Raw genomic sequence first — 144,179 nt, forward strand, 5'->3', positions numbered from 1 at the left:
ACCTGATTAAATTATGATTGAAATGTATTACTTTTTAACATGTTTTATGCTTGAAGATATCAATTTCTTATGGCAATTTTGAATATTTTATATCTTGCCACAGGGACTTTTATTGATTTTTGTGAAAAGTCGTGTTTTCATTTGGGCTTTGATTTATCCACAATTAGACCTTTTTTCTGGTACAGTATGAGCTCAGCAATAAAGTGCTGGATGCTGACAATGCCTTGCATTCCACAAATCTATTGCTGCAAATCAATACAACATAGCATGATTCTCCCATTGCATTCATTCTTTTAAACTTTGCGACAAGGAAATAACACCAAAGTGTAATATCAAGACAATCAACATTAATGTCATCATTCGATGCAGAAAAATGACTGTCCGAACAAACAGGGGTTCTGTTTCCGATGGCACATTTCAATTATTGTGAATTTGTTACACTCACAAGATCTCCTTCAAACTTGAGCAAAGGTTTGTTTTTCAATGAAGAAGTCAAGTGACAAAAATAAAGTCCTCCTCCATGCTTTCCACAAAGGCTCTGTCATTTTGCTCTCTGCATTTGTAACCTTCCCCCATCCCAAAACATGATTACACACTGCTCTTTTGGGGAGGGGGGTATGGGCAGTGGACTCTCTTCACAGGGGCCTTGGCCTGAGGACGGCTGCGGTGCCATGTGTGGAGCCTGAGCGAGGGGTGGGGGAGAACAGGGCTGGGTGGGAGGAGTCCGGGAACTGCTATTTGTAGATCCTTGTGATGAATTACTGCCGTGTGGGTGTGTGTGTGTGTGTAAGATTTTTTGTTCCTGTGCTGTTCTGTATCCCCCTTTCTTCAAGCAGACGGCAGAGCGCTGCTGAGCAGAGCAGTGAGGCGGGAGAAGAAGCGGCAAAGCAACTCCTCCAAGAAGAGGAAAAGGAGAGTTTGAGCACAAAGTGAGAGCACAGGAGCTGCTTTTTTCTCTCTCCTAGCTAGCCTGGGCGCTCGCTTCTCAAGATGATGTGTATGAGAGGAGGACACAGACTGGTGGAGGTGTGTATCCAGATCCTGCTGCTGTGTAAGGCTGCCACGGCGTGCCCTGCGCTCTGCACTTGCAGCGGCACCACAGTGGACTGCCACGGGCTGGGGCTCAAAACCATGCCCGGGAACATACCCCGAAACACAGAGCGGCTGTGAGTAGACACTTAACATCCTTCTGCATGTGTGTGCACGTGTGTGGGGGGTGTCTGCATCATTACCAAGAGGAACTGAATGAGAACAAAAGCTGAATGAGGCACAGGTACGATCAGACGTGATGGGCTCAGATGTTGACACACGCTGCGGGAAACTTCCTGTCACTCTTTCAGCTGCTGAGAACTCGTGTGTGACCCTGCAGCACAAAACCAGTGCGAAGGGTCCGTTCTTTACAATTGAGATTTAAACATCATCTGAAAGCTAAATAAATAATCTTGTTCGGAGGACAATACTTGTCTGAGATACAACTATTTGAAAATCTGGAATCCGAGGGAACAAAAAAATCTAAATATTGAGAAAATCATCTTTAAAGTTGTCCAAATTAAACTCTTAGCAATGCATATTACTAATTTAAAAACTAAGTTTTTATATATTTACGGTAGGAAATGTACAAAATATCTTTTTGGAACATGATCTTTACTTAATATCCTAATAATTTTTGGCATAAAAGAAAAATGTATCATTTTGACCTACAATTTATTTTTGGCTATTGTTACTTTGTGGTCCATAGTCACATATTTGGGATGAAATATTGGTTTAGTAAATGTTACTCTTGAAATAGTTATGAGGAAATAACTTATGCTTATGCAAAAAATGTGCAATATCCATATATTTATTTGTTACCCCTCCATCCTAGTACATCCCTGCATCTTACTCAATCCTATGCCATTATCATTTAAAATTGTACGAGGAAACAATATTATATAGTATACAGTGAACTACACCATGAGCGTTTGGTCAGACTTCAGTGGCTCATTGTGTGGAAGTGAAGATCTTTTTTTGCTTTATGCTTATCCAGTCCTATAGATTGCAGACAGGCATGATTGAATGTAACTGGACTGATGGACTGATACAGATACAGAGTGTCTGAAGTGCTTTCACAGGGCAGGAACAGCCGTCCGTGTCCACATCAGTCTGGAGAAGCTGATAGCTGGCGGGAGGATCAACGAAACAATTCAATTTGCACCTGTCATGGGGTGTTTTTATCAGACACCACCCCTTTGGATGTTCTTGATGGATTCTGTAATGTGTTCAGAAAGTGTGAAAATCACACCTCAACCCCCCGCTTCTCCTCACCCCACAAGGTTTCCCCATTAACCTGCAGTTCAGACCACTTCAGACATGCTCAGATCACCAGACAAACATTTTCTGGCTCTCTGGCTAATGTAAATGTATGCCTGTACCAGACAATGAGTAGTATAGGTATGCTCACACAGGTCAGGCCATTAACGCTGTGCGTGCAAAAGTAAACACCCCCCTTGTGCTCTCTCTGGGTTTTCTGAGCTTTCAGCCAGCTTATGAGTTTAATGTAGATAGATTTTTTCATGCTCTGCGAGACGCATAAGTCTCTCTGCTCTTTAAATGAATAATCTCAGTCCTTTTATATAAACCCTGCATGCATTTCCAGACGTCCAGAGACTCGACCCTTCTTATTTTATCTCTGCTAGCGCATCTATTTCTACACACTTGGGAAGCTGGTGTGCCTGAGATCAGACGGCGCTGATGTGTGGAGACTGAGAGATCGGATCGAGTATTCTGTTTAAACTGCAGCGATGGCTCAGAGCTCTGATGTGCTCAGGAACGCAGGACAGATGTCCCTGTGAGATTCCTACCAATTGCTTATTGATAGTCTTGAAAGTGGACTGCTGCCGGATCCCAGTGATGAATCTCATAACCAGTTTAAGATCAGCTCGTGAATGTAGAGCTCTCTTCTTGCGAGAGGTCTTTGTGATGGCAGTCATGTATGATCATCAGCTCTGTCTAGTGGGGAACAACTGGCATTTTAGTTTAAAATACATGTATTTCATAATAAGTATGGTTCAAAACATACTAATAAACATATCACTTGACTTTACTTGGAGTACTGCTTTTCTTAATATTAAGCCTAAAATGTGTTTTAATGTCACTACTGATGAGGTTTGTGTAATCGTTTAATAACATCGTGTAAACGTCTTTTAATGCAAGATATTTAAAGTGCACCTCAATTAACCTGCTATAGTTCCTCTTTAACTCAATCAAATATACTTCAGTATATCTTTAGTTGGACTACTTCGGCACAATTAAAGTGCATTAACATATGGTTGAAGTTACACATTCGTATGGTGCATAACTTCAGAGTTTATTTATTGCTAAAAACCTATTGGTGCATTTGAACTTTCCCTGCTTTCATAACAGTTGATGTGACCTGATATTAAGATATATTTAGGATGATCCAATTACAATTGAATTAAAGTTCAATGGAAGGGTCAATGAGACATTTTGTTTCTGAAAAGAGATTTTACATTGCAACATCAAGTGAGCTGAATCTTGCTCGTTAGACCTTACAAGTGAACTCAACTCAACTTAACTCAACTTTGTGAATGAGGTATGAAATATGAACCATTGTTCTTGCGCAAAAGACGTATACTTTAGCACACCTTTAAAAAGACACATTTTAAGACAATATACTTGAGTGGAACTAATGAAAAAATACTTTTTTGGACAATTTTTGAACACTTAACTAATTAAATGAAGTGCGGATTAAGTACATCTTTATACGAAATTTCAGGTTAATAAATACAATAGTTAAAGCTTTTGTATTATAAAGCATACAATTGAATGCAATTTCAATCGAAACCTGCATGACCTGGATGTTTTAATTACAGATTTGAAATGAGTTTGCGGTGTAATACATTAAATATACACTTAATTCATTATATGTAATGTCAAATAGCACACTACAGTTAAATTATAGCTAGTGTACATGTGATTTAGCATGTTAGTCAACACAGACTTCTGATTATTGAATTTGTTTTTAAATTATTTCAATGTAAAATGTTGTTTCACATTATTACAAGTTGTACAAGTTAACCAGCAAATGTTCAAGGTATTACATTATTATTATATCCAGTACATACATTACATTACAACAGTCGTCTTATCATCCTGGGTTTCTTATTAAATACATATTGTAACGTATGGATTGTTAGGATGTGATCCGGTCAGTGAGAGATCTCGTCTACTGTCAAGGTCAAGATTAAGATCAAGTCTGCTTTATTGTCAATTCTTCCACATGTACAGTACAAACATACAGAGACCCCAGGTGCACACAGATAACACTAACAGCAGAACATTAAATACAGATAATAAAATATAAAGTACTATACAAATATACAAATAGGTAATGAATTGAAGGATCGAGATAGAAAACCCTTGACTGTCACAAAGTTTGGGTTGTTTGGAGTCTGATATCTGAGACAGTTCTTGTGTAAAGTCTTCTCTTCAGTGTATTTGCCACCAGCTCTTAAAAGAAAGAGAAGTCAGAAAGGCTGAACTCTGAAACGATGACACGTTTCTGATGAATAGCAGTCCATTATTTCTGTGTCTGTGCACCTGTGCATACATCTGTCTGCGATCTCTCCGTCTCTGTTTCGCTGCACTCCCACGAGCGCTCATTAGAGCCCAGAGAAAGTGCATGACTTTGTGTCCAGTATTCATTTGTGCGAGTGTGTGTTTCTCTCAGTGATTGAGGAAGAGGTTACAACAAAAAAAAGAAACACATGTTCTCAATAATGAGCAGACATTTGCAAAGAACCCACGCAGTATTTTTCAGCTGCAAACTGTATATATAATAACATTCTGAACTGTTCTGTGTTATTAAGGCAATTCCAACCCATTGCACATTATTTGATCAATTGTCTTAAGAGATGAAATCATATTTATTCACCCTCTGGCTGTCTCTGCTTTATAATGGCCAGTGATTCTTGTACTGTTAGAGTCTATGTATGTGTTGTTGAGCATAAATGTAATATGCATACCTGTATTGACAATATGTTTCATTTTTTAGGGAACTAAATGGAAACAATCTCACACGCATCAACAGAAATGACTTTTCTGGACTCAAGTATCTGCGAGTTTTGTAAGTTGCTCTATATGTCACATTTCACTTTCTTTATTTCTCGTTGCAAAAGCATGTGTGGTGTTTTGATGGACTGACACCTTTTGTGAAGGTATAAGCTCTGTTAGGGCAGACAGATATCCTGACACTTGTCCTAAATGTCTTTCCACTCAATCTCTGTCCTCTCTCTGAACAGGCAGCTGATGGAGAACCAGATCGGGACAGTGGAGCGCGGCGCGTTTGATGACATGAGACAGCTGGAGAGACTGTGAGCGTTCACTGAAAAACACACTTACTCAACTGCGATCTGCAGCATATAGATCTCATTATTAAATATTTTAGGCAAATATGTCTTATATGTAAATTCTATGTTATATATTTTAAATTCATAAAGGCAAAACTAAATAGTATGCATTCCTGTAAAATAAATCAGCTATAGCCTTCATCTTACCTCACACTTTTTCATCATTAGGCATCGCATTGAGAATTCAGTAAGGCCTGTCTTCTTTGATTTGATAGATTTGACACTGATAATTGCTGATAGACAGAAGAAGTGGACTTTATTCGAGAGCAAACACTTCTTCCATTACAAAAACGGGTCCCGTTTTATATTAGGTGACCTTACTTTACATTTAAAGTGGATTTCTGGGTGCAGGTAACACACACACACACACACACACACACACACTCTATAATAATACTGTAAGAATATAAAATCTGCAAACTTTTAATTTAATAGTGACGGCCCTTCCTATTTTAAAGAAGATATTCCAGAACTTGGACAACATGAAGAAACATGAAAATGATCTCATTGATCTGAATAGTTTCCAGTATTCTTTAGGAGGTTTGCTTCAATTATCTAAAGCATCTTCTTATTACAGGTTTAGTTTAAGCCTCCAGAGGCGCCTCCTTACGAGGCCTGAATCAGCTGTTTCGTGTGCTAATCATGGGTCTGCCGATCACACGGAGATCTAGCACTGTTGTCTCGTGTTTGCTCAGTCTCTCACTGTGTTTGTTTCTTCTTTTCTCAAAGACGTCTGAACAGAAACCAGCTTCACCAGCTTCCAGAGCTCCTGTTTCAGAAGAACGCCGCTCTGTCCAGACTGTGAGTCCCTGCTCTCTGCGCTTTTCTGGATAGATTTTAAAGTCATTCTTATGATGAACGGATAATTCATAACGCTCAAAGATAGACTTTATGAATTTCTAACAGCTGTCAGAAAAGTCTGTTCAGTTCATGCTTGCTATTAAAAAAAAACTGAGACAGAACGCATGCTTTGTGAACAGCTCTTAATGATGTTTAACATTATATTGCTGATGTTTCAGATAATGAAACATTTTTGCAGCTTGCTTTTTGAGTCCTGAAGCTTTATAGTGCATCACATTTCGATTCCTCATGACCATTTAAAGTGAATAGTTCATGTGTCATTTTTTCTGTTGTTTTCGTCTTGTGATGGGTGTTCACATGACATTGTCATTAATTAAGGCAATGAGTATTTTGTTCTTGATGTGCATTGGATGGCTTTGGTTTTAGTTCAGCAGTCCATTTCTGAAATACCAGGCAATTGTAACTGCAGTGTAAATGCATTCATGTCATCTCTGAGCTGCATTAAACAGTCTGTGTAGATGCATCTAAATGCCTTTTACTGTGATATGAGTTGTGTCTTCATTGCTGTTCACAGATCCATTTAGATCTGAGATATAGTTTGTCTAGTTATCAGAAACAGCTTCTCCAGTGAAATGTTGTTGCTGTATTTGAATGATTTACGCAGCTAGGGAGAGACTCCACAGACCCATTTGAGGGAAGCCAGAGAGATATCTTTAAAAAAACACGCTGAAATATTCAGAGCGAGTGGGACGTGGAAACGAACAACAGGGAGAGAGAGATGAAAAGAGGACAAACACAGACAGAATTCTCCATGTATGTACAAGAGAGTCTATACTTCGCTGTCATCCATTATTGATGGCAGGAGAGGCTCTGTGAAAGATTGAGACAGGAGTGAGGTGTGTGTGTGTGTGTGTGTGTGTGTGTGTGAGAGCCTCCCTCGGGCGCCCTGTTCAACACACACTGACACAAATGATGGAGTGATATGACATGTATAAGTCATTACAACGGTTTCTCTTTAAAAACTGTACGCGATCTGGAAATGTTGTCAGGGCAGACATCTTTATTGAGCGAAACGACACGGGGGAAAAGAAAACGGCTCCCTTCCCTGCTGTTCTTCTACATAAGACCAAAAACTGGATTGTTTTGAATCAATATTATATTATGTTTTGATGTCTGAATTGAAATCACATTTTTATTTTTAAATAATATAAATATGTACATATTAATTAAAGCTTTGGAGCATGTAAAGCTTTTGAAATTGCAACGTGATCTCATGAGAAGACGTGTGTATTTTTACGTTAAATGTGGTTCTACCACACGTAAATTTACTTACGTTTTCATGCACATAAAAATGTACAACTTAGACGTATTTATAGCAGTAAAACGTACAAATACGTACGTGTTAGCAGCTAAAAAAAAACGTTAATAATCTAACGTAAAGTGTGAATTTATATGAATTCCCATGTATTAATATTAAAATCGTGGCTTTAATGATTTAAATCTGTTGTATTTAATTGTCATATCAATAAATGTTTTTATTGAATTTATTGAAAGCAGTTTACTCATCTACTTAATAGGAAATAAAAGTTCTGTGCATGCTGCAAACCATAGATACACAAAAGCACAGCATAAAATTACAAATCACATCCATTTTATTTGTTTGCTGTACTCCATATCTTTAGAATCCAGATGTTTGCAAGGAACATATCCATATCAATCGATCTTCATCTTCATTCTCAGCAACAGCGTCCGTCACAGTCAAAGCCCGCGCTCGTTATGATTCGAATTTCGAATGAATGATTCGAATGATTCGCCAGTGCGCCACAGGAACGTTACGACATGGTTTACGGCACTAATATCGAACTCTCATTGGTTCTCACATAATTCGTCACAGATTGCGACATGTCGTGTTTCAGTTGATAGACATTTGAAATCAGTACTGCTACTGCGCCAGTGCGCCTTCACGGAGAGAAGACAGATTCATAATTTCACGGATTAATACATTAAATTCTGCTCTGTACCCTATAAAAACTATTACATCCAGAGAGGACTGCGACTGGAACTCATTATCATTTGAACTACTTTTGGTACCACTTTTGATATTTTTTCGCAAAAAATAAATGATTAACATTATGTTTGTTTGTCTGTTATTTGTTTATTTATAACAGTAACGTTATGTAGTTTTAAGAAATGGTTAGGGGTAGGTGTAAGATTAACGTTAGTGGCTCAAAATAACGTTTTAATGTTATATTTTTACTAAAATTGTGTTTTCTTATGTTTTATTCTTTTAACATTCTGTATAAAATGGGTAGGTTTAGTTTCGGGTGAGGTATAGGGATCTTACATTTATCAAAAAAAATTATAAAAAGGGAAAATATACATAAATATTTAAAAAAGTAATCTGATACGCATTGAAAAGCAGCTTCATGAGCAAATTTCTATGGATAACTGACTGGTCAGAGAACACCTTCTATCTGTACGTATTTGAGGTTGTTTTTACGTAAATTTCAATACGTATCGAACCTGTAATTACGTCCAGATAATACGTAAATGACACTGTACGTAAAGGCACATACGTATTGGACAGTTTTAATTTACGTCTAAATATGTACGTTTTGATTGTGAGATCAGGCTGGAAATTGATACCTTTAAATGTTTTTTTTTATATGTACTTTGTGAACTAAATTATTAAATAAATTCAGTTGATTTACTTTCTTCAGATACTTTCTCAAACTTACAGACCCCTTACAATTCAGCTGGGGAATTTTTTAAAATTATATATATACTGTATAAATAAGGGAATTAATTAATAGAAAAAGGTAACAGATTCTTAATTTATGGGAAATAATTGTTAAATTGTGCCATGTACATATATTTTGTCTGCATGTGTTTGACGACGGCCGCAGCAGCAGTGTTTTTGATGCCTTGTAAATGCATAAATTCGTCATATTTTCTCAATGATCTCTTAGGCTCTACTGTTAGTGTTATCTGTGTGCACCGAGGGTCTGAGAGTAACGCAATTTCGATTCTCTGTATGTTTGTACTGTACATGTGGAAGAACTGACAATAAAGCAGACTTGACCTAATCTTCAGCAGAGAAGAGAATTGCTCCGTCTCTTCTTGTGAGAAGTGAATCAAACCGTCGCTGTTCATGTTTCATGTGATTGGCTCTTGACGGCAGAAGCCACAATATGTCCATATTGTTTAACAAATGTTTCAGAAATGTTTTTTCTTAGTTTTGCGAATGATAAGGGAACATTCTGTTTTATTATTTGGCATACAGTATGCAGAGTTACTTTTGAAAATGTTAAATGTAATGAACAGACAAATGTTCAGCTAGAGGGTTTCAGGAGAAAAAAAAGTATTCCATGAGTGTTTTTGCGTAACATTTCGGGAGCATTATTAAAGAGCAGAAAACTTTGAGTAAATGTTCTATCAATGTTACTAGAAGAGCGTTGGGTTTGCCAGAACGTTAGCCTTAACATTAGCGGGTCGCCTACTCAGACTTTGTTCAGCTTGCTTCATGCAACACTGGACAGGAAGTCACCTTGTCCGGGCTTGAGCTCAGACCACACAGAACCACGTAAAATGGCACCGTCACATGCAACAACACCAAAAAAGAGTCCTTTTTTGGCATGTGTGTGGACGTGGTTTTGAAGTCAAAGACATGGTTGTTAAGGTCTTTCATGATTGCTCACTATGTCTGGTGTGATTCTGTTGATTGCTGTGTTTGTGAAGAGGCTGGCAGTGAGTGCAGGTGAACTTTCCCCGGCTGCTGGGATGACTGTGCCCTTGTTCTTGGCCCAGTTAGACGGGAAAGCAGCGGCTTTGACTTTGCCTTTAAGCGGAGCACACATGGCAGTAATTGAAGAACGGATGCTATTGTTCCAAGTCCATTTCATCCAAATATTGTGTTATTATGTGATGCAAGATCCTGTCTCTGTACTGTGTGAGACAGAGGTTGAAGATACAAGCCCGTTCATATAGCGCTGGAATGAATCCAGGGGAAAGTTTCCACGGCCACTCGCTTTCAGAAACCTCTAAAGGTAGAAAGAGCGATTCTTGGCCGAGACTCGATGGGAGAAATCTGTGTAGTGCCTTGGATGAAACTGTGGCAGGCGTCCAGTTATTAAAATCAATGCTTCCGCGTAGCACAGTACACGTCTCTGTTTTACACATTAGCGTGTGGACTTGTGCGGCGTTTGTGGTTTATCTGTGGTGTGGGAGTGGGCATAGAAGGCTTTGATTACAACTCTCTTAACAAATCTGAAATCAGAGCTTTATTGTTCTAAAAATGGATTTTGGGAGGACACTTTTTTAAAAAGCTGTGTTTAAAGTGTTGATGATCTAGCACATATTGGACATCAGCTGAAGGATTTATGGAGAAATAAACTGAGACCATGCCAGGAGAGGACAAATGAAGTAATGCTGTGGTTTACACAAAGTGCTCCTGTTTCACTTTATTACATGAATGTCATTTAAGTATTAAAGGGGAAACTAAAATTAATCTTCCTTCTGGAGGGTTTAACCAGACTGTCATGCCATGCCACATGAGTATGTAATGAAATCTGTGATCAATCACTATATATCATTAATCAATCACAATTGAATAAGCGGAAATTTGCTTTATTTAGCCTCGTATCAAAATGTAATGGGTTGAGTTTTGGTGAATTTGTTTTTATAAAACGATTTATAATCAAGATTAAGTAATAAAGTATTGTGTACTAAATATTTAACTGATACCAAACATGTCATTTATCCCAAATTAAAGTGTTTATTTATTGTGTTGAGGGCTTTTCTTCACAGATTATTCTAACATATTTAATGTGGTGATAATGCCCAAAATAAAATGTAAATTGAATGAAAAAAAAATGGCTCAAACTCCTGTGCTTCTGTCCCTGCCGGGATCCATCGGGATCATAAAAGCTGTCGTGTAAAGCTGGCTCTTACGTGTGTTGGTAAAGGATGCTCACAAAAGGAGTTACTTTAACCTCACTGCTTTCACTTGACAGTTACATTAGTTGGCTAACAATTAAACAATACTTTTACAGCATTTATTAATGATTTCCAGAGCAGTTCTAGCATCCGGTAACCAGTTTCTTATTCCCAGCTGTAGTTCCCAAACGCACTCATCTGTGCCTTTATTAATTTCTCACCTGTTTAGTAGATTCAGGTTGTTGTGTGCACAGCCAGTTTTAGACTGATTCCATGGAACAAAGGATCAGAAGTGGAAAAACATTTGAGGGGAATGTCATGTTTTCGGTTTCAGTATAAAATATATTTCTAGTTCAATTCTGTTTAAAACTACATTGGCCATATAGTTTTAAGATAAACATAAAAACATAACAGTATAAAATATAAAATGCACATTCTAGACTTTTCATGCTTTGCTTTTGTTACTTAGTTTATTGGAAGGCAGTTCATACATCGATTATTATTTAAAAGTGAAGTTTAACTTTGGATATTTTCCCTGTCATAAGTACAATTTTCATTAAGATCATTTTTCAATCTTCATCTGCATGCATCTTCCCTGTTTTAGTCGTAGCATGCTTTGAATTAGATTCTTACAAACTATTAACAAACAATAATAAAACAATAACAATATGACTTTTCTGAATGAAATCAGGTGTTCATGAAAGATGCAGGGAACAAACCCTGGTAGTGACCTCTATAATTATTATTTATTTATTTATTTATTTTTGGCTTAAAATTATGTACGTTTAAGGTCTTCTAACTTTTTTACGTTTCTTTTAAGCTTTTTGCTTTCATTAAGTCAGCTGTCCAAACATCAACTACTCTTGTATAGAGTTTCATATGCTTTCACATTTCTAGAAAAGTGTGAAATGAGAAAATGAATTGCTAAGCAAGTGTTCTGTTAGAAGAGTGAAAAGAAATGACAAATTTCACGAGAAGGTTATGAAATAGCCTAGATGTTAGCAGTAGACTGTGTGTACAGAAGCAGCTGGAAGGTGAGATACGGAAGAGCCTGTGTTTCTAAGTCAGGGCTATTTCACCTCTTGTCTAAGCCAAAGAGACTGGTCTTTACTCGCGCCATGGGCTTTCCCAGACTGCCATTGTTCTTGGTCTCCAAGCGATAGGCCTTGCAATGTCACCAAGGAGATCGGGGACCTGCATGTTTGATTTTGGGTCAGGCGTGATAAAGAATGGCACAATGGGGCCTGGCATGTCCTGAAACTCCTCTGCCATTTACTAGACCATTCTTCCCCCTCTCGCATCCTTCACCGCCCTTATTATGAACACTTGCAAAGAGAAACTCACAGCGCTGGCACAAGATTGGTTAGACCACCACAATCAATAAGCACAGCTCAGATCTTTCATAGCCTGTTTCCTCCAAAATTAGACTGGAGCTGTTATAAGTACAAAACGCTTAGACCTCAGCACAAACAATTTATAAAAGAAAACAAACTAAAGTTTCTCTAGTGTCAATAAATCAATATCACATCACTACAGTAGATTAGATTCTCTCTTCTGTATGTGTGCAACCAAAGGAGCACAACTATAGAAGCCTTTATAAACATGATTTGGCCTTAGTTCATTCACTCAGTGAGCAGATTTAAGAATCTCCATTGTAAAAAAAGAAAGAAAAAAAACGTGCAATGTTAGGTGACTAAACCGTAGTTAACTTCATTGTTACTTTCATATAAATTCAAAGCTGTCACAGGGCAAAGCAGAGCAAGTATTGTTTTAATTAACAGTTTTTTCATACACATTTTCTTTTCTGAAATAATACACAAATGCATTTCAATGATCAACATGCATCGACAATGTTTAAGAAGTGTCCATTTGTCTCTCGTAAACAGTGTGAGAGATGCGTTTAGGTTGCATATAATGGCATTGCACTCCATTGTGGTCCAAGGCTCTTGGTAATTTACGAACACTTCTCATGCTACTTAGATTACAGGGCTTTTGGGAACTGTTCCACAGGAGTTATGTGCTACTTACATTTGTGTAACATTCATCTTAGTGTTTTGGGAAATCCAACTGTTGTTACTGTCAATTCACAAATATGATGTTTGGATAATGCTGTATTTTATTTAGCGATAAGTTTTACGGTTCATGCATCAGCTTTTAATATCAGACGCATCAGAGTTTAATAATAAAATAACTTAACTTGAACAAAATGACAAAAGAGAGAAAACACAAAGGAATCAGGAAGAGTTGAGTCTTGTGTTTCATTCAGTCTTGAGGTTCATGTGAGATCTGTAAGTGGCTTAGAACATTTTTTATGTTTTGTTCATGCCAAAACATGATCATAGTCTTTTAACTGTAATTTTTATTTTTAAATCCAATGTGTGAACAGTGTGACATCTGTGTGGAATATGTTGGTCTGTGAATGGCTGCTCCATTCGTTTTGGATTTATTACAAAAATATGTCATCCAGAAAAACATCCTGCCATCAAAGTATTACAGTGGAGAGGTTTCAAATTCTCTACTCCATTATGTGCAGAAAATATGCTCTTTGAGTTACTCCCTCCGTTAAATCAAGCTCTTCTACAGATGTTACTTATGTGCACAAACCAGGTCAGAATAAATGACTTTTATCGACATACTGTACAGATGGTTACAGTCAGTATCATTTTCTTAGACTTGCTAACTAGCCTTAAGCCAGATACAGTATGTTGATATGTGTTTTTGTGTAATATGTGTAGTAGTGCAGTATCATACCATAATGTTTCTCAGAGGGAAAAAATTGGAGCCCTAGAACAAAACCTTGGGGGATACCATGCAGTATGTGACCCTTGTTTGCCTTGTTAAATTTAAATAATGATTTTTTTTGCTTAAATGCGTGTTAATAAATATCAGTGTAGATCTTGTTTATTATGATTTTTGTACTGTATCACAAAGTGAACTTGATGTGCATTCACAATTTTTCCACTAGCGTTCACATCCTGATTCAGTCCACAGAATCTAGTCATTTTAGATTTCAGATCAATGCCCAGAAGTGCCCCCTATGTGCCCTCAGTGCACACCAAATGCTCTCAGAAGCCAGTTAATTAGATTAGAATTTACTAGATTGAGAAAATGCTTTCCAGTTAATGCATGATATGCATCAGATGATTAGTAAAAACCAGCGGGAAGCTCAGCCGTTCTTGTTTGACACATGAAAACAAACCTTGTTGTTAAATATGTTTGCACTTCTATTTCGACGTGGGTTGATCAATGTTTAAATGTGAATAAAACCTGTAATTAAATTAAAATTAAATTTGTTCCTCATATAAAAAGATTGTCTCTTCTGAAGACTTTGAAATCTCTTTTTGAAGCTTGAAAATGTTGATTGCCTAGAATTCAAATTATAAAAACGATTAGAGAATACTAAATATCTTCATTTGTGATCTGAAGATGAATGAAAGTCTCATGGGTTTGGAATAATGTGAAGGTGAATAAATGATGAAACAATTTCATTTTTGGCTGAACCGTTCCTGTAAGTATATTCTGGCCAACTACTGACTGCAAAGGAAGAAAAAACACATCATTGATATGCAAACGTAAGTGACTTTCAGAGAAGTGGAGTCACAGTGGCAATGTGATTTTTGGAGTTTCTGTCGCTCATCTACACTGAGAGGCGGATGAAGCGTCTGTTAATAAATAAATTGCATTTGGAAATGAGAGCAGCTCTCTGTAGATTTGCTTTGAGAATGGCTCATCTAGGGCTGCATCCGTGGATGCTGGAGAAATCATAGACTTTGAGGTGATTTTACACCAGAATTATTGATCTCTTTTTTCCCCGTCCCACTGTTGAAGTTCTTTATGTTTTCCTCTGTGCACAGCACTCGCCTCATAAATCCAAATAAGTAGTAAACCAAGTAGAGAAATAACTGGCATCACAATTATTAAAAAAGTCTCTGTATGAGTCATTGCATATTTAGGAGTGTGTTCAGTAATGACCATTTCACTGCAGCCTCCCCTGTGTAAACATCAGCGATTCTGCCCTACTTCTGAAGTGTTAAAGAGAAGACAAGGACATGAGGGTAAGTTACTCCTACTGCCTAATGTTCCACTTCCACTTCTCTGAAAGTCTTTACAGTCTTAACCTTGATCAAACCCCCAGCATCCTTCAGTGTTATTAATTACACAGAAAAGAGAGTCTTTAAATATTTAGACTCTGTTTGGAGTAATAGGTGGAGAAATTCCAGTGTGACACAACTACCAAATGACAAAATAGAATTGTGAATGTTGCTGTCATGCTTGGGCTGATACATGTCTGGCTTACACAAACTAAATTGGCTACATTAGAGTTCAAACTGAGACTGTTAAAGCCGTTAGTGAAAGGCCTTGATGGTGTATATCATGTGACTATCTGTCAAATGCTATCCAGACACTCAGCTTTGCTCTGTAGAAAGCAGAGCTTGCATGAGGGGATTGCATTATCATTGACGTTTTATGTAATTGTATGGTGGTTTTCAGTTTAGTAGTGCTCGAATGCTCTTATTTCTGCTTTTTCACTAATGGCACCTTCTATTGCCTGAGCTGTACTTCACACCCCATCCATCTCACACTGGATTTGAACATTTTCACCATAGAACAGCCTAATTCATATTCAGAAAGCAGTACAGCGTGGGCACCATTAACAGTTCAAAAGCGTAGAGAAACAGAGTCTGTGAAGTGTGTGTTTTGTGCATTAACCTGTAAGCCTTCATATGCTTGTGTGTGTATATTCGTGTGTGTGTGTTAATGAGAGTCGGTCATCAAGGATGACAAACACATTCTCAAAATGTCACCACGTCTACCCTCCAATTATTCCATTTTACTGATCCCATGCCGCTCGGTAACCCATTGCCTTGTTGCCCTTTTATTTGCCTTTGCAAACATTGAAAGCTAAAGAGGAAAAAGCCAAATCCATGAGCAAATATTAGCCAAGCGACACAAAGGCATTCCAGAGCAGCTTGTTATCCTCTCACTCCCTGACTCATCTTTAACCCCTCTCAACAATTCCTTTCTTCTGCAGTCATTCTCCTAGAGATGGTTTTACTCTCTTGCATGTGTAGCATGGTAACCTTATTTAAACCTGCACATCTGTAAAACACTGTATAGTTAGGGTTAGCACCTGTATACAGGTGTTTCTCAATAAATTAGAATGTTGAGGAAAAGTTCATTTATTTCACTAATTCAACTTAAATTGTGAAACTCGTGTATTAAATAAATTTAATGCACACAGACTGAAGTAGTCTAAGTCTTTGGTTCTTTTAATTGTGATGATTTTGGCTCACATTTAACAAAAACTCACCAATTCACTATCTCAACCAATTAGAATATGGTGACATGCCAATCAGCTTATCATCTCAAAACACCTGCAAAGGTTTCCTGAGCCTTCAAAATGGTCTCTGACAATCGACACCCTTCACAAGGAGTGTAAGTCACAAAAATTAATTGCCAATAAGCTGGCTGTTCACAGAGTGCTGTATCCAAGCATGTTAACAGAAAGTTGAGTGGAACTAAAAAGTTTGGAAGAAACAGATGCACATCCAACCGACAGAACCCCAGCCTTATGAGGAATTGTCAAGCAAACTGGATTCAAGAATTTTAGAGAACTTCACAAGGAATGGACTAAGGCTGGGGTCAATGCATCAAGAGCCACCACACACAGACGTGTCAAGGAATTTGGTTACAGTTGCCGTATTCCTCTTGTTAAGCCACTCCTGTACCACAGACATCGTCAGATTCATCTGACCTGGGATAAGGAGAAGAAGAAATTTACTGTTGCCACCGGTCCAAAGTCTTTTCCTTTTCCTTGCTGAATAAGGAAAGCACTTCTTTTATCTAAAATAAAAACCTCTCAATTTGGACCCCAAAAGACAATTTATCATCCAACCAAATACCTAGGTATTTGTAGAAAGTCACTCTCTCTATTGGAGTACCACTTTGTGTTAAAATAGTGAAATAGTTAAGAGAATGTGAACGTGTAAAAACCATTCATTTTGTTTTTGTTTGCAGCATTTAATACCAACATTAATCCTACCAGAGATATTTGTATCTGACTAAAGGCAGACTGTAAATAAGGGGAATTATGAATTGCTTCTTACAATGACATAGCAGAAGTGTACAAAATAGTATCATCTGCATACAGATGAGCCTTAGCTTGATTCAGATTCAAACCTAAATTATTTATATAAATGGAAAATAAAATAGGGCCCAAAACTGAACCTTGAGGGACACCCATTTTTATTTCTAGCAGGGATGAAGTACAGTTATCTAATGCCACACACTGAGTTCTACCCACTCAAGTAATTAGAAAACCAATTTAGCACATTGCTACTAAAACCTATGTTTTGCAATCTTTGCAGACTCTAAATGGTTTTTATTTTATTTTATTGGTTTTATGAAGTATTCTAATTTGTTGAGATAGTGAATTGGTGGGTTTTTGTTAAATGTGAGCCAAAATCATAACAATTAAAAGAACCAAAGACTTAAACTACTTCAGTCTGTGTGCATTGAATTTATTTAATACATGAGTTTCACAATTTGATTTGAATTACTGACATAAATGAAGTTTTCCTCAACATTCTAATTTATTGAGAAGCACCTGCACTATTCTAAATGCTAGGACATCTGAAAAGCAAAATCACAACCCAGGCTCATTGGAAAAAAACATGCGGTCATTTCTTGCACTTTTTGTGACTCTTTCAAAGTGAAATGTATAGTGAGTGATGCTTAAAGCATGTTCAGTTTTATTGGAAACAGATAAGCATGTTTTTTTGGTTGTTGTACATATCCCACCAGTTCAGAAATGTTTAGTGCGAGGCTCTAAAAGGTTAATGCTCTGTCACATTTAAAAATAACTTAGCACCTACACTTTCTCTGACTTACAGTTTTAGTAAAAGCAAACGTGAGATAAAAGTGTTTGCTGAATCAACTGTGTCATTTTAGTTTAATCGAGTGTCACGACTCAGGTTTCACAAGACTCAAACCAAAGTGCTACACAGTACAATTGCAATTCTGTACCAGGTGTGAAACAGAGCAAGTTTACTATGTCAGAAAAACCCTACCTGGTCTTATGGCAAAAACGTACCTAGGGGCACTTTTTCCAAAAAACATGAAAACGGATGCTTTTGAATGTTAGCATTACACATATCCAGCTTTATATCTATGGGTTTTCATAGAGGATAGGCTTGTTCGCTAGCTCATGGAGTACGGAGACATACTTGAGAAGTGAGGAACTCTGGATCAAATAGTGTGTATCTACGGTTCGACAAAACAGTTCAAATCTGCATATTACATAGTGGCACGGTTGCATCAACAAATGCGATTTTATATCAGTTTTGCATTTGTTAACACTATTGGGTGGGCTTAGGGTTGGGTTTGGTGTAGGGCATATTTCCAACAAGATAGAGCATTAACTTTTAGCAACTGTCCACTGATATTTGAATTCTGAACCGCTGCAATACGTACAAGAATCAACGTAATAAAAACACAGCAATACGTACCTATATCAACAGTATAAAACTTGCCAGGGATCATGTATTGAACCCATGTTTTAGCACCACTCAGTGGACATTTCTCTTTGAAACTGCAGCAAAACATGCAGTAAGGTCCATAAAATCAGTGTTGCAGAAGAGTACCCAGAGGTACGGATTTTTAAGAGACCAAGTTAGAAAAACCAAATGGAGCTGATTATATGATGCAAACATTAAAATGTACTAGTTCAAAACCTATTAGTTCTCACAGAAACAACGTTGTTTAAAAGTCAAACGTGCAGTTTATTTATATAAAAATACATTTTTATTTATTAAAAATGTGTTTCGCCAATTTCGAAGACGATCAGCTCCACGCGATCTGCAGGAGCTCAGTGCTCATGGTCAGTACCGCCACTCCCTATACTCAGAGTATGCAGTCTGCATAGGGCACCAACTCCCAGAGGGGGCACCATCCCAGTTGATAAAAAAACAAACAAACAAAAAAAAACCTTCCGTCATTTTCGCGACCGCTCGCACCCATAGACACCTCATGTTTGCGGCTGAATGTAAAGTAAATCAGCAATCTGGCGCAGAGAAAAGAAAACTAAAGAATGTAAAAAAAAAAAAACGGCATAAAGTTGGCTTAACGTTGGACGTTCGAGAGTCTCAAGTTTAGGGACCGTCTCTAAAGTTACATGCGATATTTACGTTTCTGACGTCAGTAGCATTTGAGGAGAATGACTTACAGTCATAAAACAACTGTAATTGTTCATCTAGGTGACAGCTATAATGCACAATTGAATTAAATGTTTGATATTTATTAAAATAAACTGTAAATCATATGTAAATTATGCTACTTTTTCACATGGCTCAAAGCAAATTTGAAGCTCAAAAGCATTTGAGAAGACAGATTTGCAGTCATAAAACAATTGTAATGTGGTAATTGTAGCTGACACCTAAATGCACACCTTATACATTTTTAATATATATTAAAATTAATTATAAATCATTTAGGTAAAAACAAGGACCGTGTATCACTTTCAGGCACGTTCCTGTGAAAGTTTTATTTTTTTAATTCAGGTTCCCTTACGAAAATTACCCATGGTTTTAACAATAACACCACAAATCATCGTTCTTGTAGGCATGGTAACTGCAATTTAACCATGGTTTTGTTACTTCAAATAATAATTTACAAAGAAGTATTAATATAGGCCTACTTTAATTTTTTTTTTTTTGTTGTTGTTGTTGCTATAAAAACAGACCTAAGCCATCAATAACTTTTAAAATGACTTAAAATGCATTATATATTAAAAAAAAAAACAATGAGGCAATAATGATTGGTTAATAATAACACTGTTAAAATACATAATGTAGGCAAATACAAAATAAACAATTTATGTACATGTTATAACAAATGCCTGCAAAGGGAGCCAAATGCCATGTAATTGCTGCTGTTACACTTACAGGACAATGAAATCCTTGTGTAGGCTACTGACCAAACATTTAATTCAAATATTCATTTAATCTTTCATTTTTTGCCACCTTTTTGCTATAGATGACACAGCCTTTATAAATTCTTCAACAAAAAACGTGCATATCACAACCCTTACAAAAATAAACCATTTATTCAATTTATCTATATGTTAAAATTAAAATAAAAAGAGGCAATTGATATAATATTTCGTATCATTGCTATGTGGGCTGTATGTATATACACATTTCCCTGAACTACATTTCTGCAGCTTTTAATATGTTTTAAATAAATAATGAAAGGAGGCACTGGTATCTGATATTATATTTAGTTTTACTGTAAATATACAGTGAAGAAAATTGCAGTAGCCAAGGTGACCTGAGTGATGTTATCAAGTATGCTGCTGTTTGCAGATTACCGGACTTGCGTCATCCCGTCTGCGGGAGATCACACTCCTGAGTCGAACTTGAAAAGTCCAAACTACAGAGGATTTAAGGCCGAAAATTTGCATACTTTTTATTGAGAAACGTGCAAAGACCTATGTCACTAGACTATTTGCCTAATCTTCAGGGTACTTCAGACCACGGTGGAAACGCAGACAGCAACAGGTCTTGGGGGAAAATAGTTCCTGGGGAAAAAGGTTCCTAGTACAATTGGTCCGGGTCATTTCGGTGGAGACGCGGCAGAAGTTGTTTATTTCAGGTGAAAATCTGCAGTGAATTGGTATGTGAATGGAGCACATTGTACCAATGAGTCTAGCTTGTCTAAATATCATTGTAAGTTCTGACAGGGAAACAATGAGATGAGCAAACACTCTCGCAAAAGTACACAGATGCATCCAGTGGTCATAGTCTCTGGAAGGAGGACTCTACCAACAACACAGCTACACAGAGACTTTCAAATAATTGCTCTGAAGAAATGAAACCTATAGGTCTAAGAACGCAGGAGTCATTGTGCAACCGATGCATAACCCTAGGTGTCTCACCTTTGGCCTCGGGTCTAAATGGCGTTCCCATCGCTGTCACGGACTGAAGATGGATTGGTCAGCCTGGGCCCCCTGGAGATGTGTTTGCCTGAGGAAGCCTTGAGGTGGAGAGGTCAGTGTGGTGGGCTGACCGGGGGCACAGATGATGTCCACGCTATATTGAGAGCTCTTGCTGCCTATTCACACACCGGTGCTGACTTTCCTTAGAGGGAAGGTTGTAAATGAAGAAAACAAAGATAACCCGACACGCATCCCTGATGGCAGGGCGCTCAGTGGGACTGGATTGGATTGGGTTGTGAGCCGAACCCCTGCAGACACGAGCTGTGATTGTCCTTCTCTCTGACGAGGCTGGTGCTTGGCTTGAAATCGCAATCAGTTTTTACAGAGTAACACAAAATAAATAAAACATTTATTGGTTTGAAAGTAGCAGGATTTGTGAATGCAGTCAACATTGTGCAGAACTGAGAAATTTCGCCTGGTCCACGATGAGGTAAATTACATTTAGTTTCACGTTTAGAGCGAGAAACATGAGTATGGTGATCTTGTTTTCACAGTCATCATCCCTGATTGCATTTTTACAGACACAAGTGTGAATTAGGATTGAAGTCGTTTCTTTTTTCTTTTTTTTCAGAAATGGCCAACAGGAAAGTCTTTTCTCTTATCTGGCATTTTTAAGAGGGCACTCTCTCTCTATATATAGGCTCTATTTATTTCCTCGCTGTTTTAAAGTTTCCTATGTTGAAGCCTCTGGGCTGTTTTAAACATATTGTGAATCTGGCAGAAACATGGCAGAGAATGACCTTTCCCAAAGAAGGCAGAGCTCTGGCTTTCTGGAGGGGACTGTGGGAGTTTGGAAGTATGAAAACATTAGCATTGGTAAAAAAAAAAAAAACGCAAGATGTGTGTAAGAGTCCAGAGTGATCATGAGAGCCTCTCACACACTGACTCCTGTCTGTTCCTGAACACACACACACACACACACACACACACACTCAGTTCCAGCTGGGTACCTTGGTCTCCTAGCAACCTTCACCTCAGTAATTTGACTGGCGGCACCTACAGCGAGGAATCATTGATTCACAAAGCCTCAGGACATTTATATTACACCCGCAGAAACAGACCTTTAGATTTCTGTGGGCCATGAATATATCGCTGCTGTATTTCACTCTGGACATCACTTTGTTTGCTTGGCTGTATGTCAACACCAGTGAAATATACTGAATGAAAGATAATAATGACATTTTCTGCTCTGAATTTGTGTAAATAGTCAGAACATATGGTAGCTCAGTTTTTAATATGGGAAAACAGCACACATATCATGTTTATGATATCTGAATCAAGTTAAAATCACAATTTATTTATAAAGTACCTTAAAACAACAGTGTACCAAAGTGCTGAACAAATCCATAAAAATAAACAGTGTCTATGTACACTAACTCCTCCCACCACCGTGTGATTGGGCTAGTCACTCGAGGACCCGGGTTTGACTCCGCCTCTAGATTAAACTTTTTTTTTTCTCCCTTTTCAAATCTCATATCACATCAGAAAGGCTTTTATATTCAATAAACATGTGCATATGACAGACATTTTCAGAAAACTTTATACAGACGTAGTCAGCCAGACGATGAACATTATAAACAGCAATTGTTCTATGATGCAGTCACACATGTAGCAATATTTGTTAGTTCTGTTGTTGATTCAAGGTTAGGATCATCTGGGGTCCTCTGAGGATCAGCATCATCTCTTCTCAGGTGTTCTGGATCCAGACTGGAGCTTGTGTAAATCCTAGTTACCACAGGATGAAGATCCCAGCAGAAACAGAGAAACAAATAGAGACATCATTAGCATAGCTGCTGTTCCAACCAAGTAAAACTAATTAGTTTTTAACTAATTAATTTGATCAAATGCAACTACACTCACAATTTAAGAGATACATTATTCGAATGCTTGGCGAAAGAGATGCGTTTTTAATCTAGATTTAAACAGAGAGAGTGTGTCTGAACCCCGAACATTATCAGGGAGGCTATTCCAGAGTTTGGGAGCCAAATGTGAAAAAGCTCTACCTCCTTTAGTGGACTTTGCTATCCTAGGAACTACCAAAAGTCCAGCGTTTGGTGACCTTAGGGAGCGTGATGGATTGTAACGTGGTAGAAGACTAGTTAGGTACGCAGGAGCTAAACCATTTAGGGCCTTATAGGTAAGTAATGATAATTTGTAACTGATACGGAACTTAATAGGTAGCCAGTGCAGAGACTGTAAAATTGGGGTAATATGATCATATTTTCTTGACCTGGTAAGGACTCTAGCTGCTGCATTTTGGACTACCTGTAGCTTGATTATTGAAGAAGCAGGACAACCACCTAGAAGTGCATTACAATAGTCCAGTCTAGAGGTCATGAATGCATGAACTAGCTTTTCTGCATCAGAAACAGATAACAGTTTCGTAGCTTGGCAATGTTTCTAAGATGGAAGAATGCAGTTTTTGTAACATGGGAAATATGATTTTCAAAAGACAAATTGCTGTCTAATATAACACCCAGATTTCTGACTGTAGAGGAAGTAACAGTACATCCGTCTAGTTGCAGATTGTAATCTACAAGATTATGTGTAGATTAACACTTTCTGTGTTAGACTTTATTGTCCCAACAAGTTGGCATCCATTTAATAATCTGATTATAATTTACACTCAATACGTTTTTATTGCATACTGTTTTATAATGTATTTCAATACTGAGGTGCAGATAATTGCCACTATTTGCACTAAGTAGTGTTAATAGAAGAAAATCCTGCTATTTTAACAGTGTTAATAAAATATATTTGCATTTAGTGTACCTAGCATCCTTCACCTTTCACTTATTGCAAATAGCTGCTGCCAAAAACAAAATATAATAAAATAACATACACATAAAAAAAACCAGAGAAAAACATGTTAGAGAAGATAAAATCAGCCACCACAAATGAATCTGATCCAATCTAATGATCCTTGCAAAATAGCAAAAGGTCATCAAACAAATAAAACACAAAGATTACACTGTAAAAAATATTTTAACAACATTACTGGAGTATGTTTTACAAAAACGCTTTTTCAGTCTTTCTACTTCAATATCTCATGCTTAATTCATTGTGTTACTCGCTGTTTCTTTGGAACTATTTGCGACTAATAATAGCATATAATAAATGTGGTGTTTCAATTTAATAGCAATTTATGATTGAGAACACAATAGAATAGAATTTGCTGTTGATCTGTGAATCACCTGTGTATTTATTTGTTTGTTTGCTGCCACTCCTTTTATTATTATTTTTTTTATTATTATTGGTTTATTACATGTTTATTACATGGCAATCCACCAGTTACTAATTATCATAAGGCAGTATTGCTGTTTCAGGGTCATTTTGGCTGTTGGATCTGAGTGTTTAGGAGGAAACTAAACATTCCTGGTAATGTGTATGTGCTGTTACTCAGTCACATTTGTCTTTAACTGATGCACAGCACTGAAAAATGATCATGTCCTCTGTCACCCAGAGCACCGAGGCAAAATAACCGGCCAATGAAGCTTTATGAACCGAAGAAGAGCCCAATCACTGGCCTCTGACCGCAATACACCCGACTCATTACCCATGGAGCACTGCAAGCCTGGAAATAGATGAGCCGCTGTGTGTGTGTGTGTGTGTGTGTGTGTGTGTGTGTGTGTATGTTTGAGCAGAAGCTTTCTATCTTTATTTATTTAGTCCTCATGCTCTCCTCTGCTCCCTAAAGTGTGTCAGAGAGTGACACACATAATTCATCGTCACACACTCGCTCTCCCGCTGGAGAGACACACAGGTACAAAGATCAACACAGGAGTCTGTCATACTGTGCTCTCAACGCCTCCACTCTCATTTCTTCGGCTAGGAACCAATATTTCCTTCTGAACATTTCATAGCGTCAGGAGATTGGACTGTGCATTCATCTGAGGATTTGCCAAACACAATTCTTACTTGAGTGCAAAAAGCTACCTGGCAAACAAGGAGAAAAAAGAAGCCATGCTTTGAATTCTCATATTTTGCACACGGAAGCGAGCAGGAGAAGAATGCGTGAGAAAATGTGTGAGAGAGCAGATATGAATGAATCCGGTCTAATCCTGCTAAAGTGCCCTCACACGATTGACACTCAATAGAGCGGCAGACAAAAGACTAGTGCAGCGTGTGTTTGGGACTGAGACACTTCTCTCTGTCCTGCACTTTCTCATATTGTTCAGTCCGAAGACGTTTTGGCCGGAATCATAATTTGCAGACCAGAATTCATTTTAATCAACTGCCTGCTGTCATAAAGTGCTTGAGTTGCATTGTAAGCTTTCAGAGTGCATCATGTATGACTTTAAAGACATGTGTGAATATGTGTTTACAGGTGGTTTAGCATTTTTAATTAGATGGACATTTCTAATGCATTGCATTGTGGGAAACAGCGTCTAGATGTATGGATTTATTTTTTACTGTTGAATATACTCTTGGTGTTGTTGATTGGCTGTATTGATGTTTGTGGGCTTATTTTATATATATATATATATATATATATTGGCACTGGCTTCTGGTTTCTGGCTTGTTTACATATTCATACTTCCAGATACTTTCAAATGTTCAAGCCAAATTTAGTTTATTTGGTATGGCCCATTTAAATGGGTTGAAGCATTGTGACTGTGAGAAATGTGCTTTAAGGAAATCTATGTCTGAACATTGTCTTGACCCTCATATTTACTGAAAAGTGGAGAACTTGTGGTATTAAGATCAGTTAGAAGAGAATTCCTCACCGAGTCTAGTACTGCAGACTCGTGTGTTACTCTAGCTCTCTTGAATGGCTTTGCTCTTTCCCTCCACTGTAAGATCCCAGAACAAACGTTCATGGCAGAAGAACCAGAACTGACAGAAGCTGCAGGATACTGGAGGACAAGCTCTGTGTCTTTATAATATAACTGCAGCGGTTGGATTCATTATACAGTAGCTTTGTCACAAAAAACCTTTCCACTTTTTCTGCAAGTCCCAAAGCGACTGACTCCCAGCTGGGTTTGGATCGATACCAAACTCCATAAAACCATGCATGTGATGTTTGCTGCCTGTTTTTCATGCATTTCGACATAAACAACACGTCTGCTTGGAGATGTTTAGCTTGGCTTGTGTATCGCTGCTGCAGAACAGCATTCAGATGAAGCAGGAAACTCAGATGAGCGAGAGAATAGTACATTTAGTATTGTATTATTATATTATAAAGTGTTTAACTTGAAGCAATGTGGTTCCTTGTCACTTTTTGCGTCCATATATCTTTCCTTTGATAAAAGATGTTTTGTTTTGACGTGTTTCTCAGAAGGAAAAGCTGAATAGAAATGACATGACAGTGTTTTCTCCAGTACTTTATCGTTTATCGTTGTTTGTTTCTATCACTCATCTAGCCACTTACCGCCAAACATCCCATATCACAATTTGCACAATGCCTGCCTTCTTTTCTGGATATTCTTGGGTTTGTTTGGTTAAGAAGTTGACAATTTTAGATACATGTGCATGTTTACATTTCAGAATAGTAAGCAGTAAGGCTCTCGCAGAGCTAAACCTCACGTTTGAGCATACAGGGAGTAAATGGTGATGAAGAAAGCTCAGCAAGGCTTTGACTGTTGGTCTGAATCTTGAAAGCTATTTGCGTTGTCTCTGTGGTTACTGGACTTCCTTGGGAGGCTTTCGGATGATTCCCAGCTCCCTCGGGAAGCCTTCATAACTCAGGGATAATGGCATGCGGAGCAGGGAGAGGAAGACAATCCTAGTTCTGTATCGTGTTAAGCCTGCAGCTTTTACAAACAGCATGTGTTATTGAACTGAGGCTGGTTATGCTCCTGTATTTTTGACCTGAAGAGGATTGTCTTTTCTCCGAAAGTGCTTGGTAATGTCAGTTCATTAGACTAAAACTTACTGGGTATATAATAAAGCGCTATATAAATGCCTAATTCATTCATATGAACCCACCAAAAATAAAAAATAAATACATATATAATTTCAGTTTTCCCCAGCTTGTTACATTTGTGGTGTTATTGGTCAAAAATGATCAGCCTGTTAAAAGTTGCTGAGAAATGTCCAAGCATGTATCACAGGTGTTGTACTTCCTTTAGGAACTGATTGATAGATTCATTGATCTGGGTTTTTGAGAAAGCATTGCCACATTTACAAATCGGTCTAATGTAATCTGTTTTTGTATCTCCACTCAAAACTTGAGGTGCTTGAGCTCAGATCAATGAGGTCTATGACCATTCAGGTCCAAAAACAAATATAAAACCTGGGCAAACTGAAGCTAAAACATGCTGACGAAAAGATTGAATCCAAGATTTGGTGGTAATATAAAATAATGAAAAATGTGTAAGCCATTTTTAAAAGATTGTACATTTTTAACTGGGAAAATCAAAACAAAGCACAAGGGTTAGGCTAAGTCCTTTTATTTTAGTCTTGGATTAATGCTTAGATCCTACACATATAGTCTTCCCTTATAAGAATAAAACAAATAAGAGACTGTGGACTGGTTGTTGATTGATTATAAAAGACTGACAAGAATGAAGTGTAAGTGACTGCTTTGAAGGAGCTGAAGGGAAATGGCATGTTACTTTCTTTTTTTTTATTTTTAGCCCTCTAACAAACACGCCACCAGACCTCATTAGTTCTGTCTGCTTTATCACCAACCCTTAACCTACAGCCAGCAGACTTCAAGAAAAACACACCATCATCACCATCGCTTGAATCAGGAAGTGATCTGGGACATAACTGTGCATCAACATCAGTAAGACCCCAATAAAAAACCTAACTCATGTGTTGTAAGAGGAAGGAATCTGCTGTGTGTTCGCCTCTCATTAGTGTTGAGAGATGTGCAATTAGCCTCTCAAACACGAGCGTGAAATCCACTCAGATTACCCAGAGAGCTTTGTGTTCAGCAGACGATCACTTTAAAGCATGACAACAGGATTCTGGCTTTCAGCTGGCGCTTCGCATGGCCTGTGATGACACGTCTGTCTTTTGACTTTCACAAGCGTCCTCAGTCTGTTATTACGGCCGAGTCTTTGTTTCGTGTTCAGAGTCATGTTCAGAACAAAGAACTGGTTTTCAGAGGTTCAGTGCATAACAGAGAAGCTTTGTATCATATAAAACCATTTAATTTACCTCTTTAGAGGGTTTTTTCTTTCTGTAAAAAAAATCAGTATTTAGCAGGGTTATTATAGTTACATGAAACAAAAATACATCGAAATCATTTATTGAAACATTACTGAAATGAAATATTAAAAATATTTTTATATATAAAAAAAAGCTATCCATCATACTTATTTAGTTAACTTGTAGTTGAAATAATAATAATAATAATTAATTGAAATAAAAAGGAATCAAAACATAAAAAAACTGACACATTTTTTGTAGCATATATATATATATATATATATATATATATATATATATATATTATATGTAAGCAAGTTCAAAATATGAATAAAAACTATAATATCTCAAAAATACTAAAAATATGATGATCGATATAATATATAACCAGTCATTTTATGTAATTTTACAATAAAATTTTGCTAATTGTACAATTCTTAGACGTAAAATATAACAAATCAATATATAATTTACAGTAAAAAACTGTAAACTGATATTCCCCCTCCACATTATTTTGTATAACAGTTTTGCCATGTTTGTTATCAGTTATGTAAATTAGGGATGTATTTTACATCTTCTGTTGTTTAATGAATGTTTATTGGATAGTTTTGAGTTACCATGATGTTGTTTAGTGCTTGCGTGAATGAATCTATATATTAGTATATACTTCAGCGTCTGGAAAAGCTGCTTGTGATGAACTGATTCTTCATGTCGCTGTCTCTTTTACCATCTGCATTATTATGGCGGTTGTCTATTCATGTTAACGATACAAAACTGATTTTGGTAGCAGCATGCATTGTTGAATTTACCAGTTCACACTCAAATGGTCTTGTTAGAAAATTACAGTTTTATACTGTAAAATGTACAGTTTGTTCTGTAAATGTTTTTACAGTTTTCTGTATTTTGTACATAATTATTTTGGCAACCACAGCTGCCAAAATTATTTTGTGAAAAACTACAGATTTCAATTTTATTTTATTTTACAGTTTTTAAACATTGAGTGTGACACTGGGACATGAAGAGTTAATTATAAGCTTAATTTTGAGACCGAGATCTCAATTGCAGCTAATTCTTGGGAAATGCACCTGTAATGTAAATGAACTGGCATTGTGCGTGATGTATTTAATCCCAGATTTTCTCTTTTTCCAGAGACTTGAGTGAGAACTTCATCCAGGCGATTCCTCGAAAGGCCTTCAGAGGAGCGACGGACATCAAGAACCTGTGAGCTCATGACACGACAGCACAGAGATGACGAAACTAACTAGACTAAACCAACCCATGTTTAACCCTCCCTTCACTGTGTTTTACAGTCAGCTAGACAAGAATCACATCAGCTGCATCGAGGACGGAGCTTTCCGTGCACTACGTGGACTTGAAGTTTTGTGAGTATATAAAAACACGTTTTACAGTCTTTAGCATCCATCATTAATCTGTGTGACAGAGCCTGAGCATTCACTGAGATCTTGTTCATAATCACAGGACGTCTGTGTAATGAACTAGAACTCGACATGGAATCCATAATGCAGGCTTTATTATAAAGGCTTGTAGTCGTACAGGCAATGGTCGGTACCGGCAATATCAACAGCGTGGGCAGAACAGAGAATCAAAATCCAATAACAAGCAAGGGGTCGGTAGGCAGGCAGCAAAGGTACGTAAGAGATAACAGACAAGATCGGTGACAGGAAATCAAACACGGGTAGTAACGCTCAGAAATAACAGACACAGCAAATCAAGACTTCGCGTTTGACCTATGGTGGAAGTCCAGCTTATACGGGGTCGAGGGGCCGGTTTTCCAGGATGTAAACGATGAAATTCATTGACAAGATTGGGGTCTAGGATGTCCTCCGAGTTTACCCACTAGCGTTCCTCTGGACCGTACCCCTCCCAGTCGACCAGATACTGTAGGATTCTACCCCGACGTCTGGAATCGAGCAATTCCTGGACTTGGTAAGCCTCCTCGCACTCTATGATGATGGGTTGAGGGGCCTGTGCACGGGACCTCCCCTCTCCCTCGTCTCTGGGACCAGCAGCGGGCTTGAGCAGGGATACATGAAAGGTAGGAGAAATACGATATGTGTTAGGCAGTGCCAACCGGAATGAAACTGGAGTTATCTGTTTAGTGATTTGGAATGGACCCACGTACCTTGGACTCAACTTGCGGCACGGGAGCCGGAGACGGAGATCCCGTGTTGATAGCCACACCCACTGGCCGGGCTGGTAATTGTGACCTGGGCGCCTTCTGCGATCCGCTTGCTCCTTTTGCCTCCTCACAGCGTGTTGCAGATGAACATGAGCCCGATTCCACACCTCCTCACTGCGTGCCATCCAGTCGTTTACCGCCGGTACATCGGAACATTGGTGGTTGGAATCCCAGCACACATTTAAAGGGGGTCAGACCCGTAGATGGCTTAATAAGGGAGTTCTGTGCATATTCGGCCCTTAGTAGATATCGCGCCCAGTCGTCCTGATTCTGGATACAATAGGCTCTGAGGAAGCGGTTTAGCTCTTGGTTGAGCCTTTCAACCTGTCCGTTTGCTTGAGGGTGATACCCAGAGGTGAGGCTGACATTAATGTTCAGGGCTTTGAAGAAGGCTGACCATAATTGAGAGGTGAATTGTGGTCCTTGGTCTGACACAATGTCCTCGGGTAGGCCGTATAATCTGAAGACCCAGATGCACAGGTGTTCTGCCGTCTGGAGAGCGGTAGGTAGTTTGGGTAATGGGATGAATCTGCAAGCCTTGGAGAACCGGTCTACGATGGTGAGTATGGTGGTGTAACCCTGTGAACTGGGAAGATCCGTAACAAAGTCAATGGCAATGTGTGACCAGGGTCGTTGAGGAATAGGTAATGGTTGTAGGAGACCGGCGGGAGATTGTTTGGATGCCTTATTAACATTATAGTTATTGCATTGCTGAATGTAATTTGTTGTGTCCTTGTAAAGAGATTCCCACCAGAAGCGGTTCTCCAACTGATTGATGGTGGCAGTGATTCCTGGGTGACCGGATGATGGATGGCAGTGGACTTGACTGATGACCTGGTCACGAAGATTCTCAGGAATGAAGATTCTATCGGCTGGACAGGCTACTGGGTTCTCGTTCTGCTCCCTGTGTTGTTGGAGTAGAGTCATGATATCCCATTGAATGGGAGCAACCACCACATGGAACGGTAGTATGGGTTCTGTAACAGATGGAATGTTCTCCTCCTCGAATTGACGTGACAGGGCATCTGCTTTAGTGTTCTTGGAGCCGGGTCGGTAGGTTACCGAGAAGTGGAATCGTCGGAAGAACAAGGACCATCTAGCTTGACGGGGATTAAGGCGTTTGGCGGTGCGTAAGTACTCCAGGTTCTTGTGATCTGTTAGTACAGTGAATGGATGTGTGGCTCCCTCTAGCCAGTGCCTCCACTCCTCAAAAGCTGCCTTCATGGCAAGGAGTTCCCGATCTCCGACACTGTAGTTGCGTTCTGCCAAGTTGAGTTTCCTGGAATAGAAGGCACAGGGATGGAGTTTAGCGGCAGGATCTGGTCGTTGTGACAGGATAGCACCAATGCCTGTGTTGAATGCGTCTACCTCGACTATGAAAGGTAATGTGGGGTCAGGGTGACAGAGGATGGGCGCGTTGCTAAACCGTTGTTTCAGGGTTTGGAATGCCTTGTGAGTGGATTCTGACCGTTGTAGTCGATGAGTCCCCTTCTTGACTAGTGAGGTAAGCAGAGCGACAACAGTACTGAAGTTCCTAATGAATCTCCTGTAGAAGTTTGCGAATCCCAGAAATCGTTGCAATTCCTTAAGGGTTGTGGGTTCAGGCCAGTTGAGCACGGCGTTAACCTTCTTTTCGTCCATGGCTACCCCTCCGGGACTGATTATGTATCCTAGGAAAGTGGTGGAAGTTGTGTGGAACTCGCACTTCTCAGCCTTGGCGTATAACTGGTATTGGATGAGACGTTGGAGAACTGCTCGAATGTGTTGTATGTGTTCAGGAAGGGTGTTAGAGTAGATCAGGATATCATCGATGTACAAGATCACAGATATATTCAGCATGTCTCTGAAAACCTCGTTAATAAATGATTGAAACACAGATGGACTATTGGCTAGTCCGAACGGCATCACAAGATACTCATAGTGTCCAGTGGTGGTGGAGAAGGCGGTCTTCCATTCGTCTCCCTCCCTAATGCGGATGAGGTTGTAGGCGCACCTCAGGTCCAGTTTGGTGTAGTATTGGGCGGTGCGAAGTTGTTCGAGGGCTGAAGGAACCAATGGGAGTGGGTATCTGAATTTGACTGTCATTAAGTTTAGTCCACGATAATCAATGCAGGGACGGAGACCACCATCCTTCTTTATTACGAAGAAGAATCCGGATGAAGCAGGGGATGTGGATGGTCTGATGAACCCTTTTTGGAGCTCCTCCTTGATATAATCCTTCATAGCGTCGGACTCGGGTTGAGACAATGGGAAGATGCGACCCTTTGGAGGAGAATGCCCTGGCAGAAGATCGATTGCACAGTCATACTTGCGGTGAGGAGGTAAGGTGTTGGCCTGTTTCTTACTGAAGGCCTCCAGAAGGTCTGCGTATTCCTCTGGCAGATCGGGAATGGACTCTTGAACTGAGCTAAGTGACACGGAACAGATAGGAATAGGTTTGACCAGGGAAAGACAGTTCTGTTGACAGTAGTTGCTCCATCTGACCACTTGACCTTCTCTCCATGAGATTTGGGGGTTATGCAGACGTAGCCAGGGTAATCCAAGAATCACGGGTGTGTGAGATGTGGGGAGGATGTAGATTTGGATCCTCTCCTTATGCAAAAAACCAGCCGCCATTACGACCTTGCGGGTGAGATGAATGATGGATCCAGAGCCCAGTGGTCGACCATGTATTGTCTCCACTGAGAGAGAGGTAGAGCATTGGATAAGTTGAACGTTATACCTCTTTGCAAATTCTACAGAGATAAAATTTCCAACAGCCCAGGAATCGAGTAAGTCAGAGGTGATAATTTGTCTGTCGTTAATCCAAAACTCAACAGGAATGCTTACACTCTGGGTATCACACATGGAAGTGAGGGGAGTACTCACCAAGCGCTGAGAGAAGGTAGATGTATGAGTGGAACAGTTATGCCGTTGATGGCCGGGTAGTCCACAATACATGCATAACCTTTTGGAAATGCGTCGATCTCTCTCCTCCGTAGATAGGTGGTAAGTGTTGACCTGCATGGGTTCAGTAGATTCCTGAGAAGGCAAGAATGCTGGGTGCGCAGTGTGACGGGATTTGGATCGCCGGGCATGTTGCAGATTATCAATGGATATGGTCAGCTCGATGAAGCTGTTGAGATCTCTGCCCTCGTCTCTACATGCTAGTTCAGTTTGTAGCTCATAATTCAGTCCTTTGCGGAAGAGTACCTTTAATGTGTCGCTCACCCAGTTAGTTTGTGCAGCCAGAGTGCGAAATCGTAGAGCGTAATCTGCCGCCGTCATCCTGCCTTGTGACAACTCCAATAAGCGATCTCCAGCTCCCTTTCCCTCCTTAGGATGATCGAATACTGCCCGGAATTGCTGCAGGAAATCCTGAAAGGAAGTAAATGTGGATCCATCGGGTCCCCACATGGCCGTAATCCATTCTAGTGCTTTATCAGTCAATAGAGAACAAACAAAGGCGATCTTATCCCCAGTATCCGTAGTGTACAGTGAGGGTTGTTGTTCCACAGAGAGCATTGCAATAGAAATCCCTTACACTTGCTGGCGTCACCGTTGTATTTATCCGGGAAAGCAAGACGGGGATTGGCCTGAGATGGCGTTCCGGACGCGTGGGCAATGGCGGATGCCTCCGGCGTTGGTGGGACCGTGGGAGCTGTATGGAGATTCTGAACGGCCTTGACGAGCTCCTCCGTGATCGTGGTTAGACGATTCAGCTGGAACTGATTGGCCGCTATCTGACTGGCTTGGGCCGCCATGGCGGTATGAAGACCTTCAAAAGCCGCTGGATCTCGTTGTGGCGAAGTCTTCTGTAATGAACCAGAACTCGACATGGAATCCATAATGCAGGCTTTATTATAAAGGCTTGTAGTCGTACAGGCAATGGTCGGAACCGGCAATATCAACAGCGTGGGCAGAACAGAGAATCAAAATCCAATAACAAGCAAGGGGTCGGTAGGCAGGCAGCAAAGGTACATAAGAGATAACAGACAAGATCGGTGACAGGAAATCAAACACGGGTAATAATGCTCAGAAATGACAGACACAGCAAATCAAGACTTCGCGTTTGAACTATGGTGGAAGTCCAGCTTATATACACAGTCTTTGATGACGATCACCTGTGCAGGTGATCAGAGTCCAAGTACGGGGCTTATGGGAAGTGTAGTGTCGTCAGTGTAAGTGAATGAATGGATGCGTGTGTGTCAGTATTCAGGTGAGGGTGCCCTTCGCTGGCCAACAGAGGGAATCACGGGGTTCGTCTCCATTCTTTGCATCGACATTACAGTATTACAGTTTTCTTCAGCTGCTTACATTTATAAAACTTTACACACAAATCCAAGAATTGCACAAACAAAATGCAAAGTGCCTCATATCTCTTGCAAAATAATGCATTCAAAATATCACAATCACATCTCAAAAGCAAACATATTACACTTTTTTTCAACTGCTCACACACAGAATCTCTCCTTGTCACACAGTTTCTGAAAGCTGTCAGTCAAACAGCAGAAGTACACACCAAATCTACAAAACCACTGTGCCAGACAGTGATGAAGCTCGTATGTGTTTGCAGTACGGCGAGCGTGATTTCACCAAGTACAACATGTTCCTGAAGCAACGTTGCAATCAACCAATCAGAATAGAGGGATAACTTTTCAGAATATACTGTATCTGTTTTAGGCTTAACTGGTTCATAATCAGAAGAGATGATCAGAGGGAACAATCATTCATTGTGTCTCTGATGTTTCACAGAACCCTGAACAACAACAACATCAGCAGCATCCCAGTGTCCAGCTTCAACCACATGCCCAAGCTCAGGACCTTGTGAGTGACGCACACACACACACACACACACATACAACACATGAAACACACACACACACACACACACACACACACACACACACACACACACACACACACTCTCTCTCACACACACACACACACACACACACACACACACACACACACACACACACACACACACACACACACACAACACACACACACACACACACACATACTCACTCACTCACTCACAGTCACAGACACACACACACACACACACACACACACATACTCACTCACTCACTCACTCACTCACTCACAGTCACAGACACACAGTCACACACACACACACATACTCACTCACATTCACAGACACACACACACACACACACACACACACATACTCACTAACTCACTCACAGTCACAGACACACACACACACACACACACATACTCACTCACTCACTCACTCACTCACTCACTCACAGTCACAGACACAGACACAGACACACACACACACACACACACACACACACACACAGTAAAGAGTATGTGTCCTCCTTTATCTAACAGAAAGAAGACCCTTCTAATCAGATCTAATCTAATCAGTTACTGGGTAAAGATGATTGGCTGTTGGTGTTAGTAGCACAGCTCAGTGACAGGCTTAATTTATCACAGCATGAATTTCCATGTCGGTCCAGACGGGTTTTTACTGGCAAGAGCTGGTTTGGTGTTGGACCAGCATGGCCTTTCTGCTGAAGCCGACTGAGTTTAATCAAGTCAAGAATCCTGGTGGGAGACCGGTAGCCCAAACACCACTTGATCTGCTGCTGCTTTTATTAGCTGAGCTCTGAGCAAACACCATCGACGGCCTGGTTAAAGAAATAACTGACCTGAAAACAAACATTAGCTGAAAATGTCCTCACCCTCAGGCTATCCAGGGTGAAGATTTGTTGAAATGCATAATTGCATCAGTGTCTCATCAATGGATGCTCTGCAGTGAATGGGTGCCGTCAGAATGAGAGTCCAAACAGATAAAAACATCACATTAATCCACAGCACTCCGGTCCATCAGTTAACATCTGGAGAAGACAAAAGATGAAACAAATCCAGCATTAAGATGTTTTTAAATCTCAAATCTGACACTATAATCCATAATAATCTGCTATTTTCTCTCACATCACAATCCAGGCACATATTTTTTCAGAGCTGTCTTGGCTTGTAAACAGTGCTTGATCTGTGCAGATTTCTCTCCTGATTCGGACACCAGAGGAAGCGTTATTGAGGATTTTTCATAGTTTAGCTGTGGATTACTTGTGGTTATTGTGATGTTTTTATCAGCTGTTTAGACTCTCATTATGACGGCACCCATTCACTGCAGAGCATCCATTGATGAGACACTGATGCAATGCTACATTTCTCCATATCTGAATTGGCATATTTTTTCAGTAAATTATTATTATTATTATTATTATTATTATTGCATGAACCAATATTCCTTTATCCTGCTGTTTAAAATAATTTGAGAAAAGCTTCATCCTAACATTTATTTTAATTTTTTTTCCACCTTCAGCCGTTTACATTCCAACAACCTGAACTGCGACTGTAATCTGGCCTGGTTGTCGCAGTGGTTGCGCGAGCGGCCCACCATCGGTCTGTTCACCCAGTGCAGCGCTCCGGCTCCGATACGAGGACTTAATGTAGCCGAGGTCCAGAAACACGAATTCAGCTGTTCAGGTAAACAGGCCTTCCAGTGTCTCCACCCGAAATCTGCTGCATTGCATCATCTGAAGTGAAGAACAATGGCTACTTCTAGTGTTTTGATGTCTGCTTACTGCGCACTTTATTGCTCACAGCCTCTTCTTATTCGATGCTAATGTGCCTCTGCAGGTCAGTCTGAAGACGCTGCTGTGCAGTCGTGTAGTTTTGCCACGGGCTCGTGTCCGGCCGTCTGCACCTGCAGTAATAATATAGTGGACTGCAGAGGGAAAGGACTGACTGTGATCCCGGACAACCTGCCCGACAGCATGGCAGAGATGTAAGATCCTGTAACTCAAACAGTACAGCAAGGTTCAAGCAACGCCAAGGTTGTGGGTTCAATTCCCAGGAAATGCATGAACTAATGAAATGTATACCGTGAATGCAATATAAGTTGCTTTCAATTAACCAAAATCACACAAAATATACTAAAAATTCACAAAATCCAATAAAATGCTAAATAAAATTGTATTACGCAAGCAACACCAAGGTTGTGGGTTCAATTCCCAGAAAAGGCATGAACTGAACAGATGTATATCTTGAAGGCAATGCAAGTCAGTTTGGATAAAAGTTTGAGCTTCTGAGGTGCTGTAGTACAACACAAAGGCCAGTATAATGTGAATAAGGGACACGCACAGACATGCACACACACAGTCGCATGATCTACAGCAGATGTCTTCGGACACGGAGAAGCTCAGTCTGCAGAGAGACGACCACAGGAATGTGCTGTCTGGAATCACTGCAATCCAAAGAATGTAAATTGTGTTTCTATATTTCCTAGCGGGTGCCCTGCTTTTGAAGAGAAAGGAAATTCTGTAAGTGTTCAAGTCAAACTGTGGCTCTGAAGGCACTAAATGACCCTGACAAATGACTTTCCTGATTTAAATGAGGCTTTTTCGACTGAAAACAACTGCTTTCTTCACAGCGCTGTGGCCTGAACCTGCAGGGTGTGCCATTAAATCCGACCCTTAAAAACTCTGGCTGCCCCCACAGACACTAATGACATCCAAACCCCACAGAAAGACATTCAATCTGTTCTCTACGCTTCTGCCACCAGAGGATTGTTTGCCATCAATGTTTCCTATGACAGCTCATTCCATCCAGGCCACAGAAATCATACACACATGGGAGTTCAGACTACTTTTGGAAGAATCACTGTATGTAGTCTTTGAATATACACTACATTTAAAAAGTTATTTTAGAAAAGCTAATGTTTCTCAATCAGTTTGTGATTGTACTCTACTTGTCAGGCCCCTTGCAAATGCACATTATACAGTACATTAAGGCTGGAATTCACTACATAACTTAAAAAATCTGAACAGATTTCAAACACTAGACATCACACACTTTGCGACTTTGTAAATGGTTAAAGAGAAAAAACTGGGCATCATACATTGACTATATCACACATTACCAGAGCTTTCCAACAAACTCATGCAGAAATATGTTCTACATATCAGAAATGCTTGATCTCCTCCAACTGGACTGAATCATAGTCTGAAGATAAAAAATAAGAGTCTGTTTCTGTTATACATTAAACTTCGACTCCCCGGTATCTGCAGACTGCCTAGCGCTGACTTGTCCGGAAAGAACATCTTGTGTGCAAACATTTAGTGTATTGCAGCTGTAAAGTATTCAGTGATTGTTTATTCTTCTTTGGAAGAAAAAAAAAGTGTCTAAACCTGCAGCTTTTGGAATTTAACAGTAAAGCAAGCATCATGCATAAATGTTTAGAATACACTGTAAGACATGAAATGATCCTTCATTATGCTGTGGGGGTTAAGCACTAGCAAGTTGCTAGAAAACCATTTCTACTGATCCAGTAAACCTGGAAAAGAACCGAGCAGGAAGAGACTAGAGATACACTCGAGACTTCGGCTGATATGGAGTGTGAGAGTGTGTCTGTGGCTTCTGCTCATGTGGATTCGAGATGGCAGTGAGACGAAACAGAGCGCAAAAACATCTCAATGTTGCAATAACGCCTGCATTTTTCTGTATCTCTTTTTTCGCAGACGACTGGAACAAAACAGCATCAAATCCATCCCTCCAGGAGCATTTTCTCCTTATAAGAAACTGCGCAGAATGTAAGTTTTCAGCAGCTGAGGAAACACAACATACTTTTATAGACATTATGCTCACTGTGCGGTGACGACCAGATCAAATTCAAATGCACAGATTAGACTAGTTCATACAGAATCAGGAGATGCTGTAACCTGCTCTAAATGAACAGCTGGAGCCAAGGTTGATGTGGTAGACCACCTTGAACCAGCAGAAACCAGCCTGACCGATTTAAACAGTGTGACATTCACTCTCTTTCCAGTTGACATGTAGCACGGCTTGTGAAAACCCAGATCCACAGCACTCTGTAAATTCCCATGTCATCTGGTGGAGGAGTATTTTCTCTCTCTGTTTGCCGTGCTGTACTGGCGTGTGGTTTGATGGCTAGACCACAGGCTTATTAAAGTCTTCTCCAGGGCCTATAATGACTGCCATTTACTAATAGTCCTCCCCACAGTGCCACCACAGCAGGGCTGGAGGTTCAGAGCTACACATTTACATACCTACAGTCAGACGAGCGAGATACAGGCCAGTCCTCTTCACTCATCATTTACTGAAGCGTGTCTTCATCCTCCTTCGTCTCTCTTTACAGAGATCTCAGCAACAACCAGATTTCTGAGCTCGCTCCTGATGCCTTCCAGAGCCTGCGCTCCCTGAACTCACTGTGAGTGTGTGTGTGTGTGTGTGTGTGTGTGTGAACTGTAAAGGATGCTGTGTTCTGTTGCTACTTTTGTTTCTTCGCAACCTTAAAGAAACTGTTTAACCAAAATTGAAAATTTCCTTTAAATGTATTCATGCTCAGGCCAGCCAAGATTAGGATGAGTTTGTTTCTTCATCAGATTTGGACAAATGTCTCATCAATGGATGCTCTGCAGTGAATGGGTGCCGTCAGAATGAGAGTCCAAACAGCTGATAAAACCATCAGAATAATCCACAGCACTCCAGTCCATCAGCTGACATCTGGAGAAGACAAAAGATGAAACAAATCCAGCATTAAGACGTTATCTCAAACACATAGAGTCTATAATCCATAATAACACTTCCTCCAGTGAAAAAGTGTTCTGGTCTGAATCAGGAGAGAAATCTGCACAGATCCAAAACAGCTCTAAACAAATATGTGGATTTGTTTCTTACAAACACACATCTTTTGTCTTCTCCAGATGTTAGCTGTAGTGCTGTGGATTATTGTGATTGTGTTTAGACTCTCATTCTGACGGCACCCATTCACTGCAGAGCATCCACTGATGAGACATTTCTCCAAATCTGATGAAGAAACAATCGCATCTGCTTACTGGATGGGGAGTAAATATTTCATTTTTTAATTATTAACTATCCCTTTGATGCAAAAAAATCCCCAAATATTCCCTTTTCTTCTTTGAAATAATTTCAGCAGCTAAAGTGGCAAATTTCAAGACCAGAAATGTATTTCTAATGTGAACTAAGAAAATTGCGGTCAGTTGTACCAGGGCTAAAGGCTGTGACGATGCTGCGGTCTGTCCTGAGATCGATCTGCAGCTCAGTTTATTGCTCGTGTGTGATCATGTGTGATCTTTAGCAGTGAGGATGTGTGTATGTGGTCTTCTGCTCACTGTCTCTCTGATGTTCAGGGTTCTGTACGGAAACAAGATCACAGATCTGCCCAAAGGAGTGTTTGACGGACTCTACGCCCTGCAGCTGCTGTGAGTGTGAGAGCCTCTTCCAGAGACAGATTTCATTGCTAAGTGGTTGCACAAGAGTATACAGCCATAAACTCAACGTGGACAGAACAGCTCAGATCATTTGGTTTCAGAAGAATCTCCCCCATTGGAGAATCTGTTGAGATATCTAAGAGTTTTTATTCATGATTGTTCTTTCATAAGGGCTGGGAAGTACTCAACAGGTGTAGATTATAAAAGTATATTTAATGCAAAGTGTTTCATCAGCATCTCTCTCTTCCTCGTGTGTTTCCAGCCTTTTGAACGCAAACAAGATCCACTGTCTTCGTGCAAACACCTTTCAGGACCTGCAGAATCTCTCCCTGCTTTCTTTATATGACAACAAAATCCAAACGCTGGCCAAGGGCACTTTCACTTCGCTGCGCGCCATCCAGACCCTGTGAGCTCACACACACTCACAACATATGCTTTTGATTTTCAAACAGTATTCATTTACAATCAAAAATGAATGTGCTTGCTTGCCTGATGTTGAGTCTTAATTGGCATTGAATAGATTTAAACCTTATGCTTCTATTTGTATAAAAACATGCAATAATAATTAAAACTGTATATGTGTTGTTGATGTAGTTTAATGAATATGTTCCACTGATCTTGCATGTAAAAATTTATTTGGTATATGGTAGGTATATTTTGGGTTTTATGGTTAATTGAGACTCTCCATAGGTGCAATGTGTTTTTTTTTGTTTTTGTTTTTTTGGTATTTTCCATCCCAGATAGGAGTTTTAATTACTCAAACATGTTCTGAGGGCAGAAAGGAAAGTGATTGGTTTACAGATTCAACCAATGAATTTGAAGCAGAGGCGGAGTCAGGAAATTTGAACGTGTGGAAGGAATACTTCAGACAGATACGTTACTGATGCTTCATGGGAGGCATTTATTGCAAGGTAAGTTAATTTACCATGTATTCTCATGAAAAAAAATGAAAATCTCTAACATTTTAGATAATTAGACACAGCATTATTAACATAAAAGATAATTAGTGAACAAAGATACACAGAACAAATAATCATGCATTTTCACTTGACTGCTTCATCAGTTAAATGCAGCAAAGCTGGTTATGAGGTAACTGGAGTAAAACATGCTTTTCCAATGTTTCCACGCTGTCTGTGAAACCGAAATGAGCAAAAAAGTACTCATTCATATCTCTTTGAGATTACATCAGTCAGTTAGCGTTAGCATAAGCATTAGCACTGCCCTCAAGGCAAGAGTACTCGATATTCATATTACTATAATTTTACTAAACTATGTGCTGCTTTCAGGGCAGGAGTAATCAATATTCATATTACTGTTATGTTTAGTGTAACGTACTGCTCTCAGGGTAGGAGTACTCGATATTCATATTACTGTTATTTTTACTGATCTATGTGCTGCTCTCAGGGCCGGAATACTTAGTATTCATATTACTGTTATTTTAATAAACAATGCGCTGCTCTCAGGGCAGGAGTAGTGTTGTCACGATACCAAAATTATTGTTTCGATACCGATACCTAGTCAAGAATTGCGATTTCAATACTTTTTTGATACTTTTCCTGAAAAGGGAACATACACTCTCAAATATCATTGCTGTGCTTTATTTTAAAGCCGGGACAACATTCTAATCATATAACACACTAATAAATGAACATATGAACAGCAGATATATTAAACATTTGAACAAAACATGAAATATCAAAATATAAAAAAATAATTAAAGCAATGACATTCAAGGTAAAGAAAGAATCAATTTAGCAGCATTATCTCAGTTATCATAAGAAACATAAGAGTAATAAATTTATCTTGTCTCTGAATTTTGAATAAAAATATGAACAGCGATTATATTAAACAATGTTTCTGAACTCAGAAGATTAAATGTCAAAAGATAAATAATATCAATTTAAGCAATGGCATTCAAGAAAAAAAAAAAGCAAAGAAAATTTAGCAGCAATATCTCAGAAATTGTAACTTATTCTGTCAGTTGTCCAACCTTTTCTTTCAGAGGAGAAAACTCAGCCAGTGAGCTTTAATGAGCATCATCTTTTTCTACCAGTCGTGGACCGGCGGCCACAGTATCACTTGTGCTCGCAGATGCAGCCTAGTGATGCGCGGGTCGGGTTTTTTTCCTACCCGTGGGTCCTGACTCCCGCTTTTATGAAATTATTTGGCCCGGCCCAGCCCGCAAATAAAGTAAAATTTATTTTCTCATTTCTCGTTCACTGAAGTTCCTCCCTCCACAGCAGCGCGCGAGCACGGCGCTATTATCAGCGCATGCGCAGCTCGTGAACAGCTCTGTGAATGGTTTCATCCTGTCAAAGAGTTACTCAAGATGTGACGGAGCATGTGATTTGTTGAACAAGATCGAGAGATCTTCTCATTCATGAACGAGTTGAATGAACTGATACACCTCGTTTATGAATGAAATGAATGAGTATACAGGGTCAGTGAGCCAAGCATGTAAATCTCGATCAGCAATCAGCAGATACAAAGCGCAGTTATAGGAGCTGTGCAGATACGCTCGTTTTCATATTTAGCATATTAATGTGAATATTATATATGAACTGTCTGACCAAACAATTAAAATGTAAATTATGCAAGAAAACCTCGTGCTTTGTTCATCTGAACAACTTATTTAAACTATTTAATGCGATTATGCACACATTTTAGTAAAGCCAAATCAGTTTAGTAAAGCCACTAATGCAGCCATCTCGCTGTAGTGCTTTTTTGCTGCTTGCGTGAGGAGAAAAAACACAGACGTCCATAGGGAGGCACTGGAAGCATGTGTTGCACACACCAACATGAAATACATCTCTTACAAATCTGGAACGCAGTCATTCTTTGAAGTATCGATACTAATAAATTTAGGAATCGTGACGTTTTTAATTTCCGAGAATCGCAATACTTTTGAAGTATCGGTGCACCGTGCAACACTAGGCAGGATTACTCAATATTCATATTACAGTTATTTTTACTGATCTCAGGGCAGGAGTACTCAATAGTCATAATACAGTTATTTTTACTGATCTCAGGGCAGGAGTACTCTATATTCATACTACTGTTATTTCAGACCGTTCTCATCCCAAGGCGTCATATACTGACCCTTTTGACATTTCGTCAACATCCTACGCACATGGCACCCTCTGGCGTCAATATTAGATGCAGATAAATATGGGCCAGAAGGCGCCTCCTAGCGGTCTAACCCTAACCCTAACCCATAATCTGTGTCTCATATTGACGCTAGAGGGTGCCATATGCTTAGGATGTTGACGAAATGCCAAAAGGGTCAGTATATGACGCCTTGGGATGAGAATGCGTTAGTTATTTTTAGTGTATTATATGCTGCTCTGGGGCAGAAGTACTCAATTTTCATATTACTGTTATTTTTACTGAACTATGAGCTGCTCTCAGGGCAGGAGTACTTGATAGTTTTTTAATCATTACATTTATAAATCAATAGACAATTTCTGCATTATTGAATGATCTTTTATTTGGTTTTCCAGTTACCTGGAGGAGCTGGCAGAAACAGGACAAATCAAAGGAGCTAACACTGACGAGGCATCTGATGCTGCTGAGTGCAAAATGGTGCAAAAATGGAGATGAATGAAAAATGGTGTGTGTTTGGTTCCACCTGATAAAAGCACATAATAGCCAAGGGTATTCGAAGGGTAATTGGTTCTCATGGGGATGTTAGCGATTATCAACATTCACAGGGGTTAGTCTGTGATTTTATTGTCATCTGATTCCAGAATGTCATTGTTTTTTCTCCCATAATCCCCATAAAAATCTCCGGCCGAATCCCAAGGTCATGTGTTAATTTAATCGTCCAAATCCACATCTCTGAGATTAAATCATTTCATGTTGAAATACTAAAATGTTTCCAAGAATACTATTTCAGAAATGCTCCATCAAAGTGATTGGATGCTTATTAAGAACAAAAAGACCAGAAAAGCAAAAAGCATGCCTCGTGTAAATAAGAGTTTGCATTTACTTATTAATGCTAATCTCCACATTTTTAATAACACCCATCATTTTGAGAGATAAAATTTAAGGAAACCATTTCAGCTATATTGGGTCTATTTTCCTTTTAAACCAGAGATTTAAATACATAATAAATATTATATTATTACATTTAAATCTATTATTCCAAGAGTATGACATTTTATTTAGAGCAGATAACCATGCAACTGGCCATGTCTGCAGTGCGTTCCTAGGTTCACACATCTATCTTCTCCACTGTGAATAAATCATCAAATCCACAGTTATCACTGAGGTGTCATGTAAATAATTCTTTACATATGTTCATACGAATAACAGTTGCCATCTGAATTGTGAGAGAAGTCCTCATTTGACTTTTTGTAATACATAAATGTGATTTCAAAACTTCCGGGTGTCAATCTAAAGGCAACCACTTAATGTTCATATAGGCTGTTGCAGAGAAATTAAGCCAAATGTTTAATAACCAAAATGTTACATATATATATATATATATATTGTGCTGTAAATGTTGTTTCATTCAATGTCTGTTGTACAGATTATTTGTGTAAGGACAAAATGAAATGTTGATTGAAAATAATCAGTTTACAGGTCCAAATTACAATAAAATAATCAAGTATAATTATGATTCTTTCCTTTTTTAAACAATTACAATTACAAACAAATCCAGTGAATTAAATGCATGTACAATATACAGGAAGATTTCGCTGCACAAGGTAGGTGCATCATTAAACTGCTGTAGTTTGAACGTGCTCCCTTTAAACCAGGCCCTAGGTCACCTGGCAAGATATCTTCTCAAAGCCAGTTTCTCACAGTCTCCAGAAGTGTTTGCAAAGTCTTCCTGCATTTGAAATGCATAAAGAGTCTGGTTTCAATTTACACCGATGATTATGAAAAAATGAGTAAAAATATAAACATAAAACCAAAAACATTATTTTACCTGAAGTCTTTAGTTTTGGACATTGAATCATGAACATCCTCATTTTCATATATTTCCTGGACCAATTTCTTTTGTGGAGCAAACTTGCAAACCAGGAACATAACATATATGAACAGCTCACTGCCCAGCATCTGAAATTTAGCAATGTAACATAATTACTAGTAAAATCATAAAAATCACATTTCAACTCCCTCAAAATTGACAATTTCTTAATGACACATAATACATCCTTAAATCCTGCCATTTCTACAGCCTACTGTACTCTGTTTGGCCTCAGCTACAACTACAGTGATTGAGGGCAGATTAGAGTAGTAGACGTTTGAAGGACAGCCGATGACGTCCATAGGCTGGCATTATGCAAACAAACCTAACAGGTAACTGGTAACAAAGTGAGATTGGAGTTTCTGACACTCATTTCAGCACAGTAGTTCAGAATCAGTTTTCTTACTTTTATGAGACAAAACTTTATGCAATTTGATCTGTAAACCTTTGCAGACCTTTTTACATTTACAAACAGTAATAATATTTGAGGGGAAAATAATATGGGCACTTACATCAGCAATAACATGGGCACAAATATCAGCAAGATTCTCAAATCAAACTAGAGGAGCTTACAAGGTCCAGAAATTTCCTTTCTCCAAGAAGGGACCACTGAAGGCTTCTGCCTTTTCCAAGAATGTTATTCTGCAAAGAGAAGAAAAACTACATGTAACAGTCACAGCTGTAATAAAAACAAATGTATGGGCCCTGAGAGCAGCACACAGTTTAGTAAAATAATAGCAATATGAATATTAAACAATGCCGCCCTGAGAGCAGCATATAATACATTAAAAATAACAGTAATATGAATATTGAGTATTCCTGCCCTGAGAGCTGCATAAAGTTTAGTCAAATAAAAGTAATATGAATATTGAGTACTCCTGCCCTGAGAGCAGCGCATAGATTACTAAAATTATAGTAATATAAATATTGAGTATTCCTGCCCTGAGAGCAGGGCATAGATTATTCAAATAACAGTAATGTAATTATTGAGTACTCCTGCACTGAGAGCAGCGCATAGATTAGTAAAATAATAGTAATATAAATATTGAGTACTCCTGCCCTGAGAGCAGGGCTAATGCTAACGCTAACTGACTGATGTAATGTCAAGGAGAGTTCTTTTTTCACTCATATCCGTTTCACAGACAGCGTGGAAGCATTGAGAGCAGTGCATAGATAATTAAAATAATAGTAATATGAATATTGAGTATTCCTGCCCTGAGAGCAGCACATAGTATAGTAAAATAATAGTAATATGAATATGGAGTACTCCTGCCTTGAGAGTAGCACATAGTTTAGTAAAATAACAGTAATATGAATATGGAGTACTCCTGCCCTGAGAGCAGCACATAATACAATAATAATAACAGTAATGTGAATATTGAATACTCCTGCCCTGAGAGAAGCTCATAGTTTAGTAAAATAACAGTAATATCAATATTGAGTACTCCTGCCCTGAGAGCAGGGCTAATGCTAATGCTAACTGACTGATGTAATGTCAAGGAGAGTTATTTTTTCACTCATATCCGTTTCACAGACAGCGTGGAAGCATTGGAAAAGCATGTTTTACTCCAGTTACCTCATAACCAGCTTTGGTGTAATCAACTGATGAAGCAGTCAAGTGAAAATGCATGCTATATAATATTTAGTCCATGATTACTTGTTCTGTGCATCTTTGTTTGCTAATTATCTTATTATATGTTAGAGATGTAAATTTGTTTTATGAAAATACATGGTAAATGAACTTACCTTGCAATAAATGCCTCCCACGAAGCGTCAGTAACGTATCTGTCTGAAGTATTCCTTCCACACGTTCAAATTTCCTGACTCCGCCTCTGCTTCAGTTTCATTGGTTGAATCTGTAAACCAATCATTTTCCTTTCTGCCCTCAGAACATGTTTGAGTAAGTAAAACTCCCATCTGCTTTTCCATCGCCCTACACATAAACCTATCCCTCACAAGAAACTTTGTGCATTTTTAGATTTAAAAAATATATATATATATTCCTGTATTATTTATAAGCCTTTTGAATCACAGGGACACTGAAAGTGTCCTCATAAACCACCTTCATGTTGTAATACCTATGTCATACCCACATCAATATACAAATTTATGTCTTCATAAACCACATAAAAACACAAACACACTACAATATATCCTATCTATTAAGAGTCTGCTTAGTCTAGCAAATAACAGGTTTCGTCTTCACTCATGTACAGTAAACTGCAGCTCCACATGGGAGGTTAAGACAAAGTTCCTGGTGGATTCATGATCATGAATATCACTAGATGAGCTGAATTGCACATGGATGTTGAAAAGGTGAATGTGTTTGTGTCACTGCAGTCATTTGGCTCAGAATCCCTTCATCTGTGACTGTAATCTGAAGTGGCTGGCTGATTACCTGCGCTCCAACCCCATTGAGACCAGTGGTGCTCGCTGCACCAGCCCTCGCCGGCTTGCCAACAAACGCATTGGCCAGATCAAGAGCAAGAAGTTCCGCTGCTCCGGTAAAACACTGCCGCTTCAGCCTTCAACGCCACAAACCTTCACTGTGTAAACCTCAAACTCTGTACACTACTCTAAACTTCATTATGTTTAATCACCATCAAACACACTCATACTGACTATCCATTACACACTGGGATTGATCAAAGACAATACGACCGTGACCTCTTACTGTACTGAATGAGTAGTTTTCCACACGATAAATCACAGTGAGTCTGCAGTTAAAACACTATAGTATTATAGCAGCTGCTGAATATTCACTAGCAGTTTGGAATAATTCATATTTCTGAAAGAAGTCTATTCTGCTCACTAAGGCTGCATTTATTTGATCAAAAATACAGTAAAATTGTGAAATAATATTACAGTTTAAAACAGCTTTTTTCTATTTTAACATCTGTTAAATTGTAATTTATTTCTGTGATGTGCAGCTGTTTTTTCAGCATCATTACTCCAGTCTTCAGTGTCACATGATCTTCAGATATCATGAAAACATGATGCTTTACTGCTCAAGAAACATCTCTGATTATTATTAATGTTGAACACAGTTGATACATTTTATTTTTCAGGATTCACAGATGAATAAAAAGTTCAAAAGATTCATAGCATTTATTTGAAATAAACATATTTTGCAACATTATAATTTACTGTCACTTTTGATCAATTTCACACAAATAATATTGCTTGAGCAACATTAAATTCTAATAATGTTTCATAATAATACTGTTTTTACTATATTTTTGATCAAATAAAAGCAGCCTTGTTGAGCCAAAGATGCTTCTTTTTAAAATCCTTCTGAACAGCAGTATATACTGCAGATTTATATATATACAACAGATTGTGATCAGCTACCATTTATTACAAATGGTTTCCAGTGCATCATGTTTTGTTTTGGAAAATGAATCATATATAGGAATTTTGAAATGCATTATTTTCTGTGCTACATACAGTGCTTGAATGCAATGCTTGATCCTATAAAAATAGAGTTTGCAGAGCTGATTCTCACACATGCGTTCTGTCCATTCTACACAACAGCTGGTGAAATGGATTGATACACATACCAAAACACAAGCCAGACAAATGTAAAATCTCAATTTTTCATGCTGTTCACCACCACAGCACTGAACCACTGCATACACACTATGGGAAAACAGCCTTTACAGTAACACTCTTTACTTTATCTCTGTTGCTTTCCATCATTCACACAGTCGATTTTCTGTGAATGCATTTGTATTCTGAGATGCTGATGGTGTGTGATTAGCTTTGGTCATTATTGTCTTCCTGTGTTTCCATCACAGCCAAAGAGCAGTATGTCATCCCAGGTGAGTGTGTGCCGCATTCATTAACATGACACAAAGCCTTGGTTTTCTTCATAGTCTGTGTTTGAGCAGCTACTTTAATTCCAGTACAACAAAGTAAGAAATCATGATGACTCATTTTAGAAGATCTGTGGGGATTCGGTGGTGGTAAACACTCGCCGTCTTCTGGAGTGTGTGTGCACTTTAATTATTGAACACTCATTAGATAACATCCTCCAGCTTTGCCGCATGTAGACACTTGCTCTGTTCAGCTCTTCTGTGAGTACTTCTGCTCAAACTGCTGGAATACGACAGTGTTGTGTTTGCTGCAGGAACGGAGGACACCAGGCTGAGCAGCGACTGTAATAATGACCCCGTCTGTCCAGCCAAATGCCGCTGTGAGTCCACTGTAGTGGACTGCTCCAATCTACAGCTGAACCGCATCCCCGAGCACATCCCAGCATCCACCACTGAACTGTAAGACAGCAAACACCTCACACCTGCCAATGAAGGCCAACAAAATTAACCTTGGTTTCATTTTAGTAAAAGAGTATTAACCATGTTTTTTTTTTTGCATATTGATTACCATTTGTATAACAGTTTTACTACAAATACCATGGTAAAACTATGGTACGATTAGCAAACCATGGTTAATTTGTGGTTACCATGGTTTAAATACAGATATCTGGCATTAAACTGTAGATAGGTCTAACTTAATCTGAACTAATGGCATCATCACATGGCACAGCTGATTGGTTCTCTCTTGCATCTGTAGCCAATGAGCTCACTGCTCAACATTCAAATATATGACTAGTGCTGTAGCAGTTGCAGCTTGCTTCAGAAACCCTCCACCTTCCCCAGCTCCACCTGTATAGATCTGTTACGAGGTGATTCAAGTATGCTATATGAGGGTTATTTCATGTGTGTTATATTTGCAGTAGCATCATTTCTTACATGCTCACAGCAGCAGCAGCGTAGCAGATCTGTTCCACCAAGACCAAATACATTAACATTGTCATATACACTGCCATACCTCCGAGTGTTGTCATGACAGAACTGGTTTAACTGTTTTTTTTTTTTTTTTTTTGTTAGGTAGCCCTGCTAAAAAAACAAAACAAAATCATCTCAGAAATTCTAATCGTTTCCAAATGGCATTACAAACATAACAAACCATCCACTTTTAACCATTAAAACCATTAAAAATGGTTTGCTGCAGTGTGTTTTGGGACATATTCCATTAGGATTTAATAGTTTTAACAAGCCGCCAATAAAAGGTGACCAATTACCAGTAAAGACCAATTACAGTTTCCAGTAAAACAATACAATTCCCATTATAACCAGTAAAACCATCTCAAAATTTCATCAGGGAAACCATGGATTGTTTTTGTAAGGGCTGTTTGTGTTATTTCATTGCATTCTTCCATGTGTTTTCTCCAGGCGTCTCAACAATAACGAGATCAGGGCGATAGAGGCCGCAGGTGCTTTCAAGATGCTTTCTCACCTGAAGAAAATGTAAGTGCCACCGCTCTCTCGTCCGTGTCACACTCTGGTCCTGGTGCTCCAATGACATTATGGTTTGATCTGCAGAAACCTGAGCAATAATAAGATCTCTGAAATCGAGGATGGGGCGTTTGAGGGAGCGTCTTCGGTCAACGAGCTGCACCTGACAGCAAACCAGCTGGATTCAGTGCACAGTGGGATGTTCAGAGGACTGGACGGCCTGCGCATGCTGTGAGCCCAGCTTCCATCAGGAACCAATCAGATTTTAATCAGCCATAATATGTGGTTTTCTTTGTGTGGAAATTCCTCTTCACATCTTTCTGTTCTAGAATGCTGCGCAACAATCGCATCAGCTGCATTCACAACAACAGTTTCACGGGCTTGCACAACGTCCGTCTGCTTTCACTCTACGACAACACGCTGACCACCATCACACCCGGAGCCTTCGACACCCTGCAGAGCCTCTCAACCCTGTACGAGCCAAACACACATTGGCAGAAATCCTGAGAAGGAGTTTAGCATATGGTGGTAGAGACAGATGTTTCCTGTAATCATTAACTTGAGCCAGATCAGTCCTGGGAAGCCGTGCCATTGGAGCCTGATGGTTTCTTCAATAGTTTTTGAGTTGATTTAACTGTATTCTCCTCATTCATTTAAGACAAAAACAATTGGAGTTATATTATAAAATGTCCTGGCTCTTCCAAGCTTTATAATGGCAGCGAATAGTGGTCAAGCCCATTAAAGTGCATAAATCCATCATAAAATGTGCTCCACGTGGCTGCAGGGGGTTAATAAAGGCATCAAAATCCAGGAGACGGGAGGGTGTAGTGTTGGAAGTCAAAAGTATCAAATATTAGATTAATTTAAAACAATTATTATCAAACAGATCTATTCATTTAGTAACATATAAATGTATATGAGTGAAGGCTCTTTCTTTGTATTTTTGTAATTCATTAAACTACACTTACAACTGTGTGATTTCTGCGTAAAAATAAGATTTGATTTTGACTTTGGTATAAACAAAAAGAGCAGAAGGGCTTATCGAAAAATGCTAATTCATTCTTTGCCAGCAGGTGGTGCTTTCGAGACGGCAGAAATATAGGCGTTTCTCCTGTAACCACAGTAAATGAAGCAACACAGCACCTGACTTTGAAACTCGCAGTGCTGATATTTAATCAATTAAACCATAGCCTTTTGAAGTGTAAGCTATATCTCAATTCTTAGCTCTCTGTCCCCAAATTGAAGACGTAGTACCATTTAAGACCATTTGCTCCCATAATTCACACAAAGCATGATGGGATGTAGGAAAAAGGTAGATACCAGACATTATGCTTCACCTTACAATACAGATCCTGTGTTGGATGTAATGAATTACAAAATAATACTGTATGTAAAGAGAGCACTTTGTTGTTTAGGACTAGGTTGGTGCTGCAGAGGTGGCTAATTCATATCTTTGTGTGTGTGTGTGAATGGCAGAAACCTGTTGGCCAACCCGTTCAACTGTAACTGCCACCTGGCATGGTTGAGCAGCTGGCTCAGAAACCGTAAGATCGTGACGGGAAACCCTCGCTGCCAGCGGCCGGCGTTCCTCAAAGAGATTCCCCTGCAGGACGTGGCTTTACCAGACTTCCGCTGCCAGGAGGGTACACGCTCTTCTCTTCAGAAATATTGATTTGACACACTGCAGTGTTACGTTTTCACAGTAGGATGATTCACTGGTTGTGTGTCTGTGATGTGGGCAGATCAAGAGGCCAGCTGCATGCCGCCTGCTCAGTGTCCCCCAGAATGCACCTGTCTGGAGACCGTGGTCCGATGCAGCAACAAACACCTGCACGTCTTACCCAAAGGAATCCCACGCAACGTCACCGAGCTGTGAGTCCACGCTCTGAACACCATTACACTGTCTTCTGTCTGTGCATCCTTTCCAGCATCAAGGAATACATTTTCACCTCAGAAAAGGAAGGACATCACAGAGCTTATGTCATTTTACAGTTTTTGGCTCCATTTCTCAGAACTATACACACAAAACACACATCTTGCAAAAGCTAGAAACGTTAACATAAAATAATTAGCCACATACACACCAAACTACGCACACATTTTTGGGGTTTTCCTTATTTGTCAATTATAAACATCAAAATTAAAAGAAATAAACATTTGAAATATATCAGTCTGTGTGTAATGAATGAATATAATATACAAGTTTAACTTTTTGAATGGAATTAGTGAAATAAATCAACTTTTTGATGATATTCTAATTATATGACCAGCACTTGTAAATAGCGATCCGCCAGGCGTGAGCAACTCTCGCTCTTAAAGGGAATGGTAAATGATATACATTATTCCTATTACTTATAAAGAGAATAGGGACAACCCATTCCAGAAATGACCGTTTTTCCATCGTTAGAATAGCAAAAGTGGATTTGGACATGCCCTGAGTGAACCTGTGCCATGCGCTTTACACTTTGCGTTTAGATCGTTAAAATAGGGCCCTAAGTGTTTTCACACATAATGACTGTGTGTAGGTCATCAGTTAATGAGTGTGGCATTAGAATAGCAGTGTTTCCCAGATTAAACAAAAGAGCTGTTAGTTTTGGATGTGTGTAATGAACAGAATTGTTTTGCTAAAAGTTTGTTTTACATGTGCTTATAAATTTACAGACTTGTTTTAAAGATTAGGTATATGAGTGACTGGTTCAGTGTGTGCCACAAGTATCACTTTTATTGTGTAAGCAATTTTTAAAAACTGTAATGTGGATCAATGAGATTTCACAGTGGACGGAGCTTCTAGTGCAATTCACAGAGGTCTCTAAAGGTTAAGTAAGAGGGTTGTCTATGGTGTGTGTGTGTGTGTGTGTGTGTGTGTGTGTGAGTGGTTTTCAGTGCGAGTGTCACAGAGCTTCCAATCCTTCCTCCGAGCGTGAAAACCTCTCATTTGCCAGAGCTCTCACTGACTCTAGCCAGGTTTGCTGCGCTCTCAGCCCGTCATTAAAGCGCCTCCTCCTACCAAAACACCACGAGCAGACTTTCTCACACACACACACACACACACACACACACACACACACACACACACACACACACACACACACACACACACAAAGGACAGCTTCATAAAGTTCTTCTGAAGATAAATGACTGTGAGAAGCTGATAAATATGTAGATGGCTTTTTTAAAGGTCCCATGACATGGATTATTTCCTTTTCTTTAAATGCTTTTTAATGTTTCCTTAGGTGTACTTATATTGTTAGTATGATTTTTACATTTAAAATTTAGAAATAAAAAGCATTTTTATATCCTGATATTAGCCCTCTGGCTTGAATGCTCTGTTTGAAGGGGCGTGTCTGCTGTGAGACTCCGAGTAAACGACAACTGTTGTGATTGGCTGACATCTTTGCATTCGAAATGCGCATTACATGTGGACCCCTCTCAAATATATATATATATACTACAGCTGTCGAGATTAACGAATCGTGGATTTGTTGATTATATAATTATTTTTTCGATCTTGTCCCATCACATGAAAGGCTGCAGTGATGAGCATTGAGTAGATAGAGTCTGTTTATCGCGTGAATGCAGTGATCTCGTCATTATTGCAACACGTTTTCTCTCACAAAATGCTTTCACCACAACTAACAGCAAACACATGAATACAGTAAGAGCTTTGTTGTGCAGCATAACAGCGTCATTCATTGTAACGGCAGTTTGGGCAAGAGTGCAGATATACTCGCGATGTGTGACAGCTCCGAAAAAAAGGGAGCGTTCTTTGATCGCTCTCTGTAGTTAAATCACAATTTAAATAACAGATTTGTTTCATGATACTAAGAGAAACAACGTGAAGTTGATCGTTTAGTCACTGGCTTGATTCACTGATGCATAAACACTATTAAACGATTTAGAAAGAAAGTCTGTGTGAACTTGAATGATTAACTACACATCAGAAATCGCTGATCACAGATCAGGCATTAATGAACACTGTTACTCACTGTTTGTGCCGGTGCTGTCGAATCCATATCATAAAAGTCTGTTTGTAACGCCTGTGCTGACATTGCGACTGAATTATATGTAAATATTTGGGCGGGCAAAGCAGAGAAAGGGGAGGTAACATTTCTCTTTACAACGTCACAAAGAGGAGATTCCAGATCAGCCGTTTGAGCTTCCGTTTTCTCAAAGGCAGAGAGAGATAGCAAAATCTCGATTTACACCGATTAAAATTTCTAGAAACTTGGGGACCACATACATGCTAGGGGCAGTCATATTAATGTTAAAAAACCTCAGAAAGTGAAATTTTCATGTCATAGGACCTTTAATAAATTTTTTCCTTTATTTAAATTTTCTTGAAACAACACACAAGATGTCACAAAACTAGCTACTATAAAGGAAAAATACAACATCAAGTCCACTTAGCTGTCACAATAAATGATTTTGAAGCCAAGAACATCAAAGCTTTATATTGGAACACCCCCCCCCCCTTCCCCAAACACACACACACACACACACGCACATGTGTGGAAGGTTACTTCAAGTGCTTTACAATCAGTAATGTGGTACACAAGCGACATTGTTAATATACAATCTGTTATCGTGAGGGAGAGCACCACCACACCAGGTGTCGGTGTAGATGTCTTTAACAGTGAGTGTGTGTCTGCAGGTATCTGGATGGAAACCAGTTCAGCGTGGTGCCAAAGGAGCTGTCCAACTTCAAACACCTGCAGCTAGTGTACGCCTCGCTTTTACTTTTCAACACACGTGTAACGGAGCAGTTGTCATCGTGGTTTGACGTCATGTTGTGATCTTTCATTTCAGAGACCTGAGTAACAACAGGATCAGCTCGCTGACCAACTCTTCGTTCGCCAGCATGAGTCAGCTGACGACCCTGTAGGTCTTCCACAGCATTAATGACACGCTGAGGCCGCTGTGCCACTGACTCACTGCGGGATCTGTCTGATTTTGTCCTGCAGGATCCTGAGCTATAACGCTCTGCGCTGTATCCCCACGCTGGCGTTTGGAGGGCTTCAGTCGCTCCGCTTGCTGTACGTAGATCTTTATGAACTTTCCACTGTCTCCAGCACTCGAGTGTGATTGTGGCTTTCCACCATCTAGCATAAAATTGTAGTTTTAGTATACTTAAGTGCTAAACTGGAACAACTGATGTACTTAATGCACCTTAATCCAATTAAAGATATACTGAAGTATATTTGATTGAGCTAAAGAGGAACTATTGCAGGTTTACTTCAGGTGCACTTTAAATATCTTGCATTAAAAGACGATGTTATGAAACGATTACACAAACCTCATCAGTAGTGACATTAAAACACATTTTAGGCAGTTACACACATTTGTGACCCTGGAGCACAAAACCAGCCTTAAGTGTACATTTTTTGTGTACAGATTTATTCATCATCTGAAAGCTGAATAAATAATATTTCCATTGTTTTGTTAGGATCGGACAATATTTGTCTGAGATACAACTATTTGAAAATCTGGAATCTAAGGGAGCAAAAAAATCTACATATTGAGAAAATCACCTTTAAATTTGTCCAAATGAATTCTTAATAATGCATATTACTAATCAAAAACTAAGTTTTGATATATTTATGGAAAGAAATGTACAAAATATCTTCATGGAACATGATCTTTATTTAATATCCTAATGATTTTTGGCATAAAAGAAAAATCAATAATTTTGACCTATACAATGTTTTTTTTTTTGGCTATTGCAAGGCAAGGCAAGTTTATTTATATAACACATTTCGTACACAATGGTAATTCAAAGTGCTTTACATAAAAGAAAGTAAAATAAATGCAGAGCTAAACAGATGAGTTTTGAGTCTAGATTTAAATGTGACTAGTGTTTTAGCACATCTGATCTCTTCTGGAAGCTGATTCTAACTGCAGGCGGCATAATGACTAAAGGAGGACTCCCCTTGTTTTGTGTGAACCCTTGGTATTTCTAACTGACTCGATCCTAATGATCTGAGTGCTCTGTTAGGTTTATATTCAGTGAACATATCTGCAATATATTTCGGTCCTAGGTCATTTAGTGACTTATATATGAGTAAAAGTACTTTAAAATCAATCCTAAATGTAACTGGAAGCCAGTGTAAGGACCTGAGGACTGGTGTGATGTGCTCAGATGTTCTGGTTCTCGTCAGCAGTGTTCTGGATCAGCTGCAGCTGTCTAATGCTCTTTTTGCTACAAATATACCACAGCGACTTAAGACTGCTTTTCTAGTTATAAGTTCTGCTTATTCTGTAGTGACATGCTAGTATGTATGTTAAGAGATTTGAACTATAATTAGCATGAAATAAATATATTTTAAATATGTAATTTCTTTAGGGTGTGTACTGTATATACACTGGTAACATCACTAACTGTCGTGTCGCTCTAAGGTCTCTGCATGGTAATGACATCTCTGAACTGCCCGATGGGATCTTCAGCGACGCTGCATCGCTGTCACATCTGTGAGTAAAGGGTCCAGACAAACACATCTGACTACATATACAGAAAATACCCTCCACGATATACTGAGTATACTGCACAGTCACAGAAACAGAGCAGCACGTCCGGTCCTGGCCTGAGGCTGTCGTCTTCCCAGGGTTTGTGCTCTGGTGTTCAATCTGTCTGTCCTCAGATCCTTTAACCGTCTGCACATTACCAGCGGCTGTTCTCTGTGAGACCTACACAGAACGAGTGTGAGCAGACACTGCCTGTTACAAAACAGATCTAAAATCAGATCTGATGAAGACTCTGAAGCTGATGGAGAGCAGCTGACACACACACACACTTTCATTTTCTGGTGAACGATCCCTTCGTTTCTGGTAGAATCACTGTAGTACCCAGCCTCTCCTGCAGTTAGAACAGAATTCAGTCACGCTTTGCTTTGCCACTGTATGTTTAGGACGTCTACAGCTCCATCTAGCAGTAGTGAGGATGTAATACCTCTCTGAAACGTCTCCATTTTCACAATTTCTCTTTTCATAGAAGACACATTTGGCTTCCTGGAAGATATAATCTTCCATTAAGTCTGGCTGATCAATATCTAAAAAGTTTGTGAATTAATCAGGAAGATGTTGTGTTGCAAAACTAACTCATCTCACACAGTCATACACAACCTGCAACAGAGAAATGCATAGGTGTTCTTCTACAGATGGGGATTTTCAGTTTTTATTAAATATGCGTTTGAAAAAAATGTCAGTTGTCATAGTGAATGACATTATGAAGTAGAAGCATATCTTTATGTTTAGAGGTCATTTACGCTGTGTACTGTACTTTTTTACGCACACTCTCAGATGCATCTCATCTTGGCTGTCTAATAACCTGCCCGTGTTTGGTCTCAGGGCGATTGGTGCAAACCCTTTGCACTGTGACTGCCGTCTGCGCTGGCTCTCCGACTGGGTGAAAACTGGCTACAAGGAGCCTGGCATCGCACGCTGCGCCGGACCGCACAGCATGGAGGGAAAACTACTGCTCACCACGCCGGCCAAGAGGTTTGAGTGTCAGGGTAAGATGCATGCTGAAAGCTGAAGATAAATCCATTGGTTTTGTAGACCACAGATGCATAATTGTGACCCTGGGGCCGGTTGAACCAGACAATATCCGTCTGAGATACAACTATTTCAAAATCTGGAATCCGAGGGTACAAAATAATCTAAATATTGAGAAAATCACCTTGCATATTATTAATAAAAAAAAAAAAATTAAGTTAAGTTTTGATATATTCACGGTAGGAAATTTACAAAATATCTTCATGGAACATGGTCTTTACTTAATATCTTTATGATATGTGGCATAAAAGAAAAAAATATAGTTTTAACCCATACACCGTATTTTTGGCTATTGCTATAAATATACCTGACTGCGTTTGTGCTTTTGAACTGCATCTTATCAGGTTCTGCCCATGCAATGACTGACATGACAGTTTAATAAAAATCTCTGAGTGCTTCACATCTCATCAGATCTCTTCCACAAATGTTTGCTCTGTGAGAGACACACTCAGTTGTAATGTGGATGATTTTTGAGGGACTTCTACTGTGCATCTGTCAGGGTCGTGTGCAGTGAGGATGGTGTTTCTGTGTGTGCAGGTGAAGTGGACACTGCTATACTAGCGAAGTGTAACCTGTGCATGTCAAAGCCCTGTCTGAACCACGGCAGCTGTGAGGCCGATCACACGGACGGCTACAGGTGTCGCTGTTCAGAGGGGTTTAAGGTGAGCACACAAAACACATGAGCGATGCGAATGCTGACAGACGGACGTGAAACGTTTACGCATTTCCCTTCATGCGCAGGGCAAGAACTGTGAGACGCCGCTCAACGCTTGCGTCAGTGAGCCCTGTAAGAACGGAGGAACATGCCACATGTCTGGAGAAGAGGATGAAGGCTTTAGGTCTGTTAATGCGTGAAGTGGGTTAAATCATACATTAAGGTGTTATTTGTTGTGCTAAATTCAGTCTATTTTCATTTTAAAAACCATTGTGTCTGTTACATCTGACTGAATTATTCTAAAAATATCACTGTGAAAAAGAAAAAAGAAAATTGGTAACACTTTCTATGAAGCCCGTATTTATAATACATTATAAGGGTACTCTTACGACATTATAATGAATGCATAATGCATTATAAAAAACCTTACAATATGTTATATCAACTCATGAATAATCTTAACGACAATTATAATACATCATAATACTTTTGTGGTTATAAGTTTAAGATTATGATTATTTATAACACTCAATAAACACTGTTAAATCTACTTCATGTACAGTATAATGGACTGTGTCATATCTTGACATTGTTAATTTCAGATCTGCACGGTATCTTCTACAGCTTGTGAGTGGTTAGATGTTGAGTGTTATTAGAGTCTTTCCGGTGGAGATAATGTTAATTAATTGATGTGAGATTAATACTCCAACTGAAAAAAAATGCAATGTTTTACATGGTTACATTTTATTTCGATGGTCCCCTTAATCAATCGACTATTAGCAAATTTGCCACTACATGCCAAATAACTCTCATTAGAGTATTAGTATGCTCAAGAATGGTAGAATCTTGTATTGTAGAATAAGTTTACACTTGCAAAGACACTTATAGTCATTTTATCTGTTGGTTGACCATCAAAATAAAGTGTTAGCATATAATTAAAGTAGCAGACATACTAATACTCTAATGACTGCTAGTTGACATGTAGTTCCAGAGTTACTTATCAACAGCTGTCTAGAGGGTACCATCAAAATAATCAAACTGATATTACAAAAAAAAAGTTCAAAGCAAATGTGTCATATGACACATTCGTCTGATCTGTTACATGATCTTATGGCTGTTTGAAAGATTTTTTTTTTTTTTTAGTTATTATTATTACTTATAAGTGGACATTGGCCGCTTTAAGTAAAGTAGTATCAGAAAAATGGCAAGATATGAGACTTACAATACATTATAACTATGAGAAGTATAATCCATTGAAAAAGTAGATACAGCATGTTCATTGTGTTATAAATCATCATACTCTTAAAAGCTATAATCACAAATAAGTAAAAATTATAATATATTAAAACTGTTCTTATGAACATTCATGAGATGATATTACATATTATAAGTTTTTTATAAGGCATTATGCATTCATTATAATGCCTTACGAATAACCTTATAATGTATTATAAATACGGGCTTCATAGAAATTGTTACCAAAAAGATTAAATAAGTTGCAATTCTGAAGTAACGCTGTTATTTTGTAGTTTTATCGTTTGCTTTTTGGGTGAAATATGACTTGGACCTCTTCATGATATTTCGTGCCCCATTTAAAATGATGCATTTGTGTTTTTTCAGCTGTTCATGTGCTGCAGGCTTTGAAGGCCCCACATGTGACATTGACACAGACGAGTGTAAAGACAATGACTGTCAAAACGGAGCAACCTGCATAGACGGCATCAACAATTACACCTGTTTATGTGCCCCTTTTTACACAGGTAGCTACATATTACTACTTACTGAACAAATTAAGTTTTTTTTCTTAATCAAAACTGCACTTTATACCGGTAGTTACCTACAAGTAATTTTGCAACTACATGTCAACTGTTATAGTTTGGGTTACAGTAAGTTGACATGTAGTTTCAAAGTTAGTCAGAATGTCTGACCATCAAAATAAAGTCTAAGCAGACAGTCTACTAATACTCTGACTTGCTTGCTGAAATGTAGTTGTAAAGTTACTTGTAGTTAGTAGAAGGTCTAAAGTAGACAGTTTACAGTATGTGTACTAACAATGCATTAAACTAAGAAATGCTAAGAAAAAAATATTACTGGCTAATATAAGGTAACTGCATGGGTTAAGGGTTTAGAGGTAGGTTCAGGTTTATTACCTAGTTATTCACTATAATCACATATAGTCACACAATAGTATGTACATGTGGTACAGGACTGTAAAATAAAATACCAAATTTTGGTTACACTTTATTTTAAGGTGTCCTTGTAACAGTGTAATTATACATTTAAGTACAGAGTAATATTTATAAAGTACATGTACTTAGTATATGGTTAGAGTTAGGATTAGAGTTTGCTTGCATGTAGTTCTGTTAAATGTATTGTTGTTGTAATAGTACGTAGATGTAGTATGTTTAACAAGGACACTTTTAAACAGTATTACCAAATTTTCTGTTCTCAAACACATCCCAGACAGCAAGCAGTTTCGGCCCAGATCTGGCCCACATTTGGCCCGCCACATGTGGGCCAGTTCTGGGCTGAAACTGCTTGATGTCTGGGATGGTTATGACAACAGACTTACAGATTGCACTGTTTGTGTGTGTAGGGGAGATGTGTGAGGATATGGAGGACATGTGTGCTTCTGCTCGCAGTCCCTGCAAACACCAGTCCACCTGCTTCATCACAGTCACTGGCCCAAAGTAACCACATCTCCTTTGACCTAGCAGCTATTTTCTTTAATTCTTCTAAACAGCTGTATAATGGTTGTGTACATGTGTGTTGATCTAGGTGTATATGCGCACCTGGTTATGTGGGTGACGACTGCAGTGTGAACTATGATGACTGTACTGACCACAGGTGTCAGAATGGGGCACAGTGTGTGGACGAGGTCAATGGATACTCCTGCCTCTGTCCCAAGGACTACAGGTCAGTTCTATACAACAGTGTATTTACATTCTAACACCATTTTGCTAACTGGTGACCAATTTCTTAGCAACCTTAATCGCACCCTCCCACATTGTGTACTTTGGAGATTCTTGTGATGGAGGTATAAAGTACTCCTTATCCAGGCAGAGATTCTGTGGAGTGTGGCATTCAGAGAGATTGCCCTGCCACCTTTTATTATTGTCAGTCATCAAACCCATGACTCACAGACAACACTCCAGCAGACATTTAATTCTGGAGTGATTTATCTGACTCAATAAGATCTTCGGATTTGTTACGTGGATCTGTACACTGGAGTGCACTTTCCATGTTACTCATGTGTCTCTGTGATGAATGGCTTTTTTTATTCCTTATTCAAAAGTCATCTCGGATAAAAGTTGTCTCAGAAAGTTGAGCTTTTGCTCAAACACTCTTTTTTTTTTACTCACCATATTTACATGTCTAGAATATAGTGCAGCTACATAGCATGACTAGCAATGTAGTACTCATTCCTGTATCTCAGGGAACCAAGGTAACGTTAGTAACCGAGTACGTTCCCTTTCGAAACTACACTCGTACTGTGTCTTGCTAAGACGCTATGGGAACACAGTACAATCATGCCATGCAAATGCAGTGGAAAGACTAAAAGTATAAAACTTCAATAATCAACCAATGTCCATAGAGAAGTTAACAACATTCCAAGGCTAAGACAGGCTGAGCTTCCCGAGGTCACACCTGGCCTGATTTATTGTTCCAGAGTACAGAGTACCATTTAACTTTGACACCCAGGGTTCGAGAGTTAACAGGAGAACTGATGCCAGAGAGCTTGAGCATGATACGGCCAAAGGCTCTCTGCTGTGTCTCTTAAAGTGGAAAGGACCCTAGCCTGCAAGGCCCGGATTTCCAGGTTATAAAACCTTGCAAACGTGGACACGGAGGCCCAGCTGGCCACCTCACAAATATCCGCAATGTACACATCACTGGATCATGCCCAAGATGAGGTAATGCCTCTAACCGAATTGTGACCGGAAGCCCTTTGGTGTGGTTACTGAAGTTGACAAGGAGTTGTTCTGACCACCAATAAGGGAGATAACTCTCTGTCCTCTTCAGAGGGAGGAAGCGCAGAGAGCGTAATGACTTGTGCTCAGAACAGAGTGGAGAGCACCTTAGGAATGTAACCATGTCATGGTTTCAGGACGACTTAGAGTCATTAGGCCCGAATTCCAGGCAGGCAGGGCTAATGGAAAGCGCATGCAGGTCCCCTATTCACTTTACTTATGCCAGTGCCAGAAGCAGAGCAGTCTTCAGCGATAGTGACCGAATGTTTGCAGAAAGTTGCGGCTTGAAAGCGGGGCCCTTCAGGGCCCACAGCACAGTGGGCAGATCCCATGAAGGGACGATAGGAGGACGAGGCGGATTCAGCTTCCTGGCACCCCTTAAGAAGCGGATAACTGAACAGGTTCTTGCCACCAACTGGTCCGCAATAGGGGCATGAGAGGCCGCTATAGCTGCCACATAGACTTTAAGCATGGATGGGGAGCATCCCTTATCCAGCAGCTCTTGCAGAAATGGCAATACCTCTGTCAAATCGGAGTATGAGGGTCTTTGCAACTGTTTAGACACCAGGCAGAGAAAACAGACCACTTAAAGACATAGAGGCTTCTCTTAGTCGAGGCTCTAACCTCTGAAATTGTATTAAAGACTCGCTCTGGGAGGTTCGAAGGCTCCCATCAGGTGGCCAGAGGTGCAGAGCCCATAGCTTGGGCTTGAGAGAGGAGATCCCATCTCATCGGAACAGGCCAAGGGGCTGGTACCAACAGCTGAGCTCTGATAGCCACAGCTGGTTCATCCAAAGAAGTGTCACAAGGAGAACCTTGTGTTTTTGTTCCCTTACTCGCCTGATTACTTGTGGGATCAGGGCGATTGGGATAAAAGGAATAAAAAAGGACATTGGGACAAATGTGGGTCAATGTGTCCCTAGTCTTGTGTAGCCAATTCATGGCAGATATCATTGGTCAAGGCCCGCCTATGAGGCTGTTTGACGGACATTCATCACAGTTCATTTCATTCATCGTCATGTTTCGAGGAGTGGAAATGTCACCACAATAACAGTCCAGTGTGCCATCTGCTGTTCCAAAACTAAGCTCAGAATTGATTCTATTGAATCGCAATACATTCAGAAAATCTCAGAATCGATGCTGAATCATTTCTCGATTCACAATGCATTTTCCCAGCCCTACTCCCTAGGAGATATTGCTCCTTGATAACATGACCGCTCCTTGGTACAATTTGCCTGGTATATGCGCTGCTCTCAGTGAGCGCAGGTTGAGTTAAGCCCATTCCACTAGGCGCTCTCTCAGAGTGAAGAGAAACTTCAAGGAGAGGCCTCCCTGGCGATTTATGTAGGACACCATAGATGTTGTCTGATCGGATTAGCACATGGTGCCCTTTTAGTATTGGCAGGAAGAACTGACAGGCTCGACACAACTTTTTCTGCCTTCGACCAGTGGCCGAAAGTCAGTATGCCCTCGCACAGCACCCCCCAACCTGAGTTAGAGGCGTCTGTCATGACAACTGTCCTTCTGCAAACCACCCCCATGGCCACACCCTATTCCATCCAGCAGGAGTTCTTCCAACGGGGCCAGGGCTGTTACACAGGCCTGACTCACCCTTATCTGCAGGCATCTGTAAAACCACACATGGGATGAAACCCATGGTTTCAACCAGCCCTGAAGGAGGTGCATACGAAGCAGACCCAACTGTAGCGGTGTCGATGCCACCGCTATGAGGCCCAGAATCTTCTGAAATGCTTTGAGAGGGTGAGTGGTACCAATCTCGAAGGAGATCACCAGCCTCCGTATGGCTAGAGCCCATTCCGGCATGACTACAGCTCTCATTTGGTCCGAGTCAAAAATTGTTCCCAGAAATTATATTCACTGGCTGGGGAACAACATGCTCTTGGCTTAATTGACCCTGAGTCCCAGGCACTCCAGATGGCTGAGAAGGAGGGTCCTGTGTGATATAAATTCTGCCTCCGACTAGGCCAGTCAGCGAAATGATGGATTCAAATCTGTCTCAGAGTGGAGAGAGCTGTGTCCATGCAATTCGTAAAAGTGCGGGGGGCCAGGGACAGCCCGAAGGGAAGGACCGTATATTGATAAGCCACTCCCTCGAATGTGAATCTCAAGAATCGCCTGTGATGGATCTGGATGTGAAGGTACGCATCCTTCAGGTTTAGAGAAAAGAACCAGTCTCTTGAGCAAAATTGCATAAGGATCTATTTCAGTGTAGTCACCCTGAACGGCCTTTTCATGAGGGAGTGATTCAGGTGTCAGAGATCGAGGATAGGCCGGATGCCACCATCTTTTACAAAGCTTATTCCCAGGGGGTGTTGGACTCCGCCAAGGCTATCCTATTGTCATCTATGCTGTTTGTGATATTCATGGACTCACTGAACAGCAGAGGAATAGAGTGTTTCCAGGTGTGGACCTCAGGGTGGCATTTATTATTATTTGTTTGTTTTGCAGTGAGTGTGTATTTGCTGTTTTCGGTGCAAATAAATATTAGGTTAGATAATTTGGTGATGGCACTGTGTGTCTTTTTTGTGCCTGCTTCGAGTGTCTAGATGGTCTACAACGTCTCACCTCTAACAACTTATGGGGTTCCAATGGTGTATTTATGTACTGTATGTTGTCATCTTTAAGATATTGTTTGACTATTTGTCTGTCATTATATAAAACAAAGATTCAGACTTTGCTGTGGAAAGACCCACACAACTGCAGTGTGTGCCTCTTTTCATGCAGTCTGTCTTTTAGATGCTCACTCCAGCGGAAGAACATGCATTACAGAGAAAATCAATTACTATCAAAAATGACCTGAAACATTTTGTCTACAGTGGACAGCTTTGTGAAGTCCCATCTACTCCACGCTCTATCTGTGATCTGGCCGACTGTCAAAACAATGCCCCATGTGTGGAGCGGGGGGGCCATGCATTGTGTCAATGCCTAGAAGGGTTTGGTGGGCCACGCTGTGAAAAGTTGGTCAGTGTCAACTTTGTGGACCGAGACTCCTACCTACTACTGAGTGACCCGAAGAACTGGCCTCAGGCTAACATCACATTACAGGTATTCATCAAAGCCCAAACTTTAAACAACCGCTGGATGAAATTCATCTGTGTTATTGTATATCATCTTTCATATGGCTTGCACCATCCAGAAATAGTACATTTAATAGGAACGCTATGTAACGGTAACCATTCTAGAGATAAGATCCATTTCTTGGCATTGGCAAACTAGGTGGTCACTGTGGTCAGATTTGTTCTGTTCATCTACAGATGATAGCTCTATTTTGGTTCTGTTCTCAGGTGTCCACCGCAGAAGACAATGGCATTCTTCTATACAATGGGGACAATGACCACATTGCTGTGGAGCTTCATGAAGGTCATGTTAAAGTCAGCTATGACCCTGGCAGCCAACCAAGTCATGCAATCTACAGGTGATCTGAAGTTTAAGATAAAATTGTTTTATTCAAATTGACTGTTGGCATGCATGGACATTATTAATTATGAAGATGACAGATCACTACATTTCAGCCGACTACAAATAAAATATTTATTAAGCTTCAATACAATTTCAATTTCACATCAGTTATCTTTCGTGTTTGTTTCACACAGTACTGAGACCATCAACGATGGTCAGTTCCACACTGTAGAACTGGTGACCTTTGACCAGATGGTGAACCTTTCTATAGACGGTGGTATCCCAACAACCATGGACAGCTTTGGGAAAGTGCAGCCCTTGAGGGGAGAAGCTCCACTATATGTGGGAGGTAGGAGTGCACCACAAATATCTGCCTCCATCACAGTTACTTTAATTTTACTATACAAAACTGTCAATCACCACTGTGAACCCACTTAGACATGACACATGCTCTCCACTCTATTGCTCTTGAACTTTGCTAGAATCACCAAACCAACTGTGGGATAGGCTCTAAAAAATCCCCACCACTAACACATAGACAGACAGCCTGTCCAGAACACACATGGTGGAATATATATGATGGAATATAAGCACTCTTGCATGGTTCCTCAAACAATGAGATTTGAATATATACATACAGTAACGGTATACTAAGGTTTTTTGAATCCGGTCCTAGAGGAACCACTGTCCTACATAGTTTAGTTCCAGACCTTATTAAATCCACCTACCTGTAATTGTCCAGTAAACCTAAAGACCTTGATTAACTTGTTCACATGTGTTTGATCAGAGTTGCAGATAATGACATTTGACCTTGAGGAGCAGGATTTATTGAACTCTGCCATATATCATTAATGGTAACTGAATGGCATCAGTGTTCTGCTACCAGTGTTAATTTAGTTAACGAAGATGGAAAATATTCGTTAACGAACATTTTTTTCTGTGACGAAGATGAGACGCTGACGAGCTAAAACTAATATCTGATGATAAAAACTATGACGAAATATATGCAGCGTCTTCGTTAACAAGACGAGATGGGACTATAATGTTATTTGAGGACTACCGCACATTCAAAATACATCCCATAGGCTACTGTCTTGTCCTTAAAAATGTGCATCCCTGTCATCGGATTGCAATCAGATAAGGGGGGTTCGCATATCTATTCTCAATATGGCAGGTGTAGTGGATGGATAGACTAACAAAACACGAACTAGCGATTTGAAACGATGGCTTTAGCACCCGAAAGGGTAGGGATAAGGTGATCAGATGTCCCGTTTTCCCCGGGAGTCACGATTTGTTGTCGATTAACAAAGTTAGTGAAGGCGGGATAGGCGGAATCGATGAAAATGAGTTTAATTTGTATCTCTTTCGTATTTGTCTTATCTTGTTCTGCCTCTTTTTCAAATTATTAAATATACATGAACAACTATAATTTTTTATAAGTTGCTCCCTTTTCACTACTATTGAAGGGATAGTTCACCCAAAAATGAAAATTGTCAACATTTATTCAAGTTTTTTTTCAAATTCAATCCTTGATTCAAATTTATCATAGACTAGGCTACATAGAAAATAACTACCAAAATAATTGTTGGTAACTGCAGTTTGACTAAAAGTAATGACTAAAAGTCAACAAAAATGCAATGACTTTCGTCAACTAAAACTAGACTAAAACTATATAAAGACTCATATGACTAAAATGTGACTAAGACTATTACTGTATTTTTCGGACTATAAGTCGCACCTGAGTATAAGTCGCACCAGTACAAAAATACGTCATGATGAGGAAAAAAACATATATAAGTCGCACTGGACTATAAGTCGCATTTATTTAGAACCAAGAACCAAGAGAAAACATTACCATCTACAGCCGCGAGAGGGCGCTCTATGTCTTCAGTGTACGTAGACTACAGGAGCACTGAGCAGCATAGAGCGCCCTCTCGCGGCTGGAGACGGTAATGTTTTCTCTTGGTTCATGTCTCTTAGTTCATTTCTCTTGGTTCATGTCAAATTAATTTTGATAAATAAGTCGCAGGACCAGCCAAACTATGAAAAAAAGTGTGACTTATAGTCCGGAAAATACGGTAAGCATTTTCATCTCATGATAAAGACTAAGACTAAATCAAAAATCCCTGTCAAAATTAACACTGTGTGCTACACGTGCACCAGTTTTTTTCCTAACTCAAAAGCTTGTACATCATCTTCTCACTGAATCAGGCATGCCGGTCAGCGTCCACCCCACAGCTCCCCGCGTCTGGCAGATCCAAAACAGCTCCAGTTTTCATGGCTGTATTCAGAACCTTTACATCAATAATGAGCTACAAGACTTTACCAAAACCCAGATGAAACCTGGTGTGGTGCCCGGATGTGAGCCCTGCCGAAAGATATACTGCCTCCATGGCATCTGCCAACCCAACACCGCCACGGGCCCTGTATGCCACTGCCAGCCCGGATGGAGTGGGCAACACTGTGACCAGCCTTCGGCGAACCCCTGCCTGGGCAGCAAGTCAGTCAAATTCTAGAAGTGAAATCTGTAGAGCGAACGGAGACGCATCAAGTAATGCTCTAAATCCTTAATTCATTTTACACAGGTGTGTCCATGGGAGATGTATTCCAATGGACATGCAGTCGTACCGCTGTGAATGCCAAGAGGGTTTTCATGGAGCCCTGTGCAACCAGCGGGAAGAGCTCTTCAATCCATGCAGAAAGCTTCAATGCAAACATGGTCACTGTCAGATATCTGACACAGGAGATGCCTACTGTCATTGTGAGGTGGGCTACAGTGGAGAGTTATGTGACAAAGGTAAGAAAACATAAGCAGACCCTTCGGGCGTATGCTCATTTCAGGCATTCTGTTTCTGATGAGATAAAGCATAGATAGCTGCAATAGTATGGTGTTGTTCGGTTATCTTAGACCGAAACATTTTTTTTTGGAAATTTAAAAAAATCGCTACTTCACTGGAATGGTATGAAACTAAGAGGTATTTATGGCAGTCGTGTTTGCTATGTGTACAATCTACAAATCAGTCACAATGCAAAAGAAAAAAAGTGCAAAGCAATGAAGGGGTGACACAATTATGCCTGAAACCACTGCTCTGTAACTAAGAAATACACAGCACTGAATATACAGTATATATTGCTATACAACCATCTAATGTCTACTCCACGGTATTGCAGGGGATTTCCTTGATTTTTCTCCACAAGGTGGAAGAAATCTGCCTCAAATCAATGAATTAAAAAAAAAAAAACATAAAATTATATTTTATACAGAAAAAAGCCCATAATTTATGTGTGTGTGTGTATATATATATATATATATATATATATATATATATATAATGATAATTTCTTTTTTGCATATTATACAGAAAACAGTCCATAATTTAGAACTGAATATTAATTAGTAACATGAAATGCACTCAAATTGCAAAATATTTCAGGAAAACATATTATTGACATATAAATAAATTTGTCTTTTCAATGCTATGTGGTTAGTAGCTGTCCATTGTCAATTTGACTTTCATGCCGTATCTTCTGTTTTAGAGTCTGAGTGCCACGGGGAGCCAGTGCGGGACTTCTACCAGGTCCAGCGTGGTTACGCCTTCTGTCAGACCACACGCATGGTGTCGTGGGTGGAGTGCAGCGGTACCTGTGACACAGGCTCCTGTTGCTCAAGTCAAAGGATGAAACGCAGGAAATACACTTTTGAGTGCAGCGATGGCACATCCTTCAGCGAGGAGGTTGAAAAGACCATCAAGTGTGGCTGTGTGGGGTGCATGTAGAACACCATCACTAGCATCACCACCTCATCACAGTCTGACAGATCCACAGAAAGAGGCATCACAAAAAGTCAACAGAAGTAGAAATCATCTTTCATTGGGTATACAGAGACATACCCCCCACCCCCCTCAACCCTTTATATTTCCACCACAGCCAGAAATTTCAACCCTTTTTGTCCTTTGGTAATGTCTCAGAAAGGTAAAATAACACCAACTCTGCCGAGAGGAAGGCGAGCGAGGTGGCCCCTGGCTTGTTTCAGCCCAAAAACTAGAGAGTAGACACATATTAGAAAATGATGGTCTTTTTGACTCTCTCTGCAGTGCAGGACATGTATTTGAGCACTTCAGGCTCCAAAATGGTGACGAAAGGAACATCCACATTTCCACCATGCCTGTATAAAAGTATATGTATAATATATCTGTGTGAAAGAACACATTCTCGGAGACATGCTGGTCAAATAAAACATGTGGAAAACAAGATGTGCATGGAACGACATGCTGCCTTGGCAGATATTTCCAGTCATTTTGAGTTATGGGTGGCATACGGGCCTCTTCCATGTGTCATTGGCCCAATTCCACTGGAAATATGACATCTTTAATAAATGACATGGGGGCCAAAAATACCCAGCAGCCTTCCGTGTGAATGTGTGAAGAGCTCTGTGACGCTTCTGGTACCATAACATAGAGTTGCCTTGTTGGAGGGGAGCTTCTTCACTATATCTTGACTTTTGATAGATCGAGATAGCTGAAGCAAGTCCAATAAAAGGATGCATTCGATCTATTTCATACAGTGTTTGTCATTCCATTACCTCAGAGAACTCTACAGAATGTAAGGGAGAGCTGAAGTCAAGCGCTAGCTAGATCTCATCACAGTTTTCTAAGATGCATGCTCATTGTCACGTGATGTCTGGATTGTGGTTAATATTAGTACTGCTGAGCAGAAAAAGAACATCGCTTATGCATCACCACTGCAGTTTTTCTATTGGTCAGTGTTGAAACTGTTTGAGGGGTACAATATGACTATGGGTTATGACCACAACACTGTACACAACTCTTCAAAATGACAGTTCTCCCAGTAACAGAAACGATTCCACCATGTTCTCTTATTGATTCCTACAGTATTACCTCTGAAAGCTACTGCATTCATGAAGGTTGGCAAATTGCCATGAACATTGTCCTAGGATTAAAACACAAGTGCAGTTTGGCTTATTTCATTTAATTTCAGTGGGTGTTTATTTTTATTTTTGCGTCAATTTCCTTTTCCTAACTCCCTAGACCTTCACTTTATACAGAAATGCTTAACAGATTCTAATATATATTTGTATTTCATTTTGGTATAGTATTTTTATATGTTAACGAATAAATTTGCATTTTCAGGATTTTACTATCAAACAGCAGTGTTAAATTTGGTGACTTTTGGTGTTTTATTCAGTCATTGCTTATGCAGGTTACAGTGGTTTGAAAGCATAGGCAATTATTAGCCTGATTGTAATAGAAGCCAGTGTCGATTGTTTTGGAAGTTGTCTTTTTCTTTTCTTTTATTATTGTAAATGTTGTCTTCCATGTGAATACCACATTTAATTATTTTAAAATATCTTTGTGTTGATTTTGTAATTATTTATTTTAAGACCTTTCCAGATAGAAAGCTGAAATTTCATTTATGAGTATGCTGATTTTGAGTTGTGAATAAAGCCGAAAGGAAAAAAGAGGTCATTGAGACGAGGCATTTAATAAGGGTAGCTACCATCCAGTCCTCATATTAAAGAGCAAGTCAACAGCGCCGAGTGCTACTAGCAGGTTCTGTGATTAAGTGCAAACCAAAAGAAACGACTTGCTTATGATGAGAACTAGCAGTAGTTGAATCCCCCATACATTCATTATACCACATGGTTGATTTCTCCACAAAGTTTTGTTTTACTTTTGTGGATACTTATTGCTGATTGTACACTGAGGTACTAGGAATTAAAGTCAATGTCATCGCTTCAGTGCAGACAAATCATTGGAAAGGGTTACAGACATTTAATGTAGATTGCATGGGTTTCAGCTAACCTTGTGCCAGTCACAACCATCACGTCATGAACTCAAGAACCTTTATTGTGAAAGATACTGTGGCTGTTGTTGCATATAGAACATTTAAGAGCTCTTGCTGTTTATTCTTCTGATGTTACATTGATAGTTACATTGACTAACTGCAGTTACTCCGAATGTAAGTAGCGCCACCAAAATGTTTACTGAACTTTCTCCTTTTTCATTCATTAAAATGTGTGATTATATGAGTGTCTATGTCTGCTTTATCAAAACCATAAAAATTTTCAAGCGGGAAAATATTTGGTTCTTAGGACATCTGGTCACTGAAAAGGAAAAAACAACACCACTTAAATTGTGAATTATTAATGATTCACCATACATAAATGTATTTCCTGTTGTATACGTATATTAAAAATGCTGGCTTCTACTTGCATTTTCTGAATTAAAAAAAAAAAATTCCTAAAATTTGAAAATGCATCAACAATTGACAAAATGCATAAAACTCAAACCCAGTTAATTCACTTTTTTATATTTCCTACTTGCACAGCTCAAACCATATAATTTAACCATACATTTAACCTTTTATGGTTATCTCCAGCTAGCCAAACCCTTAATGAATTTAAACATTTTCCAGCCAATTAATCCAGTTTTGGAAAACCTAAAATCTTGCATAGCTTTCATTGTAAAACTGCATCATGAATATAGCAGTTTGTGAATATTTGAGACCATTAAATCATTCTAAATAAAAGTGATAGAAACGTGTGGACAGAATATGTTCCCATGTGTGTCACCCTCTAAAAGGTAGAACAAAACCTTATAATGGTAGACCGAAAATATGAACTACAACATACTTAATCAGTGCTGTAAAAGACAAAACGGAATTAAGAGTAAAAGGGGGAAAAGCTGTGATCTTATGAAGAAGTTTGATACAAATTTCTCATCTATGTGCGAAAAAAATGAGGCTTCATTGAGGCAACCTCAATCCCCTCAAATACAGTTAAGAAAAAGGCACATTCAGGTTACAAAGCCACTTTAATTAGCTAAAATCATTGTTTTAGAATTGTGGATTATTCCTTAAATAATATCTGGGTCAATAGTCCAAGTTGTTGTAATAATAAGCTATACAATGTAACGGTCAAACAAAGCAAGTAAGTTATTGGGTTATTTATAACCCATATTTAAAATGCCCCATTAATGGGAATCAGAACCTTTATTTCTTGACTTCTTTTTACATTAACGGCTCTATCATGAAGATATATATATATATATATATATATTTTTTTTTTTTCATTACAAACAAATAGGTTTCTTTAATCATAATTGGAAAATGTTTGACACTTAAAAGAATGAACTCTGGAAAATGTCTTTGCCTAAACTAAGATACATTTTTCTCAGATGTCAATAAATCCAAAGTTCTGAAAATGTACTGCCGAGCTTAAAAAAAATAACTTCAAAATTAATCTTCTTCTGAAAAGCATCAGCACCCCTTGTTTTTATGAAACATTTCTACATGAGTTTCTAGTACACCTGTACACATTGTTCATGGTTTTGAGGTCCGAGTACGTTTTGTGGGAGTGACCAGTGATTCCAAACCTCGCTTTGTGGAGGATTTGGGAGAGGCAGTCTGTGAAGGGGTGCCTTCCATCTTTCTTTGTGACCTAGTTAACACTTGGTCTTCCAACATCAGAGGTTTAACGTCCACATCCAAAGATTGCGATTCTAAATTATTAGGGCCTTTCTGAAACTCTGGTTTCTTTGCGTCAACTTTAGTCAGACTTGCTTTTGTTTGCTGTGCTTTATCAGTTCCAGTTTTGATCAGTGTCTGTTTTTTACTCGAGGTGTTTTTTGAGGCATTTTCACTGATGGGTTTCTCCATTCTTGTAAGTGCCTGCGACCTCTTTGGAGAAGCACCGTTTTTATGACACTGGTTCCTTTTCAAAGCTCGTTGTTTGAGGGCAGAGTTTGTTTTTGCCTTCTTGGTCAGAGATGAGATCCTCTGAACAACCACAGACTTTGACCCTTTACATGTCGGCAGTTTTTGTTGGTTGGCTTTCTTTGGAGTTATTGATGCCTTTAAACGAGCACCTTTGAAAGTTTTCTCTTTGCATTTCTTGTTTTGCTGAACCTGAAGCTTCTCACGCATGTTGGAATATTTCCGAAGAATTCTAGCACTGGCTGGATTTTTCGCACTGCCTGCGGTCGAGGCCAGGCTCTCGGGAGTCTGTGCCGGTGTCACTCCAGCAAGACTCTGTGCCTTTGTACAGATTCGTGTGGCAGTTGTCTGTTCGTGCTTTACTTTGCTCCTCATCACAGAAATACCCTGACCTAAAGCTTTAGCAAGTAGCCTTTGATTCTTGGGGGTGTTCTTCACCGGTGATGCAATAGCAAACTTTTTCAGGTGCTTCTTCAACCGTTCGGCCTGGAGGCTCGGAAATATCCCATGAGAGGAACCCGCTCCTGCTGCCGAAGAGTGAAAGCACAACTGTGTTTCAGAAGGAAGTCTGGTGTTGACCTTCTTAACGATTACAAGCGATTTGGTTTCAGTTGACTGCAGGAACCACCTGCAGATACTGGACAAGTCAAAGGGCTTCATGAATAGCATTTGCACAGGGGATAACTTTTGTTGTTCCAATGGCCTTGTCTTTCGTACTCTGCGTTTGCTTTTCCAGATTTCTTTGAGCCTATCTGCCTTGCTTTTGGGTTTTGGTGCAGGCTGGCCCTCCTTGTCCATTGGAACCCAACTTTTGTGCATTTTATCAAACTTTGAATTTAAGTTTGAAATCAACTGCTGGTGTTCTTCCCCCCTTAGTGCCTCCAAAAATTTTGGGGGACTGCAGACAACAGGTTCGGTTGTCTGAAGACTAGCTATACGGAAGGATTCATCTGGCAATTTCAGTGAGCCTCTTATTTGGGACACCACATGCTTCTGCTTTTGGATTTTAAGTTTTGAACTCAAGGGGCTCTCTTCAGCTTCCCCACTCGAGGATGCTGAAACCCTTGGTTGTCTCAGAGAATGTTTACTTCTACTAGGGGTTGTTGTTGAGCCACAGGTATTTTCAGTATTAGCTACATTCCCTCTTCTCAACGACATGCGTCCAGGGCTTTCTGATCCATCTATCACAGTAGATGTATTGTTACGGGGTTGTTCTGGAATTAAACTGGCACTGCTTCTTAAGGGCATGTGCCCATTGGCCTCGGTTTTTCTACAGGAAGTACTGGAGGGCGAACTGCCAGGTGGATCACTGATGAAACTTTTAACAGGAGAATCTTTAGTAACAGTCGGTTTAATTGAGTTAACAGTTCTGCTTCGTAGAGGCATATGTGTAACAGTCTCGGAAGATGTACAGAAATCTCGGTTAGCTGCCTGCTCACTAAGAGAGCTGCTATTTCTTAAAGGCATCTGTCCTTGCTTCTCTGAATGGCGTTCTATCAGACTGATTGACTTGCTACTTAAAGGTTCTTCAGTGTTATTTCTGCTTCTCAAAATCAAATTTTCAGAGCTTGGTGGGGACTTTTTGATGGGTGAACAGGGTCCACTGACAGACAGCTCAATGGGACTACTTTTGTTTCTAAGTGGCATTTTTTCCATGCTTTCAGAGGCTTGATTGTTCAGTTTGTCATGCTTTCCACTCTCTGGGGTGGAAGTGGTGCTTACAGTCTCTGGAAGAACCTCAGGTGACAAAACACTTGGCAAATCATTATTCATTTTGATGCCTGGACTTTGATGCTCATCTCTCCCAACAGCGTTTGCGGTACTAGATTTTGGTCTTGATTTGACCACATGATCCACATCCAGACTATTATAAGGTGCAGCAGCTGGGACCTCCGGTGCCGTTTCAAGAATCTCTACAGCTTTCAAATCAGGCTCCTGCTCAGTATGCACATTTGTTTCAGTAGAATGAGCCTTTGGCCTTTTATTATTGGCATGATCAACAAGTTCAGTAGCACCACAATTCATAGAGTCTTTCATTACGTCAACGCTGCCTTTATTTCTACTACGCAAGCATCTGTCTGAGGGCACTGCATGTTTTGCATTCAAAACTTCTGAAGTATGCAGATCCTCTTCCTTTTCTTTACATTTTATAAGTGGTACAGCAGAGACTTCAGTCAGGCTGGACACCGCTGAGTCCCCTTGATTCCTCACTGGTAGTTCGGAAGAGTTTGCTTTGTCATGTATAACTTGTTCCTGAGAACCTCTATCCTCAGTGTTTGCCTTTATTTCTGATGCCTCGCCTTGTTCCTGTACATCTGCTGCAGTCTCTACTTCCATGTTTTTTTTTATTTCCCTTTCGTTTCTCGGTTCTATGTCAGCTTCATCAGTCCAGAACTCTTGAACCATGTCAGGGGACACATTGATCAGTGATGGCTCCAATGATTTATCCTCACACTCAACCTTTCTTTCTGTACCACATACCACCTCTTCTGGCACAGACCCAATTTGGAAGTCAGATGTGTCTTTCTGTACAGTGAGTTCTGTTGTTTCTGTGCTTTCTTCTACCGGGTCCATGTGTTTCTCTGAGATCAAATCTGGTTGCATGGTTAATTCACTCTGATTACCTGACAGTTCATTGAATTTTTGGGCATTACTTTTAATTTTACCCGTCTGACTGGTTTCAACCATCAGACCCAGATTTGTTACTTTTACGACATCTCCTGGCATTTCATTCTCCACTACATCCTCCGATGGTAATTTTGGAACAATTTTTGAAACATTTTTCATGCAATCCCCTGCAAAAGGTGTGGTTACTAGAGGTACACTGCCAGACTTAGAAAGGACCTGCTTCAGAGTCACTGAGGTGTGCACATCTGGCATACGAGTTGGACAATTACCACTAGAATTGACTATCGATTTACCAGCTAAGGTACGGACTGTTTTTAGTTCCAAGTACTCCTCCACATATTTGTGCCCCCTTGTGCTTTTTCGGGCATTCTGTCGTGGATGCAGTCGATTATGAGATTGAGGTTGACATTCTGTAATTGATTTTCTAATATAAACTAGGTCACAATGGCTATCCGGATCATTTACCAGACAACTTAAAGAACCATTCCTTTGTATAAGGCAAGAACCTTTTCTGCTTTTCCTGGCTGTTCTTGGAGAAATTGGTACAACAACATTTGATGTCTTCTGAATTGTGGAGGGTTTTACAACAGCATCTTCATTATGTGCAAAGCACTTCTGTGTGCATTTCAACAAATCTGCATGATCAGACGCCGCAGTACAAGTTGGCAAGCATTGTTCCGCACTACATAGACACTTCTTTACAGAATTGCTACTTGGAATTTGCTTAATGCTTGAACATAACACTTTTTTTGCACCCAGATTATCAGTAGTAGTCTTTGTCATGACAAACAATTTTGTTGCAGAACTTACATTTCCACACTCAAGACCTGTTCCACAAGATGATGACAAAACGTCCATTTTGCCAAGGTCTACTTGTTTTTCAGTCATTACCCGTGCAATACTGGAAACATCAGCCTTTAACACCTCTGCAGTAGGCTTTTGACTGTTTGTGACAACAGATGACTCTTGAGTCTTAGTAATGCTTGCAGCAGCATCCACAGAGCATGTTCTCTCAGACTGCTGAATCTCAGAGCTGGTTTCATGTGATGCATAACTGCAGCTGGTTGATGCCTGCTTCTCAGACAAATCTGGAGTGGGTGCTTCGCAATGGTTGGAAGCAGACACAGTCTTGACTTCGCTTTGTAAGAAGTCTAATGCATCTACTATTTGGCGCTGGTGGTGCAAACACAGCTTTGACATGAACTGTTCCAAAGTATTCACAGACTGTAGATCTTTTACTTGAGCAAGACTCAGGTCGATGGAGTCCCTGAAAGACCAGACAAAAAAAATTGAAATATAAGAGACACATTCTCAACTATATAACACATAAATGTATGTGATAAGCAAATAATATAAACCTGGTAAAAAGAAACAGTATATATCCTGATCTACCTTTTGACCAAATGCGTAGCTGGGCTGACATGAGTATTCCTTAAAGATGTATGGCCTTTGTTCAAATTCTTAGTCGAAAGATCAAGAACTTCATCTAAAGAGACACAAGTCATTCATAACTGAGATAAACCAATTTCTTTTTAACTAGTAGATCTTTACATTTTTATAATTCTATACTGCACCTTGCTCAATGTCCTCTACTTTGATCTTTCTCAGAGAAAGGTCCAGCGGTGCATCTTGGTCCACCATGATGAGCTTTTTCTGAACAGAAGCAACAGAGTCTATTTTGACAGCAGTGGATGAAGTGATACAGCTAGTTTTCAGAAGGTTTTGGTCCTTTTTTTCATTGTTCTGAAGGAAGTCCTGAGAGCAGTTGTTTCTTGAGGTATAATATGAAGCCAACTCATTGATCATCTTCTGCAAGAAACCACAAGCCACCACAGGGATGTGTGGATCTGGAATTCTTGGCGTGTATTCTGTTGACAGTTCAATTAGACATGTTGTTAACATAAACCATATAATAAAATAAACAAAGACTGAAAATAAACATCACAGTTGACAAGGACTTCATTTGAATGTCCAGGAAATAGGACACTTTGATAAGAACAGACTAGAAAGGAAATTTCAGGCTTGGAGTAAATAAAACTTTATTATAGCTCTGCTAAATGCTAATTAAAACGTGAGAGATTAATCGATTTATTTACTCTGGACAGTATCTGTAACTCTTACTACAGCAAAAGTTGCAGTCATTTCCATCACTATAATACACCATGTCTGGCCATTCATTTTCACACAAATGACTGGCTATGTGTTGGTTTGCTCACCTTTCCGGTGTAACACTGCATTCAGGAATTCCTCTGACTGCCACTCAAGTCTGCTGATATTAGAAGGATCTTTACCTAGTAAAGGTTTTCCTCCACTTTCCACAATTTGTTTGTTGAGTGCAACTACATGTTCCTGGAAAAATACAAAGAGAATGAAGGGTGGAGGTGTGTTTTTAAATACTTAAGAGACACACATACAACTTAATTCATCTGAAAATGCTATCACTGAAAGCACTGAATCCACATGACTTAAATAGTTTAGCTAGTACAGGAAAAACCGATAGCCTATGGTAAAATATAAAAACGGTTCTTTCAAGGTGTCTTGACATATCAGAAAAAGGGGGAAAAGTGTAAGTGAAAAAAAAAAACTACCTTCACTTTTTCCCGTCTTAAGCAGCAGAAAAGACAATTTTCATCAAATGACCAATTTGACACACTTGCAGGCTTACAATCTGTGGATCCAAAAGAAGAGGCAAAATTCAACTGTGTGTGCAAGAAAGGGAACTTAGAGAAAAAGAAAAAAAAAAAACACTACCAGCTTCACAGTCTAACTAGCTGTCCATTTTGGGTAGCGTGACTTTGTCAAAGTAAAATGGAAACAGTGCCACCCCCAGCTCAAGGATGATTTTGTTTTAGTTGTATCTTTGGACCATTGCACATCACAGAACCCTGTTTCACTTTAAAAAATGCACATGACAATCACTAAGATTTCATTTCAATTTATGGTGCAGCCCTGGTAAATTAGGACTGCCCCCTTATAGTCGATTATTTGTTAGTTGACCAGAGGAGGCTGTCAACAAAAATGTTCTTAGTCAAAAAAAAACAACAACAACCTACAGGCGAAGTCACACAGTCTGTGACGGGCTAATCGTTGTGGTAATACAGTACATTAGGAAGGACATCCAAATATTCACCTGTTGTTCATGGACCATCTTATCATCCATCAGACTCAGTTCCACATTTAAATACGGCTGTGGTATTTAGTCGGTACTGCACTGCACAAAGACTTTCATTACATTCACCGGTTCTTTTGGCAACACTACTGCCCACCGTGCAATGAATCGCTGAATGTGATTCACACTATATCACACTTTTGGCTTCCCATATCACTCCTATCCAAATAAAACTGTCTGTGTGACTGAGTGAAGGGTTACTGTCAGATGCAGTTTATCACAAGATGTTTCAACATTTCTATAACTCACTAAAATGAAAACATTTAATGTCTCATTCACATACCGTTGCAATGACATGTGGGTAAATGGGTTAAGAGTAGGGCTGTAACTAACAATTATTTTTATAATCGATTAATCTGTCGATTATTTTTACGATTAATCGGTTTATGTACTTATATTTTAGTTTTGCCCATTTTTCCCCAAGTAAATTATTAATAAAGCGTATTTATCATTCAGCATAGATTTAAGAGATTTTAACCATTTTGCATTGTCAAATCCTCATCAAAAATATATCTGGAGTTGTTTTATTATGTGTTAGTGATCCTTTGTTGAACTCTTCTGCAATCAGAACACTGACCCATACTCTAGCAAATTTCACAAGGAGATTTCAAATAATGTTTTCACCATGGCAGTCCTTAGAGCTCCTAAAGTAGTTTAACATCCCGAACAAAGCTTATTAAGGAATCTTTCAGAACATATTTTCACGAAGAATAAGGATAAAACAGAATAAAATTGCAGTGCATTGCATTTTATAATTTACTGGGAAACAGCTTTATAGCTTATGCTGTGAAATTGTAAACAATCCTTCGAAAAAAGTTCCAATGGCATGAAACCTGAATGGAACTCACATTTTAAAGTAAAATCCATCAGAAAGTTGTCCAGAAAAAAAAATTTGAACACACTGTGACGCCCAGTGGCCGTTTTCTGCTTTGTGTGTGTTTGTGTTTTGATTGCTTGCAGGTGGAAGTTGATTGTGGTGTAATTGGAGGCACCGGTTTCTGGGTGTTCGCTCCCTATAAAGACTGTTTCCTGTTGGTGGCAGAGGGAACTGGATTTGGTGACAGACTGGCAGTTCTAGCACTTTGTCTTAATGTTGGTTAATGGCATGATTGTAAAATAAATTGAGAGGTTTTGGCAATGAATGCATTTCGTCCTCTCCTTATTTGTTGTGATCCTTTGTGTTCGCAACAACACACAAAAAAAACTGCTGTGTGAAAAAGAGCAGTGAATACTTAGAAAAAAAGTGCATTTCAAATATATTTAAACATTTTCCTCTCTCATTCAGTCATAATTAGGCTGCAAGACTGAATTATGAACTGGTAAACGACAAACTGATCACAGAACATGTTTGTAAAGCGTTACATGTTAACTGTTAAAAAGCAATGTTATCAGCTTTTACGACTAAACATTTGCAAACAACATTGTACTGGAGAATCTGCACAAATAAAAGTCTTAGGGGCCGTTCACATATCGCGTCTCGGGCAGTTGCGCCCCTGAGGCGTCTGCCTTTGCTAAGCAACCATGACGTGCTCTCTCCTTGAAGACGCGGAAATTTCAGCAAAGGATAAATGGATTTCCAGCTCTAAAAATCGCTTGCAGTAGCGCTGCTACTAAATTTATTTCAAAATGGCAATCCATATACAGCTATGATCAGCTGTACCTTCATCTTGGCTGAGCTTTCAACGTTGTTACGTGAAAGGATGAAGCTGATTGGTTAGTTCTTGTCACATGACCCGCGGTGCGCTTGCGGCTCTCTGAAAAGTTGAGATGTTTTTAACTTGATGCAGTGCGGATGCGCCTGGAAAAACGGGCACGTCGCGACCGCGTTGCTTTCATTATAAGCGTGCATACCGCGCGCCTACATTGGAAATAACGAACTTGAGCGCGCAAAAGACGCGATATGTGAACGACCCCTTAAACAGTTCAGTAGTGCAGAGTTAACAGGTTACTCTTCTTTTTTGAAGGCTCAAAGTAAAGTACTCCCACATCCCGCTGAATGCGGCTAAATGCTGCAGAGACGCTGTTCGGGAAGCACGTGACAAAACGAGGCCAGCTATTGGCTATTCGCTACTTCTCCTGCTGTACTGGCTGAGTTAAACCTCCGGTGGCTCATTACTGCCACACTTTGGTCACCGCAGATTTGAAATATGCACGAAATGAGTCGCTTACGGCAAATAAAAGTTATTTAGCAACTAATCGATGACTAAATTAGTTGACAACTATTTTAATAATCAATTTTAATCGATTAAATCGATTAGTTGTTTCAGCTCTAGTTAAGAGTTAAGTGTCTAAAATACAAGATGTGTGTAACAGCGTTCAATTGGAATTCAAATGTATGGTAATCTGATTACAGTTCCATTCAAAAGTATTTTAATTTCTGGCCCTTTAAATGAGCTTTAAAGTTCGATTGATTCAGATTGGCTGATTTTTTCATCAGTTGGAAATTAATGTTCGAAGAGTGACTGCAATGATTTTCCAACAACATTTTTTGCTTGTCCAAATGATGGAAAACTTGACAAGACATGGTTTTGCCCATTAGAAAATGAGTGGACTGTCAGATGAATGTTGTTTGCTAATTTCTGAGATCATTTGATTTGTGCAAAGTGTTATAAAAATGTTATAAAAGTTCTAAAAACCGAATTTACTGTATAACGCAGAACCTCACGAATCTGTCAAAAGGAGTAGGTCACGCAGTACACTTGCATCACAAATAAGGCAGCAAAAAACAAATTTAAAAACAAGATATTATTTTTGCTGCTAACTTATACTGTCAGCTAGTTTAATTTCATAGCTTATATATTTTCATTCAAATGTAGTTTTTATCTGTAATGAGGAAGGGAGTATTTAGTTGATTATGTTTAACAAAGGGTTTAAAAAAAAAGTGTGCCTATTAGTTCCACAAACAATTAATTTATTAATTGTGATAATGGCCTAAGCCATAAAGTAGACAATTAATCGCAATAACTACCACTACTTAAATTATTAAAACTTTATAAGGAATCATAATCACACAATATTTCTTCCATGTATTAATTTCAACAGTAAATCCCCTTTGTTCACCAAAAAAATGTTTGTTTAATTTTCATTTGAATAAAAGATAAATGTAAATACAAAGTACAGAATTTCTGAGAAAAGAAATTGCTTGCATTTAAATAATTATACATGCTTAAATACAGTATTTGATAACAATAAAAACAGAAGATTTAACTCTTAGTTCGTGTTAGCTCATTAAATAACACAGTTGGAACTTTTGATTTTAACAGCATTTTATTAAAAGTATTTAAGATTATTGAAAGTTTAGAATAATTTTTCTTTGGCAGTTTATCTCAACTAATGAACTAACTAATGTTAACTAAAGAAGTGTAACTGAACAAATAAAGAATCACAACACTTTAAGACAATATCAAGGACATGTTGTAGGCCAGATTATGTTGTTTGTTTGTGTTCAATGCCATGCCAGCTTTCTGTGGTTATTTTCATGGCGAGAAATATTATGGCTGAATTATATCATGGTTTTAGAATTTATTTTTGCTAAAAACTCCAAACTTGGCTTAACTTCTTTAAAAAAAAAAAACTTTTCAAAAGAGTAAACTGAATAAAAAATAAAAACAGCACAATCTAATAACACATGCTTAATGGGTAAAAGGACTCGATGGAGAGATGTAGTCCAGATTAAAAGGCAAAAAGTTTGAAAATGAGTAGCATATTAAGTCTAAATATGAAAGGGGACATTGGATTCCCATGTTCCACAAGTTGATATGATTCTTTAGGGTCTTAATGAAAAGTCTGTAACAGTTTCATGAAATAGATTTTTTTTTTTTTTTACTTTTCCAGGCCTGAAAATTGCAGTTTTAAAATTCCATGACTTTTCCAGGTTTTTCACGACTGTACGCACCTTACAGCAGAGTGCACACAAGTATTCTTAAAATGCATTCAAAATTCTGAATAAATTGTAATAATTATTCTCTGTACTTTGAAGTGCCCATGACATCAATATCGTGTATATTCATTATCACCAATATATCCCATCACCGAATACCAGCACATGTCTAATAAACACATAAGAACTGTCCATTTACATTGGCCAGAAAAGGTTGCCAGCAGACAGAAACTCTCTGGATAAAACCTTTGTCTAGTGATAGCAAATCCAGTGCAATCCAGTAAAATATGTCCGATAATGGAGGCATGCAGAAACTAGATGAATGTGGTTCACAATTTAATATTAAATCATAAAACTTGCGAATGATATTTCTGAATATTCAATTTCTGAACTAATGGATTATCATTCATGCATGTTCCATCACACACAGGAACATACCTTTTAAAAGCCTGAGATCCTCCACAATTTGTGTTTCAAGAAACACTTCCAAGATATTGTCAAGACCTATTCAGAGAAGAAGAGAAATGTGTTTTAGTAGTCTGACACAGACACAGTAAAACAAGTTTAATAATGATCAAGAAGAACAACAGACCAATAAAAACAAACGCACAAGAATCAATTATTTGAAGCGAGAGTGAAAGAAGGAGATCACAAATTAAATGCCATTAAATGTTAGTAATCTATGTTTAATTTTTTCTGAGCTCGTAACTTTATCAATGTTGCAACTGGATTTTCTGGTGAAATGACCTATTTCTCTCTGGTGACTTATACTGCGTGACTCCAATAATTTAATTCATAACAGTAATAATTATAGCAGAAATAAACTGCCCCTTCGCAATTAACTGCAAGTTTGCATACACCGATTACAAATGTCAGAACATCCAATCCACAACTGATGCACAGACTGCAACTAAACACAAGCAAACCTAAGCCTAACTATTAAGAGTACACTAGCAACTTATATTACTGACATTAAAATGTACAATCACACTGCACCAAAGACAATGACTAATAAAGCATAACTTTTTTAAATGATAATCAAATACAACGCATATGTCAATGAAATCAATGAAATCAAATGAAATCGTTACTAAATTACAATTGCTTTCCATGTCGAAGGACTTTGTTTCTTTTTCAATGCACTTTTAAAAGTTTGGATCATATTAATAGTGTAGTGAATTGTTTTCACCAGAGATCCCGGGCCGGTTGCATAAAACACCTTAAGTGTGATTTTCCCTTAAGGTTCCCTTAAACTTAAAGATGTTGCTACTACAAGTCATGATTGCCCTCTTTATATGTTAAACAAATTAATTTACGCATTTATTCACATATAAACAATGATCAACTTACTGCTCATAATTAGCTCAAACGTCAGTGCATCACACTCGAGAGCAAATTTATATTCCATAATATTCATTCTTGAATTTTCCTACATATTACCTGGAGATTACTTGAAAAACGCACAAATATATTGTTGCAATTGTGAGTTTATTGCGTTTATGTTTCTGCTCTTCATTCAGCTTATAAGAAACGCTACTTCTATGAATTAATTTGGACTTTCAGCGTGAGAGCGCCCCCTGGCTTTGAGTATGAATGAAACACACTGAAAGGGAGTTTAGCGTTAAAATGTTAGTTACAAATAAAAAGTAGGGCTGAAACGATTCCTCGAGTAACTCGATTACAAAAAATGGTCGAGGCAAATTCCTCTGCCTCGAAGCCTCTTTTAATTTATTTTAAATCTCACGTCAGGTTCTTTCACAATGATTTTTTTTAATGTGACAACACGTTTACGTCACCCACAAAGCGGAAGGAGACAAGCGCTGAGTCCGATAATGCAAGAAGTCAGCAGTGTTTTGATTTGAGGGCGCGTGCAAACGTAAAGAGAACGTCGTGGCGTGTGTCCATTGCAAGATAGAGCTGGCATACCACAACTAGGGCCCTATGATTTCCGCGATGCAGAAAATGCGGAGGGAATCGCGGAATCCAGTCATAAAAACGGAATTTACAGTTTAACGCGGAATGGCACGGAATTTGCCAAATTTTGAATGAATTAATCAAAAATAGGTCATTGCACTTACATCAAATCACGATATGGACTAATATCTGTAAATATTAAGCCGGAACAGTCTATTTAAATATGAATCCTGCATGTTCTGCATGTCTCTGTTAATGAATGGAGCAGAAGCGCGTCTTCCTTTATCACACACACTGAAGCGCGCGTGACGCTCCAGTGATTTCAGCGTCTGCTGTCTCACTAAATAAGACGTGAACACATGAGGAACATCTCCAGAACTGCTCTGACAGTCACTTCATGAGCATCTGACCGTTTGATTTGAGTAAAACTAGCATCACATCACATAACTGTAAAGGTACGTCAACCTGTCAAAATAAAAGTCCGGTTAAAGACTATTGTTCAGAAGAATGTACATAGCCTACTACAAAAAAATAAATAAAATAAAAAATTTTTTTTTAAAGATTTAATCACACATTTCTTCCATGGTTTATTTTTATTAGTAAATCCCCTTTGTTTGCCAAAAAGTTAAGTTAATTTTCAATAATTAAAAGATAAATTAAATTAATGTTTAATGTGCATCTCAGAAAATGCTTTATTTAAAACCCCAACTGAATGGCACTTAAATGCACTTAATTCATCTGTCAACTTTATTGTAATTGTTCACAGTACAAGTACAGACAGAGAAACAATGGGTAATAATTAAATGTTTATTTTTGATGTATGCATTCTATGCATTTAAATAGTAAAAATATTTTTTTTTCTAAAAAAGGAAACTTAGTTGTTCATTTTAAGAGACCCAGGAGTCTTATTTTCTCTTGCATAATTAATATAGCACTTTAATTAAGCAAAAACACATTTTATCCAATTAATCGAAGGAATTTTTGGTAGAATACTCGATTACTAAAATATTCAATAGCTACAGCCCTAATAAAAAGTCATGCATAGACGATCTTGTCTGTTTGCATTTAAAAATATATTTATTCACACTAGTCTCTGAAAACCTCTTCATAGACAAAGATGAGGAAAGATCTTTATTTGTTGTCCAGAAATGAATAAAAGTCGTATGGGTTTGAATTGAAACAAGGGTGAGTAATTGATATTTTCAGAATTTTCAGTTTTGAGTGAATTATCGATTTGAGTTTACGTCTCGTCTGGTCATTCTTTCATATTTGGTTTTGTTTTTTGTTTTTCCTTATCCATGTTATATTGTTTTTTGTGAAAACTTACAATCGCCATCTCCATTAACAAATAATGTGACCATGGCAACAGCCGATTTTTAACGGCAAAACCTTGTCGCTGTCGTGAAATACTGAACGAGTTCCCTATGCTAAGGGAAGTGTTTCAGGGATTATATGCAACACCCTAAAGTAATTCCCTAAAGTAAGGTGAAATCACTCCTTAAGGCTCATACTTAAGAGAAAAACTTAAGGTGAAAAATCATGGTTGAACCCCTGAGGCCACATGGACTGTTTTACAGATGTACTTCATATGTTTCTGAGCACTGATCGTGTAAGAACCCTTGCGGTCTATGGAGGGTCAGAGAGCTCTCGGATTTCAGCAAAAATATCTTAATTTGTTCTGAAGATGAACGAAGGTTATGGGTTTGAAACGACATGAGGGCGAGTAATTAATGACTGATTTTTTGGGGTGAACTATCCCTTTAAAGCATGACTGAAGCATCTTTAACCCTCTAGAGTCGATTAACGCGGATACGCGTTATGGGTCCTTTTCTCCTGATAACCCCAAAAAGAACTTAAATTACACTTTCAGTTTTAATCGTACAGATAAGATCAATGAATCAATCCAATCTGTAAAGGGTCTACTTTTATTGGATACAGACATAATAACAACAAAACTTTGTGCACTTATAAAATAAAGATAACAAACAAGGTGTGCTGTCTGCAGCCTTTGTCTGCGCTGATCTTCATTTACAAACACATCATTAAAATGAACTGTAACTCCGTGAATACTCAACGAAGAGACATGAGAGAGATATCTATAGAAAGCTTGACATGTCTACTTTTAAACTAAACAAGTGCCGCCGAAAACAGATATTCCGTGTTAAAGTAATCCATATGAAAACAACGCGATGTCTGTTTTTCACGTCTCTCTTCATTATATCTAATGTGACCACGCCCTCTCGCTGAACGCGCTATTCAGATTCAAACTGAAGCGCGCGGCTTGAATACGCCCATAACAGAAGAAAAAGCAGCGAAATTGTTCTTCAAGTTTTTTTATTTTACTGTTTGCTTCGCGATGAGAGGAATAAGAGATAATTCACCCTAAAAAGATGTGATGTGGTTGAGGATTTGAGAAATGGATTTCCTCAGCAGAGATCATAAACATAAGTCTCTTTTCATTTATTTATATACTTGTACTAGTTTTCACATAACGTGTAAACATTTTACTAGTTATAAACTATATAAACTATAATTCCTGACTAAATGCATAATCAAGTGAAATATTATGAAGTTTCAATAACAATATACAATACTATACCATTCAAAAGATTGATGTAAATAATATAAATGTAATAAATAAATGTAACTGTAACAAATGTAACAATTCTTTCAATCAATATCCGAACCGGATATCACAAACTGCTTTGTTTTGAACTCTCTCACACAACAGACACGGAAGAGAAGAGAAGACAATACTGAATAAATGAAACGCATTTATCCATGTTTCACTCAGTCTTGGATCGCACTCGCAGAAAGCATTCACATTACATGATTAAACTGATTTTTACGTAGAAAGGTCTAAAGCACACAGCATTAAAATAAATTATTCATGTTTTCAGAACCTCTGACCAAATTCAAAAACAAAGCTAAAATGAATTCATCTTTGAGAGCAAGGGGGCCATGTCCATATAGGGAGGATCACCTCTGGTCTCAGATCTAGAGCGGCACCCATCCAGACAGACATCGTTCCCACGCAAACACATGACATCACAGGACCCTCATTGTTGCCATAGCAATAGGTCCGTAACCTTAAACCTGCTCGAGAGCAGTTTATTTAATCTACACAGGATTAGATTGCATCTTTAAACCAGAACTGATTCTCAAAATATGTCCGCTGTTACATTACAAGAGTATCCTACTGATCCAGGGACATTTTAAAATGTATTTAAAGATAATATGATAATGCCATGTAGTCCATAACAGCCTACTATATACAGCCAGTTTTACTCACTGAAATATTTATTTGTCATAAAATGATCACTTCATAATTCTATTTGAATCTATTCAGATATTGTAGAGTTGTGCATTCGAGTGAAGACAGATATTATAAGAGTGTTATGATGGAGGAGATGAGGAGAAGCAGATAGCATGATCACGTTACAAATCTGTCCAAATGTAACATTTAATAAATAGCTAATTACTACATTGAAATAAAAATGTAAAGACTGTACAAATATTTTAAATCGCGAATCTAAATAATTGGGAATCATGTAAAAAATTAAAATAAAAAAAAAGTGCAACTTTTATTTATCTATTATAACATGTATGTAGTTTTTTTCGCTGGGCTGTTTCCTTATTAGAAGTCCAGAAATTTAGAAGTCCAGAAATTTGTCAAGTTTTTCGTCAGATGACTTTATATGACGTCATTACGTTGCCATCTTGCTGCCAGCCAATCGCTGCATTGCTGATCGTGGTTTCGCGTATCGATACATAAACCTTTTTAAACCGACGCATGAACGCGCTGTTATCTCACATAACTCAATCCAGACATACTAATAATCAACAGCAGTTGCGTTCAAAGAACCAAATTAGCCAGATCCCGATTAGCGCGATGATATCATCTTGGATGTATAAGCGGCGTATGAAGGGCCCGTTTCATAAAACAAGTTTACCAAATAAGCCCGGCTTTTTTCAGTAAGTCTGACTAATTTTGAACCAAATCTGGTGACAATAAGTCAAGCTCAATGAAATAAGCCTGGCTTATTTGGTTAACTTGTTTTTTATTAAAACAGGCCCCTGCTCCTTATCAGTCCTGACTTTGATCTGTCAATCACGCTCATGCTGCACTACACGTGAGCGCGCATTAAAAAACAACAACTTTCAAACGGACGCGAGCGCGCACAGACCAAACACTAACATTACGCAAAACTGTAACGTTATATTAATCGCGATTTCTTGCCGAGAAACGGGCCGAGTGTCGCATAGGTAAGTGATAGATCACCACAGGGTTGATCTGCGAGGATTACTCGATGAACGAAAGGCGAAGATGAGCGGGGTTTATCCGATTCTGACGGTTAGCGTTAGCATGCTAGCTGCATGAAATTAGTGCTCGCCTTTCTGTTAAACCAGCGTGAACAAAGAAAGTTAGTTTTTTGCCCTTACCCACGCCGTGGATGAGTTCAGACCTCCATCTGTCTGCGTCGCGGCGAATAATGAACCTCTCATTCGCGCAGACCCGCTTCGCGCACCAACTCGCCATTTTACTGCGAGTCAACACGGGAGCGCGCACGCAGAGGTTCGGCGTGACGTCATGGCATGCGCGTTTTTTCTTTCAGTGGCGGTCGGATAGCGCCACCTGCTGTATGCGGTAAAAAAAATGTGTAGAAATTATTGTTTATTTATGCATTTATGAACTCAAGATAGTAATGCACTTCAGTGGCTAGACTAGAGTCTTTACCAGGTCAAAAAACATGATCATATTACCCCAATTCTACAGTCTCTGCACTGGCTACCTATTAAGTTCCTTATCAGTTACAAAATATTATTACTTGCTTATTAGGTTTAGTTCCTGCATAACTAACTAGTCTTGTACCATGTTACAATCCCGGGAACATCCAACAACGCACACATGGGTGAATAATTTCAGACTTTCTATTTAATTTTTTAAAGTACTTAAAAGTTCTGAAACATTTTCACAAACTCACCAAAAATACTGTATATCAAAGGAGGGCTTACATGTTTTCCATTTGCATGTATGCATATGATATTATACACCACTTTTGACAATATTTCTGAAAAAAGAGAGAATTTTCTTGTAAAACAAATGGAGGAATTGTTTCCATTTTTAAATATTAATATTAAAATACATGCTCAATCCTCCCCAAACATTCCCCATTTCACCATGACATTTGTTTCTGTGCACACATTAAACCTGTTCACACAGTGTTTGTCGAATTTTACAGTAATATATCCACTCATTTAATATTTGTAATAACACTTTTAATTAATAGATACAGATGTAATAAAGCAACCTAAAGGAAAGTTTTGCTTAATGAAATAATGTTATTGCCACTCCAGATGTTAATATGTCAAATGCCAAACATTGGAATTAATCGTTTTAACCAGTTTAAGATGTTACTGCTTTCTTAATCATGCAAACAACGTCATAACTCTCCACAATTACAGTTTAGGAGGTTTGAGGGGCGAAGGGCTAATAAAAGATGGGCATTCACAAAAGCACTTTTTGAAAAGGTCTTGACATGAGAAATCAAATCTGCTTTGCCTATAGAGGTCTTTCTACCATTAAAACTTCTGCCATCAGTGATTCTACAGTAACACTATGAAGTGACGATAATACTGTTTGTATGTGGATTTATTCAACAATTCTGTGTCTCTCCACATCACTGTAGCACCATTTTGGAGAATATGAGCTGAACACAGGTTTTATACTGTTGGGGTAATTTAACAGTTAAAACCCAAGGACCAGATATGTCGCAATGATGACCAGGACTCAGAGATGAGTTCAATTAATAATAATAATTTTACTTGAAGAAAATAGTTTGCAATTTCATCAGCTGAAGTCAGCTTCAATACTCTCGACGGAGTTCGTAGGCCGCCCCCGTACAACTCAAAATCAACCCCAGTTATACCCTGACAGAGGAGACTAACTGCGTCAATACATCAGTCAACACAATTCTGATTGGTTCCTAAACCTAGATAAACTCTCCAAAGACGTATATCTGATCCGCTGGACACTGGCAGTTGATCGTTTGTCCTGGGACTGTCTGAGCTTCTCCCTGTACAGACAGATACTAACACACACACACAGAGAAATTATCTAAAATTCAAGGCTTTCTAGCACTGGCGAGTGTCTTATCATTACGGTTGGATACACACACATAATATGTGGACATTAATCGTGAGGAAGAGAAATACAGGGTAGAACAGGATTCTTTAATATCTCATAAGCGCTGTAAGTAAATTATGGGCCAGGCCTAACGTCAGGTTGCCAACATTAACCAGTTTCAGAAACAAACAGTGCTGTGCTTAAAAGCTATAGTCAATGCTCAATAAATTCATTTTGTTATCAAAGCCAATGAATAGGATTGCAATATTCTGGGAATTTTCAAAGTTGGAAAATTTCCATGGGAGTTAACAGGAATATAAGGGAATTAATGGGAATTTACAAAACTGAAAGGTTATTCCTTTATAGTTGACTTTTTTTTTCATTATGGCAGGCTTAGCTTATTTGATTGGTTTCTGAGGGTACAGTTCTCTCGTGTTCTCCTGTTCAAAAATAAATGTTTTTAATTTAAAACTTGCATCAGTATCATGGATCAAAATGTTAGTGCACAAACAAACCCGATGTAGCCTAAGGTTTAAAGGTATTTGAGCACAAGTATCCCAAATGCATCAATTCAGGTGGTCAATGTCAATGTCAATGTCAATGTCACCTTTATTTATATAGCGCTTTAAACAAAATACATTGCGTCAAAGCAACTGAACAACATTCATTGGGAAAACAGTGTCAATAATGCAAAAATGATAGTTAAAGGCAGTTCATCATTGGATTCAGTTATGTCATCTCTGTTCAGTTTAAATAGTGTCTGTGCATTTATTTGCAATCAAGTCAACGATATCGCTGTAGATGAAGTGTCCCCAACTAAGCAAGCCAGAGGCGACAGCGGCAAGGAACCGAAACTCCATCGGTGACAGAATGGAGAAAAAAACCTTGGGAGAAACCAGGCTCAGTTGGGGGGCCAGTTCTCCTCTGACCAGACGAAACCAGTAGTTCAATTCCAGGCTGCAGCAAAGTCAGATTGTGCAGAAGAATCATCTGTTTCCTGTGGTCTTGTCCTGGTGCTCCTCTGAGACAAGGTCTTTACAGGGGATCTGTATCTGGGGCTCTAGTTGTCCTGGTCTCCGCTGTCTTTCAGGGATGTAGAGGTCCTTTCTAGGTGCTGATCCAGCATCTGGTCTGGATACGTACTGGATCCGGGTGACTGCAGTGACCCTCTGATCTGGACACAGACTGGATCTGGTGGCCACGGTGACCTCGGAATAAGAGAGAAACAGACAAATATTAGCGTAGATGCCATTCTTCTAATGATGTAGCAAGTACATAGGTTGTTATGGGAAGTGTTTCCGGTTCCGGTTTACCTAATTAATGCAGCCTAAAAATCCTTTAACGGATTTGGATAATAAAAGCATATTAGTATGTTATGTGTATGCCAGGTTAAAGAGATGGGTCTTTAATCTAGATTTAAACTGCAAGAGTGTGTCTGCCTCCCGAACAATGTTAGGTAGGTTATTCCAGAGTTTGGGCGCCAAATAGGAAAAGGATCTGCCGCCTGCAGTTGATTTTGATATTCTAGGTATTATCAAATTGCCTGAGTTTTGAGAACGTAGCGGACGTAGAGGATTATAATGTAAAAGGAGCTCATTCAAATACTGAGGTGCTAAACCATTCAGGGCTTTATAAGTAATAAGCAATATTTTAAAACCTATGCGATGCTTGATAGGGAGCCAGTGCAGTGTTGACAGGACCGGGCTAATATGGTCATACTTCCTGGTTCTAGTAAGAACTCTTGCTGCTGCATTTTGGACTAGCTGTAGTTTGTTTACTAAGCGTGCAGAACAACCACCCAATAAAGCATTACAATAATCTAACCTTGAGGTCATAAATGCATGGATTAACATTTCTGCATTTGACATTGAGAGCATAGGCCGTAATTTAGATATATTTTTGAGATGGAAAAATGCAGTTTTACTAATGCTAGAAACGTGGCTTTCTAAGGAAAGATTGCGATCAAATAGCACACCTAGGTTCCTAACTGATGACGAAGAATTGACAGAGCAACCATCAAGTCTTAGACAGTGTTCTAGGTTATTACAAGCAGAGTTTTTAGGTCCCATAATTAACACCTCTGTTTTTTCAGAATTTAGCAGTAAGAAATTCCTCGTCATCCAGTTTTTTATATCGACTATGCAATCCATTAGTTTTTCAAATTGGTGTGTTTCACCGGGCTGCGAAGAAATATAGAGCTGAGTATCATCAGCATAACAGTGAAAGCTAACACCATGTTTCCTGATGATATCTCCCAAGGGTAACATATAAAGCGTGAAGAGAAGCGGCCCTAGTACTGAGCCTTGAGGTACTCCATACTGCACTTGTGATCGATAGGATACATCTCCATTCACTGCTACGAACTGATGGCGGTCATATAAGTACGATTTAAACCATGCTAATGCACTTCCACTGATGCCAACAAAGTGTTCAAGTCTATGCAAAAGAATGTTGTGGTCAATTGTGTCAAACGCAGCACTAAGATCCAATAAAACTAATAGAGAGATACACCCACGATCAGATGATAAGAGCAGATCATTTGTAACTCTAAGGAGAGCAGTCTCAGTACTATGATACGGTCTAAATCCTGACTGGAAATCCTCACATATACCATTTTTCTCTAAGAAGGAATATAATTGTGTGGATACCACCTTTTCTAGTATCTTGGACAGAAAAGGGAGATTCGAGATTGGTCTATAATTAACTAGTTCTTTGGGGTCAAGTTGTGGTTTTTTGATGAGAGGATTAATAACAGCCAGTTTGAAGGTTTTGGGGACATGTCCTAATGACAATGAGGAATTAATAATAGTCAGAAGAGGATCTATGACTTCTGGAAGCACCTCTTTCAGGAGATTAGATGGTATAGGGTCTAACATACATGTTGTTGGTTTAGATGATTTAACAAGTTTATACAATTCTTCCTCTCCTATGGTAGAGAATGAGTGGAACTGTTCCTCAGGGGGTCTATAGTGCACTGTCTGATGTGATACTGTAGCTGACGGCTGAATGGTTGCAATTTTATCTCTAATAGTATCGATTTTAGAAGTAAAGTAGTTCATAAACTCATTACTGCTGTGGTGTTGGGAAATGTCAACACTTGTTGAGGCTTTATTTTTCGTTAATTTAGCCACTGTATTGAATAAAGACCCGGGGTTATGTTTGTTTTCTTCTAAAAGAGAAGAAAAGTAATCGGATCTAGCAGTTTTTAATGCTTTTCTGTAGGATATGTTACTTTCCCGCCAAGCAATATGAAATACCTCTAGTTTTGTTTTCCTCCAGCTGCGCTCCATTTTTCGGCCTGCTCTCTTTAGGGTGCGAGTATGCTCATTATACCATGGTGTCAAACTGTTTTCCTTAACCTTCCTTAAGCGTAAAGGAGCAACTTTATTTAAAGTGCTAGAAAAGAGAGAGTCCATAGTTTCTGTTACATCATCAAGTTGTTCTGAGGTTTTGGATATGCTAAGGAATTTGGATACATCAGGAAGATAACTTAAAAAGCAGTCTTTTGTGTTAGAAGTGATGGTTCTTCCATACTTGTAACAAGAAGTAGAATTTACAATTTTGGCTATATGAATTTTGCAAAGAACTAAATAATGATCTGAGATATCATCACTTGGCTGAATAATTTCAACACCATCAACATCAATTCCATGTGACAGTATTAAATCTAGAGTATGATTTCGACAATGAGTAGGTCCTGAAACGTGTTGTCTAACACCAATAGAGTTCAGAATGTCTATAAATTCTGATCCCAATGCATCGTTTTCATTATCAACATGGATATTAAAATCACCAACTATTAAAACTTTATCTGCAGCCAGAACTAACTCAGATGTAAAATCACCAAACTCTTTAATAAAGTCTGTATGGTGCCCTGGTGGCCTGTATACAGTAGCCAGTACAAACATAACAGGGGATTTATCATTAACATTTGTTTCTTTGGATAATGTTATATGAAGTACCATTACTTCAAACGAGTTATACTTGTAGCCTGCCCTCTGAGAAATCCTGAAAACGTTGTTATAAATTGAAGCAACACCTCCACCTTTGCCTTTTAGACGTGGCTCATGTTTATAACAGTAATCTTGGGGGGTGGACTCATTTAAAATAATGTAATCATCAGGTTTTAGCCAGGTTTCTGTCAAACAGAGTACATCTATATTATGATCAGTGATCATATTATTTACAAAAAGTGTTTTCGTAGAAAGGGATCTGATATTCAATAAGCCAAGCTTTATCATTTGTTTATCCATATTGCTTCTGTTTTTTAGTTGTTGAACCTCAATTAAATTGTTAATCTTAACTTGGTTTGGACGTTTTTTGTTTTTTCTAGTTCGGGGAACAGACACAGTCCCTATAGTGTGATATCTAGGTGAAAAAGTCTCTATGTGCTGAGAATTAACTGACCTCTGTGACGGGAGGCAGCTAGCAGACGGTCGGTTTAGCCAGTCTGTCTGCTTCCTGACCTGGGCCCCAGTTAGTCAAGTATAAACACTAAGACTATTTGCCATATTTCTAGAGAGAAGAGTGGCGCCACCCCAGGAGGGATGAAGACCATCTCTTTTAAACAGGTCAGGTCTGCCCCAAAAGCTCGTCCAATTGTCTATGAAACCTATGTTATTCTGTGGGCACCACTTAGACATCCAGCCATTGAGTGATGACAATCTGCTATGCATCTCATCACCACGGTAAGCAGGGAGGGGACCAGAGCATATTACAGTGTCTGACATCATGCTTGCAAGTTCACACACCTCTTTAATGTTATTTTTAGTGATCTCCGACTGGCGAAGTCGAACATCATTAGCGCCGGCATGAATAACAATCTTACTGTATTTACGTTTAGCATTAGCCAGCACTTTTAAATTTGCCAAGATGTCAGGCGCTCTGGCTCCCGGTAAACATTTGACTATGGTGGCTGGTGTCTCTATATTCACGTTCCGTACAATAGAATCACCAATAACTAGAGCACTTTCATCAGGTCTCTCAGTGGGTGCATCACTGAGTGGGGAGAACCTGTTTAATGTTTTGATCGGAACAGAAGAGCGGTGTTTTGACCCACGACTACGCTGCCTCACCGTCACCCAGTTGCCCTGCTGCTGGGGCTCTGTTTCCGGAACCGAACAATGTACAGGAATCCCTGAGCTAGACGCATCCAAAGCCGTATCTAGAGCCCTAACATTTTTACTGTCCTCAATTAAAGTTTGGATGCGTGTCTCTAATTCTGAAATCTTCTCTGTCAGCCTAACTATTTCCCTGCATTTATCACATGTGAATCCCTCATCAGCGACAGAGATAGATAAACTGTACATGTGGCAAGAGGTGCAAGAAACAATGATAGGAGAAGCCATTACTCACCATGCTTGATGAAAATTCTTACTGCGGTTGTTTGATGAACTTGTGAAAAACTGGAGCGAGGGAGAGGAGAAAAGAAAACAGCGATAGGTTCGAATGAAGACGCTAATGACAAGCTAACGAGTGCTAACGCTTTGCAGGTGTACTGCACTCACGGAAATAAAATAAAAGTGAACGATCAAAGTTAATCTGATAAGATTGATCGATAATATCAGAAATATGGTGTGAATTAAGTTATATTTTACCACTTTAAAAAACAGAGAGTGATAGTAAGATAAAGATTCTAGAGAAAAAAATAAAATAAAAACAGCTACACGGAGCTACAATTTGCTACAGAAGGCCAACAGGAAGTAGAGAAAACACTGTCCAGGTGGTGAATGAAAGAACCAGTCATTACTATAATGTTATTTGATTATAGATTTAAACACTATTTATACTTGTTTATATTCAAATAATAATAAAAATAAAATTCACTCAAAATTGAATTTTCATTTTGCTAACCCGCATCGTACAATGGCATATGTAGGGGGCCCACTGACATTGAGAGTATACAGGGCCCAGAATTTGGTGCTACGCCCCTGTGGAAGGGTGTTTTTTTGTCATAGCCAACTGTAACAAGCAGCTCTGCAGTGTTGACATTTATTGTTGGCTGACCTAAACTGACTTTGCGTCACCTTGTTCCTTCAACAAAAAAACAACAGGATTTTTCCATTGGCAACCCTCTATGCACACCTTGGCAATTTAATCACCATTGGTTAGTAAAATTTTTAGTTTACTCGCCAGACTGATCTACTGTTTTACACACACACACACACACACACACACACACACACACACACACACACACACACAAACATATATATATATATATATATATATATGATTCCAATCAGCTTTTCTTCTTAAAATGGCACAGCTTCTTAAATCAGTCAGTCAAGCATTATATTATGGTATTAAGCACTATACCATACTAACAACAAACAGTAAACCAAGGATTGTTGAGCTGCTGGGTTCATGAATATTAATCACGTTGTCTGCGTTCGGTCAAACTGATTTGCTGAAATCAAAACAGGGACTGTAAAATATGAGCGCCAGCCAATGAAATTGCCATTTGCACATTAGCTACACCCACTATCGGAGAAACCGGTATGTCTTCTGCTTGTTCTGAAAAGCTGAATAATTCTAAATGAACTCCATTATTTTGACAGGAAAATACAACAAAGAATGTATGGTGCGTTCAAGTCATGTCGGATACATCGTATTTATGAGTTAAACGCACATGAACGGCACCACAAAGTCGTAATTACGATTGGAAAACACCTGATGCAAATTATTTGCTCTTCATTACAAACCCTGTTGTATTTTCTTGTAATTTAATAAAAGAAGGTACTCCGCCATCTCGTGCCGACTAAACTGACTTGAATGCACCCGACGTCGTAATTACGTTACGTAATTTAATTTGTCAACTCATAAGTACGAACTTCCCAGGAGCCCTTGAACACAGCATTAGTTAACATGTAACGTGTCGATTCAGCGTGGTAAGACTCTCGCTCTCTCTCTTTGCCTGTGTGAGAAACAGCGCTATCAGTAAAGCGACGGTGAGTCGTGGGTCTTCACGCAGAGTTTACAGTTTGGCTCTGAAGCGCTCAGTCAGTGTTCAGCGAGTGAAAATATATCTGTGCTAATCTTATAACAGCCTCGAACACACACACTGGCGAGTAAAATCTAAGAATTTTTTAGCCAGTGGCTAATGAGAGACATCCTTTAGTCGTCCAGGGTAAAATTTTGTCGCATATACGAGTGATTTACTCGCAATGTAGAGGGTTGATTGAATTCTTGCAGAAGCAGGGTTCCAACATGATTTAGGACAGTATGGAAAGGTATGGAAAGTAATTTCCAGGTCTAGAAAAGTATGGAAAATGAAAGATATTTGCATTTCCATACCTTTGCCCCTATTTAGTTTTTTTATAATATAAAATATATAAAATAGAAAATAATTTAATGAAAATAAGTTTTATTATACAAGAAATGTGTTTTCATGGTAGCTGTTTAGCGATTCTGGTGATCGTCAAACACGACTACAACAATTAATGGTGTACTTTTTAATTATACAAAATATTTGCATTTTGGGTTTCTTCTGACAATATTCTTAGCACCGAATGACATAGCTTCAAGAGATTTGCAAAAATATAAAATATACAGACTTTTATGTCTGCACTAGAAATTATGTTACTTAACGTAAACCCTGGTTCTTTGAGAGTGAGGTGTTTCATTATGGGCATATCTTTGGGCGTGGCCACCTGCGGAAGCTCCTATGACACCACGTCTGTCTTTGACAGACAGGCCGACCTGTGACCAGGCTCCACATATATCAGTCAGGTTGACCACTGCAAGTCATCATAGAGAGATTTCTGCCCATACCCTTGCAAGGAGGGAAGTGCTTGTGAAACACCTCGCTCTGTTATCAAAGATACCGGGTTTTACATTAAGTAGCCCATTGTTCTTTTTCTAACTTTTCTCATTGTTTCACTATGGGATATATAGAAAACTGCAGAATTGCACCCATATCACTGCTATCCAACCAAGCAATTAAATGGGCACCGACCTGCCGGCTCCCAGCACTGCATGTGCTAAGGATGGCTCAGACACATCCAGTCTATAAAACCGCACAAAAGTATGTGGGATAGCCCAACTTGCTGCTGAACAAATATCTTGAACAGAAACTCCCCTGAGTAAGGCCCATGATGAAGCCATCCCCAGAGTGGAGTGGGGCTCTCAAGCTTAGGCAGTTGAATACTCTTGCATACCATCTATGCATAAAGATATAGCATCTATGATCCAATGAGGCTGCCGTTGATGAGACAAAGACTTCCCTTTGTGAGGAGTAGCCCATGAGACAAACAACTTGTCATGAGATCTAAAGCTTGGGGTTCTCCTCCCATACATATGAAGAGCCTGTACCAGACATAATTAATTCAACTTTTGCTCCTCCAGAGAAGAGAACAGAGGAGGGTGAAATGCTGCAAGTTCAGTAGATGAGTCAACTACCTTAGGCACATAAGCGGAGTTAGGACAAAATGAAACCCTTGCAAACATGATGGGTTAAGAGACAAAGCCTCTCACATGTCTAGCTATTACTAAGGCTATGAGCAGCACCATCTTTAAAGTGAGAAACTTAAGCCCAACTCCCTCCAATATCTCAAAAGGTTGTTGAGAAATTGCTTTTAGGATGATGCATAAATCCCATAAAGGAATCATCTGCCTAAATACCGGCAGTTTACAGTGTGCCCCTGCCAATTCCTCACCAAAACCTACATGACAAGATAAAACAGCTGCTAAATAGCATAAAATATCTCTCATTGAGCATCGAAAAGGGACAATATGACCCTGCTCACACCATTCTTCAAAGACTCTTCATTTATTGTTATAAAGTGAGCGAATATAGGTGGCTCTTGGACTCTGTGTATATATGACCAATGGAGGCAGGCCTGCTGCATTCAAATTCCACCTCTCATTGGCCAAGCCCAGAGAGCTATCCTGTCTGGGTGAGGGTGGTAAATAACCCTTGTTAAATACTAGAGTTCGTCCAATAGGGAGAAAAACAGAGGACATTGAGCGTTTTATTGTGAGGCGAAGAGATCTACAGCCATCTCACCTTACCTCTGCCATATCTGGTTCACCATGTAAAAAAGAAAATGTGAAAGTCGTGACATTTGCCAAGTATGGTAGCCCATTCTTGGAATTGGTGCTCTGCATTTAACCCATCCAAGTGCACACACACAGCAGTGAGTAGGGAACACACAGTGGGCAGATATTTACTCCAGCTCCCAGGGACAATTGGGAGTTCAGTGCCTTGGTCAAGGGCACTTCAGCCATGGGTATTGAGGGTGGAATACCCTTCCCCCACCTACAACTTCTGATGGCACTGAGACTCAAACCTGCGACTCTTTAACTATAGGGGATGGGGCCGTGACGCGCCAATGAAGTAGTAGCTATGAGAAGAACATGTTGTGTTGTTGGATTTAACCCTATCAAGTCGATTAACGCGGATACGCGTTTTGAGTCATTTTCTCCTGATAACCCCGAAAAGAACTTAAATTACACTTTCAGTTTTAATCGTACAGATAAGAGCAATACATCAATCGAATCTGTAAAGGGTCTACTTTTTTTTGGATACAGACATAATAACAACAAAACTTTGTGCACTTATAAAATAAAGATAACAAACAAGGTGTGCTGTCTGCAGCCTTTGTCTGCGCTGATCTTCTTTTACAAACACGTCATTAAAATGAACTGTAACTCCGTGAATACTCAACGAAAATACATGAGAGAGATATCTATAGAAAGCTTGACATGTCTTTTTTTAAACTAAACAAGTGCCGCCGAAAACAGATATTCTGTGATAAAGTAATCCATATGAAAACAACGCGATGTCTGTTTTTCACGTCTCTCTTCATTATATCTAATGTGACCACGCCCTCTCGCTTAACGCGCTATTCAGATTCAAACTGAAGCGCGCGGCTTGAATACGCCCATAACAGAAGAAAAAGCAGCGAGACTGTTCAAGTTTTTTTTATTTTACTGTTTGCTTCGCGATGAGAGGAATAACACATAATTCACCCCAAAAAGATGTGATGTGGTTGAGGATTTGAGAAATGGATTTCCTCTGAAAAAAAGAATGAAGCACTTTATTCAGCAGAGATCATAAACATGAGTAGGTCTCTGTTTATTTATTTATATAATTGTACTATTTTTCACATAACGTGTAAACATTTTACTAGTTAGACTTTTTCCAAACTATAATTCCTGACTAAATGTATAATCAAGTGAAACATTATGAAGTTTCAATAACAATATACAACACTATACCCTTCGAAAGCTTGATGCAGATAATATAAATGTAACAAATGTAAAAACAATGCTTTTCTTTCCATTTATTACCCAGAAAAATATTCTCAGCTCTTTTCAACATTAATAATAATGATGATAATAATAACAACAAATGTTTTTTTTTTTTTTTTTGTAGAAAATAAGATTGTTAAAAGGATTTCTGAAGGATTGTGTGACTGGAGTAAGCATGCCAAACAATTTGTTTGAAAGTCAGCTTTGATTGTTTCTAATAAACTGTTTAACTGCTCCCCCAAGTGGATATTAAATTATGTTGTGGGATAATTAAATATATTCTTAATAAACTACAAACATAAAATTATATAGATTTATTTTGTTCTCACATTATCTCTTGTAACTCCTCACTCACAGTGGCACAGATGACTGAAAGGCTCATTATGCAGCTCATTATGCAGCTCATTATGCAGCTCATTATGCAGCTCATTATGCAGTTCATTATGCGGCCCTTTGTCTTCTCAGATGTAAATCACAATGATATTCATGGTAGTTGACGCCTACTCGCATATGATTTTACCAACAAAAATCAATATATTGTTTTCTGTGAGTGAGTAAACAAGATGATTTTCACATCATTTAGAAAGAAAAATTCTAGGCTACAAGCTCCAGTTCTCAAAAATCCCGGGAACCATTGTTCTTTATGTGTTTTATTGCCTTATTCAAGCGTTTTAACATTTTTAGTTTTTCACTAACCACGCATAATATTTTTTTTGTCAAAAACACAATCATGTACATACATGCATTTCACATATTATTACAGCCCAGTTTGTGATGATTACAGTGAGATTAGTCTTTACCCATTTAGATATTTATAAGAAACTGAAAAAAGCACAAATGTCAAGGCATGACAAAACTTCTCCAGGCCCCAAAAATACCCTTAGACTCCAGAGGGATAAGGTCCGTTCACACTATCGAAGGGGTAAAAGATTAGACAACAGACTTTCTTTTTATTGTTTTCCAGTCTGGAAACAGAATGAAGGGAGTCGCGTGTCTGATGTTACCAAGCGGAGACGGATGGCCTGGATATCCGCCATAAGACGCACGGACATACACTTCGCAGACATCACCATGTAGTGAAAGAGTGTTCCAGGCATTTTCACTCGGGTAAGTATATAAACTTCACTTAGCAAATTATCATGTGTTCTCATTTTGTTCTGTTCCCGAGTAGAGTAGTCTTAGGTTCCTTTGCATTTTGTAACTTAGCACTATTCTGTCGATAGTAATGCGGCACAGTGAGCAAGCTACGTTAGGCTATTTCAAATAAAGTGCGCTAAATGAATGTGATCAAAACAAAGCACCCATAATGTCTGAGGTGTAACTCAGCCTAATGTAGAGACCAATTTTTGATCACTGTGACTGAAGCATGATAAATTCTCTTAACACTTGTATGATTGCCACCTGTTAGTATTGTTTGCCACATGAGTTAAGTTGGAACTGAAGTATGTAGCATTCCCTCTGTTGATTGCAATATTTTGTTTAAACTTGGATAATTTTGTCTCCCCAAAGGTAAACCTTATGAGATGGACGAGTCTCATCCAGACTGGGCTCCAGCCCTGCACCTGGGTCACTCAGAAGTCACAGTCACAGTGTCAGATCGGCATGCCCGCAGACAGCATAGACATAATTTGAGGGAATCTGAGGGAGGAGGCCACAATGAACAAAACATCATTAACGAAGAAGAAAGAGATGGAGTACAAGAGGATGCAGAAGAAGAGGGATATAGGGGATATAGGGATCAAGCAGAGGCAGGGGCTGCAGAAGAAGAGCATGACGATCGAGCAGAGGCAGCTGTGGAAGAGGAGGAATACAGGGAAATGACAGAAACAGGTGAACTAGCGGCTAAGAGAATAAGAGTAGAATGCCAGTTCTGTGAGCAAAGCAGTGCAGAAGTAACCTGCCTTTTGTAAGAAAATAGGGAGCTTAGGTCTGAGTTAAACAAACTGAAGATGGATGAAGAGTTTTTCAAAGATAATACAGAGAAGGTACGAATAGTTTCCTCTCCCCATACAGGAGGTTTCCTCTGGACAGTAGAACTGCAGTAGAATTAGACAGTAGAAAGACAGTAGAATTAGACCCAGCAACGGTAAACACAGTCTGTACGAAACCACTTTCCCCATCTGAATGCAGGCGATACATTGTGTGAAAGATGCAATTCTCCCCTCTGTCAGTGTGAGCCTGTCACAAGTCTGTCCTGAGATATGCCCTAGATATTCTGTTTTTTGAGAGGGTTTCAAATGGCTCTTTTTCATGTTGATCCTGAACCCCAAGCTGCTGAGATGATTTAACACCATCCCTGCATCTTTCACTGCTTGCTCTCTCGATGATTAGCATATCTGATAATCGTCTGTGTATGATAATATTCTTATTCCCTTGTTCGGGAACAGGGCTGTTTCCAGACATTTGGAAAAAAGAAACCTGTGGAGCTAAAGATAGCCCAAACGGAATAGTTTGAAACTAGTAAGCTGTGCCTCGGTATGCAAATCTGAGGACTTTCCTGTGAGAGGGGTAAATGTCTATGTGAAAATAAGTCTCTGAGAGATGGATTGTTACAAACCAATTGTTCAGAAGAAATCGATTAGATTGACAAAGAGCTAAATTAGAAATTTATATTTTATTTGAACAGAAGTCACTTTTCTAAAACTACAATGAATGACTCATTTGAACTACAATGCATATTTTCCAGGTTTTGTGATATCACAAATATCGACGAATGGGACGAGACCTGGTTGAGCTGTACTAGAGAAGACAACAAGTGTTACCACTATGTCAGAGACACGCTTGTGTTCCCAAGACAGACAAGCTTAGATTGGTTACAATCATCTGGGTTTAAACCGCGCTCAAATTGATTTGATTTTGACGCAATATTTAAACTTAAGCTCGTAGCAGGCTGCTTTGGTAAGTGGCAGGGCATTTCCTGAACAGGCGCCGAGTGCTGTCAATCACAACACAGACTGGCCCAGCTAACCAATTACAGAACATCTCGTATTCCAGAAGGCAGGCCTTCATTTACATTTTACATTTAATCATTTAGCAGACGCTTTTATCCAAAGCGACTTACAAATGAGAACAATAAAAGCAGTCAGGTCAACAAAAGAACAACAACAACAGTATACAAGTGCCATGACAAGTCTCAGTTAGTCTAGTATAGAACGCATAGGTAGGTTTTTTTTTTTAATAAATGAAAAGACAAGAAAAGGAAAAGTGCTAGTGTTAGTTGGTTAAGTGCAGGCGAAAAAGATGAGTCTTTAGATGTTTCTTGAAAATGAGTAAAGACTCAGCTGTACGAATTGAGATTGGGAGGTCATTCCACCAGCTGGGCACAGTCCAGGAAAAGGTCAGTGAGAGTGATTTTGAACTTCTTTGGGATGGTACCACAAGGCGTCGTTCACTTGCAGAGCGCAAACTTCTGGAAGGCACATAAGATTTAACCAATGAGTTTAGGTAAGTTGGTGCCGTGCCAGTGGTCATCTTGTAGGCTAGCATCAGTACCTTGAATTTGATGCGAGCAGCTACTGGTAGCCAGTGTAACCTGATGAGGAGAGGAGTAACGTGAGCTTTTTTTGGCTCATTGAAGACAACCCTCGCTGCTGCATTCTGGATCAATTGCAGAGGCTTGACAGTACATGCAGGAAGGCCCGCCAGGAGAGCATTACAATAGTCCAGTCTGGAGAGAACAAGAGCTTAGACAAGAAGTTGGGTTGCTTGCTCTGACAGGAAAGGTCTAATCTTCCTAATGTTGTATAAGGCAAACCTGCAGGACCGGGTAGTTGTAGCAATGTGGTCTGTGAAGCTTAACTGATGATCCATCACAACTCCTAGGTTTCTAGCTGTCCTCGAAGGAGTAATGGTTGATGAGCCCAGCTGTATAGAGAAGTTGTGATGAAGCAATGGGTTAGCTGGAATCACCAGGAGTTCTGTCTTCGTAAGGTTAAGCTGAAGGTGATGGTCATTCATCCAGCTAGAGATGTCACTCAGACAGGCTGAAATGCGAGCAGCTACCGTCGGGTCATCTGGTTGGAATGAGAGGTAGAGTTGGGTGTCATCAGCGTAGAAGTGATAAGAAAAGCCATGCTTCTGAATGACAGATCCTAATGATGTCATGTAGATGGAGAAGAGAAGAGGTCCAAATACTGAGCCTTGAGGAACCCCAGTAGCAGGGTGGTGTGACTTTGAAACATCACCCCTCCAAGACACACTGAAGGATCTGTCAGAGAGGTAGGACTTAACCCACAGGAATGCTGTTCCCGAGATGCCCATCTTTCTGAGGGTGGACAGGAGAATCTGGTGATTAACAGTGTCAAAAGCAGCAGAAAGGTCCAGTAAGATGAGTACCGAGGATTTTGAAGTTGTTCTTGCTAGTCCCAGGGCTTCAGTAACCGAGAGCAGAGCAGCCTCAGTTGAGTGGCCACTTTTGAAGCCAGATTGGTTGCTGTCCAGGAGGTTGTTCTGTACAAGGAACATAGAAAACTGGTTGAACACAGCTCGTTCAAGTGTCTTTGCAATGAATGGAAGAAGGGATACCGGTCTGTAGTTTTCAAGAAGTGCTGGATTTAGAGATGGTTTCTTGAGCAGTGGGCTTACCCGAGCCTGCTTGAATGCTGAGGGAAATGTTCCAGAGTGAAGAGAGGAGTTGATAACGTGAGTAAGCGAAGGTATGATTGAAGAAGAGATCGCTTGAAGGAGGTGAGTGGGGATCGGATCAAGTGGACAAGTAGTAGGATGTTTGGACAGGAGAAGTTTGGAGACGTCCATCTCTGAGAGTGGGGAGAAGGAGGAGAAAGAATGTGCGTCGGTCATTGTGAAGTTGTCCTCAGTCTGCGGTGTGGAGAATTGGTCACTGATGGATCTTGTCTTTTTTGTGAAGAAAACTGCAAAGTCGTCCGCTGTAAGAGTCGATGGAGGAGGTGGTGGCGGCGGATTAAGAAGAGAAGAGAAAGTCTTGAAGAGTGTCCGAGCGTCACAACAGCTGTTAATTTTGTTGTGGTAATAGGATGTTTTAGCCGTGAAGACATTTGCAGAGAAGGAAGAGAGGAGAGACTGATACACACTGAGGTCTGTAGAGTTTCTTGATTTCTGCCATTTCCTCTCTGCAGCCCTGAGTTTAGAGCGATGTTCACGGAGAACCTCAGACAGCCAGGGGGCAGATGGGGCAGTGCGTGCTGGTCTAGACAACAGTGGGCAAAAGTTGTCCAAGCAAGATGTTAAAGTGGAGCAAAGAGTGTCCGTAGCGCTGTTCCGTGTCCAGAGCAGAGAAATGAGAGAGTGCAGGAAGCGAGGATGAAACCACAGAAGATAGGCGAGATGGAGAGAGGGAGCGTAGGTTCCGTCGAAAGGTGACCTGCGTTGGAGTGTGAGGCACTTCAGGAGTAAGTGCTAGGTTAGCAGTAATGAGGAAGTGGTCTGAGGTGTGCAGTGGAGCAACTGAAGAACTGTCCACAGAGCAACAGCGCGTGTAGATGAGGTCCAGTTGGTTGCCTGAGTTGTGAGTCGCTGTAGTAGACACTAGCTTGAGATCAAATGAGGTGAGCAGAGTTTTGAAGTCAGCAGCCTGGGGTTCATCTAGGTGGATGTTGAAGTCATCAAGCAGTACCAGAGGAGTACCATCTTCAGGAAAGTTTGATAGCAGCACATCCAACTCCTCCAAGAAGTTTCCCAATTGACCTGGGGGACGATAAATGACCACAAAGTGGATTTTAACAGGGTGGGTTACAGTAATGGCATGTGATTCAAATGAACCAGTACCTGTAGGTGATGGCAGAAGATCCAATTTCCATTCTTTTGATATAAGGAGACCCGTACCTCCACCCCTCCCAGTGGTACGAGGAGTGTGTGAACAAGTGAAATTAGTGGAGAGGGCTGCAGGGGTGGCAGTATCTTCAGGTTTGATCCAAGTCTCTGTCAGTGCCATGAGATTGAGACCAGAATGAGCAGCAATAGAAGAAATGAAGTCTGCTTTGTTAACTGCAGACGGGCAGTTCCAGAGACCAACAGGAATAGAGAGCGTAGTAGTAGAGGTCAGAGGGACAGGCCGTAGGTTTGTCAGACAGGCCTTCCTGCGACGTACATAGCGCGCTCTCCGAGTGTTAGTAGTGATAGTAGAGATCTGAAAGCACATAGTGACTACAAGTGTAAGAGATATTTGAGAACAAGGTATACAAAAAGTAAAGAAAGAGGAGAAAAGCAATACTCGAGTGCCCTGTCGGTGTCCTTGCTTGGTGGAGTCGCGCAGGTAGAGTCGATTGTCTTTACACTCGTCTGTCTTCACACGAGGAGGGCTCACACGAGGGCTGCCGCGACCGCTGCCGCGGTGAAACTTAGCGTTTTTGTATTAGCCTGATTACCTGTGATTGAAGTCAGCTGGCCAAGCCTCACTATTTAGCAGATCGAAACCAGGCAGTCCCGCGATAGGCACGCAAAACCAAGCGCCACTTTCAGCACGTATTAACCAGGGTAAGACACACACAATTTAAACCAAACACTTTCCTAGCAATGACGATCACACACTAGTCTGATGAGAAAACAAGGCAAAACACTCACAAGCTGCTGTCCTTCACTGTAGCTCGACTGTTTCCTTCATTTCATAAAGGAACTATTCGAGCCGTTCATTCCAGACTGGGGAGAGAGGTATTGTAATAATGTAAAATATGTGAAAAATAATTCGAACAACCTAGTATGAAAGCTTGTTCAAGTACACCCCCAAAACAAAATCAAGACTTTGTAAAAGAGCATAATAGGGCCCCTTGCTGGCTCCAACTAAAGTGAGCGCTCCTTCCAGTGGTGAGACTAGGAGACAAGTGCAAGTTACTGAGACTAATGCAAGTTACTGTCTGCTTGCAAGGCAGAGTCGTTTGTGCCTAGTCTGTTGGATGGGGAAGTGGGAGTTGTCTTCCTCCTCTTCGTCGTCCATGTCCAAATCGAGGAGATCAGAGTTAGCATCGCCCTCTGCGTCCTCATCCCCCTGATCACCCTTCTCCTGTGTATGCAGACCCTCAAACAGCGGAGGCGTATCCTGGGATTCGGCTTCCATCATGTCCGCCCAGCTCGTGCTGGCTCGCATCAGATGGTCAGTCGCCGCAGACTGTGACTGCTCCAGCCAGACAAGGGTCAAGTCCAGTCACCTTTATTTATATAGCCAGATAAACCAGCAGGTTGTTCCAGCAAAGGAAGATTGTGCAAAGGACTCATCTGGTTCCTGAGGTCTTGTCCCAATGGTCGGCTAGAAGAGTCTCTAGGGCTCATCTACTTGTTTTGGTCTCGGCTGACATTCAGGACTGTCAAGGTCATCTCTAGGTGATGATCCACCATCTGGGATGGATACGTACTGGATCAGGTGACTGCAGTGACCCTCTGATCTGGATACAGACTAGATCTGGTGGCTATGGTGACCTCGGAATAAGAAAGAAACAGACTAATATTAGCGTAGATGCCATTCTTCTATTGATGTAACAAGTACAATGGGTGTTATGGAAAGTGTTCCCGGTTCTGGCTGACCTAATTAATGCAGCTGTAATAAATTATCTCAAAAGGGAAATATATAGAAATAATTACAATTAATTATGATTAATTACAATTATTTATATGAGCTTCCAGAAGTAAATGTAGCAGAATAAAATTTCCCATCAACAAGTCTGTTGGTCCAGCGAACATTTAGCGTAATTGCATATAAACTCTTAGAAAGGATAATTTTATGGCCACAGAAAACAACCGTCTTACAGTTGACCCTTGAATTTGGCAAACAGGACAATGCACACAGGCGTATTATTCCATCAGCCCATGGTTCCTCCACTGCCACAGAGGATGTGCTAAATTTTATAGTAGGCCTTGATATTAGAGGTACTAGCCTATAACAAGGAAAGGTCACTGTCATTGTATTTTCTCTCATTTGTGTGACCATTTCAAGATGAGACCATGAGGGGACGTCCAGGTCATATTGCAGCACAACATCAAAATAAATAATAAATAGCATAAAGGACCCCCCCTTCCCCCAAATAAAAGTAAGACAAAATAATTTCTAAATAAACAAAGAAGTTCAAAACTTAGTTAAGATACAAGTGTTATTTTGTTGCATAAAAGTTATGAGAATTTATTTATTGTTATTTATTTTTTAATTGTGGGAATGAGACATTTTGCAATATATGTAACCCTGGAGCACAAAACCAGTCATATGGGTCAATTTGTTGAGATTGAGATCTATACATCATCTGAAAGGTGAATAAATAAGCTTTCCATTGATATATTGTTAGGAGTACAATATTTGAAAATCTGGAATCTGAGGGTGCAATAAAATCGAAATATTGAGAAAATCACCTTTAAAGTTGTCCTTAGCAATGCATAATAATAATCAATATTTAAGTTTTGATATATTTACAGTAGGAAATTTACAAAACATCTTCATGGAACATGATCTGTACTTAATATCCTAATGAATTTTGTCATAAAAGAAAAATTATTAATTTTGACCCATACAATGTATTGTTGGCTATTTCTATAAATATATCTGTGCTACTTATGACTGCTTTTGTGCCTCAGGGTCACATATATGGTATTGAAAATATGGAGAATGATGCATTTCTAATGCAGTGTTCATGAATGGAAAAAAATCTTTGTACTAAAATAATCCTGATTTACATCGTAAAATGTAATATTTGTTGTGTGTAGTGTGACGCAGGCGTGTTGAGTGTCTGCTGTCAGTCAGGAGCCCGTGTTCGTGTCGCGAACCAGCTGCTCACTGAGATGGATGGCATGGAAAACCACAAGCAGGTTTTCATCATGGCTGCAGGTGACAGACCAGGTGACCAGAGTCACATGTACAGTTGTGTATCATTTGAATTGTATCAATTCCAATTCTGCTTACTGATTCCGATTCTTAATGATTCCCAGTTTCCATTCCAATGCGGTCAAAAAAAAAAAAAAAAAAAAAAAAAAAAAATATATATATATATATATATATATATATATATATATATGATATACAAAAATGAAGTCAAACTTTCACACATATCAAACATTTCTTTTTGCAAAACATTTAATTTCTGCTGAATACTATGAACAAAAATCAGCCTGCTGCATAAGAACTGGACTCGACTCGAGCTGTTTGTGTGCAGAATAGAGCTGCAAAAAAAATTCTGAAGCAAAAAATTTTATGGGATTTCTTCAAGGAATGATTCAATGACTCACTCAAGATGTACTTGTTTCTTTATTGGATGAATCACTTTTTGAGTGAATCTCTTGAATGAATGATTCAAAGACAAATACATTTGTAACAGCTCCTTTCCACCACCTAAAAATAAAAGATGCGCACACAGGAACTGATAGGTGGAACTGAAACCTTCATTTTACAAGTGTCTGATTCCTGACCTTAAAGGTGCCATCTGTCATGTCTGGCAAAAAAATCAAGTCATACTCCACATTCCATACCAGATGGGGGCAGTATGCCTCAATAAAGTGAATTGGTCTACTCTAGAGTAACAAATGAGAAACGGCATAGTCTCTATGCTCCGCCCCTGCCTTCACAACAACCCTACAGCCATAGCCGAAGCCTAAGAGGACGTTTTGCCTCCAGAGGAACGTTGGGTGATGTCAAGTGATTTTGAAACATGACATCTTCAAGCTACTCCCCTTCACCTTTACCAGTGAATATGTTCATATTCGTTTTGTTCATATTACATTCTGAGTTGTATGCGAGACACACGCAATTGACTCTTTTCACACGCTTTCACGCCACACATCAATTTTCTCACGTACAGAAAAACCACGAAGCAAAGAGGACATGGAGACCAACAGACTAGACAGAGCAGGTTAGTTATGATATAAAAAAATGGGTAAGTTATAGCTAGCTAGTTATTCATGTATTGCAGGTTGGCTGGTGGTTATGTTGCCCGCATACTGCCTCCCATGGCCGAAACTGGTATTACGACACCTGTCGGGCCGGGGCTAGTAATGCTACTGCTAATTAAGGTTGATATCTCAGCAGCACTATAACTTGACATTTTTTAATGACATCATCGCCCTTATTTCTTCTCATTCTTTTGATGCGTGTAGATCATTTTTTGGATATTTTTACCTCAATTTTGGCACATGGCACCTTTAAAGGGACAATAAGTAACTTTTTAGGTATTTTATTATCTAAAATCAATATTTTTATTCATAAATATGCCCTCAATGGTGTACAAATACCTATGCCAATGTTTAAACTAATCCTCGTAAATGAAGAATTTATTATCTTTATATACATGGGACGGGTAGGTCGACGGAGGCTTCCATGTAGTTCCGCCATCTTGCAAAACTATAATAGCAGAGAGGGACAAAAAGTACTAAGCCAACGCGTTTCCACATCGCGTTTTCGGTCAGAGCCAGAAACGCAGGTGCAGAGCAGTGAGAGGCGCTTGAAACTGCACCGGCAAGTTTAAAAGGTTGGATTGGATTCTTATTATAGACCATACATATGCCGCGCCACAGGAGAAGAAAACATCGTCGCCAAAATGAAGTGCTATTAGAAGACATCCTGTCAAAGCTTTTTGGTACATATCGCCTACCGTAGATGCAACGCGCATTTGAAAAAGCGAGGCGCTGGAGAGCAAAATTAGTTTGAATGCAAAATACAATTTCACCACTAGATGGGAGTAATTCCTACTTACAGCCCCTTTAAGTATCTGATTCTGGAATTGATGTTCGATTCCCAACCCTAGTCAAAGTCACATGTTTGTGAGGATATTGTGTTTTTGGGGTTTCTATAATGTGTGTTTGTAGTTATTACTGATCCCTCTGTGCTCAGACCAGGATGACTCTGTTTGTGGGTTTACCGCCATCTGCAGACAGACATGTCATATTAGTCACTACTACTAAGGTAAACATTTTATAACCAAACATAACATGAACTTACAAAACATGCACAATGTTCATGACGTGATATGGGTGACCTGTGGATCGATTAACTCAAGTTCTTTCATATTCTTCTAAATTCAGATGTCAATATTGAGGAAATTGCCCATGATGCTTGTTGTGAGAGTTATACATGGGTTTCTACGTTGTTGTCAGAGCAGTGCTTATACATTCAAATGAATTACAGAACATTTTCAGTATGTGTCTTTGGGTTCGGTGCTCATGTGTACAAATAAAAACAGCATTGTTTTAACCACTGCATGAGTGGAACTTCATTGGAAGCTTCCAGGTTTGTATATTGTTACTTTCGATAAGAAACAAAGTCTCATCTTTTAAATGATGTCCATGTGGCGCGACAGACTGCTGAATAAATGCTTCATTTCAAGTTTCAGTGTGATCATCCCTTCCACTTGACCACTAAATACAACACGAGAATAAACACGAATGAACATCACAGGCCTCGCTCAATCAGTGTTTAAATGTGGAAAGATATCAAAACAAAATGTTGTGTAGTGTTACACTTCCTTAAGTCTAGAAATGAGGTCTAAAGAAGAGCTTTTTGAGAAATATTAGACTATGTACTCATTATATTTGACTTCACCTGTTATTGATGTCTTAATTATTTAATGTATGTTTAAATAAATCCGTTATTAAACAAGTTATGACAGTGTAAATGAATATTTCAACATCAAATAGAAATTGTTTAATTTAGAAGTTAGTTTAAAAACTACATTCAATTCAGTTCAAGTTTATTTGTATAGCGCTTTTTAAGATATAAATCATTGCAAAGCAACTTTACAGAAAATTACGTTTATACAGTATTTAGTAGTAGCTTGTAAGTGATGACTGTCAGTTTATGTGCATGTGACAGGAATTTTCTGAAAAATTAATACAAGACGTAAACAACCAGATGAATGTTATTAATAATAATTATTCTATGATGCAGTCACACTTGTAGCAATATTTGTTAGTTCTGTTGTTGATTCAGGGTTAGCATCATCTGGGGTCCTCTGAGGGTCAGCATCATCTCTTCTCAGGTGTTCTGGATCCAGACTGGAGCTTGTGTAAATCCTAGTTACCACGGGATGAAGATCCAGCAGAAACAGAGACACATTTAGGGCCTTATAGGTAAGTAATGATAATTTGTAACTGATACAGAACTTAATAGGTAGCCAGTGCAGAGACTGTAAAATTGGGGTAATATGATCATATTTTCTTGACCTGGTAAGGACTCTAGCTGCTGCATTTTGGACTACCTTTAGCTTGATTATTGAAGAAGCAGGACAACCACCTAGAAGTGCATTACAATAGTCCAGTCTAGAGGTCATGAATGCATGAACTAGCTTTTCTGCATCAGAAACAGATAACATGTTTCGTAGCTTGGCAATGTTTCTAAGATGGAAGAATGCAGTTTTTGTAACATGGGAAATATGATTTTCAAAAGACAAATTGCTGTCTAATATAACACCCAGATTTCTGACTGTAGAGGAAGTAACAGTGCATCCGTCTAGTTGCAGATTGTAATCTACAAGATTCTGTGTAGTGTTTTTTGGTCTAATAATTAATATCTCTGTCTTATCCGAATTTAATTGGAGATAGTTATTGGTCATCCAATCTTTTACATTTTTAAGTTGAGTGTTGATTATTATATAAAAATAAATGGTGATTGAATTTTAAGTGTGGGCCCTGTTGTTAATTGTAACCTAAAGTAATGTAAAAGGGCTCCTTATAGTTTCGAGCAGAAGCTGAAGTACATTTTTATTCCTTAGAAAACTTTTCATTATAATTGAATTCATTTAAAGAGTAATTTGTTCAGTAAACTACTGTTTAATATATATATATATATATATATATATGGATCATTTTTATACAAAATATTAGTTTAGATCCTTGTATTAATTTCTGCTTTCATGTGTTCTGGAATAAGCGGTTCTCTTGTGAGGCATCAGATACTGAAGCCAAACTACAGCTTCACTCTTTCTCATGCTGACCTGCTGTGTTTATCTCATGGCAATAGTTAGCTCTAATGAGATCAGTCTATTTATTGACAAAAACGTTATGCATCATATATTACCAAACTCCAGAGGATGTGGTTTGGTGTATTTGGACTGGTTTGATTGGCTGAAGGCTGAGTGTGTGTGTGTGTGTGTGTCAGTGCTGCATGGTGCCAGAGGCGTGTGTTAACTCTAAGAGTTCACCTGAGTTCAGGACCAGCACAAACACACACACTAGGGCTGTCAAAATGGCTGAACAACTCAAGTTATAATTTTGTACTTGAATATGACCAATATTCAAATTTAAAAGGCATAATTTCAATTATGGGGAAAACATCTTTTGGCTTCTGTCCAGGGACAATAAGCATTGCATTTGAGCGAAAACATTACTAAAGCATGTTTCTTCAGCGCAATAAAATAACACGACCATCTTTAGTGCATAATGTTAAATATGTTTATAAACCATATATAATGAATTCCTTTGCTTTAACAATTAGAAAACAAACCAGCATCATGTATGTATCCATAGTTTAATACAAAGGACCGATCAATCAAAAAGAGTACTTTTTCATTTAAAAACATGAGATGCAGTGCACTTGTTTTTTTTTTACATGGCTTTCTTGTGCGAGTGTAAACATTTGCATTAGCCACAAAATCCACACTATATTTATATTGTTACTGTGAATAGCAGCATCGTCATCGCTGACTGTCTTTTATTAAGAGGTTCTTTACATTCATCGTCTGCTGTGCTGCATTGTGCAAGAGTTCAGTGACATCTGCACCGTGACTGATCAGTTTGTCCATCTTAAGAGTGTGTGTGGTTTCCTTTTTTCTTTTAATCATGGGTTTTTTTTCTTCTTCATTGCAGGACCAGTTAATGTATGAAAAACTGAAAGAGGTTCAAGATGAAAACCATTAAGCAACTTTTGGATGTTTCGTACTAAAAACAACCGTCGTTTTCTCCAGATCATTTTGTGCATTTTTCCTGCAGTGAGATCTCTGCTCACAGAACACCAACATTATTTTACAAAATCAAAGATTTCATGAAATTACGCAATAAAGTGTGCTTCACAGTGTTTTAGCTTGAAGATGATTGCTGCTTTAAGAATCAGATAAAATGATCTTGACAGCTTAGACAAAAATATGGATTAAAATGAACAATTTGCATGAGCAGGTTTTGTAAAGTAGGCTGAACTTTAGTTTGACAGATTTTTGCCTGTTGATTTATAGTGAGAGAAGCCCTTGGTCTTCAGATGTGTCCTGCACCGATCCATCAGAGATCCTCCAGAGCTTTCAGAGAGATTGTGTGTGTGTGTGTGTGTGTGTGTGGAGAGAGAGAAAATAAGCACTACCAGTCAAAAGTTGTGACATCTGACACTATTACTACTACTATAAATATAAATCATGTCTACGTGTCTTTTCTTCCGTCTAAACTTTTGATTCCAGTATTCCAGTATTCCGGATTAAAACATATCATATCTACATAAAATATTCATGTATTTCAGAAAGAAACCAAGAACAATCATTAGACACCTGCACACATTTATTAAGGCTTTACAGGTCATGTAATATAAAATGTATAAATGTAGTCCACTCAGTACTTCACTGTTAGTCAAGATTCACTTGATAAATTGATGAAATGATGAAGTGAAACAGATTTAATCAGTCCGGTCTGTGGCGTGTGTTAATGAGACACGTAATCATCTCTGATACAGAACAGCTAGTGCTGTCAAACGACTAATCACACACAAGATAAAGGCTTTGGTTTACAGAATACTTGTTTGTGTACTGTGTATATTTGTCATGTATATATAAATACACACAAATGCATGTATGTAAGAAAATATACATATAATACATGTAAATATTTTCAAAATATATATGCTGTATGTGTGACTTTATATTAACATAAATATACACGGAACACATTTATGTAAACAAACAACTTTTATTTTGGATGCTTCATATATATATTCTATTGTATTTTCCAGCTGTCTGCGTTATTAACAGGTAACTGTTCAATCAAATCTAACATATAACGAGTCTGAAACATCAGCGTTCAGATGGAAAACATGACAATCCCTTTAAACTACAAGGAAAGTGTCTGCAACAGAACGGTTTGGTTCACAATTAAAATTAGTCCGCACACTTGCTCAAAGCCGAAAAGTAAGAAGGAAATGTCCTCAGTGTGACAGACGAAGGGGAAGACTCTTGCTCACTCCTGCTTGATGTCTCCTGTCAGCCGTCTCTTCACACGTGAGTACGGACTCAGTTCATCGTCCATGATAAAGTCATACAGGACTTTGATCCAGGACGTGTAGCAGGGCAGCTCTCTGTAGTACTCCGCTGCCATCTCCTTCACCTGAGGAAGCACCAGAGTCAGGTCAGCGCACCATGATCACATGAGCTCATGATAGACATGAGCTGCACTGTTTGCATGGCTTTTTGGGACACAGCAAGTGCCAAAACCTTCGTCAACTTTCATACCATTCCAGTTAAGTAAGAGATAATCAACGGGTCACTGTGGAGGTGAAGAACCAAAGTGCATTTAAAATCTGTCGATTATCAAACTTATTCCATACTAGTTTAACTAGTATTGCTCTGTGCAGTGCAATATTTAACAGAATGGGTAAAAATGATGGTTATTTTCGACAAAGCACATTAGCTCTAGTATCAAATCACTTCAAATCAGACACAGAGATGAAACAGTGCGGAAAGATCATCTTTATTTGATTTAATTATAGCATTTATTTTAATCGATCTAGAGAGAGAGAGATGTGTGTATTACCTGCTGCATCTGTGCGTCTCTGTCTACAAACACTGATTTAAACACCTCGTTGTTGAGGAATATAACGTAGTGAAAAAATTGTGGGGAAATGTTGACAAGTTTATGTGTGTGCAGCATAATCTGTGATTTCCGACTTTCTCTCTGTGTGTGTGTGTGTGTGTGTGTGTGTGTGCATTAAAGCAGCACTTTCTGTGTGTGTGTGTGTGTGTGTGTGCGCGTGCACGTGAGTGATGTGTGTGTACGTGTGCATTAAAGCAGCACTTTCTGTGTGTGTGTGTGTGTGTGTGCATTAAAGCAGCACTTTCTCTGTGTGTGTGTTTACTGAATACCTGCCAGCCAATCAGAATCCAGTATTCAGACAGACCATGGAATAAATCATTTCAATAAATCATAGCAGAAAATGTTTCAGTCTAAAATGACCCAACAGCACCAGAGTTTTAATACTGAAATGTATGTAACTTTAATTTTCTGTGAAGCTGCTTTAGGACAAACCTGAACTGAATTATTGAGACGGGCTGAACAGCTTCTTACCATCGGCAGTCGGCGTCCTGGGATGCTGGGAAAGTCATGGTGCTCGTTGTGGTACCCGACATTGAACGTCAGCAGGTTTAGGGATCCGTAGTAAGAGTAGGTCTCATGGCCTTTGAGGAACATGTAATGTTCTGCGATGAAGTGTCCTGAGATGGGATGGAGACCCATTCCTAGCATGGAGCCCATCATCATGTAGACCAAGGGCTTGGCGCCCCAGGCCCAGTACACCAGAACGTTAAACGAGAGCTGTATGGCCACGTTGATGAGCTCCAGCTGGGTGATGGGTTTGGGGTTGATCCAGAGGGGACGGATGGCGTAGAAGAGCGGCTGGAACATGATCCAGAAGAGCTTACGCAAACGGGTGCAGAAGAACCAGCCCTCGAAATCAGTGGGGATGTCGACATCCACCCCGTCTCCACCCAGGTACCGGTGGTGGTCCAGGTGGTAGCGCTTAAAGGACGCCGAGTAGGGCAGCCCAATGGGCAGATTGGCGAAGATGGCGAACCAGCGGTTCCATCTGGCGCGGTTGTTGCCGAAAGCCGTATTGTGTGAGATCTCGTGAATCGCTAGAGTCATTGAATGGTTAATGCAACTCCCGAACACATACGTCCAGAACATGACCCATTTCCATGGCAGGTCCTTCACCAAATAGAAGGCCAAAAACTGGACGGCAACCATCGTACAGACGATCCACTTCAGCCTGGGGTCGGGTCCCATCAGAGACTTTATCTCTGGGTATTTCGCTGCCAAAGAAAAACACAAGACAACCATTGTAAAACTGAAACAGTCTGATGTGGAGGACGAGTGCATTCAAATGATGTCCATTTCCATGACAAATTAACGCAACTCGACACCAGCGGGATCTGGTGCGCTGGCTCGTCTGTCTCTGGCCTGTAACGTCAACTCTCTCTGTCATCTAGATCCTAATATGCTTTATATGGTGAAGCCTGAAGCCAATCTCATTTGCCTAAAGCTTCAGAGAAATAATACAAAACACACAGCAGAATTTAAATGTGGGCACTTCTCATACAAGGTTTTTTTATAATGCAAGACAAGTAACTACCGCTTTGAGGCAAGAGTGCTACTTTAAAGCCTAATCCAGGGTTTATATATTACATAATGCTATACAGCAATGGCAGCCAGGTTACTGTACATGCAACAGCTGTGTATAAGACAGAATACAAGTCAGCACAAGTGTGCAGGATACTGGATCGTCTCCAGATCAGTCAAACATGAGCTCGCATGAAGACAGCGTTTGCTGAACAAATACGACGGTGAGGAGGATGTGTTGTTTGAATAAGACTGTCATATAATATATTCAGTGCAGTGGGATTTATTGAACATAACAGTAGTACAGAATGCAGCTTAATTCTTTATTCATAACAGCTGCAGTAGAATCCATTCAAACTAAAGCAAAACTATAACTCAACAGCTACAGAATCATTTACCAGACGACTGGTGTGTGTCCTTGAGGGCATCATGAATAAATCATGTATTAGCAACAGAGTGCTCTTGTGTTAAACACAGAATGATTGGAAAGTATCCATAAACCAGTTGTAATGTTTATCCAAAGTCCACATATAGATCAATGCTGGCTCATCAGCTTTCCACATGCATTCATAAGCAGCTTTATCAGCGAGGAGATGTTACTAATAAACAGCATAGCCTTCTGTACCTTCACCCTATTTATGCGTGTGTGTGTGTGTGTGTGTGAGACAGAGAGATTCAGAATGAATGAACAGAGAGAGAGAGAGAGAGAGAGCATTAGCTGAGCTTCCTCATGTGACCGTCACTCCACCACACTCACATTAAACTCTTCAAACACAGCACAACAAACAAAGCAGAGATTATTAAATCGTTAAAAACAGACACAAAGTCGCACTCACTGAACATACAGTATTCGGATAGTTATGAAACGATTTATCGTTAGCTGCTAACGTTTTGAGCACGCAGTTTAACCGGTTAACATTAGCTGACAAAGCTTCATATATCATGAGGTAAATTCTCCAAACATCGCATAATAAACTTGATGAAGTGTGCAGTAACAGATGCGGTGGAGTGACTGCTGTAACGTTAGTTTAGTAACGGTGTTATTATGTAACGTTAGTGTCTGTCAGGGAGTGGCCCTCACATAACGGTCATCCCTCAACTAACGACGAACACTTCAAACTCACGGCTTTCTTTCGTTATACATCAACTTCACACATAACAGACGGTACAGAAACATTACAATATAATATAATAAAAGACACTTGGCTCATTGGGGTTTCCGCGTGAGGTCATTTTACATAACGGCTAACTTTAACTCATTCGAGTCGCGGCTAAAGCGTCATATAATCCTTCGTAACGGATTAAAACGACGCTGATGTGTAGAAGAAGCGATGTTTATATACCGAGGAGAGAGAGAGAGACTCACCCAGGATCTCTTTCCTCCGGTCGGCGTGAGGCTGATCCGTGTAAACCCACTCAAAGTCCTCGCGAGCGACGCGGTTCCCCATGTTCTCTCTGGTTCGACGGTTGCTCTGCGCTAGTTCAGTGTGTTTCCTCAGGATCTGAACCCAAAATGATAGCGTATTTTTACACAGGTCTAACAGCAGCTGTCCCACATCCTTCGCTTCCTCTCGTCCGTCTTTCTTCCAGAAGATCTTTCGATTTCCTAACGCGTCGCGGTGGGCGGAGTCTCCGGGTGACGTCACCCCAGCTCTGCCTACGCGACACCGTTATGATGCTTGCCTGGGGAAGTTGGCAAATGTGCCAGAAATTTTGGCAGTCATCTAAATAAACTTTAAAAAAAAAACCCGTAAGAGAAAATTATCTTTTTTTTTCTTAAATAGTACCCCTTCATGACAGAGTTCAGTATGGTTTGTCAGAAGCTGAGATATTATGCAAACTGAGTTAGACTCACTATACAAGTACAAGAGGCAGATGCTCCTTTATTCGCTTCAGAAGAAGATGGCTTTAGCAAAGTACAGCTTACTTCTTTAGAATGGAAAATAATAGTTCTAGAACTGTAACGATTGACTCTGTGAACATTAATGGTACAGTTTCTTCTGACCATAAACAAATTGGTACTTTTTGTGCAAATTGTTATACTACTCTATAAATCTGATTATTGTGAGGACACTGTTGTTTGAGACTTTATCTATTGATGAGAAGATCACCTGACAGAGATAGAACTGTTGCTGAAATAATGGATCTATTGACGCTCTTAAGAACAAGTCTCTGAGTAGCTACCGATGGGCAAAACTTTACAAAAGGTTTGCTCAAGAACTAGCCCTTTTCTTACTTGAGACTTATTTAGAAAACACTGAATCCAGTTTGCCGGACTTTCCCTGACTAATCCTTGTTAACAGTGAGAGGAAGAATTAGCTTTGAGCTCAGCCCTTCTTTCAGGAATAAAAAGATTCAACATCTTTTTGACAGTGATATAACTACTGTTCCTTCAGTTGTATTTGACTGGTGTAATGATCTTCATGGTGTTCCTTGGAAGAGCGTCTGGTCGTTACCCAGTAAATATTTAATTATGAACAGGGTTAAAGAGGTAACCTAGAAATATCTCCATCTAGTTTACCCTGTGAATGTTTATATTTAAAAAAAATCCTCTCTGTTCTTCAGTGGAATAGTAGATGAGTCTATCTTTCATCTTTTTGGGGAATTTAACCGTGTAACTTTTTCTTTTTGTGTGTGTGTGTGTGTGGGGGGGGGGGGGTATTTATAGTTTAGTTTATTTATACATGCTTCTCTCTTAGACAATTATTCTTTGTTGTACAAGGATGTTTGGATTTTGTCATGTTGAAAGGAATCTAAAGGACAAATTATTTCTAATAAATATATTTATTTTACTAGCAACAATTTTTTATGCATAAGTGCACATTTTTGTCTGTAAAAACCCTGTTTCTCTCTTTTTTTAAGTATTACTTGGATACAATATCTACCTCCAGCAATGTAAAAGCCTTAAAGTCAATAACATTATGTGCATCTTATAATATTGGTTCTTTCCTATAATGTACAGTTGACTGCAGCTCTGTGACCTCTTGCCTGGTTTTGTTTTCAAGTCTTTTTAATTTGTGAGTTTGTTGTTGGTAGCGTTGTATATTTGTCTGTGCCTTCATCTATCCACTGTCACTCTGCTTGTGCTTTGGCAACATCTTGGGCAGTGTTCAAGGGAGTGCTGCTTTCTGAGAATTGTGCTGAGTTCATATTGCACATTTTCTTGTTTTTAACAGATTAATTGTGGCTTCCTTGCCAGCAGTGTGTGCTGGAGTGCTATCAGCCTGTACATATGCTTCTCAAGGGGATTCCTCATGACTGCGTAGGCATTCGTCTTGCACTGGTGCCTCTGGCAGTCTGGAGCGAAAGGAAATAGACCGCTGGTTACGAGTGGAACTGTGGAAGAGTTTCTGGTCGTTTGGTATCATGAGAATAATCTAGAGGTGAAGATGAAATGTCAGGAGGTTATTATAGCTCGAGACATGTCATGAGTCACGACGTGATAACTTTGTTATTGCATGTGTGCTTTGACAACATAATCAAAATAATCATCGTCACTATTCGCAAAGAAGAAAAATATATATTATGATTTTGCACTGGCCCGATGCACATCAGAACTGGTTCAAACTTTACGGAAACATTTTTTTAAAAAGTCAAATGTGTTTGCTCAATAGGGAAATAGCATGTATATTTTAAGTGATATATGCTATTTACACTGCAAATAGCTAAACTTTCCCAAGGAATTGGGCTACTTTTCATGTCCTCGGGAGGGTTTTGTTTGTGAAAACCTGGCAACCCTGATCCCTCCTCAGAAGAGTCTGAAGCTTATGGTGACCATGTTACTGACCTCACACATTGCTTCCAGACACAATTTCTAACTACCACATTCCTATTCATGATCATTCTGGTAGAACGGGAAGGCAGCATGAGTGAAAACAGACAGAGACAATGGTAGCTTTAGCAACATTAGCCTTACAGAGAGCCAAGCAGTTCTTTTGGAACACAAAAAAAATTAAAATAATATATATCATAGGCTGGTTGTTTTCACACACTTCAGCCACACAACTGTTCAAACACCTTATAAAAGTGATTTTTGCATTACCGTTTTTTCCTGACTATAAGTCGCACTTTTTTTTCATAGTTTGGCTGGTCCTTATAGTCAGGTGCGACTTATTTATCAAAATTAATTTGACATGAACCGAGAGAAATGAACCAAGAGAAAACATTACCGTCTCCAGCCGTGAGAGGGCGCTCTATAAAAGTGATTTTTGCATTATGTGGCACCTTTAAGACAATCTGAAACAGGGATTAACTGTGTCAACCATGTTGGTACACAAATGAACAATCTGAAACCAGTGCATTTTTTATTCTGGTCTCGCGTGCACACCACTTATGTGCATCCCTGAATATAATGTAATATTACTGTAGTGTTCATTTTGTTGCTAAGCCGACTGTAATGTATGGGGTTCTGATCACCTTGTCTGGGTTTGTTTTGCGATAATGACAGGCTGACTGTATATTATCGCTTCACTGCTCTGTGCTTTTTGTATGTTTTCTTCATTTAAGACACCTGATCATCAGCTCATTAGGAGAGACTCCTTGAACTGAACTGAGTGTATCAGATAAGAGACTTCTATGTGACTTTGGTGCTCAATGGTACTGCATCCCTCCAGTTATTTTCTTCAGATTGGCAGAGGAAAGCAGTTGTATAGCTCCCTCAAAATGGAAATGTAACCCCATCTTTTAACCACGAAGCAAGTCTTCATTGTTTTACTTCATCAGCAGTGCAATACAATGGGCAAATATCATCCAAGAGCAGGATGTGGCAATCATCAGATCCTGTTCTTCTTTTGTCACCCATTTCTTTAAAGGTCTCCAGTGTCTGAACTGTCCCATTCAGGGGAAACCTACGCTCCCTTTCTCCCTTCCAACTCTTCTCTTTTGTGTCATCCCTTCTTACCTCCCCAACCCACTTTACACTACACTTGTCTGGGGACAACACTGGAGGCTTTTGATTTCAATTGGGTATCATCTTTCCTTTGACAGAACAACTGGCTGGACAACAGCCGTCCAGGATTTACTCAGCTGAGAATGCAATGTCATCAGTCAGAGATGTCCTGAAGATTGTGAGAGCTGATTCCAAATAGTCCGTTCTCATTCTGGTATAGATATATGCTGCTGTTCACACCATTACCCATCAGATCCTTCTAATCACTGGGCTTCATAGCAACTTCACTGCACTGGTTTGTATCGACCCTCATCAGAGTTATCCACAGCACATCAACTAGTCACGGGGTGCCTCAGGGATTTGTAATCGAACCCCTCCTCTTCTCCATTTCCACCTAAAATCTCTGTTTCTTGCTGGTGGAGTGATTTTTCTAACCCTACTGAGACAGATTAATCCCTGACAAATATTTATAAAACAGATGAAAATGAGCATCATCCTTAGTCTTAAAAAACCTTCTTCTTATATAAATATATTATAGTATTTCTTATGTTCTCTCTAAATCCTTCTCTGTTCTTACCTGCACTGTAAAACCCGACAAGTTAACTTAACTCAAACCGTTTGAGTAAACAGATATCCTTAAGTTATGTTAACTCAAACCATTTGAGGAAACCGGTTGCCTTAAACCATTTAAGTTGAAAAAAACTAACAGTTATGAGTACTCTGAACTTAATTCAGTTGAGTTCACTGAAAGAAGATGTACATTGCAATTAAGTAATTAAGTGATTAACTAAGGGCTGATTGAGCATTAGTGATGAACAGCTGCTGTTAACAAACAGAATCACTGAAGAAAAGAGAAACACAAGAACTACTACAACTGACTTCAGACACAGCCTTAGATGAAATCAACTGAAATAAAATACATGAAATCTCTCAAGATCTGATTAAACAACCCCACAAACAGCAACACCAGCTCCACTTATTAATAACCAGACTGACTTTATTTCTGTCAGACGTCTACAGAAGATCTTATTGAGAATGAACTAAGGTTTAGATGTTGATTTATTGTTTCATTTGAAGTAACCATGTTAGAGATCAGTGTTTGCTTTAGTTGGGCTCTTGACCTTTGACTTCTGTCTTTGTGTTTTCTCTGGCTGTTATAACCGTGTGTTTCTAAAACACATTTGTTGTAATTCAGAAGCCCAGAAGAAATGCCATCAGGTGTTAACCTGTACCTAGGTGTAGGTTGTTATACTTTATATTGGCGATGGTAATCATCAATTATTGAACTGTACCGAGTCTAATCTCTGATGAAATAGGCATTGTGTAATTTGATTGATTATAGTAAAAGTGATTCTAAGAGCCAGTGGTTCTGTGATAATCAGTTAATCTGAATGACTTTTCAAACAGTGTGGTCTTCTACGGAGTCAAACAGTCACACAAAGACATCAATAATCAGAATATGAACCTCAACAATGGTGACCATAAAAAAACATGCTGCAATGCATGCTGGGTACTACTGTAGTACAAAACTCATCCATGGCTCCCAGCATGCTCTGCAGCATTTTTTTATGGTCACCATTGTTGAGGTTCATATTCTGATTATTGATGTCTTTGTGTGACTGTTTGACTCCGTACAGTTCAATAATTGATGATTATCATCACCAATATAAAGTATAACAACCTACACCTAGGTACAGGTTAACACCTGATGGCATTTCTTCTGGGCTTTTGAGTTACAACAAATGTGTTTTAGAAACACACGGTTATAACAGACAGAGAAAAGACTAAGACTGAAGACAAGGGTCAAGAGCCCAACTAAAGCAAACACTGATCTCTAACATGGTTACTTCAAATGAAACAATAAATCACCATCAGACAGAAAGGCTGCACGTGCCGCTGACCGAGACACTAGGCTTCTCGCGCTGTTTCATATGTTTGAGATGTGCTCTCTTCCTGAATGCATAACTTACATTTCACAGGAATATCCTCCATTTGCAAATGTTAAAAAGCCATGGACATATTTAAATGTGTCTGTCAGAAGTGCATGAGTCTTCTGCTTTGGGATTCTCCGTTAAACTTTTCAGGCTTCAGTGAACGAGCGTCACAGCGCCCATGTGTACCAAACCGACAGAGCTCAATTAAATAGGAGAGCAATAATTCATTTTATAATTGAAATATACATTTCACTAAAATATTTGTTGTTGCACAATAAATGTGACATGTAGAATTTTAAAACTACACGTAAGTCTATTTTTATGATAGCACTGACTGTAAAGTGACTGTTAAGGGGTAATCAAAATAGCCTAACACAACTTAGTTCTCCATATTTTCATTTTAGTTTAGTGAATTTAACTTTAAAAGCCTTATTTTTGTTTTTAGACTGCAATGCTACTATGTTAGAATGAAATGTGATTTTATTTTAAATGCACATTATTAATAAATATGAGTGACTCTCTGGAATCACTCAAGACCCTCTCGCTCCTCTGTTTTCCAAAGCATGTCATATGATGCCACTCAGAGACCTACAGTATCATGGAAGCACTGTTCCAATGTCTTCTGCAAATTCGGCCTCCCAGAAGGCAAATTAACATGAGCGCAATTCCAAAAAAAGCACTGATAGAAGTAAAAAGTTCTCCAGGTGATCTACTGACAATCTGCAAATGACCAATGCAATCTACCAAGAGCAGCACAAGTTAATACAGGTGGAAACATTCTCTCCCTTCTACCACACACTTTATGCTTTCTGTGGTGCATCCTCCTTGCAGCAACCATCAGTCATGTCAAGCACAAAATGGGTCATGACATGCTTTTTTGGGTGTAGTTGCTTGCACAGTTATTGTGAATTTATTGCAGAAATTGTATAAATCTATCAGTAATATATGTTGATTGGGAAATTGAGGGGAAAAAACTGGGAATTGAACATTGTTGCAAAGTCAAATAAACTTATTTGTCCAAGGCTCTAGTTGGACCAAGGTGATCATTGGGCCAAAACCCTTGGCCTTTTACCCCCGAGTAGGCATTATCAAGCATGCACCAGCACGTTTGCCTTTTGCCCCGACGGTGGAAACAAGTTGCTTATAATAGCACGTTATCCTGGCCCCGAGGCAACAAAGCAGCCCAGTGCATTACACAGATGGTATGAGGATTTGATGTTGGTGTGCTGTGTCTTTTTCACACATAGCTGTAATAGCCATAAGGTAGAGTAATGTTCAGTGCTTTTGTTGTAGGTGTGTGTTTACTGTGTCTTGGTTTGAACTGACTAGCTTAACCGGTTGACTAGACTTGTTAAAGCCACAAGATGTGTGGCTTTCGCTGCCATTCACAACAGCTCTACTGTGGCCTCATGGGATAGTCAAGAGTCATCTGGGTACACACTTCAGAATCTCGTAACAAGTTTGTTCTGCTGTTGTATGAATACTTTGAATTCAAACATACTACCATTTCAGATACTGTATTATCATACAAAAATAATGTTAAAGACACCTCAAATAAAATCCATGGAGTCTACCAGTTCCTACAAAAATTATAAAGTGATACGGAATTAAAATCCTCTTTCTGGTTCTGCCAAGATACCTGGACATAGAGAATTATTTTGGTGATAATTGCTTTAACACATTGTTTTTAATCATTTAAACATGATTTTAGGTGGATTACTATTCAAATTATGTTTTTATTTATATTCTTTATTCACAGTCACCTTTGAGAGCTCATGCCTGAGGAGATTAAAATGTGCATAGATTAAATATTCTCTTCCTTTAACATTTTCATATTAAAAGAATGCTAAAGGATGCTTACTCACCAGTGTACATTTTCCAAATTATATAGGAATGTCTAAAAAGTATATCTTTCTATAGCTGATGCTTTTCTTTCTCTTTTAACTGTTGTTATTATTATGCATTTGAATGCAAAGGTTTGTGTGTGTGTGTGTGTATTATGGGAAATGCTGTACATGCTATTTGTTGATAATAAAGCTTGAAGACTGATAAGAGCTTGATAAGATGAAGACTGCATCAAAGATCCAAAACTAAAGGCTAGTAAAGTATGTTAACATAAAGATATGCTAAAGATTTTTGGTCCACATTATCTTTAAAGGGGTTAGTACACCCAAAAATTAAAATTATGTCATTAATTACTCACCCTCTTGTCGTTCCAAACCCATTAAGACCTTCATTCATCTTCAGAACATAAGTTAAGATATTTTTGATGATACCAGACAGCAACACTTGAAATGTTCCTAGGTCCAGAAAAGTATTAAAAACATCGGTAAAACAGTCCATGTGACATCAGTGGCTCAACTTCAGTTTTGCGATGCTATGAGATTTTTTTTTTTTCCGCAAAGAATACAAAAATAATTTACTCAACCATTCTGTCTTCAGTCATTTTGGAGAGTACCCAAGAACATAGGACGTAATCAGTGTTGTTTGTGTTCGGGTGAAAGCGCTCGCATGCTTAGGGAAAAGTGTGTGTATGCTTTGAAATACTCTCTAAAATGGCATTTAACCTTTGATAGTTGATGGAGCCAGGGATGACTTTGATACGATTCTTAAATAAAATATCATCATGAAAAATAAAGAATAAAAATCATATACCCACTGTTTGCCATGTCGCCTCCCAATTTATATACTGTATGGACCAAAACAGTCAACTCCAGTTAGTAAACCAAAAGGGGGTTTAACATATATAAGCCATTTCACACCCTCCACACAATTCTGTTGGTGTTTTCTGACAGGCTTTCTACCCCTCAGATCCATTAGGTTCTTCTTAACACAGAAATTATATCGGGCCATAGCCTTTATTTGGCTGTCAAGAGTCCTTTATCAGTAACTTCAGAACTGGGTAACTGGGTCCAAGCACATGATTTTCTCCAAGCCACTCATCATTTAGTTTGACTTGGAAAAGTCTGGACATGGTACTTGAGACAAAACTTAACGCCTTCCCTACAGCCAAATGAAGGTTATGGCCAAAACATGGAATCCAGGTGTACCTCTCAAATGCTGTTTTGTTGTCAGAGGCATTGTCAGTGGTTACACTGGCCATTTTTGACAGGTTCATTCCCCATATATTCTCCAAATATCAAGCTGAACAACCTAAACACCAGGCCTGTGTTTCCCAGGATTCAGTTTTATCCTGGATTGTGACTGCCCTGCTCGTCCAGATGTCAGTGGTGAAGTAAAGAAAGGTTGGTGTTCTGGCTGAATATCTTTCCTGGTCTTAGTGCACACCTTTGGGATTTCATTATACATTATTTGATTTTCCCCCAGGCGTGTCTTATTTTCTGTCTAGCTGCTACACAAGGCTCTAAAATCCTATTTTCTTAACTCTGTATATTGGCACCTGGTCAAGACAGATCAAATCTTCTAGTCCTTTGTTCAATCATTTAGCATCTTTTGACTTATACTTGCTGTAGTTACATTGGAAGGGAAGGCTGTCTCAGCAGAGCGTGTAAGCGGCATTGAAGACTAAATGACCAGAAATGTGCTTCGAATTAAATTATGATAATATAGAAATATTATTCATTGACCAAAACCCTGTATATATATAAGATGAATAAAATCTGAATTTCAAAGGATTTAATGTTCATTCTCTACAGTCAGAGAACTGGGTGTTATATTAGACAGGAACATGTCTTTTAAAAAAATATATTTCCCACGTAAACAAGCTGCATTCTTCCAACTTAGAACGGGAACACTCTTCTCATAACACCTGATGTACTTGCTACATCATTAGAAGAATGGCATCTACGCTAATATTAGTCTGTTTCTCTCTTGTTCCGAGGTCACCGTGGCCACCAGATCCAGTCTGTATCCAGATCAGAGGGTCACTGCAGTCACCCGGATCCAGTACGTATCCAGACCAGATGGTGGATCAGCACCTAGAAAGGACCTCTACATCCCTGAAAGACAGCGGAGACCAGGACAACTAGAGCCCCAGATACAGATCCCCTGTAAAGACCTTGTCTCAGAGGAGCACCAGGACAAGACCACAGGAAACAGATGATTCTTCTGCACAATCTGACTTTGCTGCAGCCTGGAATTGAACTACTGGTTTCGTCTGGTCAGAGGAGAACTGGCCCCCCCAACTGAGCCTGGTTTCTCCCAAGGTTTTATTCTCCATTCTGTCACCGATGGAGTTTCGGTTCCTTGCCGCTGTCGCCTCTGGCTTGCTTAGTTGGGGACACTTCATCTACAGCGATATCGTTGACTTGATTGCAAATAAATGCACAGACACTATTTAACTGAACAGAGATGACATCACTAAATTCAATGATGAACTGCCTTTAACTGTCATTCTGCATTATTGACACTGTTTTCCTTATTAATGTTGTTCAGTTGCTTTGACGCAATCTTTTTTGTTTTAAGCGCTATATAAATAAAGGTGACTTGACTTGACCTTAGAAAGATAACCAAGTTATGGAATGTGTTTCAGATGCAGAAAAACTAGTTCATGCATGCATGACTTCTAGACTGAATTGCAATGCACGACATGCTTCAATAAACAAGCCGAAGGTAGTCCAAGAGTCCTTACCCGGTCAAAGAATATGATCATATCAGCCCAGCTTTATCATCTATATATTCTGCTTACCTATTCTGTATTATTAAATACTTATCTATAAAGTCCTAAATGGTCTAGCTCCATCTGTTATCACACTACAAAAAACTATCACGCTCTTTAAAGGTCACAAAACTCTGGACTTTTGATAACAATCTGAGTAACAAGGATATCAAAGTCTACTAATTTAAGTCAAGCTTACCTGATCATGTTCAGGGCTCAGAAAACTCTCTGTTTGAAACACAGTACATTAAAATGCATCTCTTCAGCCAAGCATTCACAAAAAACTTCCCATAAACTTGTACACTTAAATCTAATGCAAAACTATCAAATATACATGATCACCTTTTGCCTGAATGCTACAAACAGCAGCTACGCTAATTCTTCTCCTTTTGTTTCCCTGTTTCTACTTTATAATATCTTCTTGGAGTAACAGCAAACTCCAGTTCGGATTTCAGACAACGCAAACACTATTTATGAACTGCAGATGACAACACCTTTGGATCAACATACAAAACTGTCAAGTATTAGAACTGTATTTTAATTTATTTTTTTGGCGCACTCATCTCTGGAGAATATTTTCTAATTGTAACTGCGGGAGAGAAGACCAGAGCCACGAAAGTGGAACAGATCCCCGCTTCAGGGCAGTGAAAACCAAGAGGAGGAACATGAAATCAGGAAAGGAGCTGGAGCAAGGATGAGCCGGACAGAGCCGGGGGAATGAAAGACTGAGGCAGAACCAAAGAAACTGGAGACTCGGCGGAGAGCACAAGGCCTGGAGCAATGTTCCTGGGGAATCCACTCAATATCATAGTCTGATCCAGGTAGTGAGAAAGCATCCCTCGAGGTCCATCCCTTGGGCAGCAACAATGTGCTGGTAAAAATGAAATGAGGGCATCAGCATCAATGTCCACCAAGTTAGCTAGTAAAAACTCCCTGATATGGGAAGAACAATCGTTTTGCTCGAGGAGGATCAGCTGAAGAGCCGCTTCATCCATTTGTTGGTCGTTCTTCTTTAGCCACTGTTTACAAGGACAATGAGAACGTGTATTTAAACAAAACTAGTTGAAAACATTTCCGTATATGGGAAAATCACAGGAAGCAGAAGGTAATCTACAGAGATAACTGCTGTTATAAGCACACTATGTCAAAATGAGAACAGACCTAACAGAACTAAGGAAAACATGAACTGGAAACAGGTGAGAAAGTAAAAAGTAACCAAGTAAACAAACAAACAAACAAACACAGGGAATATAAAACAGATATAAAATCACCTAATGTATACCAAGAAATGGAAAACTTCAAAATTTAGAGTCCTTAGTGAACGTGATAATTTTCCCTTCTGTAATAATCACCTAATCTATAAACTAGAAAAGGTCCTCAAACGGTGATTCTTATCACTGTTTGGTCATCTTTTCACAATCTCTCTCTGCTGAAGCCTTATGCAGGTCATGCTCCAGTGCTAAAAACAAAGGTGTGACATTGGAAGAGATACTAGGGATGTTGATGGGAATATATTAAAATCCCCATGACACAGCTTGAGGATCAGTTTGATCAGTTGATGTGTTGACTTACATAAATTAGAATGTCGTGGGAAAGTTAATTTCAGTAATTCAACTCAAATTGTGTAACTCCTGTATTAAATAAATAAAATGCACACAGACTTAAGTAATTTAAGTCTTTGGTTCTTTTAATTGTGATGATTTTGGCTCACATTTAACAAAAAACCCACCAATTCACGATCTCAACAAATTAGGAGTTTGATGACATGCCAATCAGCTAATCAACTCAAAACACCTGCAAAGGATTCCTGAGCATTCAAAATGGTCTCTCAGTTTAGTTCACTAGGCTACACAATCACGGGGAAGACTGTTGGTCTGACAGTTCTCCAGAAGACTATCATTGACACCCTTCACAAGGAGAGTAACCCACAAACATTCATTGCCAAAGAAGCTGGCTGTTCACAGAGTGCTGTATCCAAGCATGTTAACAGAAAGTTGAGTGGAAGGAAAAAGTGTGGAAGAAAAAGATGCACAACCAAATGAGGATTGTCAAGCAAAATCGATTCAAGAATTTGAGTGAACTTCACAAGGAATGGACTGAGTCTGGGGTCAAGGCATCAAGAGCCACCACACACAGACGTGTCAAGAGATTTGCTGGACCACAGACAACGTCAGAGGCGTCTCACCTGGGCTAAGGAGAAGGAGAACTGAACTGTTGCCCAGTGCTCCAAAGTCCTCTTTTCAGATGAGAGCAAGTTTTGGGTTTAATTTGGAAACCAAGGTCCTAGAGTCTGGAGGAAGGGTGGAGAAGCTCATAGCCCAAGTTTCTTGAAGTCCAGTGTTAAGTTTCCACAGTCTGTGATGATTTGGGGTGCAATGTCATCTGCTGGTGTAGGTCCATTGTGTTTTTTGAAAACCAAAGTCACTGCACCCATTTACCAAGAAATCTTGGAGCACTTCATGCTTCCTTCTGCTGACCAGCTTTCTGAAGATGCTGATTTCATTTTCCAGCAGGATTTGGCACCTGCCCACACTGCCAAAAGCACCAAGAGTTGGTTAAATGACCATGGTGTTGGTCATCAGACCTGAACCCCAGAGAGAATCTATGGGCTATTGTCAAGAGGAAGATGAGAAACAAGAGACCAAAAAAATTAACTCAGCCATGAGGCAGTGATTAAAGCAAAAGAAGCCCCTATCAAGTATTGAGTAGATGTACAGTAAATGAACATACTTTCCAGAAAGTCAACAATTCAGTAAAACATTTTATTATTGGTCTTATGAAGTATTCTAATTTGTTGAGACTGAATTGGTGGGTCTTTGTTAAATGTGAGCCAAAATCATCACAATTAAAAGAACCAACAACTTAAACTACTTCAGTCTCTGTGCATTGGATTTATTTAATACAAAAGTTTCACAATTTGAGTTGAATTAGTGAAATAAATGAACTTTTCCACGACATTCTAATTCATTGAGATGCATCTGTATTTCGTATTGAAACATGAAGTTGAGAGCACATACGAGCTTGTCATCAGTTTTTTCCTTTGACAAACACCTGACAGCCACAGAAGTAAGAAGTTCCCTATTCGGTTTAAATTTCCATAATAATGCCATTTTAAGTGACTACAGTAAAACCCAGGTTTTTTTGTATAAATGTTATGATCTGTGCCACAATATCAAGGGAAACCTGTTTGACTTGACCATTTGATCTACTCTAAATGTGCTTTCTCAGGAGCACATGACAGTGACACAAAACCAGGCTTCATTCACCCAAACTGAAAACATTAATTGTTTGAAATCATTCCCGCTCAGCTACTCATCCGCAGAGATGTGTGTTGCATTAGCGCTGTCATATATCGGACTATAACATGCCATATAGCCTATAAAACACTCTCACAGTTATTATTTTAAAATTTTGGGAGGAGTACAATTTGCATATGTGGTTTCAACAACCAGATGCATTTACAATGCGTCCCAGATCTCCTCCTGAAGTGGTTTGAGCGATCTGATTTATATTAGCCTCGCATTTCAGAGGGCATTTACACCTGGTCTACTCTTTTCATGATCTGATCAGAGAAGACGCATGAAGCGACCAGGTGTAAACAGCTCCTCAAAGACATAGCTCTCATAGATACTTCTTCTTTAATGCTGGTATCACAAACAAGCCTGCTGTATAATTTCAGGTGGGTTTTAGCTGTACTTTTACAACTTGTAGGACAATGAAATATCAGTGTAATAATACATTATTTAATAGCAGGACAGGGATGGCGCTATTCCTTGCAGGACAGTTGCTCTCTTGGATGTTTAGGTGATTAAGAGGAAATCATAGACGATCATACTTTGTTTTACCATAAACTAAACCCAATGTGACTTCGCATGATCTGAAGTCACATTACGAGACGCAATTACAGTTTACATACTGCAAAACCTTTTATCTCTCAACAAAGTTTTTTAATATTTTTGGTTGGCGTTCTGAGAAGTGTAAGAAACTGGGCCATGGATCTGTAGTTTCAAACATGATTTGCAGAGAACAGTATCAGTTAATGTAGTAAAAAAACAAAAGGACAAAAACAGCTGTGATGGGGTTTTGGGAGAACCATTGTAGCTTCTCCTCGAGACACACTATACTCTTTTGTGGCAAAATGGTTCTCTTGCGAAACCTTGCAGTCCCATGCAGAAGGACACCTTGCTAAATGATATACTTTGGAACATATAGTACATAATGTCATTAAAGCTGATGTGTTTTTTACTGTTCGAAAGACCAAAAGGTCACTTTAACATTACATATTAAAGGGGCAGGGCCTAAAGTCAGCATGTTTGTAATCACAAGCACTAAAAGTATTGAAAGTACATTAACTATAGGACAGGTGTGCAAAAAACAAAACATTAACCGTGTCACAAGTAATTGTACCCCTCACCTGTTGCTTGCTCAAAGTCTGTTCAGCATTAGAGTTCATCCGGATCTCTCAGGTTATGAAGGAAAGCAAATCTAACCTTTCCTACGTAACTGTGCAGACAGAATGACAATAACACCAGTCTCAAATCACTCAAAATGTGCCTCACAGGCAAAGACCAACCTGAACGTCAATGATTTATTTTCCTAGTAACAAGGCTTTCCACAATTTTTATTGCACTGACACAGATCTATTTGCAGTAAATGATACACCTAGAGACATTTGACGCCTACAAGACACTATCCTCAGTGATGGACGATCTTTAGACAAACAATATAATCATGGATGCTACAGCTGCAGACGTCTGCAAGACTTACTCATACTGTCGAGGCACATCTCCGATCAAATATTTCACTCTTAGAACATAGAACAAAGCTGATATTTACCATTTATATCATTTATACGAACACCTCGTGTTCTCCATTTCAAGAAGGGGTCTAAGTCTTAACTTGAAAACTTTGGACACAGTTGGACCTAATGGTGGAAACTACTGCGGCGTGCCAAATCAGCTGCTAACGTCATATCTGTGTTCAGGTCTTCCTCGTCCTCGCACTTGATTGACTAAAGCTTCTCTGCATCGTTTCATGAGCTCATTGGCATGAGAGTCAGGTAAACACGAAAGACAAACGTTGCTCAAGGCAGATGCCAAGCCTTTAGAAACAGAAGTCAAGCGACGGGGCTCAAGCTTATTAGTGTATATTAATACATGTCTGATATGAGGGACGTGCCAACAAATGATAAAACAATAAGATTCCCCTCTCGTTATGATTTTCCTCCGCGTGATATTCACCTCATCGTTTGACATAAGTGGAAAAAATGATATAGCTTTAAGGAAGCAAAAGAAAACTTAAAAGGTAGAGAGAAACATCCCTCTATTTCTTGCTACGCAGGCGTTTGGAGTGACGCGGGAGGTCCGGGCAGTTGCGGGGCCGTTTGAGACACAGGCCCTCGGCGGCGGCTGCGGAGGAGCTGGAGGCCACCGCGCTGTCCATCAGTTCCCTGAGCTTGTGCTCCAGCTCGGCCAGCCGGGCGTTCTGCTCTCCCATCACCTGAGACTGCTCCAGCAGCTTCTGCTCCTGATCCTGCAGCTGCTTCTGCTGCTCCAGCTGCTTGACACGCACCTCCTGCATCTCGCGCCGCAGCGCCGTCATCGACGCGCCGTTCACCTTCACCTGCTGCTGCACCTTCGTCATCTCCGAGCGAGACGGAGTGTTTTTGGCCAGCAGGGACATGGTGGTCAGAGAGGAAGAGGTACCGGCCACTGCGAGACAGAGGGAAGAGGTTCGAAACTCATGAAAATACTTTAATCCAGAGGAAAGACAATGGAATGGAGAGTCAAAGTCATGAACTTCATGCTTTATGCATAAAGGGGTCATGAACTGAAAAACCAAACTTCCCTTGATCATCTGACATATAAGAGTTGTTTATACTATAAAAACATCCTGTAAGTTTCAGAACTCAAAACGTTCTTGTTAGTCTAAAAACAGCTTATATTGAAGGTAGACTGCCAAAATGACAGTTTGTGGAGTGTTCCACTCTATGATGATGTTATACTGTGGATAAACACCGCCTCTGCAGAAGATGATCAACGCCTGCTTCTACATCGCTGCCTGTTTAGCCCCGCCCACCGATTCCACACCACTGCCCGTTTAGCCCCGACCCACAAATTACTCACCATTGCCTGTTTAGCCCCGCCCACCGATTTCACACCACTGCCCGTTTAGCCCCGCCCACCAATTCCACATCATTGCCTGTTTAGCCCCGCCTACCCATTCCACATCATTACCTGTTTAGCCCCGCCTACCCATTCCACATTATTGCCTGTTTAGCCCCGCCCACCGATTTCACACCACTGCCCGTTTAGCCCCGCCCACCAATTGCACATCATTGCCTGTTTAGCCCCGCCTACCCATTCCACATTATTGCCTGTTTAGCCCCGCCCACCGATTTCACACCACTGCCCGTTTAGCCCCGCCCACCAATTGCACATCATTGCCTGTTTAGCCCCGCCTACCCATTCCACATTATTGCCTGTTTAGCCCCGCCCACCGATGTCACACCACTGCCCGTTTAGCCCCGCCCACCAATTCCACATCATTGCCTGTTTAGCCCCGCCCATCGATTTCACACCACTGCCCATTTAGCCCCGCCCACCGATTTCACATCACTGTCCTTAACCCCGCCCACTGATTCTCATCGCTGCATGTTTAGCCCCGCCCACCGAATCAGGCATGTAGTCCTTTGTTCACTTAATTTGACCATGGATTCATTTACAAACGAGGCACAATTTGATGCGAGATTTTCAGAAATATTGAAACTGAAAGACGATGCAGTGAGACTTCATAGCAGTGAGTGTTTACTTCACAGACTACAATCTTCCACATCTATTCAAACAGTGTCCTGACGAGGGCCTTGAAGCAGGACAAAAAAAACAACAAAAAAAAAGGAATTATTAGTATGTTAGCATTATATGTGGGCCTCAGAGAACAGTACCAAATAATAAAAGTTCACGACCCCTTTAACTGCACAAACAACATGCTGGTAATCAGAAGAAACATGAGAAATTACCCGGAGCAGATCCGATCAGTCGTCCGGAGAGATCCGCGCCGGGAAGCCTTTTCTTCAGGATAGGGACGATCTTCTCATCGAAGTACTCCATGGCCATGGAGGAAATGTCCCGCAGCTCCTGCAGCACCTCGTGAGCTCTCTGTGGCGCTCGTGTGGAGTTCACATAGCGCAGAACACGATAAATCTCATCGATCACCTGCACGAGGCACACAACAACACTGTCAAACCTCTCGGGATTTATCTGCTCAAAATAAATCACCAAACAATATATACAGATATAACAACAGCAATTATTTGTAAGATGTGTTTTTATTACATATAGAATACCCTTTATTCAATATAATAATGGTCAGTGTGCTCTCCCAACAAAACAAAAATATCAATTATAAAATAAAAAGAGCTTTGAAATTTAAATAACAGTGATCTAAAATGCATGAGTCTGCATCGTGCACGTGTCCAAAGCATGAGAAGCAAGGTGCTGTTGCCAACTGATTCTGTTTCTTAAAACAGGCTGATTAATTAACAGCCTTTCTGGAAAACTAACCATTGGAAATTTCCCAGAAACACATGAGTGTTGTGTTGTGAACGACCCTGCAATGTCACGACTAGAGCAGACTTCATTTAAATTGAACTAGTTCTTGCTCATTAAACAGGAATCATTTCTTTTCTTAAATCTTCTAATTTCACAGGTTTATTTTTATTATCTTTCACTTTTAATCACATCTCTTACTGTGTGTGGTAAACATGGGAAGGGAAATTAAAGATTTCATGATTTAAGAATTCGTTCGATTTATTAATTTGTTCCCTTATTTCAGTTAAATCATGGGTTATTTAGGGAACAAAATTAACGAAACATGGACAGTTGCCACAAATGAATAAGCCTTAATCGATCAATCTCTTATAGACAATGAATGGATCATCGATTCATCGTTCACATCCTTATTGTAGAGAATGAAAAAATGTGAAAGATAGTGTTGTTTCGTCCACTGATGGATTGCACAGACAGACGGTCTTTCACAGCCGTTTCTGAGTAATTGAACCAAACGGACAGAATATCACAATGTGATCACCTGACACTGTGAATGTGGAGAGAGCGAGTCCTCTCTGAAAGACATGCACGTGTACCTTTCCAGGAATGAAGCAGCAGAGGTTTGAGTCCACGTATTTCATGAAGGTCATGTTGAGCAGTGACAGACGCGTCTCCACCGCTGCCAGGATGTCTGCGTGCCGCGCTAACGAGTGGTTCCTCCGCTCCGACTCCCGCCTGAGGACATCACAACACAAGCATTACAGCAAACACCCCCTGATGCTACTGCCTTCCCATCCGGGACCAGACACCCAGAAGAGCACATGATCAATATCAACATTTTCAAATCAATGTAATGGCACCAAACAGGCTACTATTGAATTTCTTTTATTATGAAATCACTCAAACATGTATGTTTGTTCTGTCCTCGGATAGACATTGCTAAGGGCTGCCGTTCCCAAAAGCATCAGCTCTCTTATGACACTTTTGGGAAACGCAGGCCTGTTTGATTGCAGAGTCAGGAGTGAACACCTGTGTTCAGGCGAGCAGGTATTCACTAACATGGCTTATAAAGTCTAGCTCCTCCAGTGGCACTTCTGAACCTCTCTTTTGAGCTGCCAGTCGTGTAGCTCTTCAGAGGATTTAAGCGGTTCAGTAACTATCACAGGGACGTCTCACCTGGGCAGCTGGGCCTTCACCTGTTTCTGGCACAGATTGTGATAGCGCTCCACCTTCAGGAAGCCTTGGTTCAGCATGCGCTGGCAGATCATATCCATGCGTTTACACACCTGCAACACAGAGCAGATCTGCAGGATGAGCTCGGCCGGTCCGTGGAGGCGATTACATCATAAGCAGAGACAGGTCTGGTGTACCATCTCTAATTAAGATATGGTGGAAAACATGTGTATCTTTCATTTCCACCGTGAAAATCATGATGTGTTCTCTTAAGTTCTCTAATGACACACGTGTTCTGTATGTGAACTCCTCACTGAATTCCTCTGGGAATATTCTTAGATAAGGAGATCTCTTCAGTGAGCGTGGGGAATCATCTCTAGAGGACTTCTCAGAGGCTTGATCAACAGATCTGCAGGAGGACATCTACTGTAACTGCAATTCTGCATCTCTCAATTTCTTTCTGTTGTTGTTGTTTGTTTTAGCCAAAAGACAAATATGGTTCATGTACAGGTAAAAAAAAGAAATCTCACAATTCTGACATTATTTCGCAATTTGGGATTTTTTCCCTTCAGAATGACAAGAGAAAGAGTCATAATTGTGAGATACAGTTGACCAACTTAAAAACTGAGACAGACAGTTAACATTAGCTTTTATTAGATCATGAAATACTCAACCGGACACTAACACTCTGAGGCAGAGTTTACACTCACAGAGCAACAGGAACGATGAGGATCACCTTGAATAGGTAACACTGAGATGAAGCACTGCAGTATTTCACACACTAGCTAGTGCTCGAGCTCTGCTGTGACTCACACACTAACTAGTGTTCGAGCTCTGCTGTATGTCACACACTAACTAGTGCTCGAGCTCTGCTGTATGTCACACACTAGCTAGTGCTCGAGCTCTGCTGTGACTCACACACTAGCTAGTGTTCGAGCTCTGCTGTATGTCACACACTAACTAGTGCTCGAGCTCTGCTGTGACTCACACACTAACTAGTGTTCGAGCTCTGCTGTATGTCACACACTAACTAGTGCTCGAGCTCTGCTGTATGTCACACACTAACTAGTGTTCGAGCTCTGCTGTATGTCACACACTAGCTAGTGCTCGAGCTCTGCTGTGACTCACACACTAACTAGTGTTCGAGCTCTGCTGTATGTCACACACTAACTAGTGCTCGAGCTCTGCTGTATGTCACACACTAACTAGTGCTCGAGCTCTGCTGTGACTCACACACTAACTAGTGTTCGAGCTCTGCTGTATGTCACACACTAGCTAGTGCTCGAGCTCTGCTGTGACTCACACACTAGCTAGTGTTCGAGCTCTGCTGTATGTCACACAATAGCTAGTGCTCGAGCTCTGCTGTGACTCACACACTAGCTAGTGTTCGAGCTCTGCTGTATGTCACACACTAACTAGTGCTCGAGCTCTGCTGTGACTCACACACTAACTAGTGTTCGAGCTCTGCTGTATGTCACACACTAACTAGTGCTCGAGCTCTGCTGTGACTCACACACTAGCTAGTGTTCGAGCTCCGCTGTATTTCACACACTAACTAGTGCTCGAGCTCTGCTGTGACTCACACACTAGCTAGTGTTCGAGCTCTGCTGTATGTCACACACTAGCTAGTGCTCGAGCTCTGCTGTGACTCACACACTAGCTAGTGTTCGAGCTCTGCTGTATGTCACACACTAACTAGTGCTCGAGCTCTGCTGTGACTCACACACTAACTAGTGTTCGAGCTCTGCTGTATGTCACACACTAACTAGTGCTCGAGCTCTGCTGTGACTCACACACTAACTAGTGTTCGAGCTCTGCTGTATGTCACACACTAACTAGTGCTCGAGCTCTGCTGTGACTCACACACTAACTAGTGTTCGAGCTCTGCTGTATGTCACACACTAACTAGTGCTCGAGCTCTGCTGTGACTCACACACTAACTAGTGTTCGAGCTCCGCTGTATTTCACACACTAACTAGTGCTCGAGCTCTGCTGTGACTCACACACTAACTAGTGTTCGAGCTCTGCTGTATGTCACACACTAACTAGTGTTCGAGCTCCGCTGTATTTCACACACTAACTAGTGCTCGAGCTCTGCTGTGACTCACACACTAACTAGTGTTCGAGCTCTGCTGTGACTCACACACTAACTAGTGTTCGAGCTCCGCTGTATTTCTCACACTAGCTAGTGTTCGAGCTCCGCTGTATTTCTCACACTAGCTAGTGTTTGAGCTCTGCTGTATGTCACACACTAGCTAGTGTTCGAGCTCTGCTGTATGTCACACACTAACTAGTGTTCGAGCTCTGCTGTATGTCACACACTAACTAGTGTTTGAGCTCTTCTGTATGTCACACACTAGCTAGTGTTCGAGCTCTGCTGTATGTCACACACTAACTAGTGTTCGAGCTCTGCTGTATTTCACACACTAACTAGTGTTCGAGCTCTGCTGTATGTCACACACTAGCTAGTGTTCGAGCTCTGCTGTGACTCACACACTAACTAGTGTTCGAGCTCTGCTGTATTTCACACACTAGCTAGTGTTCGAGCTCTGCTGTATGTCACACACTAACTAGTGTTCGAGCTCTGCTGTATTTCACACACTAACTAGTGCTCGAGCTCTGCTGTATTTCACACACTAGCTAGTGTTCGAGCACTGCCGTATTTCACACACTAGCTAGTGTTCGAGCTCCGCTGTATTTCTCACACTAGCTAGTGCTCGAGCTCCGCAGTGACTCACACACTAACTAGTGCTCGAGCTCTGCTGTATTTCACACACTAACTAGTGCTCGAGCTCCGCAGTGACTCACACGGGGTGTGTCTAAATCCGAGACAGCACTCGACACCGAGTGAGCTGCCCGTGTTTCGACGGTCTGAACGCGTTCAGTCAGGACTAACTCCTCGAGTAATCGTCGCTCGCAGACAGCTGTGTGGGGCTCGTGGTTTCTCACCAGTCGCAGCAGACTGATCTCGTCGTAGGACAGGAAGTTGAGGATGTTCTCGATCGCCACGATCGGGAGTCCCAGCAGCGCGTTGTTCTGGAGCGGCTGCTCCGGCGCTGGAGACGCAGAGTCCGGATCCAGCGGCGCGACGCCTCCATCAGCGCTCACTACTACAGCCGCCATTTTCTCTGAGCTCGAGACCACCGGACGTGACGAAACACCGTGCGGCCCAGCAGCGAGCGGAAGTGACGCGAGCGCGATGTAGTCTATTTTTTTTAACACACACACACACACACACACACACACACATATATATATATATATATATATATATATATATATATATATATATATATATATATATATATATATACAAAAGGTAAACATTAAAATTCAGATTCAATGGAATGAAATACATTTCAAAACTTGGAACAGAATAAACTAAACTTGCAATGAAACATAAGACAAATCTTAGGTTATTCAACATTTAGTGTGAACTTTACGTCTCAGTTGAAGGTTTGTTTATTTTTAAGTTTGTCTGGTCATTTAGAAGTTTAAAAGGGAAAGGAAGTCCATTTCTTCATAAGTGTTGCATGTTATCAACTGCACAGAGAGCCAACAAGAGAAGTTTCCCAAGGCCAATGAAAATTTCGACCAGCCGATGGGCTTGAGTCTGTTCTTGTAACATCTAACAGCCAAATTGAACATTTAATGTAATGTCTGCATTCATATAAGCACTTCTGGTTGGATGCTAATTCAGATTGCGTACTTGTACTCTCTCACTGGCCACTATAGGCTACTGAAATGTGAAGTGCTAGTCCACTCAAACAATCATTGCAGGATCAACACCTCTAAATCACAGTATACTGAATCCACAGCTATTTCTGATGAAATGGATTACAGCAGAGAACACTCAGTGCATTTTTAGGATGGTTCTTTATGTCACCCATTTCAGATCTTGGTTTCTAGTTAAATCAGGGGTTGACTAGGGTCAGCACAAAACAAACAAGCTCAGGTAACACTGTGGTAGGATAGGTTATACACCTGTTAGCTCAATTACATGAGAACAACTGTGCAGCTGTTGTAGCCCGTCAATAACGGTCCAGTCTGCTTTTATGCAAAGCTCTGAAATATTGATTAGTACATTATTTGTGGACAGACAAACGTTATATATTATATAGTTTTACTTTAAGAATAACCATCAAAAATCAAATTAACAAAGGGTTTTGCCCTGACACTCTGTTTGTCTTGTGTTCGAAATACAACGAACATACAAATTAAATCATTTTAAACAGGACCCAGTGGTACAACCTGCACTGGGGCCCTGCACACCCCAGCTACGGCCCTGTGTGTGAGTAAAGTGTGCATCATCGTTTAAATACCTTCGTTTTCATAGTCCACACTACACTGTGAATGCTGCATTTTCAAATTTATAGTGTGTCTTCAGAAAAGCTCTGTTTTCAATGGACTTGGTGTAGGCTAAAACATAAATAAAATATGTGTAGTGAAAACATTAGCCAGATGAATGTGGACATCCAAAGTCATCAGCA

The 144,179-nt window shown here is 39.5% G+C and overlaps 4 protein-coding genes across 5 annotated transcripts; 1 reads left to right on the top strand and 3 right to left on the bottom strand.

Moving 5' to 3' along the window:
* The first annotated feature begins 772 nt into the window (after positions 1 to 772).
* Positions 773 to 72,622, top strand: LOC132157499 (slit homolog 1 protein-like). Its single transcript, XM_059566864.1, has 37 exons — positions 773 to 1,166; positions 5,054 to 5,125; positions 5,301 to 5,372; positions 6,138 to 6,209; positions 29,386 to 29,457; positions 29,547 to 29,618; positions 35,171 to 35,242; positions 36,780 to 36,943; positions 37,097 to 37,244; positions 38,977 to 39,048; positions 39,615 to 39,686; positions 40,630 to 40,701; positions 40,973 to 41,116; positions 48,026 to 48,189; positions 49,483 to 49,506; positions 49,815 to 49,959; positions 50,920 to 50,994; positions 51,070 to 51,213; positions 51,312 to 51,455; positions 52,459 to 52,625; positions 52,725 to 52,854; positions 55,634 to 55,702; positions 55,789 to 55,860; positions 55,944 to 56,015; positions 57,376 to 57,447; positions 58,324 to 58,487; positions 59,068 to 59,192; positions 59,272 to 59,369; positions 60,806 to 60,945; positions 61,782 to 61,875; positions 61,964 to 62,101; positions 65,994 to 66,222; positions 66,462 to 66,592; positions 66,771 to 66,925; positions 68,788 to 69,076; positions 69,162 to 69,373; positions 70,114 to 72,622. The coding sequence occupies exons 1-37, from the start codon at positions 991 to 993 to the stop codon at positions 70,350 to 70,352; spliced, it is 4,572 nt and encodes a 1,523-aa protein (XP_059422847.1). The 5' UTR covers positions 773 to 990; the 3' UTR covers positions 70,353 to 72,622.
* Positions 72,623 to 73,319: 697 nt separating this feature from the next.
* On the bottom strand, positions 73,320 to 90,496 carry LOC132157498 (uncharacterized). 2 transcript variants are annotated; one of them, XM_059566862.1, is made up of 7 exons: positions 90,345 to 90,496; positions 84,426 to 84,491; positions 79,527 to 79,606; positions 79,155 to 79,287; positions 78,513 to 78,806; positions 78,331 to 78,424; positions 73,320 to 78,205 (listed from the first exon to the last, which is right to left on the bottom strand). In XM_059566862.1, the coding sequence occupies exons 1-7, from the start codon at positions 90,439 to 90,441 to the stop codon at positions 73,918 to 73,920; spliced, it is 5,052 nt and encodes a 1,683-aa protein (XP_059422845.1). In that variant the 5' UTR covers positions 90,442 to 90,496; the 3' UTR covers positions 73,320 to 73,917. The 2 variants fall into 2 exon arrangements, with proteins under 2 accessions (XP_059422845.1, XP_059422846.1); XM_059566863.1 differs by lacking the exon at positions 79,527 to 79,606 and having other exon boundaries at positions 90,345 to 90,413.
* A 26,784-nt stretch (positions 90,497 to 117,280) lies between these two features.
* On the bottom strand, positions 117,281 to 121,144 carry LOC132157500 (sphingolipid delta(4)-desaturase DES1-like). The gene is made up of 3 exons (XM_059566865.1): positions 120,896 to 121,144; positions 118,480 to 119,222; positions 117,281 to 117,522 (listed from the first exon to the last, which is right to left on the bottom strand). The coding sequence occupies exons 1-3, from the start codon at positions 120,975 to 120,977 to the stop codon at positions 117,376 to 117,378; spliced, it is 972 nt and encodes a 323-aa protein (XP_059422848.1). The 5' UTR covers positions 120,978 to 121,144; the 3' UTR covers positions 117,281 to 117,375.
* A 14,613-nt stretch (positions 121,145 to 135,757) lies between these two features.
* Positions 135,758 to 142,848, bottom strand: LOC132157501 (F-box only protein 28-like). The gene is made up of 5 exons (XM_059566866.1): positions 142,639 to 142,848; positions 139,693 to 139,802; positions 139,113 to 139,251; positions 137,988 to 138,183; positions 135,758 to 136,680 (listed from the first exon to the last, which is right to left on the bottom strand). Exons 1-5 carry the CDS (start codon positions 142,810 to 142,812, stop codon positions 136,292 to 136,294), a joined length of 1,008 nt encoding a protein of 335 aa, XP_059422849.1. The 5' UTR covers positions 142,813 to 142,848; the 3' UTR covers positions 135,758 to 136,291.
* Between the last annotated feature and the right edge of the window lie 1,331 nt (positions 142,849 to 144,179).

This window comes from Carassius carassius, chromosome 14 (genome assembly GCF_963082965.1).
Source record: "Carassius carassius chromosome 14, fCarCar2.1, whole genome shotgun sequence".
Lineage (NCBI taxonomy): Eukaryota > Metazoa > Chordata > Actinopteri > Cypriniformes > Cyprinidae > Carassius > Carassius carassius.

Excerpts from the sequence above, each read along its gene's own strand:
- LOC132157499 (XM_059566864.1), top strand. The coding sequence starts at position 991 with ATGATGTGTATGAGAGGAGGACACAGACTGGTGGAGGTGTGTATCCAG. Across the intron at positions 49,507-49,814 it reads AGAGCAGTATGTCATCCCAG|GAACGGAGGACACCAGGCTG; the intron begins GTGAGTGTGTGC and ends TGTTTGCTGCAG. Across the intron at positions 66,593-66,770 it reads CCAAGTCATGCAATCTACAG|TACTGAGACCATCAACGATG; the intron begins GTGATCTGAAGT and ends TGTTTCACACAG.
- LOC132157498 (XM_059566862.1), bottom strand. The coding sequence starts at position 90,441 with ATGGCGAGTTGGTGCGCGAAGCGGGTCTGCGCGAATGAGAGGTTCATT. Across the intron at positions 79,288-79,526 it reads TAAGACGGGAAAAAGTGAAG|GAACATGTAGTTGCACTCAA; the intron begins GTAGTTTTTTTT and ends GTATTTTTCCAG. Across the intron at positions 78,425-78,512 it reads AGTAGAGGACATTGAGCAAG|ATGAAGTTCTTGATCTTTCG; the intron begins GTGCAGTATAGA and ends GTGTCTCTTTAG.
- LOC132157501 (XM_059566866.1), bottom strand. The coding sequence starts at position 142,812 with ATGGCGGCTGTAGTAGTGAGCGCTGATGGAGGCGTCGCGCCGCTGGAT. Across the intron at positions 139,803-142,638 it reads AGATCAGTCTGCTGCGACTG|GTGTGTAAACGCATGGATAT; the intron begins GTGAGAAACCAC and ends TCTGTGTTGCAG. Across the intron at positions 136,681-137,987 it reads ACTGATCGGATCTGCTCCGG|TGGCCGGTACCTCTTCCTCT; the intron begins GTAATTTCTCAT and ends TCTGTCTCGCAG.
- LOC132157500 (XM_059566865.1), bottom strand. The coding sequence starts at position 120,977 with ATGGGGAACCGCGTCGCTCGCGAGGACTTTGAGTGGGTTTACACGGAT. Across the intron at positions 119,223-120,895 it reads CCGGAGGAAAGAGATCCTGG|CGAAATACCCAGAGATAAAG; the intron begins GTGAGTCTCTCT and ends TTTCTTTGGCAG. Across the intron at positions 117,523-118,479 it reads CAGGACGCCGACTGCCGATG|GTGAAGGAGATGGCAGCGGA; the intron begins GTAAGAAGCTGT and ends GTGCTTCCTCAG.